Raw genomic sequence first — 139,312 nt, forward strand, 5'->3', positions numbered from 1 at the left:
TGAATTTGCATGGAGAACGCCTGGAAATGTGGACGGGGGAAGTGACGGAACAACCGCTCGAAGCCGTGGCCACAGCTTGGCGACGAGAGGTCGGAGCGATATGAAACTTGCACAGATGGACAGAGAATTTAATGGAAAATCGGAATTTGTGGCGCGATGCGGGACGTGACACATACACATGAGTTGAAAAAGTGAAATCTGCCATCTTTGACGATTTTTACCTTTTTGGTCTTACCTCGGTACCCAGTGCGGGTAGAGGCGTAAAGGAAGTTTCAAAACATTGGCAGATGTACAGGCTATGATTTCACTGCACGTCACGAGCTTGCGCAGGGCACGGTTGCACCGCGAACCGTCGGGAAATTCATGGCTGTTAGAATCTGGAAAAACATCACCGAATACAAGACGCTGCCGTCCACGCTGTAGACATGATGGCATTATAAATGACACCAGCGTTCTGGCCGATTCATTTCCCCTCCTTACCTTCGTTGGTAAGGACCTACCCTTTTGTTGATGCTTTTTTGCAATATTTTGCTCGCATATGAAGTGAGAGTAATGGTTGCACTATGCCTTGTTACGTGGTGATTAAAAGGTATTTTCCGATCCCCCGGGTGTTCAGGCAGTTGTTTTCTTTAAATAAAATGACTGACGGTGCGCGTTGCGTCTGGAGGCCCGCCGGCGCGAAGTCATATCACACCCCGTGGGCCAAGGTGGTGGTCGATTATACTAGGCGGTCTCTTTCCTCGCCATCCCGGTCGATATCTCGGCGGCCACGGGTCGAAGTAGCCGGAGGTGGCATGCTTCCGACAGTGTATTCAATAGAGTGGATGCAATGGTGCAGGGATTCGCATGCTAGTCAGCGCAGATCCCAATTACGTAAGATATGGGTTGAGTAACTTGCAGTCGTTCTATTCCAAATTAGACAACGCTAATAAACAATACGATTAGACGGTGAAGCTGACTAAACAGGCAAACTGGCAGATATGCAATCATGATACGATTAGGTTTGACGACTGAATCACTATTGAACCAAATCAGGTCGCATCGAAATTAGCCGTGGATGTGGCGCCATTGCAAAATAGCAATAGGATTGCTTTAATCTACTTAATCCTGTAGGAGCGTAGTGTCCCGTAACTGACGTAAACGGGCGGGAGACGAGCAACGAAACTCTCTCATCAGCGCATATCCCAGTCGCGCCGAGAGGGTAAAAATGGATAGCATTTTTGGGTGCAAGGCTGTGCGCCGCGAGCAATGACGTTGTATTCATAGTGAACGATTAAAGCTATTTTAGCGGTGGCATCACTGTGAGTTAAGAATCCCCCGTATGCTTCAGACGGCTCTGTGACGACCAACGGAGAACTGGGCACGGACCGTGGCTTACGCCTGACGGGACGTACTCGCACGCTGCACCATGGAACGTCAGACCGTTTTGTTTACTCTGCAGTTAACCGATGCAAGGCTCTGCAGCAGTGACGATAACGACGATGATGACGGCAGTGATGCGTCGGCAGGTGGCGAGCAAACGAGTCCGTTTTTGTCACAGCAGACTGGGCCGTAGAGCTTAAGCCCTATTACCGTTTGGAAGCCCGCACCAATCACTGCGCTCATGCGTATGTCGTGAGACCCGCTGTAAATGATTCGATGACGGGATAACACCTCCCGAGTTCCCTCAGACACAAAAAGCAAATGCAGATATGATTGGAAATGTACGCTACAAAGATCAACTGCTTCTCAGGGCGTGTCAAAGTAAGCCGTAGTTTGGCGCCGCTCCAAAAATCATGACATCTGCGTTGACTTGCCACCGTTAGTGAGGTTTGCTCCACGAGAAAATGCCAATTGTTTAGGAGTATGTGTGTGCCCGCAGGTTGGAACTCCATAGAGTTCAAATGAGGTGGCTGCAGTGGAGTTTGCAGTGGCGTGGAGGATGGAGTTTGCTGCAGCAAAATGTGCGTACGCGAATTGCGTGGACGGAATGTTATTATCGGTGGTAATGGGAGCAGGCCGTGGGGCACTGCGCTACAGCAAAGAAATGTTCGGCAGTGCATCGCAGACTATCAAAAGGAGTCAGCAGAACCGTAGAAGTACCAAGGGATGGGGTGACGACAGAGGAGTTGCTACATTGCCTCTCCGTCTTCCTCGCACAGACTCGAGATAATTGAGTCGCAATTGCAGAGTGGGTAAAGTCAGTGGGCAGCTACATCCATGATCAGATAGATATGAAGTCATAATCAAAGCGTTGATCGGAATAAACCGTGGCACATGCCACATTCTTCGCGAATTCAAACTTAAAGTCGATCTCATCAGTCATAAATTCGGCCGAGACAACGGATCTTGCCAATATACTAGTTCCTTTGTGTGCGTCTATCTATCCGTGCGTTTGACCCATTTTGCGTGGCGTCTCGCCCGTGAACGAACAGCGTGTTTGTGCTGATACATTGCGTCGTACCGTTGTCGAACGGTGATGAATGGTAATCTTTGGACTCGACGCGCCGGCGCACGAGGCGGTTTTTCACAGACAGCTCGCGACCTGCTGCGGTCCGACGTTCAGAGGTAGCACGTGCTGGAAGGGTCGTTTCAGGGCCACTGGTTTAACACGGCGGCCCAAAATGTGGACCACGGTCAAACGAACGAGCAGTCGTTCGAAACCATGGCCACGTCTCATCTCGGTAACCAGGCATCGGTGATCGGCAATTAAGCGGGGAATTGCACAGTGTGACGTGGGCGAATAGATATGCCGCATGCTAGGTGCACGGAGGCGATCAGCGTAAATTTGTCGATAAAAAAACATTTCACGATTTGTGACATAACTCGGCCGCCAGACCGAGTGGAGGCGCGAATTCAATTACGAAGCGTCCACCAACGTACCATCCGCATTTATGTGACCAACAAGACTTTGCGCGACACATGGTTACACCAGTAATCGTCGGGCAATCCAGGAATGCCGACGGAATTCCTGGATTGGAAAACTGGAAGGCATGGAAAAACTGCCGAATACGGCTCGCTGTGGTCGAAACTGTAGCGAAGATCGTGCCAAACCTTGCATCACCGCATGCACAGATACAGTGCCTGCATTTATCACCCATTCATTCACGCCCACTGAAGATCATATTGCCCATTGCAGTGGCGAATACAGCCCACTGAAGCCCACCCAAGCCGCCGAAGTGTTTTTTATTGTGTTTTATATTTTTGTCATGCAAACTGTGAAGGCAGATGCCTTCTCAATAACACAAAATATCTACCCGCTCGTGAAATTTCGCCTCCGCTGTGTAAGGGATGTTGAGAGGGAAGAATGATTTTAGGAATATGACTAGTCCTATTTACCCAACGCTATAAATGAGTCGAGAAGATCATGCGTCGAATGTGCACCGATGAAAACAGTTTTGCATGTGTATATCTCGCATAGCAGCCAGGACATCAACACATCTCCCAAATATCCAAATATGCTATGTGTATTACGAGCGTACAAAGACCTCCATCCCTACCCCCCTCCTCTAAAGACAACCCCAGTCTCCGGGCCTGTCTATCAGATAAATTTTCCTGCCCCCCGTCTCATGAAATGTGTCTACGCTACAAGCCTAAGAAGGTAGCAACCAGCATACAGCGCTATGGTTTCCTGACAACATTTTGCGCGCCCAACATATATACGGTGGCAGTGTACGAGGAACCCGGCGCTCAGCGCGGCAGCGCGCGGGGACGTGTTCAGCACACCAGCCGGTAGGTTCCGCTAAACTCATTTGGCATTTTACACCAAAGTGCTTAGTTCTCGACCAGCTTACGGTGTTCCTGTCCTGGACGTGCTTGCGGTCGTAACGACGCTGTGGATGCCTTCAGTTTCGATCTGTTGGCACGCGCATTGTTAAGTTCATTTGTGGGGTTAAAGACAGCTAATTTGCCAGAGTTATCTAGAAGAAGTTGCAATTAGCAAGTGGTTTGCAAGAATCACATACCGCATCCTCTGGGCTTCAGTTGTCGGCCAACGCGTCATCGTGTTAGTCTTGGTTAGACGGGCATTGCTGCGACAAAATGTGTACTAATGTGCACCTGGTCCTATTAATGTTGCACTTAGATGCGTCATGATGTTGTTTCAGGAAGCGTCGGACAACGGAGGCCTCCCACCAGGTTTTAAGATGAAAAAACTCTTCAAAGATGGCGCGCCCCGTAGTAATTCTAGTCGTGGCCATCTGCACATGACGCTGGCCGCTGGTCGTGTCTGGGCTCCTTGACAACTTTCAGCCCCCTAGATGACTTTAAACATCTATTTCCATCGAGGCCAGAGCCTTCTGAGTGGACTTCCAGGCGCCGGGAGCCATGGGCCGGATGTTCCACTGTATGATATATTGAAGGTGCCTCTGAGGCTCTGGGCGTGAGTAGGAAAGAGAAAAACAGCCCTATGTCGTTACGGAACCGAACAATTCAAAATGTGTCTGGAGACGGTCGGATTACAGCCTCGGCTGGCCTTTTAGAGGACCAGCGGCATCCGGCGTCCTAGTTTCCTTGAAGTCGCTGGTCGCAACTCTTGACGCGCCCATAACGTCCCGAGAGAGAATGTCTGGCGTCCCCAGTAAGCGGCCTATCCTTGGCCCGAAGGGCCGTCCGTCTTTAGTGTTGAATTCATAGTGGAAGGGGTGGTTTGGGGCCTGGGGCCGAAGGGTCGTCCGCCGTCAGTGACGGATCATGACGGGGGCACCAAAATATCACAGTCGTCGTCGTTGGGGATGTACGACGCACTGCACTGCTTAGGCTATGTGGAGTCACCTGCTGCTGACCCTGCCAGCAAAGGTGGGCACCGCAGGGAATCAAAGCCCATGCCTCCCGGTCCCCAAACGCGCAGTGGTTAACGCAGGCGCATTAACCGCCACACCATTGGCACCTCAATGTCATGGTGAAGGGGCACGAAAATCCTCATGAACGGTCAAGTTAAGCTTTGTTTTCAGGAGCACCAAATCTGGGTAGGCGTTACAAGTGGCCCCAAAGCTTCATTTTCGAGAGACACCGAAGTCTTATGGCGCCACAATGGGCTCCAAACCTTTTTCCTCAAGGGGCATCACATTCTAAAGACACAATGATGCTGTAGATCCAACTCTGACGAAGTCACTGGACTGGCAGCCTCCCAGCGCGGTTTCCGTTCTCGTCACTCGACGGAAACCGTGCTGGTCTCCGTCTCCAACCGACTACTCGCCGCCACCGATAGAACGAAGGTTTCATTATTGTGCTGAACTGATATCAGTAAAGCACTTGACGCCATTAGCCACGACTTAATAATTCGTAAATTGAAACTTCGCGGCGTTGAGACCTCCTGGTTCTCGGCCCGTCTCCGGCGCACGCCCAGTGTGACGTTGCGCGTTGGATGACGGGACGCAGGATGACCTTTGCTGCGTCCCCAACCATATGGGTGTCTTTCAGGGTCGGCTCTCAGACCACTTCTCCGCACCATTTTCTCCAACGACCTAGCATTATTTGCAGCTGGCGCCGAAGCCTCTCAGTATGCTGACGACACCTAGGTCTCGGTGAGCGCCAGGAAGGACGACTTCCAGGACCTCTTCTCCCGCCTGGAAAGCTTCCTTGAATCACTGGTTCGATAGTTCCCGCGCAAATTCTCTTAAAGTCAGCGCAAACAAAACACAACTGATCGCCTTCGGATCTTGGCAGAATCTACGTAACTCAAATATTTTGGTCGGCTTTTTCGGTGCCACGCTAGAGCCATGCGAGGAAGCGAGGAACCTGGGTGTCACCTTCGAGCAGATCATGTCATGGGGTGCCCACGTGCCACTGCTGAGTCACTGTTGTGAAGGCATTCTGGCCGGCCTGTCACATGTGCGTCACAGCATTCCGCAGGCTGTCAGCACCATCTTAGTCACTGCCCTGGTTCTCCCCCGCGTCGGCTTCTGTTTTTCGGTATACGGTAATGGATCAAAAAATAAGTTGGACAGGGCTTACACAATCTTAACGTTGCTGCAAGAATGATTTTCGGCCGTCGCAGGTTTCACCACGGATCGGACCTGCGGGAGAATTTTGGGTGGCTCGGTCGTGAGTGGTGCCGACAAACGTGCTGACGGCGGATCGAACGCGGCCAGTAGCATGCTTGACCAGAATGGTCACTTCCAGTACCAAAATACACACCCTGATCACCAATTGAGGTGGTAATCCAGTTGATCATCAGAGGGCTGGGTTGTCGCCATTGGTGCCAATTAAAATCTGGTATGATAAACCGACCAGACAATAGGGCTAAAACCCCGGATTACGGGTGGAAAGGCATGAACAATCATCAAAATGAACTAAGTATAGGGGCCCTGAAGAGCTCTGTCCGGTGCTAAAATTCGTGAGTGGCCAGACTCTTCTATTGTCTGATTTCTCTGAACGATTAAGGGCCCCTTGCCGACCCATGCTCCCCTGTAAAGCACTCTGTGCCTGGATACAGGGAGCCAGCTTGTTACAGAGGCTCCGGCCAACGTAAGAGGACTTCAGTAACAATTATGGACACTGGCCTTCCCACCTTCGTAAATGGGACCCCCGGGTTCAAGCGACTCAGAGCCAACTGCTCAGCGCTGGTGGTCTCGCACCTACATAAACGCCTTTGTAGTCCCAGGGGCCCCCGACAGTTGACAGACGAGTCCCTTTGGCTGACCTTTTAGAGGCCTTCGCACTGGGGTCGTCCCCTGGCCAGTCCTTCGGGCACTCCAATTGAGCCCTTAATAGTCGCGCCGTAGGTCCCGAAAGTCCCTCAAAGCCTTCCGGTAGGATATGTCCCCTGTGCTCCTCCCCTACCCCCACCAGCTGGCTACGTCCCTGGATGTGTAGGTATGTACAAAACTCAATGCTAATCAGCGACTTGTTCTCAGCACGCAACTCCAATATGAATAATGGCGTCTGCGTCCCAGGAACATTAGCAAGTTGACGTCAGTTTGGCTTAAAATATCGACCGTTTTTCTGGTGGGCTGATTACACTAGATTCTGATGCAATTCATTAATATTTTTCTATATCTTTGTGTTTTGTTTCACCTTTTGTGGAAAGTTTGCCAGTCTGGTGGGAATTATTCCCTCTTGACATTTTTCTTATATTTGGTGACTAAAGTGGTGTCTATTTTGGCCGTTTTTATTTCATTTTTGGTGACCGGACGATAGCAAAGCTACCTAATAACACGTTGAAGGATAGTATATGGGGTAATAGGTCTAGAAGCCTTGGGTAAGTAGAAGCCGTGACAATCAGAAGAAACTGGAATCATCAGTGCCACCCACTGGGCGCGCGTATACGCATAGTAAGATTATTTACACGCGCCCGGTTGGCCGGTTGGATACCATTCGCTCGGGTAGGGGTCAATTTGACCCCCTGAGATCTCAGGAACTAAGAGAGCTAGAGACACCAAATTCAGAGGGTGCATTGGCCTGTACGTGAAATCACCTAGGTCAAAGTTTGATGCTTCTAGGTCATGACCTTCAGGTCAAATAAGGTCAACAAAAATCAAATTCAAGTCTGGTCTCTGAAGGGCCCCAGAACCTAGATAACTGTTCTAAGCAAAAGGCCAAATGCTCATTTAAGGTCAATGACCCTTTTGACCTTTTGAAGGCCATGGTGACCCAAATCATACAAGACCGCTTCGAGTTTTGTATTTGGATAAGCCACAAGGATTACGCTAGGCAGTATGCTCCTAGGAACAAAATGCTGACCTGGGTCATTCCGGGCCAGTGACTTATTCTGACCTTTAAGGATTCCATGGAAGGTGCATAAGGCGGTTCCTGTTATTAACGAATTCGAAATGAGAACCAGGAACTACCCCATACAGCAAGCGCTAGAGTAATAAAACAGGTTGGTTTTGACCTTGGTCGGACCTACATACCAGACCTTTGGTCAATGTAATTTGTTCATTCAATTGTTGTATTGCCTAAGAAAGTATCTCAGAGATGTATGGCTTCGTCTAACACTCCGTTTTTAGATCAGATTGGACGATTCCTTAGATAGCCTTCGATGAAACCATGGCCTGACTTTGACCTGTCGTAGGTCAGCAGCCCTGCAAGGCACATCTCCATTTCTGATCTCATACGATGCGCTATTCAATTGTCTACAACTACGCCAAATTTGGCGCGATATAGCCGCGCCGTTCGGAAACCATTTCGGAAAAATCTGCGGAGGGCCAATTTGACCCCCACCCGAGCACGTGTTAAAGCGCGCGCGTTCGAGCGGCAAATAATCACAGACAACTATCCGGAATATTGGAAAATTTATCGGAGTGGCGGATGACGCTGCTGACACGAGGGAGAGGGAGGGAGAGAGAATCCCGGAGAATTTTCCGAGCATGGTCAAGGCGGAGAATCCGTTTTCACTATGCATAGCTATGATCGCTGGCTGTGAGAAGGGTCTAAAAAACCGGCATATGACGCAGACGCGCAATTTTTCCGAAACGGCTCGTCCGGTCGCCTTGAAATCTTCACCAATCGATTCCGTACAATGCGGTGAGTCATGGGGAGGCAACATCGAGACCTGACCTAATGTCAAGCACCTCGAAAACGCCAAGGGAAACTTTACATGCAGATGCAGACAACTCAGATCTCAGAGCCTACTAGACCGATCACTGGGAAACCTTCACCATTGGATGCCCCATACCTGAATCCCTCTTAAGTTCTGGATTTGGTGTCCCTAGGTCAGTTCAAAAGTTGTCAAATTTTACAAAGTCTAAGGCTCTTGTTTGCAGACTACTTATAGCTCAGAATCTACCACGCCGATAGCTGCCAAACCTTACCATTCAGTTCGCCATCTACCTTAGTTTTCTGTTTAAGCTGCAAGTATGGTGCCACTTATAATCACGTCCTTTCCTTTACGTTTGTGCCCAAGAAAAAGTACAGCTTGGCTTGGCCGGCCTTAAGAGGTTAAGTTTTGAACTAGTTTTGGCCTGACCTAGGGTCACCAAATTCGGAGCTGCCAATAGGAATCAGATATGGGGCATCCAGTGGTGAAGGTTTGGCAATGATCGGTTCAGTAGGCTTTGAGCTATATGTTGTCTGTAAGCAAGAATTTTAGAATTTGTGAAATTTGACGACTTTAGACCTGACCATGGGTCACCAAAGCTGGAAGTTCAGGAGGAAATCAGGTATTGAGCATCCAATGGTGCAGGTTTGGCAGTGATCAGTTCGGAAGGTTCTAAGCTATGCATTGTCTGCAATCAAGAACTTATGACTCTGTAAAAATTGAAGCCTTTTGGCCTGACCTAGGGTCACCAGATTTGAAACTATGAAAGGGAATCAGGTATGGGGCATCCGATGGTGAAGGTTTCACAGTGATCGGTCTAGTAAGCTCGGAGATCTGAGTTGTCTGCATTTGTATACAAAATTTTCCCTTCGTGTTTTCGAGGTGTTTGACCTCAGGTCAGGTTTCAATGTTGCCTCCTCATGACTCATCTCATCGTACGGAATCGATTGGTGAAGGTCTCAAGGCGATCAGACGAGTCGTTTCGGAAAACTTGGGTGTCTGCGCTGCGTCATATGCCGGTTTTTTAGACACTGCCTTGGCCTGTTGCTGTGTGTGGCGCACGGGAGACTAAACTCGGCAGGGCGCGATAACAAGAACCTCGGGGGCGAGTTCTGTACCGGCTGGGCAGAAGTGGAGGGTATCCGCGGATGATTATCGGAGAGATAATTATTCGTTGAATAATTTTCCCTCGACTGAACGCGCCTTCACTAGGCAGGTACGCATGTAAACGCTTAAATTATAGATGATACCGCTGGAAAGTGAACGCCTGTGCGATCTGATTTCTCCTTAGACTTCGCCTGTCTTGATTTCTATAGGTTGAAAAGGGTGAGCACTTAGTGCACTTGTGTTCGAATCAGGCTAAATCATGAATTGATTCATCAGTCAATCGTATTGGGATCAGTCTTGAGCTGAATTGGCTTGCTAAGAAAAATGTTGCCTTGAGTTAAGGGTGTGAATCATATACCACTTAGTTTCATGAGCTGAACCATCAGTTGACCATTGCAGTGTTGTGTCAGTGAGTCAAATGAGATATGACTCAGTATGGCTCAAATGAAAATGGTATATGGGACCAAGGTAAACCATTTGTCGTGTTTAAGGCAGAACATATGATAACTAATTTTAAAACACAGAATCATGCTCCTACCCTCGAATTTTAATAAATACGATAGCAAGCTCCCAAGCGCCGCACACACCGCACCGCACCGCCTCGACTCCCAAGCGCCGTTTCTGTGTTGTTGCGAAAGCACACTATTTCTGCTTATCAAGAGCCATAAAAGATGTACTGTACCAAGGTAACAATAATAAAGCAACCAAAATTGTTCCTTATCAAGGTTAGGTACATTTATGAAACACACAGGCCAGAATAGTCCAGAACATATCCTGAACTAGCCTAACCTAACCTAACCTAACCTAACCTAACCTAACCTAACCTAACCTAATCTAACCTAACTGAGAATAGACCAGAACCTAAGCTAAGCTAAGCTAAGCTAACCTGACCTAACCTAAACTAACCTAACCTAACCTAACCTAACCTAACTTAACCTAACCTAACCTAACCTAACCTAACCTAACCTGAGAATAGACCAGAACCTAAGCTTAGCTAAGCTAAGCTAACCTACCCAAACCTAACCTAACTTAACCTAACCTAACCTAACTAACCTAACCTAACCTGACCTAACCTAACCTAACCTAACCTAATCTAATCTAACCTAACTGAGAATAGACCAGAACCTAAGCTAAGCTAAGCTAAGCTAACCTAACCTGACCTAACCTAAACTAACCTAATGTAACCTAACCTAACCTAACCTAACCTAACCTAACCTAACCTAACCTAACCTGAGAATAGACCAGAACCTAAGCTTAGCTAAGCTAAGCTAACCTACCCTAACCTAACCTAACTTAACCTAACCTAACCTAACCTAACCTAACTAACCTAACCTAACCTAACCTAACCTAACCTAACCTAACCTAACCTCCCCACCCCATATCCCCTTCAACCCAGCATCCCACTGGCATCCATGTTCCATGCCATATATAGGTGCCATATAGTGAGGTTTTATTTAGCTGCCATGTTCTCATTTTGCTTTACATTCCCCACCCAATCCCCCTGCAACCCATGGTCCCGTTGGCGTCAAGGATCAAATATCATGGATTCTTGTTACCTTCGCCTGGTACATTTTTATGGTTCTTGATGCTGCTTGATGCGCAGTAATGTTGTGACCCGCGCAGTAATGGCACCGGTGTCGCGGGTGCTGTGTGTGTGCGGCGCTCAGGAGCTCGCCATTGTAATTATGAAAAATTGAAGGTAAGATCATGAATCTACCTGTTTTGTGATTATTTACGATATGGCCTGCCTTAAACACGACGAATGGTTTACCTTGGTCCCGTACATTTTGTAGAGTTCTTGGTAAGCAGAAATATTGTATTTACACAACGGCAACGCAGAAACGGCGCTGGGGAGTCCAGGTGCTCGGGAGCCCTCCATCGAAGTTATTGAAATTTGAAGGTAGGAGCATGATTCTACCTGTTTTGAGATTATTTACAATATGTCCTGCCTTAAACATGACGAATGGTGTACAATGATTTTTTCTAACATTAGGTAGGAAAGTACACACTGACTGCTCAATTGCTTCCCTAAATCTGTGAGCCATGCCTTACCCAACCCAAAAGATTTTAGTGAAACACAAGTCTGGTACTTCTTGTATGTATATATATATATATATATATATATATATATATATATATATATATATATATATATATATTTGTATATCTGAATGCGAAAAAGTGACCTTACACCAAGCATCTTGGCTCAGCATTGCCATCCCAGCAGCAGTTTCACAGCACACACAACTTAAGCAGGACTTGAGTCTGAGGGTGTGAGTAGATGCACAGTTACAACCATTTTCAGTGCATAGAAAGATGCTGTTTTAACCAAATTTAATGTTAAGGTAATTGAAAAATACCATTCCCAAAATATTGTTTGCAAGCAAAACTATGTCAGAAATTAAACACCACCCCAGTGTAAATCAATTGCACACACAATCCAGGTTCAGGGCACCAAAATCATGTAATCATCCTATATGGTGTATATTGTTTTGGCATACTGATCTTGCATAATTGTTCGAACTTCTCTATGATTTCCACACCACTCAAGTCATCTCATAAGTGTCTATCTACAAGGAATGGGGGTGGGGGGAGAGGCAGGAATCTGGCCTTTTGACCTATCCCAGTCATGGTTACATTAGCCACTTGAACAATGTAAAATGATAGCTGGGGAAGGGATTTGTTGCAAAGTTTTGTCCTTAACTTCTTATCCTTGCAAACAATGACTGGGTTTTGTACAAGTTAGGACAGAATTTGAAGGTGGGCTGGTACTGGAAATGAGATTACAGTCTGAGCAGGCTTTGTTTCAACAATAAAAATGGTTCTAGCTCAAGGTTTCAACACCTGATTGGGAGTGGGAGGTTAAATTAATTATTTGGGAGATAAAGGATGAAAACCATTGTGCTGTCACTACCAGCATAAGTGTATAAGACCTGAAACCCCACAGGTGGGGGGCATGGGAAGTGTCATCAACCACATATGCCACATGTTTAGAAGGTGTGAAAGTACAAGGCTTGCCACATAAATACCTGAAACTTGTGGCATATTAAGCAGCATGACCTGATATTTGCCATTTTTGTTCATTGATCCAGGAGGAGTTAATAACACTAGGCCATAAGCCTGTTTTCCCAAGCAAGAACTGTATTCCTTCAAAAGCTGTGTGTTATAAGTTCTGGAGACACTTTCTTGCAAGCTATTCAGTCAGTAATGGCATTTTTACCACATTGCAGTTTGAACCAGTAGGACCTTCCCTCTCTGATTATCTTGGAGAACAAAATTCTTAATAAGTGAGATTTGATAACAGACCAGACCAGGTCCAGCTAAAGGTATAAAAACTTGACAAGACCCACCAGGTGCTGGCTGACCAGACATGACTACCAGAGCTACATAAAGGCAACTCATTTTGGTGGAGGGATAATGCAGGCAATAGCAATGATAAAACTTGGTTTCAATATTGCATCCAGATTATACATTCCAGTATGCAAAGCAAAACCCAACCATTTTTGTAAGGTTGATGTTTGATCTCGGCAATTGGGAAGACTGAGGTTAAGAGACAAAAATGATTGCCTGGTGTGAGAGCATGCTGTTTATAGGCTAATAGCTTTTCATTATAATGACCCATTATTGCCTCAGGTTTCTGAGGTATGGACCAGAAGCAGCCATTGTTACCCATTTTTGAAGATGGCTCAAAATTCAAATGTTGTGAGCTAACCTGAAAATGGTTGTGGTGTGAAAGTTTCATAGACATGAAGCTGACTCACCCCCACTGATCTCCACCCATACATTTATATGTTCCATAGTAGGTGTGCAATTATCAAAAAGGAAACCATTCCAAATGCCTCAATTTTGTTGCAGTTACAAATAACACTAACCAGGTCCAAAGTAATTTGATTTTCTGACCATGTGATATGTAAATCGATATGCAAGTCCTGTACATCATTGCAACTCTGGCCACCAGACTCAAGAAAAGTGATATTGCAATGCAGCATTAAGACCAAACTGTAGGTGCTCCCAAAAGTGTAGCAGCTTCAGTCACTTTAGATTGGTCCCCATCTGCACGAGGATCTGTTGATCTGTTGGCATCTATTGTCACCTTGCATGTGCCACTCCACAGAGGTAGCCCTATTGATGCTGCATATTTCAGTTTTGATGTTAAAATTTTGCAAATGCACCAAAATGTGGCCAAGTTTTATCTAACATCATGCTTATTTTAAAAGCATGTATTACCTATGTTTGTAGCTTTTGATTGAAAATCAAGTCACAGCACCTAGCGAGATCTGGATAAACAAGTGCAAATTCTGTTACTTGAGTTCCATGGCCTGCAAAGGAGCTCAGCGGTTTTGCATTAACATCAGTGTGATAAGTATGGCTGACCAAGCGTTCCTCCCGCAGATTTATTCGGTTTCAACAACATCGGATATGCCGACCTACGAGATATCGCTGCTTCTGCGGAAAATGCAAAAGGTCGGTGCCGATATGGAAGCTCGATAAAGCTCACGGCTGCGCATCCATGTTGCGTGTGCATTCCCATGTTGTGAGGATGCCCGCTGCCGAGCCACCTGCGTCACGCGGCAGTCGGTGATGGGCCCGGCTGACCGCCGCCCCTCGGTGCCGCAGCCGGGGCTGATCCAGACTGTCAAGCGGACGGCCGACCTGGTGCATGGACCGGGGCGGCTACGTGCGCAAGGTGGAGCACCTCGGGACCCGGGCGCTGCCCAGCCGGCTCACAGCGCATGGACTCAAACACACGGAGGGCAGGTGAGCGCACGGACTCAAACACGCGGAGGGCAGGTGAGCGCCAGGGAATGGGCGCACGGGGGGCAAGCAAGCGCCTGGGACTCGGGCACACTGAGGGAAGGTGAGCGCCGGGGATTCGGGCACACGGAGGGCAGCTGAGCGCCAGGAACTCGGGCACACGGAGGGCAGCTGAGCGCCAGGGACTCGGGCACACGGAGGGCAGCTGGGCGCCAGGGACTCGGGTACGTTGAGGACAGGTGAGCACCAGGGACTCGGGCACACGAGAGGTAGGTGAGTGCCAGGGACTTGGGCACCTGGAGGGCAGGTGAGTGCCAGGGACTCGGGCACACGGAGGGCAGCTGAGCGCCGGGGATTCGGGCACACGGAGGGCAGCTGAGCGCCAGGGACTCGGGTACGTTGAGGGCAGGTGAGCGCCAGGGACTCGGGCACACGGAGGGCAGGTGAGCTCCAGGGAATTGAGCAATCGAAGGCCTGGTGAGTGCTAGGGACTTGGACCGTTGCAGGTAGGTGAGTGCCAGGGGCTGGGGCACTTGATGGCAGGTGGGTGCTAGGGACAAGGGCACGCAGGCTTATGAGGGTGGGCAGGTGAGCATTCATTCAGAATCTTATGGGGTCGGGAGCAAACGGGTTGCGGGCTGCCACGGGTGGGGCATGTGACCTCAGGAGAACAGCTCCAAAGCAAACTCCGAATCACTTGACGCGGACGGGATCGGCGTCGAGCGGTCCGATAGAACGTGTCTGACGCGAGGGCAGTTCGTTGTCCGGTTATAACCAGTAAGGACCTGTAGCTATGTCGTGTGTGTCACGATTGCGTGGCGAAATGATCGGGGAGCAGATCGCGCGGATGCTTCGTGGTAAGAACCTTCGCTGAAATGTATGAAAATGTATGTTTTCATTTTTAAAGCCAATCTGACGTCTCAGATATTTTCTATTTCAAATACACTACAACAGCTTTCGAAGATTCTTAAGCCGAATGGTTCAAGATAAGACAGTAATAAAAGCTTTACTCCTTGTAGAAAAACCAGGAGAATGGGGAGATTGAACGCATCTATTTCCCCACTCTCCTGGTTTTCTACTAGAAATAAGGCTTTTCTTATTTCTTATCTATATGCATAATGTTCCTCGGAAATGCATGTAACAACTTACAAATCCTACAAGGTTGCAGGCTTTACGCCTCGACCAAACTCCTTGATAACGTTTTGCTCAGCTTATGTCTCGGAACTTTTCACCGCGCATCTGCGCAGTGTCACATTCTGCAAGCGTTTTGGCAACCAACTTGCTGGACACGGGCACGTTCACAAAACGTTTACATGGTCTTATTTGTAAGTTGGCACATGAATACTGTGGAGACAAAAGCATTGTTCAATGCATGTGTGACTCGAAAGTATACTGTCAGTTTTAACCGATCTGTCTTTTTTAAAAATCGAATCACCTATTGTTCAACTAGCAGCAATTATGCTTTTGATAAAACAGCAACGATAAAGGGATCAGTAATAGCTGTGAAACACTATCTGTGAACTCAAAGTGCCATACCTTAATCGCTGGTGCTAAACATTGTGACGAAAATATTCGTTTGTTCATCTGCTCGACCTGAGCATTTAAGTCGAAATATTATATATTCATCATATTCTATAGCAATTCATCTATTATATATTTGAATTTACAGTATGCCTGATGACGGCTAGCGCGGTCATCTCGACTGTTGGTCGGTTGGGTAAGCAAAGCGCGACTGCCATTGGCATACGCAAAACTCGCACCGATACTCCGCTGTGATAAGTTGCCGGACGGCAAAGGTGAGCGAAAGAGCGAAAGATCCATAGCTGATAAAGTTGTTACGCGAAAGATCCGAAGCTGACATTTTGTTTGTGGAGCAAGCCCTTCGGAAACAAACTCAGGCTCATTTGTCATCGACATATCACGGTCTACCCTGTATTTTCTGACAAATGACTGCAAGCGCCGCGTCCTGAGTGTTGCCAATCGCCTGTTTTCAGCTATTTTCGTGTTGAATTTGACCTGCCTCCGGTGAAGGTGTACGACATTATGGACTTCGCCGGCCGTGACGTAGATGTCGTCAGATATGGCGTCTTCAGAGTGGAGGATCCCAAACCATTTCAGTGTACCTTCCATGAGGAAACACAGCCTCCACCGTACAGGTAATGTGTTCGTAACTCGGACCCGTAATGATGGCATTTTATGGTCATTATCCGGCTCTCCCAAAAGAGATCGTCCATCAGTTTCTTGTCTCTGATTTGCTGTTTTCACAAGAATCGGAGGGCTGTTGCAATATGTTCTGTATAAATGGACATTTCAGATGTTTCAGGAACATCATCTCCAATTGAAAATTATGAGTGCTAGAACATGTTGGTTATGCTGCACTAATAAGTCATATTCAAATTTATATGCGACCGCTAGGAGCCAAACGTTTGAACAAGGCGATTGCTTTGATTCTGCGTTTTGGCGCTGGTCAGAGTTGCGGTTTTGGAGCCATCGCGAACTGCGACTAAAATGCCTACACTTCGTGTAGCAGAATTTCAGTGTCTTTTAACGGGCGCCATCAAATAAACCCACACAATAAAACAGAAAAATCACGTTATCGGTAAGCACGTTACTATCATTCGAAGACCGCAGCGTCTATTTCGTCCATCGCCATGCTGCGTAGGCAATTCATCCCACACAAAACATCAAGTGAGAGCCAAGGTACGCTAACGTGCTGAAGTGTGGCAGGTGAGTCCGGGCCGCACGGTGACTGGCGCGTTTGAAGTCTGCTGAGTGAGCGGGCGCAGTGGACCCTGAAAATGACGTCTCTCCTCTGTGCAGGGCGGAGGTGCAGGAGATGGTGCAAGCCGCTGAGCAAAAGGAGCAGCGCCGGAAAAAGTTCAAATACAACACCAAACTCGACTTTTATCCGTTTCAGCGGTAGTGTTTGCCACAGTGTGTGTACGCTGTTGTGTCTCATTGTAAACAGGAATTTAGATGCGTGTTTTTCTCGCCAGCGACCGGTGGTTTACGTTGCACGAAATGGGTGGTCATATTGTGTGCATGTAGCAAAATATACATATGAGTGTGCGGTTGTTTTTGCGGGCATTTGTGCAACCTACGTACTTTATTGAAGCTACAATGTTCGAAATTATTTCCACCGTATGGAGCATGATTACTACTGATTTGGCAGCGCAGACTCTTCCTTTCTGTGCATTTTTGGGCTTGATCGGTGTCAGCTCCTGCAAGCGGTTGAAAGACCGAGTCATTCTGTCAGGTTGCAGAGTAGTAGTCACTGACACCGTGGTGCTGTCTTGGCGGTGTTGTTCAGTTGCATTGCAATGCGGTTGAAATGGTAGCCTTAATGAAGGCAACGTCCTGAATTCACTGATGAGAATCTAGCCAGGGTTCTGATAACTACATGAAATGGGATGGTAAATTAGGCAGATGCGTAAAAGGAATGCACTTTCCATTTGATTTTTTCCATGGAGAAAACAAGGGAAGTGTTCGCATCATTGATCATTTTCAAACGCTCCTGAGGCATCGTGTTGCACACGGATCATTTTTTCTAAATATTTTTCCATTGCCTACGGACATTCACCAGCTCTTGCAACTTTCAAACACTCCTGAGACGTCGTTTTGCTCAAAGGTCATTTTTTAAATATCATCATCGCGTACGGCTCCTGCAGTCAATATTGCAACTGGGTCCCTGGCCGAGCCCCGCTAAGCTACGACATCTATCGGCCAGCTTTCGAAGTGCTAGTTCTGCAAACTGCGAACGGGTTTTCCGCCTCAAAAGCGCTCCGGGGGCGATCGTGTGGATCAAATCAGTGTCATGCTACCATCAATGAAAGTGTATAGGGATATTCGTGATTGAGACCACTCGGCTGTCACCTTTGCCATCATCGCTCCGAAGGCTGGCGTCGCGGAAGAGCACGGACGTAAGGTAGATAACTGCGTTCGTGTGGTAACAACAACTGCGGAATCCACGGCTTGTTCGTGGCAATAGTTTTGTGTAAATTGGGTTAAGGTTTCAGGAAGCGTGACTTTTCTTTGGTTTGGAAAGAACATCTGGCTTGGATAGCAGAAAACCTGGCCTCGGTGGTATAGTTTTCGGAAGTACTTGCGGAGTATTGGCTATCTAAACGCTAAAGTAATTATTTGTCTTGTTCGTTTAACACTTTCTTAAACTGAAACTTGCCTGCTGTTAGCTCTTGCTTTCCGCAATTATTTTTTCAGATTTCTGAGCCAGGTCTCTCCCCCGCACCCCTAATATGCGTATTTACCCAACGCACCCATCACGTCATCCCCGACACCCGATTACGCTCAAGAGGGCTCTTGAAGCCTCGCCCATGACCGCGCGCGTATTCGGTTCTCCAACGGCCGCGTGTGGCGCCAGCTCTGGCCACACCAGGCGGTGCTCTGCTGACTCACCACTCGCTTGACCGGTGCCCTCCCCTCCCCCATCCCCGCACCCCTCCCTATCCCCTCCCCCTCCCGGACGCTGGAGGCTTCTAGTCCGCTGCGCGATCCCGTCTCCATGAAGGTGAAAAGCGCAATTCTCTCCTTTTTTAGAGCCGACTCTGGTGCGGCGCATCACTCGTATCTTGCCCCTTGTGACTCAGTTCTGGATCCGCCCCTGGTGCGGCCTTTGCGTGACCCGCATCGACACCGCGGCTGACTCAGCGCTGAAGCCTGTGGAAAATCTCCTGTCCCAGATGTGCTTATTTGGTGGTGCGGTGTCCACCGGTGTTTCGGCGGTCCGGGCGGGTCGGCGACGGATCGACAGGGGCGACGCGATGGCGGGACCTGCGGGACGGGAGGGGAGGGGAGGGGGGGGGGACCGCTGTCGAACCAGAGGACTGGGACATGGACAGTGGTAGCCAGTTAATCCGTATTGGCTGTGTCATCGGGCGGGCAGCGTTGAGACGTCAAAGGTGACACATTTATTGGGCATGTCGGTCCTGATCACTACATGACCAGAGGGTCTTGATCAATGCTCCTATGGTCCATCTGACACGAGGTGGCCAGACATCAACTGTAGAGATGTCGCTTGCTAAAATGAGGCCTCGGCCATTGATGTTTCCATTGTCGTGTGCCTCATGATACCGTCTCTGCTCTCACACAGCTGGTGTGGATCCTGACACTCGGCAGAGATACATGTTGGAGTTGGTGATGAGGACAAAAAAAAACTGACTGCGCGGCGAGTACATTGTTTTTTCGTGGCGCTGATATCCGGCTTCTCCGATCACAAAGTGGGACATCCCGTGTGGGATAACAAGCTGCTGTCAGAGCTCTTGAAGCATCTAAGGCCCACAATGGGAGCGTTCCCAGGCGCTGTTAGTGCGATCCTTTGGCGGTAGCCGCCTGTTCAGTCCACGCGGGTCAGATCGCCGTCAGGCAGCTCTCTCGTGATCATCCTCCACGTGGCCAGATCCCTCAGACGACCACTCGTGAGCTTGCTTCCAACGGGTCAGATCGCCGTTCGCAGCTCTCTCGTGAATCAATCCTCCACGTGGCAGATCCCCGTAAGGCAGCTCTCTCGTGAGCATCCTCCACGTGGGCCAGATCCCCGTCAGGCAGCTCTCTTCGTGATCATCCTCCAAGTGGGCAGATCCCCGTAAGAAGACACTTGTGAGCTTGATTCCACGGGCCAGACTCCCCGTCAGGCCAGCCTCTCCTCGTGATCATCCTCCACGCGGGTCAGATCGCCGTCAGGCAGCTCTCTCGTGATCATCCTCCACGTGGGCCAGATCCCCGTCAGACGACACTTGTGAGCTTGCTTCCCACGGGCCAGATCCCCGTCAGGCAGCTCTCTCGTGATCATCCTCCACGTGGGCCAGATCCCCGTCAGGCAGCTCTCTCGTGATCATCCTCCACGTGGGCCAGATCCCCGTCAGGCAGCTCTCTCGTGATCATCCTCCACGTGGGTCAGATCCCCGTCAGGCAGCTCTCTCGTGATCATCCTCCACGTGGGCCAGATCCCCTTCAGACGACACTCGTGAGCTTGCTTCCCACGGGCCAGATCCCCGTCAGGCAGCTCTCTCGTGATCATCCTCCACGCGGGTCAGATCGCCGTCAGGCAGCTCTCTCGTGAGCTTGCTACCCACGGGCCAGATCCCCGTCAGGCAGCTCTCTCGTGAGCTTGCTACCCACGGGCCAGATCCCCGTCAGGCAGCTCTCTCGTGAGCTTGCTACCCACGGGCCAGATCCCCTTCAGACGACACTCGTGAGCTTGCTACCCACGGGCCAGATTCCCGTCAGGCAGCTCTCTCGTGAGCTTGCTACCCACGGGCCAGATCCCGTCAGGCAGCTCTCTCGTGAGCCTGCTCCGCACGGGCCAGATCGCCGTTAGGCAGCTCTCTCGTGAGCTTGCTCCACACGGGCCAGATCCCCGTCAGGCAGCTCTCTCGTGAGCTTGCTCCACACGGGCCAGATCTCCGTCAGGCAGCTCTCTCGTGAGATTGCTCCACACGGGCCAGATCCCCGTTAGGCAGCTCTCTTGTGAGCTTGCTCCACACGGGCCAGATCCTCGTCAGAAGGATTATGAGCTTGTGGCGCGCAACAGGTTCCTCGCTGTTATCTGCCGCAGGGGCTGGGGCTCAAGCATCGACAGTTTTTGTGGGGGGGGGGGGGGGGGGCGCTCAAACATCTGGTTTAAAGTCTGCACAGATGGTTCTGCCTGTGTACGGTATCTCGCCCAGTGAGCTCACCCGCTTGATATGGGGCTTTAATCTTGTCGGTGAATAAAGCATCATGGCCTACATTCGGCCACCTTGGCAGGGCGCGTTTCTGCGAAACGAGGCTCCCTGGGACGGATGTGAGTTAAGACCATTCAAAAGGTCCTCTGTCTCGGTTGGGGCTAGAATAAACGAGCCGATTCGACCGGTTTTCGTGGTATCCTGGCTTTCAGCCAGTTGGGCAAAACCCTGCATCAACTGGTGCTAGGTGAGTGGATTGAATCAGCCCTGATCATTGGAAACCGGCGTTTTGCCAGCTCATCGGAAATGTCATGAGCAATGAACTGTGTCGCACAAAATGGTAAGAAGCTGAAGAAGTATGAAGCTGCACATGTAAAGCTGTCTTTCCCATTTCACTTCCTATCTCGCAAGCGGTCGGAAACCGATAACATCGGCCACCCCTTCCCATGTTGAAAACAAATATGAGCGCTATGCTATGTTATGGTCATTGCGTTTCATGGCACACATTATTCGAAAAGCCATGTTGTGTCATGCTTATTGCGTTTCATGGTACAGCTTGATCGAAAAGTGTTGCTGCCCGTAATGTACCCTTGGTTCATTTGCCCCAATGTGATGAGCTAAATGGTTTACATATGAGGTGCAATGAAATCATCACGTGGTTTGTCTTCAAGTTTGTGTTCGTATTTACCCGTTGACAGTCCGAACATAAAGTCCGGTTGTGATCCTGTTTCACTCAGTCCCATTCCTGACTGAACTAAAAAACCCGTTCCACCTTGACCCAACCAGGTTGGACTGATTGTTTGGTCACCTTTCCAATCAGGGACTTCATCCCAGCCCTGGGAGCTCGAGCTCGCTGGAACTGATGGCCTCGCCCGGTCTCATACAATGATGACACTGAGCCGGACTGCTACACAGCTTTTTCTGAAGTGTACAACCCGATGTGTAACTGCTTGGCGTGTGACAACGTCGTCACCAGGACAGACGGCGTCCCCAAGTGCCGCCACAAAAATCCGGGTCGCTGATTGGTAGTCTTTGCATAAAGCCGCTGTCATGGAGCTGCAGGCCGCGCGCAGACGTGATTAATCTGCCCAAAACGGAATGGGTACACACAGTACTCACTTATCAGTATGCAGCGGCAGCGGGCTAACTTCATGCCGCGGTTCAACGACAGCAAAAGGACCCATCACGAGGGTACCCGCTGACTGAGTACACATCAGATTCGCATATGTTCACTGACCGAGTCAGTACTTCCAGTTAAGCGTGGGCGTAGCCACGCCTCTGAGATGAGAGGCATACTAGGGCTTGGGATCGAACTAGGACCTGGGGAGGACAGCCTGACTTGCAAAGGACGTTCGCAATGAGAAAACGTGGAGAACCAGCTTGTGTTATGGGCAAAGTTATGAGAGCAACGTAACGCCGCGAATATTGGACAGGATATGCCACCCTTCCTCCCATCCAGTGGTTCCATCGGTGTTTCCAAAGATGTTTCTAGTGCCGTGATCTCTTGCGCGACTGAACTACATACGTGGTCCTTGCATTGTTTCATGCGATGTGCTTTAGAGGCGCGCGTTACGATACCCGTGAATGGGGTTTGGTGCGGCTCGTGTCTGATGATCGCATTAGTCTAGAATGCCCAACTTCTCATCTTGTCTCCCTCTTTAAAATAACACATTTGGTGATGTTATCTTCTATCACCCGCGTAATGCTCCTATTCTTCCTTTGACAATCCCCCCACCCATGCAACCACCTCCGGTGACCTGAACCAAGCCGACACCACTGCTACAGTTGAAACGTTTATTGTAAAAAAAACGTTATGGTTAACACCACAAAGGGAAGGCACAATAAGAACAGGACTGTCTCAGGAAGAAGTGGTCCCTGGTCGTGACCGCATCATCACGTTCGACATTGCACCGTAGAGCGACGGGAGACGCGTCGGACACTGTGACGCCGAACACGCGCTCTACAAGGACAAAAATTGCGACCCGATTCGATAACAAGCCCCTTAAATGCGATTTCTCAACCATCGGACGTCCACGTGATGCCTCCTCTCGTGCTACCTCACGCGGAATTAAATACACCTCGGCGTCGGGGCGCTTCAGGGAATGATAAATACACAGCAGCGAGTTGAAGGCCGGCGCGCGTCGCCTACATGTGCCTGGTGTTGCCGAAGCTGATGCCAGACTGGGTGGCGCCCTTGTTGCTGCCCATCTGCAGACCGATGGTGTTTTTGCCGGCGTTGAGTTGTTCGTCGGTGAATTGACGCTCGTTCTTCTCCGCCTCTTTGGGTCCGAGACCGGGCTTGCCGAAGTTCGGCGCCTGCGAAGGGAACGTCGTCATTCGGTCAGGCGGACGGGCAGCTTCAGTCCGATTGTGAAATGAACGAACGCACCAGTCTTACTATTTTCCCTTGGTCATGCTGCAGTTTTGGCGTGCAACACCATAAGGACCAAAATGGCGTTGCGTATGCTCCGATATCCACCCAGTCCTACCCTGGTTAGTTACCACCGCTTGGTTGTGGGAAAGTTAATTGGAACGTTCTTCACAACTTAAAAAAACATACTTTGGTAGGAACACACGAGCACGTCTTTCAGCTATCGTGACCATCAACGTTCTTAACGCGAATCTTTCTGCGCCGAGAATATTAATAATAAAAAAGTGACAAACCTACAATCTATCGGACTTCGAACTGCGCCGGGCTGGCGAAGCGTGAGAAACGGCCCACGCCGTCGCACCGAGCGCGCCCGATGCCGGTCGGGTCACTGACCTTGCGTCCGAGCGACTCCAGGCAGATGACCACCATGTGGAGGTTCTGCTGCTCCCACAGGTCAACCGTCTGGAACAGCTCCTCCGATGTGACGCCCATTGCCCGGCAGGCCGCCAGGAAGTTGTTGATGTTCTCCATGCACTTGAAGGCCATCTTGCTCTGCTGGATCTTTTTGACGCTGCCAGGCTTCATCTCGTTGACCAAACTGTGAAGGCGGAGCATCAAGTCAGGACGGGGCGGCCGACTCAGATGGCGTCCTCTATGGTTGTTCACGCTGCAGCTCAGGTGCACGACAAATTACACACCGCCCATACTTCGATCAAATATTGGCATCCGTTTGGTGGTAGTGAAGGGAATCCCACAGGAGCACGTCAGCCACCGAAATGACCGCAACGGGTGATGAATGTCGAGTTTGAGGGGCTGACAGGCTGACAAACCGCGCGACACGTAAGTACAATGCAGGACGTTATCCCAATGTTACTCCTGCCACGGGGTATTGCATCATGGGCTGCTTCCGGAGTCGATTGCACGACTCGGCTCGAACGTGAGGCCTTTGCAAGTTGGCATCTAAGAAGCCGGTTATCATAACTCCACAAAAATGTTGCCGGGGAAAGCATCCCTTTCCGGTCACGACTGAGCACATTTACAAGAGCTTGGTGATTGTCGCTTATTTACGAACCTATAAAAGCCTTTGTGCGGTTAGCATGGTACGCTGTGATATGCCAAAGACTCTGCCCGAAATCACTTGGTCACAAATATCATTGATGCTGGCGAATTGTTCACATAAAATGAGGCATTCCGCGTTAAGTGCATCACGCGTGATCATAACTTCATCGCATGACATCGTGCCTTAGAGCGGTCCGTGTGTGTTGTACGATGGCCTTCTCGGTGATACAGAGGCCCTCGGATGCAGGAGCACACCGCCCTAGCGCCAGGTCCGATCTAGCGCTGACTAAGCCAGCACCGTCACTGTGGCTGATGGGCTGATCCGCGCGCGTCAGTCGGACCTCGAACGGTCAGCGACGCCGAGTCCCGGAGCCACAGTCCGACTCGGGGCGATGGCCTTCACGCTGTGAGCACCCGAGTCGACTGGGCGGTTATCATCGGCCGCGACGGCCGCAGCCCGGCCAACTCCGCCGCGCCGGCCCGCGGCGAGAGGTCTCGGCCTGCGGGCGCCGCTGATTCGTCACCGGCGCCGACGGGCCGGCGCGCGGCGCGGTGACAGGGCGCGGCCCGCCCTCTGTTTATGCAGTCACCGACCGCAGCCCGCCAGCTACGTCGACTGCGAGGCGCCGGCCCGCGCGCGGCTGCGCCGGGCGGCGCCGTGTCGGCGGAGCCAGCGCCCTCTCGTGGCGCGCCCACTCGACCGGGGGGAGTCGCCAGGACAGCTGCCCGTGCCGGCCCCTCTATCGGCCCCGTGCGCTACGGTTTATTTGACCGCCACGCGACCTCCTGCTGTTTTCGCACTTGATAAGAGGACATAGTGTCGGCCCGATAAACCTTGGAGAGCTTGGCATATTCGGCAGGCCAACAGACGGGATCAATCGACGCTTCATCGAATACGCTGGCGAATCCAAAGAGAAGGGAAGCCCAGCCCCAAGCAGGAAGATGATAAACAGTGTATGCATTTGCAATTTTTCTTATTTACCTCATGGGAGGTCCAGCCTTTTTCATACAGAAAATCATAGGTATTCAGCAAGCATTAGTTTCTCATGGGAGGTCGAGTTCTCTTCAAAGAAAAATCACAGGCATTCAGGAAACATTCGTGATGCGTTCCCCAGCGTCAGTGGTCCGAAGTGCTCCCTGAAGGAACTCACTTGCAGAGCAGGGTGCCATCCTTGAGTGTCTCCCAGAAGTTGGTGTTGTCACCGCTGGTGTTGATGTTCTCGCCGGTGATGTCCGCGATCCACGCGAGCACTTGGCTGGCCAGCTCCGGGCTGTACTTGCTCATGATCTGTTGACGGACGCGGTGTCAGAACTCGCAGAGAACGCCCCAACCCCATCAGTGATTCGTGCATATTGGCAAAGGTGAGGGATGGGCCACAGATTCAGCGTCTGTGGAGCTTTGATAGTTTCAACAACCATGGCGTGCTTCTGCGGGCGTAAGGGGATGCTGCGTGCCGTGTTTGCGGTGTTAAATGCCGCCCACGTTCTGAACTGATTCGCGTATATGTCTGGGCGTGTCGGGTGAAAGTCGAGGGAGCGGAACAGTGACAGATGCCGTGCCGCTGGTGGCGGCTCAGCAGATTGTTTGTGTGACGGTGAGTCGTAAACTGCAGCTGCATACCAAGCCTGGCGACGGCTGATGCACTAGCAGCATGGCTTCTCGGAGGCCTCTTTGGCCGGTCTCGGAATGTTTCGCGAGCGACGCCATCGTACCGCACGCTCACTGCCTACGCCTCGCCCTCCCGCCCGGAGGATGCAGACATGACTCCGCCTCCTGCACCCGCCGCTGCCCCACCCTTCTCCGTGACCCCGCCGGCTCGGCGCCGGTGACCTCTGTACGACCTCTGGCTGCTGAGGGCCCCGGGCGCCGGCGGCGGCTATTGTGGCCGCGAGACGTCCGGCCGGCGTGTGACGTCATCGCCCTGCGGCCGCACGAACGCTGCCTCAGCTCCTCCACGGCGCCCGTGGAGCAGGCTGGCGCGAGAGGGGCGGCCGGCGTCGCTCAACGCCGGGCTACCGTAGATATCGGCAGCAGGCGGGATCGATTTACGAGTCCAGCCTACCCGGTATTGATAACGGTATCGCGCGTTAGGGACTGGGCCTGGTTTCCGGATCGCAGGATGGTAAGAGCAGCCGGCCTGATACGCGGATCACGCGCGTCCCGTGCCGCTGTCTGGGCCAGACCGGGGCGCGGTCGGTCCCAGTCTGCCAGCGCAGCGCCCGGCGAACTGTTCTGCTGCTCTGTCTGGGCCGACCGCCGCCCCACAGCGTTCTCACTGTCTGCGCCGACCGTTGTGACAGTCGTCTCGGTCTCCGGACTGTCCGGCTGTCTGGCGGCGGTGTCTGGCTGTCTGGCGGCCAGACGCCGCGCCGTCTCGGAATCGCCGACCCTCCGCGGCCCTGCTGGCGTCACCGCATCACGGCCTCTGCCTACATGGTAAAAGTCCTTATTTGGAGACGACTGAGAAAGGCGGCCAGACGTTCTGTTCTCTAAAAACGGACTCGAAGTCTTTGTCTTTGGAAACAACTATCTAGGGTGACCCAGAATGGATCCCGCACGGCACCTTGAGAGCGAACATAGTTTATTTGGTGACCAAGTTCCAAATTTGGGGTCTTTAGCGCTTAAAACACGCACAAATCTGGCAAATTTCACTGCCTTGGGAGAGGCCATTGCCCCGTTGACCTCCCTCTGGGCCCGCTCCTGAGGACCGCTTTCGTTGTGCATGTTATCCAATGCGGGGAAAGCTGGCCAGGACGTTACGGTTTTTTATCAGACCGCTGCCAGCATACCAATGTGTTCGCGGCTTGGGCTGGAAGCGTAAGCACGATATGTAACGAAGGGCACCGCAGCATAGACCGCTCAAATGACCCGCTATTATCCAGGCAGGTGCAAAGGGTAATGGCGTTTATTCTTACGACTTTGCACATGCACGAGGGGAATAAAAAAAAACAAACTGAGCGGAGTTTCTCTAAAATCAGCGCGGTAATGATTACGCATTGATTCAAATTCTAGGGGTACAGGCTGTGCTCTTCCTGAAGAAGGACGGGAAAGGATATCTTGGCGTGCTGCACAAGCTGGTACCACAGGGCTCGGTATCCTGTCGACAAAACAATTCACAGTCCAATAGCAGTGGTCCACAATGTCAGGTTAAATGGGGACTAAATCAGTTAAGAATAAGCCATCGCTCCCGGCCTCGAGGAATCCACCGGTGCAAACAAAATGTAACACTTCCGCAGGTGTAGAACCGTTGATCTTCACCGGCGGATATCAGTAACAGATAGTACTATATTGTTTCTTCTGTCCCACGAACCTTCCAATAAATACATCAAAGATCTCTCACACGCTACCGCGTAAGTGGAACGTCTGGCTTTATGCTGGTTTTCGCGCTGATTGCTCCGATCATGGTCTTCAATTACCAAAGTCATGTATCTTAGTTCGATTGGTCAAGTAGGCGGATATTGTATTCCGCCAAATGTTCATTAGGTGGTTAACCAGTTCATCCATTTTTCATCGCTCCCCGACGTAGAAAACCTGAGGACAATGCACAATGGATCTAACCACTCATTTCGAGTCCATCATAGCATGTCCCGGGCGACTTAAACAGCCATCCATCGCGGTCGGAGATGGATTGTCAAGAATTAGGCAGCGGCGGACCGTCAATGGAGCAGAATTTTATCAGGCATCCGACTACGCAAGTGTCTCATCCAAAGCAGAGATAAAGCGGTACCCTGCTTTAATGTTATTGTGCATTTTCACATTGCGGCCGTTGGCAATCGCGTCTAAGTCCCCGACGATTCAACGGCCTCCAACTTGCGCCTGACCAATCCACCCTCGATCAGGTCGAGGGCTAAATTAACACGGCCTCACTATTTCATCATCACATCTGCAACAGCTGCCATGTTGGCGAAAGGATAGCCGAGAAAGCACTCCGCTGGCACCGGACGGCGCCGGCACCGTCGTCTTCTGGTCCGGCCGGTGGCGCTGCGCGCGCCGCTCCGGCGCGGGCCGTTCGCGCGTCGCCGGGTGAAAGTGCGCCACGATCGTGGCGGGCCATCCTAATAAGCGCGAGAGGGCGCGATTATCTGCTCGCAGGCCGGCCAGCCGCGGTCCGGGCGAGACACGCGACCTTCTGGGTCGGCGGCTGACCCGCCGCCCGGGAAAGCGCGTCTCGTTTGTCGGTCGTGTTGCGCCACCTGCCGCGCCGCGAGAGGCGGGAGGAGGAGGGCGGCTCTTCGGCGGGCGCCGTCCGACGCGCGCCGCCCGCCGTCCACGACCGCGCCGCGCGCCACGGGGCGGAGCCGCGGGCTGCGGTCCTCGGAGTCCGCCTCGTTCCATGTCGGGCAGCGCACCAGGCGGCGGCCGTGGCAACAGCTGATGTCACGGCCGGCAACGCGGCGGCCGTGTCGAGGACAGTCCGATCCTGCACGTGCACTGTGTCCGAGCGGCGGGGTAGGAGTGGTCGAGTGACTCAGCCGGTTAGTGATGTAACTTGCCCCGGTTGCAAGTGCTGAGACAGCTTACGCAGAGATCGGAAGATCATTTATGTAAAGACGAACGTGTCCGAGCGCTTTTCGTAGTACATGCACACATCACGCACGCACATGCTTACGTAATCAAAATTGCCCCAAAAAGCCCATTTTCACTGCAACAGACACTCCCTGTTTATCGAGTGATAAAATATCATCGCCGTGAGCTAAAAAAATACTGAAACAGTGCAAAAAGAAGTAAAGGGAAATTTTCGCATGAACGGTATTGAGACAAGTCCTAGCAACAAAGTGTTGGATATAACGTTTCGCAGTTGTCGGAATGTTCCCGAATATGATTGTCTCCATGCAAGCCACCTGGCCCAAACCGGTCACGGCATCCTTGATGCCTTCCAGGCCCGATGGGCCCGATAAGTCGATATTTCAGGGAGTTGCACTACGGCTTGCCATATATAGCCACGTCAGCCGCCTTTGGCTCGCTCAAAATACGACATTTGCAATCGCACAGGCCGGCAGCACCGGTACGGCATTTCGCGGCGTGCACAATGAATGGGTCACGGCTCACGACACGATGACCCAGTTGGAATCTGACATCTCTGGTCCGGTATGAGCTACCTTAAAAGCTGTGACGCCCACAACATGGGCTGAAGATTGAAAACTACGGCATCAAAGCATTTGCATTTGTAGCGTTGCTTATGATCATCGGAAGGACAGCTAAAAATGGTTGACTACGCAAGCCATGTCCAGCATCCAATACGTCATCGGGTTTTGGCCTGTTTTGTGTAATTTTAGAGAAGTTGGTTGTATGTCTAGGCGCTTTTAGGTTCCTAAAGTATTCTTATGCTCAACAACAACCGCCGAAGGGGCCTAAAGGCACCACGAACTTCCTCCCGAGAATTGCATGCCCAGGCCTAACGGGTGTCGCAACACAGCCTACTGCAATTTAAAAGCGCGTGCTGGAGTGTCTTCAGCGGACAAGGGCTCGAAATGGTCTGCAGCGCGGCAGGTAGTCATCATCTATAGATACAATGCTTGTGTTCATTTTTCCACGGTTTTTCCATGGTGTTCGTGAACAGGAAAGGAAATATTTATCATCATGACGTTCAACGCGCTGAGACATGATGCAAACCTGACCGCACCAGGATCGAACGCCGTGACTGCAGCTGTGCACAGAATACTCGTCTCCCAGCGATGTGCCTAATTCTCGGTCACTGAGGTCCTCGTCGGAGAACAGCCAAGCGCCCATGGTCAACACGCGACGGTCCCAGCCGCTATCCAGACCAATCCGCTTCCGGCCGACCTCTTCGGCAGGAGAGCTGCGCGCGCTGCTTCCTGCGGGTGATGTCAGTCCCACTGCCGGCACCGGAAGGGCCGAACCCGAGCCTGTTCGACCGTCGGCGCGTGGGCCAGCGCAGACGAGGGCCAGATCTGCGGCGCGGTCCATCTGACTGTTCAGCCGTGAGGCTGCTGCAGCCAGCCCGGCCATCCAAGCTCAAATTCGGCGCTGCGTGCTGTCCGAACGTCTCCGAGTGATGTGCGCGTACACCGCACCGCCTGTCACCGCATGCTCTAGTGCGGGGATTCTCAGACACTGCACGCGCCAATCGCACCAGCTTCGTCGCCGCATGCTCTCTTGTCCGGGCGTTACCTAACGTTGCAAGCGTGCGGCGAGCTGGTGTTTACGTGTACATGCGGGACACGTTTGCCTGCTCCCCTCGCGTCCTCGCTCCAATTCCCGGCCTGTTTGCGCGCGCCACGTCACTGGGCCACCCTCGTCCGATGCCCGATCAGGCCTTGCTGCAGCGCTGGTGACTCAGCTGTGATGTCAGAGGGTGACGGCTTTTCGCGATTTGTCCCGTCTCACTGGCATACACTCGTCTGAGCGGGACCCGCCGTCTCAGCAGGACCCACCCGTCTCAGCGGCACACATCCGTATCAGCGGCACCCATCGTCTCTGCAGGACCCACCGTCTCTGCAGAACACGTCCGTCTCCTCGGGACCTGCGCGACGCCGCCGGCTCCGCACCCACCGTGGCGAGCCGTCGCCGCCCGCTCGCCGGGAGGCCGGGCCAAACGGCCGTACGGGACCGGACCGGGCCGCTCCCCGTCACGCTGACGGCTGAGGGCCGCCGGCCGGCGATCCGGCGGCGCGTCCAGCCGGCACCCCCGCTCCCAGCTTCGATGGCCGTCAGGAGCGCCGGAACGTGTCGGCGCAAACGGCAGCTCCCGGCCGGGGAAGCGAGCTGAGGGCGCGTGTCGGCGCGGACTCCCACCCGGTGAGCATTGGAACGGATGCAGAAGGGAGTCAGCTTTGTGAGAATGCGATGACGGGCGTAGTGGCGGATTCTGGGAACGCATGTGACGCTCCTCCCCCCCCCCCCCCCTCCCCGCCCCCCTCCGTCCTCACACAGCGAAGGCGCCCGTCATCACTCCGGAGCCTTCCACCCTCCCGCCTCCGCGCCCTTGAGTGTATCAGTCGGCAGACATCGCCGACGCCGCGGCGCGGTGTGCTGTTGCTGGGAGCGGCGGTTACGTCATCGATCACATCATCGCGATCTGACGTCACGCGAACCCGGATGTCGGCTCAGCACGGTGGAATGTGTGGCTGCGCTGCTGCCCACCGCGATCATTCGCGCTGTCTGGCGGCCATCAGCCATGTTGCGGGTAGCCACCGTAAGCAGCCTAAAAACGGGAGAGTACGGCTTCATGGAAATCGCCGCATTGATCCGGCTTTTGCAACGGACAGTTGTGACGGACGTTTCCAACCACGACATGAATGCATTGTGCGGCTGATGAGGTTGGAATTTAGCCTTCTGTCAGCGAATGGACAGTGACCGAATGTGCGGGATTTATGCTTCGGTGCAATGACATAAAAATCGAAATTGATCGAAAGTCGACATTCCTCCGTAGACAAGGCATTATATGTGAAAGAATGGAATGCGAGCTGTTCGTTATGCAACGCCTGTATTAGGCACGGTTTTATCTTCTGAACCAGAAACATCATTCCGTCTCTAGCTCCACTGGAACCCATATCTGGCGTGTGATCGGCCAAGTCCACTGAGGAAAAAGTTGAAACAAAAGCTTGGAACAGTTGCCAACCATACTTTGAAGATTATTTCCACCTCTCAATGCATCAATGGCGCGTGTCTTCCGTCAGCCATTCGTCCAGGTCAGAAGGCTCCAGGCCGACTGCAGCCTCCAAGACATTTACAGGAGAGATCAAAATTGCTTGAGAAAATGAGCGGAACAGCTGGCAAGGAAAAGCAAATAGCTGGCGATGATGCCGTGGTGACGCCCTCTTGACAGGAGTGCTTGGTGGCGGACAATTAGTACCCAGGCCTACAGGGAATTTCCGGGATATTATCCGTCATTCCTAACCACTTTGAATAGAAAAATAGTGACTGACGAGATAAGAGAGTCACTTGACGAGATAAGAGAGTCACTTGACGAGATAAGAGAGTCACTTGATGGCGATGCTACTGTCTTCAATGGGTTTGTTTGAACGCTGTTCGAAAGACTAAGTTTAAGGATCTTCTAACGTCTATCGCTGCGCCCATGTCATGCGTTCCTGTATGTACGTCAACAGCCAGCATCGACATTCTTTTTGTGGAGGCACAGCTGGCACTCAAAACGAACAGGTGACACTCCAAAACGAGCAAGCAGCAGACCAGAATGAGCAGGCGGTACCCAGATCTCTGTGGGCTCACAGGCAACACGACGGACTCTCGTCTATGGACGTGCAGACACCACCCCCGCTGCCCCGTTTGCGGACGCGCCGGCGGCCGCCCGCACCCTTGTTTGTGGTCGAGCGCGTGCTGACCTCGTGCGCGGCCGGCGGCGGCGGCGGCGGCGCGTTTTTCTGTGCGCGGCCCCAGCGCGCCACCTTGTCCCAGTTAGCGTCCGGCGGCGCTCGGCCGCGCCGCTCAGCCGGCCGTGTCCGGCGCGACCAACGGGACCGGACGGACGCGGCGGAGGGGCCCGCCGCGGGGTCACACCCGCCCGTCCTGGCCCGCCACAGGGTCACAACCCGCCCGTCCGGGTCACGCCACAGGGTCACACCCACCCGTCCTGGCCCGCCACAGGGTCACACCCGCCCGTCCTGGACCGCCGCGGGGTCGCACCCGCCCGTCCGGGCCCGCCGCAGGGTCACATCCGCCCGTCCGGGTCACACCCGCCCGTCCGGGCCCGCCGCGGGGTCACACCCGCCCGTCCGGGCCTGCCGCGGGGTCACACCCGCCCGTCCTGGACCGCCGCGGGGTCACACCCGCCCGTCCTGGACCGCCGCGGGTCACACCCGCCCGTCCTGGACCGCCGCGGGTCACACCCGCCCGTCCGGGCCTGCCGCGGGGTCCACACCAGCCCGTTCAGGCCCGACACGGGGTCACACCCACCTGTTCGGGGCCACCGGAGCGCTCTAAAGTGCCCCGGTCACGGCAACCATCTCCGAGCGATCTCAGTCGGATCTCATGCTGCTGAGAAGCGCGATCAAAAGTTTTTGCGCTGGACGGTTCCCGGAGAGGCTATAATTACCACCGGAGAGACTATAATATCACTCGCAACAGCGGCCCCTGCGGTAGATCACGCAAGGCTGGTGAGGCGACAACCCTCTCTCGCTCTTTTACGACCAGGGGTGTTCTGAGTCAACCCATGGCATCCAGCTCTCTGTTCTGCCAATCTGCCAGAGCATAAGGCGTGCAACATCCCATCCTCTCGGCGGCTAAATGGCTGCTGTAGTAAGCTGACTGCGCCACAAACTGCAGCACGTGCGCGGGTCAAAGCTGTGGGCACATCTCGCTTGTCGTCAGCGACGAGCGAGCTCTGGTGCTGCCTGTGGCTCGACATTCGACCGATGCACGAGCCTTCGTCGGCGGGCGCGGCCCGCCAGCGCGCTGCAGCACAGGTGCTGTGACAGCCTGCCGCGCTTTTGACACACAGTGTTGGGGTGCGGAGGGGGACGACCTTGACCCGGCGCCTGGTGGCCGATCTTAGCGGGGCCGCTCAACGGACGCCGGACTGCCGGCACAGACTGAGCTGGTAGCGGGAAGAGGCACAGTGTTATGGGGATACATATAGCAGCTAAGACAGTAGTAATAGCCTTAGTCCTCGGAGAAAAACCAGAAGAATGGAGATATAGTTGGGCTTTTCTCCTAGTTTTTCTTGAGTAATAAGGCTATTACTACTCTCTTATCCATGTGAACAATGTTCCTCGCTAATGCGCTGAACAGCATACGTAAAGCTAATGGCTCTTTATTTACCTAACTGAATGTTGATGTGATGCCAGAAGCAAACAAATAGGATAGTCCGCCTTTACTTAACTGCGATTGTTTGCATGTACTGGTACTTTATAAGGCTTCTATTTTCTCAACACGCAGGATATGCAGCACCATACTGGATATGGATACCATACCACACCATACAGGATATGCGTACTCGAGTCAACGCAGGCGGAGGGTATCAAGTAATGCAAGTAAGGCATATGATATTAAAATTCAATCAAACTATTCAGAAAGGACAGCCTTTCTGCAACTTTTGTGGAGACAAAAAGCAAAGGTACAGCCTCGTTTGGACCATAACCCTTGGATCCTGCATTGCTCCGAGGCGATAGGGGACAAACGCCTCCCCCCTCCCCCTCCCTCCCTCGATGAGCGTGCGTTCGCGAAGCAGGCTGACTGAGAGCCAAGACAGGGCCGCACCAGGCCCGGGTGGGAGGGGAGCTTGCGTCTGACCCAGCCGTGACCCAGCCTTATCTTGGGGAAGTCGAAAGACTGCATTGCATCCAAGAGGTAAACGCTTTATTTGTGGGACGATTCAGCAGGATGTTTTTCAGATATTGCGTCGCTTTGACGCAGTCAACTTTCTAAGTTGCATGTGATTGAGTCAGAGCTTTCACGTTTATCGCACGAGATGTGACGTGGTACTTGACACCGACTGCAGCGTGCCTAGACACATGCAGCCTGATCCCGTTAAGACCGGTTCCGGGCAACCGAGCAGGGCCACAGGTACACCTGGTACTCTTGTCGTGGCTTCGACCAATTCGCCCAAGTCCTGCTGCACAGGCTATTGGTTTCCCACGTTCCCAGCTCCATCGTGTCCATGACGAAAGGCCGTGTCCGGTCATTACAGCGATTAGCCCAAGCTAAAAGTCATTAGCTTGAGTACCTTAGGAATTGCAGCAAGCGCTCCTGATTCATGTCATATGTGTCGTTTCACTTGGTGTTTTCCATCACGCTATATTAATTGTGCGCTGTGTCCGTCCTGCCACGCCCCCTGTATCAGGTAGTGGTGTTTTCATTGTGACTGTGTAGAAGAGAAAAGCGTACGGCACAAGGAAAATCGAAAAAAGAAAATATTCACGTCGCTCGGCATCGACAAGTTGATAATTCTTTTTCGAAATCAAACCTATCCACTGGAATAAAACAAAAAGATTGGAGAACTGTTTGTGTATCAAGTCCTTTCGAGATGATTGCTGTGAGCCCCTGCCTCTGATTACGTCTACAGGGGTGTGCGGCCGATCCCTTCACCCAGCCTGACGCACCCACCGTCAGACCGGATCCCGGCCTCCCACACGTGCCCCTAACCGCCGAGCCTCTCTCGGGCCATTATAAAAACTGACAGGTGGGGCGGCACGAACTCAGCACGGCGCAGCCCGGCGTGGATTAACCGCCAACATTCAAATAGCCGTATCTTTCCGCTCGGCGCGGCGCCGGGCTGGGCCGTGCGGGCCGTTGGGAGCGGCAAACGGTTGGTGGGCCCCTGGGGTTGGGTCGACGGCCGGCCTCACCCCTGCCCGGTGCTCTATGAGTCACGACGGTGCGACCCTCGCTACGCACTCGCCCAGAACAGCCCCGACGGGTACATCGTCATCGAAGCTCTTTGTGGCAAGCGCTACCGCTGCAGCGCCGTTGCCCTGCGAGGAGCGTCCCAGTGGCGCCACATCGCAGCCTCTCAGAGGACAGCTCACTACCCTTAGAATCCCTGCACCAGACCGCGGCCGCTCTGAGTCCAGGCGCTGCCGCACAACCAAGTACCTACACCAGCACCGGACTGAAGATGAGCCACCCGCCTCCACGCACAGAAAACCGACTCCGCACCGCAGCCAACGTCGTCCTCCGAGGACGACAGGCTTCCGTTGGATGCTGGACATCGTCCGCCCTGAGGGTCGTGCATGCCTGCTGCTGCGGGCATGCACTGCCCGGCCGGCCGGGCCATGGCCGCGCCAGCCGGGTTCGAGCGGCGCGGCTGAGAACGGGTTGCCATCTGCCGGTCGGGGCGCCGGCCCGACCAGGCCCGGTCCGGCTGCGGAGGTCACGGCCGGCCGGGGCGGCGCCACCGCACCCTGACCGCCGACCGCCGCGCGGCAGACCGAGGCGGCAGAGGCGGGCAGAGGACCGGCTCGTAGCACACCGGGAGAGGAGAGAGAGATAGATAGATAGACAGGCAGACAGGCAGACAGCAGCCGCAGACAGACAGACAGACAGACAGACAGACAGACAGACAGACAACAGACAGACATACGAGACAGAGCCAGAGGAGAGAGAGATAGAGAGAGAGAGAGAGAGAGAGATATAGGATAGAGATAGAGAGAGAGAGAGAGAGAGAGAGAGAGATAGAGAGAAGGAGAGAGAGAAGAGAGAGAGAGAGAGAGAGAGAGAGAGTCGGCAGACGGGGACTGGAGACGCGAAGACCTACGCCAGCCAGTACCAGGCTGAAGAAGAATCGGATGAGACGGGAGATTCAGAGACCTACGTCAGAGATCGTTGGACAGGGAAGATGGCCAGGGATGATGCAAAAGACATGAAAACTCACTTCCGGCGGAGTCAGACCGAGGACAACATCATCACTTGATGGACATGAGACGGCTTTCAGACAGCATTAACCGTGCAGCACAGCCCGGGAAGGCACCCACCCTCGATGATGAGATGGGTCCTACTCCAACCGACGCCTGCTCTGACTCTGTGGGGCGCTGGGCCATGGCCAAGGGGAGCCAAACTTGGTACGATCGCCCGTTCGCTCAAAAATATCACGCTGCTCTTCGTCATGACCCAGCCGATGTCACAAACGCCATTGTACTGGCACATTCCGGCGAGACCCTGCGGCGTTCGGATGACGGCCGGAGGAGGTATTAGCACACATCGCCCATCCGTGACCAACGCAATGGTATGATGGAATGTCCACCGACGCCTCAGAGGCCAGAGTTGCGTGACGACGCCGTCTCGAGGGACGTGGTTGCATACAAGGCCGCTGAAGACCGACACTACTTTCCAGATCAGCGTTATCTCAGACGACACCACCACCGCGGGGTCCCCGCCATCTTGACTCGCCCTCCTCGTCCTCATCGTCTCGCATTCGTATCACCGAAGGCAATGCCTTCTGTACGACCACCTGCGTCTAGACACCACGCATTCTCTCCGTCAAGACTCCGTGGGAGCGGTCCATTCATCGCCACCGACCCCGCCGGCCGGCCGGGCCCTGCCCGGAGCTCTGGGCCGCCCGGGCAGCGTACATGGCCTCGACGCCCGGCTGCCTTATATGGTGATGCGGGCCGCGCGCCGCTGCTGGGCCAGCCTGCGCCGGCGGCCGCTGGGGGCGCTGGCTGCGCCCGACGCGAGGCCGGCCGCGCCCGCAGGCGGCAGACGAGGCGGCCAGCGCGCAGGCGCTGTGCATGCGATCACGGGCAGCGGCGCGCCTGATGCCGCCCGCCTGGCTGCCGCCGACTGCCGCCTCGGGTGAAGAGGTGTACCGGGGGGGAGGAGCCGGCTCCTGCGGAGACCCCAGCAAATAGGCTTGATAGGGTGGGTTGCACACGAGGAATCACTGTAAGGACTTCGCGGATAGAATGTGGTGGAGCGGGTGTTAGACAGCGACGTGTTCTGATTCTGATCGGAATGTGGCGAGTAAATCTGAATCAAACCGACGGCAGAAAATAAGTGACGGATCTGCGTCCCGCAGAATAGGGCCCATCGCCTACGGCAGTCGCCCATCGGCCCATAAGGCCCATCGCCCATGGCATACAAATACAAATCAACAGGCCAGAGGTCGTTGTTAGGTCTATACCAATAAAGACCCCTCAAAGCCATTACACCAAAAGGAAGAAACGAGGTCGCGCCCAATGAGGTCAGATGCAAATATGCCCGTTGACTGGAATGCCACAGAGGTCGCAGAGGTCAGCGGAGGCACCCGTCGGCCAAAAGGTCAACTGGGCCGTTGAAAATGCCCGTCGGTCAGAAAGCGTTGCGTCAGCAGCAATTGTCTGGAGATCGTCACCCATGAACATGCCTTTCATCACAAGACAACAGCATGTTGGAGAGTTACTGATGAGATGACGCCTGCAAAACCAGCCGGGACCCCAGCGGAGAGAGAGTACACAGTCCGCACCAGCTAGGAACCCAGCTGAGAGGGGGGACACAGTCCGCACCAGCTGGGAACCCAGCGGAGAGAGAGTACACAGCCCGCACCAGCCGGGGGCCCAGCGGAGAGGCAGGCTACAGTGCCACCGGACAGAGCTCAGAGAGCCCATCGGAGAGGCAGAGCACAGTCCCAAGCTGGAAAGGACAACGTCCTCCGAGGACTCCGTAATATCCCCACGTGCTGCAGCATCTGGGGCAGCATGATCTGCAGCAGCAATGGCTACCTAACGTAGAGCATCAAAGCGTGACCAAGCGGGGCTAGCGGCACGACCGAAGGGAGTTAAAGGTACATCTCAGAACTCCTGGCAGCATGTCCAGGAGCATCCCCACCCCGACCCTGGAGCGTCCGCCGCATAAACCCAGAGCATCCGCGACACCTTCAACCAACGTCGGCGGTGCGGTCCGGCACCATCGCCAGACGCATGACGACCCACGGCGTCATCTGCTCCCCAGCCCGGCGTCGTCTGCCCCGCCGCCAGACTCGAACGCTGGACGCCGGCTGTCGTCGACATGGCACTGGTCGGTCATCTGCCGGGCGGCTCGGACGGCGGCGGCCGCGTGCGGTCGCCGGGCGGCGCGTGCCGCCGGCCGCGGGCGGTCGCCTGTCGCGGTGCGGCCGGCCCCGTGAGCCGGTGACAAATGACTGGGTAAAGCCGGGCCGGAGAGCTGCCCGCGCGCGGTCCGATCGGGGCCGGCCAGCTGTCGCGAGCGAGCCGGCCGGCCTGATGGCCGTCTGCGGCCGCCGGTCAGACTCTGGCTCTGACTTCGACTCGGACTCTGACTCTGGCATGACTCTAACTCTGACTCCAACCGCCATGACTTGCGTACCGCCGGCTCAGTTTCAGGCTTCGACACGGGTTCAAACTCTGATTCACGGTGCACGTGGACCGCTACCGCGGGCAAGGCGACTTCCGAGAGACCGATTGAATGACCGGTGCGACCCGCGAACGAACAGATAGCACACATTTATCAAGCCGGCACTGACAGAGGTCAATGTGCACACATGTGACAAGATATACGGCGGCAAGAGCATGTGACGGATCCTCGCTAAATATGGCTGTTTGGGTGGAAGCGTAGCATTCTCGACATCCATAAGCGCCAGCCAATCAGACAAGATGACTGAGCTCTCGACCATGCATTAACTCAGAGCTCGTTGGCGGTGAAAGGCGAAATTTTACAGATATTTCCGACGCCAACACCGATTTTTATCACATCACTGATGCGGGTATTAATGCTTCAACTTGTTCAAAATTAGGTGGCATGATTATCCAGAATTGGCCTGTGTGATCTAGTTTATAGAAATCACATTTTAACAGTCACGTCTCAGTGACAAGAACAGCAAATAATTGCTCCTTCAAAATTTGTTCATAACCCTTCACATGCAGCAACGCGGAAAAAGCTTGTGAGGTTCGGTAGTCAATCCAACGGATGGCTGCAGGAACTGCACGGAAAATGCGAACGTAGCATCGCATAGTGGTGAAAAAACTGCTAACTTGCATACATTACTCACGAACTCCTGACAACTGCAGCACACATCGGTGAAGCTTGTGGGATGGGGGCGGGTGCAGGGTGTGCAAGCAAAGGAGTGGCGTGTCGCGTCGTCTGAGTGAATATGACGCTGGTCTCTACACATGGTGAGCTTTGATCACGGAGACATCGCGTGTTTCGCATCTTCGCTAGGTTCCAATGTCGAATAACGACAACAGAGACCGACCGAAGAAAAGAGGCATTCATACCAACGAAGTGAAACACTTCCCTCCTTTCGCTATAGGGTTCGTCCAGGCTCCATATCATCTTGCTGGCACACGCTTCTATAATCGCGCAAAAATTCAGTGTTTTCACTTATCTAAAAGAGTGACGAATAATCGCATAATGAGTTGGGTAAATTCATTAACTAGCGACTTGCTATACCAGCTGGCGACCAGATGCCAGCTTCCGATAAATCATTGCCCGGTTGTGAGACGACGACCCGGTTGTATTCCGGAAGAAGGTTTTTTGATTTGGCCAGGTATTTTGAGCATGGCACCTTATTCGAACACGACAGTGGCGGCGTGGTTGCCTTCATCCTGGACTAGATGCAGTATTCATCACACTTCACATGACTAAGAATGCGATTAAAAAAAAATAGGTTCTGGTTTACTGGCATGGCTGAATTGTTACTGGAATGAAAATTATAGCAATCACCTTAAAGGCGTTTCACAATGAACGTGGGCTTTATTCTAAAGTTTAGATTTGTTACATGTTGCATTTACAAATATACAGGTATATATACGACAATTTTGGTGAACACATCTTTACCTTTGTCCAGCTCCCCAGTGCATGCGCATTGGAGAGCCTGGACATGCAGATTGATGTCCGCGTATGCAAGTCAATGCCTCCTATTAAGGTACACTGGGATGTGAAGGTCTGCTGCAATATTGTCAGTAATGTAACCACTGTCTGTTGTTCGGCAAGACCAGTCATGTACCATTACCGCGACTAGCGAAGTATTCCCGCGATTCTCCTTCTACGTGGGCTTGATTGTGTGTGCGTGCGTGTCTGCTTGGGCTGAAGTGGTGGTCTTTCCTCACTCGGACGACTTTTCAGCACCGGAAAATGCAGTTTGTCACAGCGGTCTCCTGCTAGATGACGTCACGCTGCTGCCTCCTCAACCCGGTAAACGGGTATAAACTGTGATCAGATCGTGTCAAGGGTCCTTCTCATAGGCCGATAACACGACAATGACATCATCGAATGCTATGGACCAAGGGCTATGTCTTCTTATCAACAGCGTTATCCACAAAAAAACTTCGCTCAAACTCAGATGCATCTTTCTAGTCTGGTTCCAAGCACGACTATGACAAAAGGGTCGCGATTGAAGTAAAAAAACAACGGGCGAAACGCTCCTGCCTTAACACGTTATGCCTTACTTCCCCCAAAACTATTGCATAATAATTACGGCAGAACTATATCAACAACACGCCATACAGCCACGGGCTGGGCGCGGTCGTGGCCACGCCATGAACGATGTGCATTTGTTTTGTTGGACACCGCAGCGGCAAATGATGTTGCTGCCCGTATAAGAGCAACAATTTACCGGAATATAGCCTAACCTAACCTAACCTAACCTAACCTAACCTAACCTAACCTAAGGAGGTGTCGGTAGTGTAGTGGTTAAGGCGTCTGCGTTAATCACTGCGCGTCTGGGGAACCAGAGGTACGGGGTTCGATTCCCCGCGGTGCCCGCCCTTCCTGCCAGGGTGAGAAGTAGGCGACACCATATAGCCTCAGCAGCTGGGTGCATCGTAAAACCCCAATGACATGACATGCCCCAACCCCAACCCCAGCCCCAACCCCAAACCCAACCTTTACTCTAACCCCAACCTTACCGCTCCTCCTACTCCTGTTCCCACTCTTTCTCATGCACTACTCCTACTCCTATCCCTTCTTGTTCTTCTACCCCTTTCTCTTGCTACCGCGACAGAAGGCCTCGCTCCATCATCAGCCATCGCCATCTTTTGACGCATCGGTGTACTGTGAACGCTCTCGCCGATATGAGATCGTAAATACTTTATTTGCAATGGTAAGATTATAAAATATCGCTGTTTTCCGATACTGGTTGGTATATTGTGGCCTGAAGGAGCTGCGTGAAGTCGTCTTACAACGATTGCTGTATTATGATAGGCGGCACGAACCTCGATTTAAGCTACGGAAAGAAGTGTGATCGAGATTGTGACTAACTCTGAATCGTGTTAATACCCTAGACTACGATCGCTACCGGCACCATACAGGGACCAGATTACAACCACGTCCACGATGCGATCTTGCAACTGACTGACATAGTGACTCCGGTCTGTACTGCGCATTCAAAAGTTCACTCAGCCAAATAGTGACAACGACTGACGTAAGCACTACGCGAATCCCTGTTATCGGCGGCAGTTGGCGCCACAGGTGTGAAACAGCGAGGGGGGATGGGAGGGATCTCACGGAGAACGGATATGCGAACCGATCGAATATATACACATCCTCAGGACTTTAGGTTCCAATCATACACTGCCTGGTCGCACACTGATACAATCATGCCGATACGCGGCGGCATAGAACTTCTGGTGAACAGTGTCCAAACTGGATTGCACAAGGCTGTCCCCCGACTGCTCCCCCCGTTGGCGCGTCACGTGACCGAGAGACGGCGCGACGGCCGCCGGCACTCACCTTCTTCTGAGCCTCGGCGGCGAAGCCGGACTTGGTGGCGCGGTTCGGGACGTTGCTCATGATGGTGGTGGGTCGGGCTAGCGATAGGCGCACGTACAGGCGGGCGGTCCGGCGGGAGTGGCGGTGGGCGCATGGGCGGCGGCGGCGGCCCCGCCGCGCAGGCAGAGACACCATGCGGCGGATATCGGAAACTGTCCGAGCGCGGCAGATGGGGGCTTTGACACACCCGGGCGAGAAAGCGGTGCGTGTAAAAGGGAGCTGATGAATCGAATGTCAACTGGACAGTTGGACCTTAACGTTTTATTGCCACTTGTGCTGGATTCGAAGCGAGCGCGCCAGCGATTGTGTCCAGTGACTTCCGGTAAAAATCCTCTGCTTTATAATGTTTTATCAACTAATGTTTTCCAAGGATCCTTCCACGATCTTGTATAGAGTGCCTTTTGTTTTAGAAATCGGAACATGGCACCTGTCGATCATGGAAGTTTGTATAGGTTTGGGGGCCACTGCCCCCTCAATGTTGGGCTGGGCCCACCAATGTTGAGCTGAGCCCCCGCATTGTTGGGCTGGGTTCCCGCAATTTGGCTGGGGCCCCGCACAAAGGATAACGCCGTTCCCAATCCTCTACCAATCTTTTGAAACCAAAAATTATAGTTGGTTTTATCTAAAAATTTGGCAGCATGAGCATGAATTTGAAGTTTACACTTATATTTGTACGCATCCCCTTAAGATGTGGAGAATCAAAATACTCAGCTATGTGGTTCCAAAGGTCCCTTGTGTGCTGTGCCGGTGTTTTTACTGAGGCGCAACAGCGTGTATGTAGAGATGGTGCAGGGGCACGCGTCCCTCCCCCTGGGTTCGCGAGCCCCATCAGGCCCCCCGGGAACTACGATCAAGGGCCCGATTTAAGCGCCCAAAGGGCCGGTAAGGCCGGCCGGAGGTCGTATTCAGGGGTTTCGGCGGGACGGGTACACCAATGCCCGCCGGAGGGCCCTGCGCACTGATCAGGGCCGCTAAACCGATGACGGCCCATCTGTCGGTCAGGCACCGCCAGTGACGCACAGTCGGCTCCGTGACGACCAAGGCTCCTTGGCCGCTGGGGAGTCGCATTGCCTGCTCAGAGCCATGCGTGCTAAGGGCCCCTCCGACCGTCCAGGGGCCGTTTTAGTTGCTCAGGGCCTTTCGGGCTACTGTGGGGGCATTCGGGTCGTTGAGGAGCCCCTTGCTGGTGGTACTCTCGTCTGACTGCTCAGAGAGATAGGGATGGAACGCCGGATGTTATAGGGTATTTTGTTTTGGTTGGACCCTCTGGCACAGAAGGAGGTATCAAAGCGGCCACAGTGATGTCACGGAAGGGCCCCGTGCCAGTCAGGGGGCCCAGCACCGGACAGAACCCTCCAACCATTTCATCCAGGGCCCAAATGCGTCTAACTGGGGTCCTTATGCCATCTATAGGTCCCGCTACGCTAGGGACACAGATGGGACTAAGGGACTTTTTCACGTCGGTGAGGCGTCCCTGGGTCCATCCAGGATCAATCGTCCGGGTCAAAAGGGCTTCGGCATCAGGGAAAGAACCAATGTATCATGCACCCTTCCGAGGGCCTCCGAACTGATCAGGGATCCGGTCCACGTGTCGCCAGGATAGTATTAGGAAGGCAGTCCCAAATGTGACGGAAAGGCCCCCTCACCCCAATCAAAAATGTTTTGGAGCCCTAGTCCTGACTGAATAGTCCCTATTGGACTCTGGCTGTGGGAGTCGGGGGTGGGGAGAGGGGGGGGGGGGCGAGGGACTCAGAGACTCCATGTGTGGGCTCTTTTCGGCTCAAAGATTGCGACATAATGATCATAGTGAATGAGGAGATCAAACAAAACATGCCGAACAGAAGTTCAGACAATATCAAGGCAATGTCTGGCTGCCCAGCAAGCCCCCCATCTGATAAAATCGTGAGCCCGCTCTGGCTGCCCAACGGAGAATTCCTGGCTGTCAAGCGCACTGTTCGTATGGGCCTTTGTCGCTACTGAGAGCTCCACGACCTTTCAAACTCCCGCTGGACACTAAGGGACCTCGGAACTAGTGGGGGGGGGGGGGGGGCGTATTGGCCGCTCAGGAACCTTTAGTGACGCAGGCAGGGGAATGTACAGGAGGCACGCAACTTACCTCCTAGGACCTCTCGGAACTGACGCTCAAGAACCCGGGTTGAGACCCCGAGGGTCCCGACGGACTCACCGGAGGTCTTTAAGTGTCCCCTTAAATGCCTGTCAGAAATCCCTCTGCGCCCATCTCGGGTCCCAGAGTAAGTTGACGAGGGTCCTTGCGTCGATTAGGCACCATCAGTACCAAGCAGTCAGCTCCGTTTTGGTCTGGGCCTGAGGGTCCATTTTCGAAGCAGGAACAAGACCGGGCGTCTGATTTGCGTTTGTCGGGGCCCCTGAAACCATAGCAGGCACGGTGTTGGACAGGGGCAGCGTGCTTACCAGCAGATCCTATGGTAGCAAGGTGCCGCGAGTCGGGCAGGAGCAGTGTTCAAGGGGCCCGAAGATGAGCCCGAAGGGTCCCTCGGAATCGACGATTAGAAGCCCAATTTGGGGACCGCACTCAAAGGCCAGCTAGAGGGCTCTTTGCGTCGATCATGGGTCCCCTGAGCCGATGAGGGCCTCTTCATCGGTCAGGCACCAGCAGTGGGCTCCGTGCCGGTATGAAACTTGTGGACTCGGTTCACCAGTATGGACGAGACAGGTGTCCGATATTTGCATTGGTCGGAGCCACTTAAACAATGGGGGATGTCTGCGTCTGGCAGGGCCCACAGTGCCTAATAGGGGTTCTTGTATCTGCAAGGAGCCCCGAGATGGCCAGTGGAACGATTACTGAACAGGGGCACGGACGGCACCCCGAATGTCAGAGGGCCCTTACGTTGGTCGGGGTCCCCTGTTAATGAAATGAATGAAAATGTAAGAACTTCTGAGAAGAGCTCACAATGAACACATGGTGTCAGTCAGGGGCCAGTATCGGACGGGCCCTGCGCACCATTTCAACCAGGTGCTCGTCACATCGAACTGAAGCCTCTTTGCCAATTGTTGGACCCTCTGCGGCGATAAGGGATCTCTTCGCGGCAATGAAAGCCCCTGCGTCCATCCGGGACCAGCTTCCAGGGTCAGAGGGCCTCACACGTTAGTGAGGAGACCAATGCACGATGTTTCCCTCTAAAGACATCCGAATGGCTTGGTTGCCTGGCTTTCTGTGTGGTCAGAATAGTAGCCAGCAAGCGCCCCGCGCGGGGACGGAGAAGTCATTCAGCCCCTGGCTGGGAAAGTTAATGTGCCCCCTAGTGTGCTACCTACGGCGCCCTTGCCCGGAAAAGGTAAGGGATCTCCTAAGCAGTAAATAGAGTGGGTAGAAATGAAGTTAGGCATAAAAAAGTCAACTCATGTTTGCCTGATGATATCCGCTCCCATACAGAATCGACAAGCGAAACAAATTACGCAAGTGGAATTGGAGCCCGCGTGCTCGCAGTCTTGTGACTAATAACACTGATGGTCTGGGTTGCAGTTTCCGCCGAGCCGAGCGTAAGTGCCCGTCGCAGTTGACGTCAGACGGCGGACGCCGGACGAGCAAGACCGACAGCCGTGAAATAATGCTGCCGGAAGTCTTCCACAATTCATTCGTACCGTTCTCAGATAAGACGTGCCGTATTTTTCACCTGTATACTTATGAGCGTTTCCTCGAGACAGCTTGACAGTTACAGCAATACGAAAAGTAAAGACTTTGCCGTTACTTTTCCAGCTCTGCCACCAGCCTCCAGCTCCAGCTCGCGGCGCTGTAGATGCCGGTTCGTTCTGGTGATCTAACTAAAAAGGATTAATCCTATGATTTACCTAGTCCTGATTGCTATCGGTTTGGAAAGAGTCTTGTGAAATGTATGGCGCCAGCACCTTATTCCATGCAGTCATTTACCGCCTGGTTTCTTCAGTTTATTGACTTCAAAATAGGAAACGAAGGAAGCCGCATCTTCCGCTAGCTTTTGTCTTCTGCTTACGTTAAAAAGGTAAAAAGAAATAATGAGACAAAGAAATTCATGCCCCCTCAAACTCAAGTAGGCCATATTCGGTGAATTTTGTTTAGGGGATTTCACCAACAGGGATCCTTTTATCAATCCTGCGCATTTTCCTCCATGTATCCAGGTTTGCTCATGCGCAGTTTTAGCTGTTCAAACCCCTCCTGCCTACAGAGGACCCCTCTGGGCAGCGAGGGGTTCCTGGCCGGAGGCGTTTCCTGTAACTGTTTGTGCGGTTCACGGACCGTCCGTAGGTCCTGCGGTCACCGCTGGGCACCTTTAATTGCTCAGAGGCCCTTCTGGCCATCTTAGTACTCCTATGGCTTGTCAGGGTCCACTGGTCTCAGAACGTCCCCCCCCCCCCCTCCCCAGGGCCCGGAAAACCTAACGGGCCGTTTGTCTCGAGCGTAGTGTTCCGAGGAGCTCAAAGCGAGGTCCGGAGGTAATCCAAAGCGTGTGTCCAGGTTCAGGTTGTAGGAGGGCTCTTTTCGGGTCGGAAATGGGGCGGAACGAAATAAAGTGAACAAGTTGGAAGAGAAAAGTATACCATACTCCGGTGAAATACATTACTCCGGTAAGAGCAGAGCTCTTAATCGACCAGGATAATCCGGGTACCTTTGCACAAAACCCTGGCTTGGAAATGTTAATGAGATCTGTAGACCATTCAAGTCTAGTCTTCATAGTTTGGAGGGAATTGTGCTTTTCGAAACAGTGTTGCTGATAAACATACTTTGCTCAAGTTTCTGCCCGCTGTAATCGCGGAAAGATGCTGGTGACTTGCTTTGACCCCCATTGGGAAGAAAGACAACGCCGCCCGTAGACGACGTATTTCCAGTCTTAACAGATTTGTGCTCAAAGAGGTATAAGTGGTGCTCAATTTGTTTCAGCTATGTAATATAGCGTTGAACCAGCGATGGATGTCAGCAACATTTTGAGCGTGGTTACGCGATAAAGGGCGGGTAAAATCTGAAAAGTTTGGAAACATTTTAGGATATTATTTAAACAAAGACAGACGCCGAAGTACAACAAGCAGTGATGCGGGTTTAATGCGCGCTTTGGGTGAGTCAAAATGCGCAACGAAGGATGTGTTGAGCTTTTGTATGAAAAGGCGTTGAGTGGGACGGGACCGGTGATCATGCAATCGGGACGAATAGGTCCTAAACACATATGGGGTGTTCGTTCCAACGGCGATAAATTCTTCATTCATTCTACAAATATTCCATCAGAGCCAATCAACGGCAGTTATATCTGGAAATCGCACTCATGAATGCCCTGTGTGAACGACTCAACAGTCATATTTTTGTTTACCTTGATTGCGGCGTGGTCAGTGAAATGGCAGGATTTAAATAGTGTTAGTATGGCATCACGAGCACCTGAGTGGCCTTGAAATAGTCTACACGAAAAAACTGCACATCTTAGCAGGCGTGTAGGTAAGAAGCTGGAGAGATTTAGGTTTTAAGAAGAGTGGGACTGTGGACTATACCGAATGGTCTTCAAGATGACTATTACATTTCAAAACCCCTTACTCCCCCTGCTCCCCCCCCCCCCCCCCGTAGCACGCCAGACCTGTTCACAACTGGGATCTCTACGGGACCATCACATCGCTCCGGTACGAAAAGACCGAGCAGAACATTTCTGCTGAGCAACTGGGGAGCGCCTGGACGGAGTGGAAGGGGGAAGCAACAAGCCGCGCGGGCACGTACTGAACAGTGAACAGTGAAACCGGAAGCAGCTCTGCCCGGTCGCCTGCCCGGGCCCGGCCGCTTCCTGTTCGAGCCACCCGATGATCATTAGTTCGAGCGTAGATAGTGCTGGACAGTGAACTGCCACGACCTGATACACGGCCGCTTGGCCTTACGGCACTCCGGAACATCGGCAATACGCGTCTCATGAACACGGTGCTGAGAGTCTGGGAAACATCCACGCCCCTGCATGATTACGTCCTACGAGACGAGTACTCGAGAGAGCTCAACAGGACTACCTCCGGCATGAAGGGTGCTCTCATCAGAGCGTTTGCCACGCCAATGCGAGACCCATAGAAGAGTCCAGATGAGGCGGGCCGGGCGTTGATCACCTCCCAACCTAAGGTACAATTTCAGCGGTTTGTAGCAACAGCAGGACGCACATGAGTTCCTTAGATACCTGCTGGAGTGTTTGCACAAAGACGTGAGCCGTATCGGATTCGAATTCAGGCCCACAGCCACCATCATCTATGACAGCCCCGGTGCTAGCCAGAAACCGGTGGAGGCCTGGAAGCGTTTCCTGTTCCTGAAGAGCTCTAAGCTCGTATACCTGTTTGTTGGGCAGCTCAAGTCCACCTTGCGGTGCACGGTGTGCGCGTCCCTCATGTTTAACCCTTTCTAGGCTCTGAGCTTGCTGATCCCATCACTGACGGACCAGGTGTGCTTGCAGGACTGCTTTGACCTTTTTACCACGGAAGAGGTGCCTGACGGAGAAGAAAAGCCGATGTGTTCCATGTGCCAGAAGGGTCAAAGGTGCTCCAAAAACTTCAAGATTCAAAGGCTCCCACGTCTCATTGAAGTGCACCTGAAATGGTTTTCGCTGCAGTGGATCCGAACGGGCACAAGCAAGAAGACCATCATGGCCTTCTCTGCTAGTGGCCGGACCCGTCGCCATACCCGGACCCTAGCCTCACATACTGCCGTACCGGGAGGCTAGGTTTACAAGCTGTACGGCGCGACACACCATTCTGATATGGTGCGCTCGGGCCACCGCACGGCCCATTGTAAACGCTCCTGTTTGAGATTTTGGTAAGAGTGCAGTGACTCCTGATTCCAGGCCATCAGAAAGCACCGTGCCAACAATTACGAAGCATATATGCATTTGGTAACAGTACAGTGACTCCAGATTCCAGGCAATCAGTAAGCACCGCGCAAACAACTACAAAGCATACATGCATGCTGATGCCGGCATGAACGCCAGCACTCGAATAACTTTGAGATGGCTGACTTTCCTCTGGTTCTGCCGGCTTAACACTGTGAAATCCCTTACCAGTGCGGAACGCTCCCCCTAGCACGCGCTCAGGTGAGGGTCAATTTGACCCCTGACGGTTTTGGCATGGCCGCGCCGAATGTTGCATTGCTGTAGACAATTTAATAGCACATCATGTGGTCTGTGGTGTGGTCATCATGTGGTCTGGTGTGGTCATCATGTCATCATGTGGTCACAATTTAGACGCACCTTGTAAGGTACCTGACCTACGGCAAATCACTCAGGCCTTGGATTCAGCGAAGATAATTTCTAGGGAATCGCTCAATCTAATGTAACAACGGAGTATTACACGAAACCATACATCTCTCACATAGTGCCCTTAGCAACACAACAACTGAACGAGCATATTTATTTAACCTAGTGTCAGGTATGAAGGCCAGGCCAAGGTTAAAACAATCTAGAGCTTGCTGTGTAGCGTAGATTCTGGTGCTCATTTCGAACTGATTGATAACTGGAACGGCATTGCAATCTCCCATGAACTTTGTTTGGGTCAGAATAAGTCACGGGCCTAAAATCAGCGAAGTCAGCGTTTTGTTATTGGGAACATAACAAAATGCATGTTTTTGCAGAATGGCTTCCGAACGGCGCGGCGTAGCCGCACCGTCTGGAAGTCATTCCGCAAAAACCTTCAGAGGGGAGGAGCATCACATTATCACACATATCCCATTCACGTTCACGCAATTCATGAGTTCACGAGTATCACATTCACGCAAGCGCGCGCAAACGCAACGTTCGTTTGTTCATTGGTTCCATGCTTCCATTCCTACTATATAGACTCTCGCCTTTTCCTACCAAGAAATCTACCAGCTTGGAATACATTTTTTGTTTCCGGAGTTTGAAATGCAGATTGGAGCCTTAAAGGGCATTTAAAATAAATTTAAAAACATAATTTTATCACTCAAACCAAACTGAAGCACTTAACTCAACGTAAATTATTTTTTTACAGTTGGTTGCTGTAGAATAGAAAGCTTTGTCCGTGCACATGGCTCATCATTCCTTCCAGAGAATTCCGGAGCGAAGCCGATCTGATTGTTCTGCACATACTGACTTACTTAAGTTATTACATTGTTATTACCAGACAACGTTCACGCTGAACCCTGTGCCACATCGCAATTTTCAAAAAAGTTAAGGCAATAATTTTATAATTACATGCTTAAAACTAACAATTTTGACAGTTAAACACACGTGAAAAGGTTTCGACCATTTGATACAAACATGACGCATTTTGGACGATACTTTGTAGTGCTACCTTCGGCGCGTGCACGCACGCGACCGGCGCTCCCTGATATTTGAGTCGCCGCGCCCTTGTGCAGTTTCCTGGGGTGGCGAAGTGCTAACTATCGATCGAAATAGATCGGACATCGCTGATTGGGATTGTGTAGGTCAAGGTTGTGAGATAGTTTCCGGCGACTTGCAAATTTGATTTGCCTGCACCATGGCACTTCATGTCCCACGAGCACCCGGCATCGGGCAGATGCTGAAAGAAGGGTCCAAGGTAAGCGATGAATACAGTCCCTGAAAAGACGACTTGCAGATGTTTTCTCACTCCAAGGAACTGAATGGCTTTGATAATTGGGGCTAGTTCAGTGCCAAATTTGTGGACTGCAATGTCTGCTAGAGTTTATTTGTCAGCTAAGTTTGGTTTGGGGCACAAAAGTTTGCATTGTGCTCCATCATAACCCTCAAGCCAATCTGCAAAAATGTGTTGACTGCACTGGGTTCCTGAGTGACACTGATCCAATGAGCCTTGGGTTGTAATTGGAGCATAAACATGCAGGTGAAATTGGTGAGGACAATTGCTTTCATCATTTGTTTTACAACTTGTACACTCCTACTCAAAGATGGTATGCTTTTTTCCTAAATTTTTGCATATTAATTACACCATGAAAATATTAGCAACACACCATGCATCTACATGCCAGGTGCTAGAGTAGCTGCACTATGCACAAAGAACATAACCTAATGTAAATGCTGTTACTCATGCTTCTACTTCTATCTCTACCTCCTTTTCTTGCTCTATCTCAGTCTTATGGTGCTGGTTAATATATTTGAGGTCTAGAAAAGTCTGCATATTTATAAAAATTGTCATTCTAAACAAAATATCAGCCTTAATGGTCAGGTTGTACTTTCCTACCTCACGTTAGAAAAAATCATTGTACACTGTTTGTCGTGTTTAAGGCAGGACATATCGTAAATAATCACAGAACAGGTAGAATCATGCTCCTACCTTCGAATTTCAATAACTTTGATGGCGGGCTCCCGAGCGCCGCGCACACCGCACCGCCTGGACTCCCCAGCGCCATTTCTGCGTTGCCGTTGCATAAATACAATATTTCTGCTTACCAAGAACTCTACAAAATGTACGGGACCAAGGTAAACCATTCGTCGTTTTTAAGGCAGGACGTATCACAAATGATCACAAAACAGGTAGATTCATGATCTTACCTTCAATTTTTTATAATTACGATGGCGAGCTCCCGAGCGCCGCACACACACAGCACCCGCGACACCGGCGCCATTACTGCGCGGGTCACAACATTACTGCGCATCAAGCAGCATCAAGAACCATACAAATGTACCAGGTGTAGGCGCACACCCAAACGAAATCCCTCCGATGGGACCCAGGTCAAGTGAAATCTTCCTGTGGCTCGAATCATTCTTGTTGCGTACGTCTCCATGCATCAGCATCTGCGTACTCGTTGGCTGGCCGAGAACACAACCTTGCTCTAAATTGTACTTGCCTTGTCTGATCATTGGCTTTAGTCAGTATTCGGGGTGTTTGTGAACACTGCTGGGTTTGGGAACCTTGTTTTCAGCGTGTTTACCTCGTTTCCAGCATCTGTCCGGCTTAGACGAGGCTGTGTATGGCAACATTCGCGCCTGCAAGGAGTTCACCGACACTCTTAAGACGGCCTATGGACCTCGCGGCATGAACAAGATGGTCATCAATCACATTGATAAACTCTTTGTGACAAGTGATGCAGCCACAATCATCAGAGAATTAGAGGTACGTGGAAGGGATGGGGGAATCATTGTGCTCTTCGTTTTGTTTTAGTTCAGTCGATTCTGAATCTGCCCCGCGGTATGTGGATCTGATTCTAATGTTGGTGCCGAGCGGCGCAGCAGTATTCGTGTGGGAATCCGATGCCAACTGTGAAGTACGTGGTGTTCATAAGTTTACTTGAGTCGTAAAGCTTCTATACGTGTAGGGTACCCAAAAATGGCATTAAGCTGTTTTTTTGTTGATTGCTCCACAATTGAAACCAATACACAAGCCTAGATTCGGATTCCGAGACATTCAGGGTCTTAAAAAGGTTTCGTTCTTCCTAGACTGTTGTAAAGTACGATTGATATTAAAACCCATTGGGTTTTCTCCCCGTGGTGCGCTGATTGGTTGTTTGCATTAGAACCCTTTCGATCAGAAATGAGCATTTCGGAGCGATTGGATGAAGGAAAGTGGTTAACAGTAGGCAGGTTTGCATGCGTCTCTGGGGTCAACCGCCGAGCCATAACCCGCGCATGTGCACTGGATACCCGGTCGGGGTTCCCTTCCCACGGGGCTCTGTCGGCCCACTCATGGCTCACGCATGCAGCCCTCCCCTGGATAAGCGGTGTGTCGCGAGGATGCAGGATGAAACAAGATACAGGATAAGAGGGTCGGGACGGGTGCGCTGACATTAGTGTTAATTGAAATCGTGCGTCGATGTGGGATGCTTTGTGGTTATGATTTGTTGCAACGACGCGTGCAGTAATGCAGGGCTTGCGTAGCACCCGACATGCGGTAAGGGTGACTCGCCCTGACCTGACCTCACCTGACCTCACCTGACCTCACCCTGTACCCGGCCGAAGTACCAGTTGAATCTTCTTGCCGTATCGGCTCGCATTCCTTGCGCGCCATCATGTCCTTTTGACGCACGTACGTTGCCGGAGGTGGCGATAGCCGTGAGTCGTTCTATAGTCTGATGCAGAGGCGCTTCTTACGATTGTGGTCTGGCTGCGACAGGTGGAACATCCGGCGGCGAAGATGATGATTCTCAGCTCGCAGATGCAGGAGCAGGAGGTCGGGGATGGCACCAACTTCGTTCTCATCATGGCTGGTTCGCTCCTGGAGTCGGCAGAAGACCTACTCAGGATGGTGAGGGCACCGCATGCATACTTCCTGAGGCGTCTTCATAGAGACGCTAGTGTAGGATTGCGTCTTAGATAAGCTCTGCCAGTCTCATGATAGTTTTTTAGTGTATTGCAAAGTGAAGATGGGTTAATTCGGTGATGCTTTCTTGCGTCGTGTCATGATGTCTTCAAAAGAGCCTAATATATTTGACGGCTGCGTGATAAGAGGTCTGCTTGCCCAGCGGTTCGGTGACTGATAGTGTCTTATTTTTAGCAGGGTACTGTCATGAATGAACATAGTTGACTGTGCCTGACATAGGCGGGCGAAGCAAGTTTCGACTCACGTATGCGCGCTGCTGTGGATTTTGCGTATGTCGTCGAACCTGACATTTTTACACTGGGGATGCACCCCCCCCCCCCCCCCCTGCCCCTCCATGTCGGACATTGACCCGACCGCGCTCTGGACCAGGGCCTGACGCCGACGGAGGTGGTGGAGGGATACGAGATGGCGCTGAACAAGGCGCTGGAGCTGCTGCCAACGCTCACCTGCGGCGAGGTTAAGGACGTGCACAACGAGGCCGAGGTCAAGCGGGCCATCCGGCCGGCAGTGATGAGCAAACAGTACGGCAACGAGGACTTCATCACCGATCTCATCACCAAAGCGTGCCGTGAGTGGAGACCGGTCTGCGGCCAAGGCGACGCTAGCTGGTGACCGGGGTGACGTGAAATCGGGATATACAGGCGGATGCAAGTTTCAAGTCGTTTTCACTGTTGCTATGCACAAAGTGGCCGCTTAATTGACTACTTAGCACGCTCACTGCATTGCACTGTTTGTTCTTTTCGTTGTTCGAATGAAAGTTATATTTCTAGTTTTTTATGAGCCATTCAATATGAGAATGTTTGAGGAAAAATGAAGTATGATTTAAAGCGATATTTTCTAGACACTAATAGCTTGCATATCTTTGCTGGGAAGCCGCTGCAAGATGGTGTGTTAGATCGCTATCACGGCAAGTCAAAGGTATTTTTGAGTTTTTGCGAGCATAAGATGTTGATGATATCCTTGGCGGTGCGGACGAGACCTCGCCACTTCCCCCCGCCGTGCACCTCCGCGCCTGTATCGGCTGGCCCCAGCGCTCACATTGGTCTTTTCCGGCCGGCAGTATCGATCCTGCCAGAGAAGACTGCCTTCAGCGTCGACAACGTGCGGGTCTCGAAGATCCTGGGCGCGGGTCTGCTCAGCTCACAGGTGGTGCAGGGCATGGTGTTCCGGCGCGAGGCCGAGGGCACCGTCACCTCCATGGAGAAGGCCAAGGTGGCCGTCTTCACGTGTCCCGTCGACATCGCCGCCACCGAGACCAAGGTGAGCACCGCCGGCCGGCGCGCGCCGCAGCTGCGAGAAGCGTGTCGCGCGCGCACGATTGGAGCGGACGCGGCCTCCAGGGATGGAGTACCTGACCATTCATGCTGCCAGGCCCAGGAAGGCTATATGGGTCTGCCCAGCTTGAGAGTGGCCGTCATTTGGGCGATCCGCTCACGGTGTTTGCTTGATTCCAGTGGAAAGCCCCTTGGCCTGTTGATAAGTTTGCTGGTGACGCACGGACGCACCCTAGGTACTCGATCAATAGACTCACTCGTCCGCCGCGGCAATTGCAGCCACAAACGCCCGAAGGACTTTCGGTGTTCTACAAACAAAACGCCACAAGCAACGTCGAGTTTACATGTCATTAGAGCAGCGTTACACGTTATCATTTTGAACGAATTCTGTAATCGCTTGTTATGATGAAACAGCCAAATACAGGCGTACAAAAAGCGTGCTGTGTGCAGACTTGTGCGGCTGTACTCTGTGTGCAATGAACAGGGCGAAATGTTGCTTAGATGCATTTCGGCATGTCATGCCATGCTGGCCACCGCGGATCTGTGCGCCTTTTCTGGTGGTGGTTGCTGGCGGCAGTTACGACTCAGAGAGGATTTGCACACATTTTCGTGGTGGAAAGACGCAAGCATCATGCAGGCACGCGCAATTACTGTGCGTGGCCCCTGCTCAAAAAGAAATACTGAAATTCGTGCCAATGTTTCCACCTGTCGATGAACATAATTTGGAGCTCTGTTCAGGGCGAGGCGGAGTGAAAAGGTGAACACGTAATTTTTGACTGATGACTCGTAATTGTCCGGGAGCGGTGGCGTTAAGACGTTTGTGCTACAGCAACAACTCCCACCGACAGAAGTGTTACGACTGCAGTTATACACAACGTTGATTCTAATGTAAAACTCATGCAAACTTCACTCATACGCGACATCCCTTCTACTGCAAAGACTTATGCACGACGTGAGGCTACACAACTTAACTTATGCTGTAAAAAATTATTTCCGTCATTTATCCAACAGAGACTGATACTGTCTTTACTTATACGCGTCATTGCTTCTGCTGCAGCGGGTTATGTGCTACATTATTGCTACACCACAAAATTTGCAAAATGGTGGAAAATTATATTTGAAAAAGCCTACGCTCGTTATTATGTCTGCTGTTAAAACCTGTATAGTTTTCACTTGTCAACAATTGTTTTCCTCGGCCAATACTTATATGCGACATATATACACTACGACTCAGGCCATAACCCACATTTTATAACAATCAGTGCCGTAACATGAAGGTAAATCATCACCGAAATTATGCAGAGGGGACACACGCACGGTATCTTTTGGCCTTGCGAAATCAAACTGCAGGTGCCTAGTCCCATGGCGTCAAGGTATTATTGCTGCTGTGAATGTTGTGATTCACAGACCCACGGCGACAATGGTTCGACACGACATTTTTCCTACTGAATCTGCTAGTCCACCCATCTACTTTATTTTCGCTTGATGCGCAATCTCTGTGCCAGTTGTCCACGATAAATACGTATGTTGGCAACAACTGACAGACCTTCGTGACGTACCATGTTCTGGCATTTTCAGGGTACCGTTCTCATTAAGTCTGCTCAGGAACTGAAGGACTTCTCCCGCGGAGAAGAGAACCAGCTAGAAGAACAAATTAAGGCCATCGCCGCCACGGGAGCCAAGGTATCGTGGTTGAGGAATACCGAGCATCGACTGATTATTGGCGCTACTTCAGCGAACGATAAGAGCGAACGATAAGAAGTGTGTTGGGATGATCCGGACAGAACCGGACACCATTGCTGACGGTTGCCCGTGGTCTGCGCGCCACGTTGTGCCACGTTTTGCGCGGCCCAGGTGTGGAATGACCTCCGCGGCCGAAGCGCCGTCTTTGAGCCATCCCCAGCACTCACGGCTGGCCCACATGGCGCCCGGCCCTGCGAGGCTGCCCGTCTCCCCTCGCGTGGCGTCTTCCCTGTCCCGCCCCGCGCCGCGCCGCGCCGTGCTCTGCCCTGCTCTGCCGTGCTCTGTCCTGCTCTGCCCTGCCCGTGCCTCAGTCCCTCCCCCCCCCCCCGCAGGTGATCGTGGCCGGCGGCAAGTTCGGCGACATGGCGCTGCATTACGTCAACAAGTACGGCCTGATGGCGGTGCGCATCATGAGCAAGTTCGACCTGCGCCGGCTGTGCAAGACGGTGGGCGCGACGGCGCTGCCGCGCCTGACGGCGCCCGCCGCCGGCGAGCTGGGCTACTGCGACCGCGTCTACACGGACGAGCTGGGCGAGACGGCCGTGGTCGTGTTCCGCCAGCAGGCGGCCGAGAGCCGCATCGCCACGGTCGTCGTCCGCGGCGCCACCGACAACATGATGGACGACGTGGAGCGTGCCGTCGACGACGGCGTCAACAACTTCAAGGCGCTCACCAAGGTCGGTGCTGGGCGCGGAGGCGGGTGGGGGCGGGGCGGACTTGGCGCTACTGCTGAGCTCGTGGTGCGAGTGTGCTTGTTTGGGGAGAGAGGTTGGCGTCGTTGCCGTTTGTTTGGTGTGGATGAAGCGGTTCGGGGTAGTTCAAGATCCGGGTTGCTGGGCTGTTGGTCAGACGGTTGATCAACATCTCGTTTGGAAATGACGACCTCGCTATCGCCAATCCCCGCCATATATGCGTCATGGCCGCCCGCCACGCCCCTCCCGCGTGTTCCGCGCCTAACCCGCGCCGGCCCCCGCCCATAGGACGGCCGCTTACTGCCAGGCGGCGGCGCCTGCGAGATGGAGCTGGCCCACCTGGTCTCCCAGTACGCCGACACGTGCCCCGGCCTCGAGCAGTACGCCATCAAGCGATTCGCCTCGGCGCTCGAGGTGTTCCCCAAGGTGCTGGCCGACAACTCGGGCTGCAAGTCGACCGAGGTGCTGTCTCGGCTGTACGCGGCCCACCAGGAGGGCCGCAAGACGGCCGCCTTCAACGTGGAGGTGAGACTTGTGCGGCGGGGCGGCGTTGGCTGCACGCCGCTGCCAGACAACTCTCCTTGTCCCTGCTGTCCGCGGGGCGGGAGCGGCCAGGCTCGCTGTCCGCTGGGCTGGAGCGGCCGGGCTCGCTGTTCGCGGGGCTGGGTCGGCGAGGCTCGCTCTCTGCGGGGCTGGAGTGGCGATGCTCGCTGTCCGCTGGGCTGGAGCGGCCGGGATCGCTGTCCGCGGGGTTGGAGTGGCGAGGCTCGCTGTCCGCGGGGCTGGAGCGGCCAGGCTCGCTCTCCGCGGGGCTGGAGTGGCGAGGCTCGCTGTCCGCGGGGCTGGAGCGGCCAGGCTCGCTCTCCGCGGGGCTGGAGTGGCGAGGCTCGCTGTCCGTGGGGCTGGAGCGGCCGGGCTCGCTGTCCCCGGGGCTGTTGCTCCATTTGCGGGTGGCTACGAGGCAAGATAGCCCTGACAGTCCGTGTGGTCCGATGACATTGAGGACCAAGTAACAGAGTCAATGCCAGCGAGCGCAAGAGCTTGTGTGAAGTGAGACGAGCCAGGGGTATAGCCAGGTGGCGTCAGGGGTCTCAACACGCGATCCGGTGGGCGGTCGCCTTAGCCATTTACATTTTCCATGGACTTAACCATGGACAAGGTCGGAATGAGTCACTGACCTAAAATGGCCCAGGTCCAAACTTTGTTTTTAGTAACACTGCTTAGCGTATGTTACTAAAGCAGAATAATAAGCGTGATCCGTGACGTTTATGCAGGTGCAAAAACCAAAGCTGTCTTTTATGGTTTGGGTCACCATGACCTTGATAAGACCACACTGTCACTGACCTTGAATAGTCACCAGTGACCTTTTGCTTAGAACAGGTATCTAGGTGGTTGCGTGAAAAGGTTTGTAGGGATTTTGGACACCAATCCAACGTTTGACCTTGTTTGACGTTATTTGACCCCAAGGTTATGATCTAGGAACGTCATATTTTGACACCAGTGAGTTCACGTACCGGTCAACACATCCTGTGAATTTGATGTTTCTAGCTCCCCTAGTTTCTAAGATGCCAAGGTATTATCACCCGCGCGAAGGGTATTCACCGGGACACCCTGGCGCGTGTTAAGGGAAGTGCGCGACATTTGTAGAGGGGTTTGGACTGAACGAGCAATCTTGAAGGTCATTCGGTGCAGTTCACAGCCTTGGTCTTTTTAAGACGTAAACCCCTGCAGTTTCTGAACTACACACCCGTTTAGATGTGTGGGCTATTTCGTGCGGAATTTCAGGGTGACCCAGGCATTCATCACGCCATAATTATTATACAGTTAAATCTCTTTTGACATAGACACTGGTGTCTTCCTTCGAGGGCGATCTCGGAAGGCGTGATAATTGGGAGCTGGCCGGGCAAGTACGAGTGCGTGGGTTTGTCAGTTTTGCCATATGTTAGTGAACAGTAGCCGAAACATGCGTCTACGCTGTTAAAGGGAATGCTACACATTTGAGGATATTTAAGCAAGTGTCAGATAGGATGAAATAAGATCATTTATGTTGATATGCTTTCAAGTGGAATAGGCTGTTCCATACCATATTTTTATTTTCTGTTTTTAGTAAATACGTTTCTTAATTCGTCATTGTTTCATTACGTCATCGTTCCTTGCACAATATTGATTGAGAGCCCATGGACGGTCATTTTTCTCAAAACGCGCTCACAAAGGCCAGGCATGGACAATCAACAATAATATTTTGTCTTGGTATTTATTGCTGCTGGCCAACGGAATGGTAGCAATTGATTGACATTATCATGGCGTCATGGACGCCTGAGTGATTTTTAACTAGTTTTCCCGAAATGGGCTGCACATCTTTGTGGGTGTGGAGTTCAGAACCTGGAAAGGCTTAGGTTTTAAGAAGGGCAGGGAGGTGAGCTGCTCTGAGTGATCTTCAAGTGGGTATTTCAGCTCAAAACCCTATATAAATGTGGAAAACTCACGTAAATGTGGCTTCATGTGGTCATCTGCTGTGGGCTGCCGAAGTTTCACACCAATCCGTAAAAACGCCCTAAAACGGAAGAAGCTAAGGTGTGCGATCGAGAGTGCAAGTGACTTGCATGCACACATATCAACACTTCATAATTTTCCGGTTTTTTTCCTGCTTTGGAAATCGTGTGAATCTGGCGGTGCCGTGACGGCGGGTGGTCGAGATTTGAATTCAGTCTCGACCCGAGCTCTTTAGCTTTTCCGCATTATGTGATTATCTTAAGATTAAGGGGTTTGGAAGCGGGCTGCACCCCTTGCTGTTGAACACTGCGGGACACTGCGATCGGCCGTAGCGAATGTTCTGGAAAACGTAGGGGACGAGCCGTGCCGGGCCACACAAAATGTTAATTTTGTTACAGTTTATGTGAGGCTCGCTCGTTTTTGGGGGTGGGCTGCACCACTTCCCGCTTTTGTGTTCCCCTTTTTAGCTCGCGCTTTTCTGGTTGTGTTAGTGAATGCGCTTCCCCGGTAGTAATCAGTAAGGAGATCAGAACCCCCATGAAGTGGGAAAGGCTGGAGGCTGGTAGTATTCCGGTTTGTGAACTTTGTCTGCCGGGAAATTGTTCCTCAACATGGTGGTTGATCGAATTCATTAAGCAAGCATTGATAATTCGTATTATTATATAATAAGGCATCGATGAATTATTATAATACTGATGAACGTGCTCACTTCCGGAGAGGCGAACCATATTATGACCATTCTCGACGGTTTAGTCAGTATTCAATGATTGCTGGACACCTTTTAACCCTTGCCTTGATCTGTGTTTTCATAATGTCTGATTGGGGGACTGTGGGAATACGGACCTCGACCATTTCCAAACTAAGAAAGGTATAGCTTAGTGGAAAACATCAGCGCGGTTCGTCTCAACGAGATCTCACGATTGGCAATAAGTTTTGTTTTGGTAGGTCGATTACTGACTGCGCTATGTCAGGCAGCGTTCCAGAACTCATCCAGTAAGGTGTGCAGGATGTAAACATAAATTCATGCTGCCAGAATGTTCGCTCTCCGGCGGCGGCCCCGCACGCACGCACGCTTTATGACACCGCCGCTGCCTGCGTGTTGTGCAGAATTGGACCCGTTCGTCACGGTAGCGGGCACTTTGTCATGAGCGTGTCGACCGGTATGTGTTTGTGGTCCGGTGTGGTGTGTGCGCCGCCGGAAACTCTGTTGCCGAAGTGTGCCCTTGGCGCGGGCGTGGGGCTTCTGCAATGATCATTTTGTTGGATCGGTGCAAACGGTGCTGTACCATTAAAATGCATCAATTTGCCCATTAATTTCAGCTCTATAGACAGCGCGTTCTATCTCCTCCATTTACGTCAAATATGAACTAGGCGTGGAACTAGCCAATCATGCCACCTTTTGCGCCCGACCGTAAAAGTCAATGTTGAGGCTGAATGGTATTTTCGCGCATAAACTCGCTGGTGTATATTGGAAATATGGAAGCCCGTTGGTGATAAATTGAGAGCAAAGATACGGCGCCACTGATGGCCAACTTCTGCACATACAAATTGTGCCACAGCTCCTGCACAATGGGAGCCCGTGCCCAATACCCCGTATGTTGCCGGGCGGCCTCCAAGGTTACTAATGTGGGGCGTATGGAAAAGCGCGTCCGTCTTGGCCTGATAGCTGTCGAAGGCCGCGCCGTCGGGGCCCGGTTCCTCATTGACCACCCAGCCCTTAGGAATGACACGCTTGAATACTATCCGAAGGAACAATAATTAGCAAGTTATGTGGTTTATGGCATCAGTTATGCGGCTGAAGATATCAGTTATGTGGCTAGACACTTCAGTTATGTGGCGAACGCCGCCAGTTCTGTGGCTAAAGACAGCGTTGTCGATCACGCGGTTTCCCTGAGAACGACACCTGCCTATTTGCCAGACGTGCATAACCTGCATAAACAGCGTATACAGCGTTTTGACCGTTGCGAGGCGTTCCTTTGTCACATTTGGCAGTCTTATCAACGGCGGTTATATATAAACAAACTCTTTTACTTCGCCTCTCGGCCGATTAGGGCATGGGCTCAGTCCATGACGCATTTGGTAATAGGCTTATCCCAAAGAAGGAGATGGGCCTCTATTTTCCAATGACGAACGGGTCTCGGGAGCATCCTTAGATCACTCCTTAGTGGGTGCGCTGTCGGTGGTGGTGGCCGGTGAACGGCGCGGCTCAGGTAAGATCACTCCTTAGTGGGTGCACTGGTGGTGGTGGTGGCCGGTGAATGACGTGGCTCAGGTAAGATCAGTCCGTAATGGGTGCACTGGTGGAGGTGGTGGCCGGGGAAGGGCGCGGCTCAGGTAAGATCACTCCTTAGTGGGTGCGCTGGTGGTGGTGGTGTCGGTGGCCGGTGAAGGGCGCGGCTCAGGTAAGATCACTCCTTAGTGGGTGCACTGGTGGTGGTGGTGGCCGGTGAATGACGTGGCGCAGGTAAGATCACTCCTTAGTGGGTGCACTGGTGGAGGTGGTGGCCGGGGAAGGGCGCGGCTCAGGTAAGATCACTCCTTAGTGGGTGCACTGGTGGTGGTGGTGTCGGTGGCCGGTGAAGGGCGCGGCTCAGGTAAGATCACTCCTTAGTGGGTACGCTGGTGGTGGTGGTGGTGGTGGCCGGTGAAGGGCGCGGCTCAGGTAGACTGTGACGATCTGTCACGGTCTGTCTGCCTTCTCCGTCGATGTGTTGCCCGTGTGCTTAGCTTCCCTCCATTTTTGGAAGTTCCGACGAGAGTGATATCGACGGCATTATGTCGTCTTTTTAGACGGTTTGTGCGTTAAGCTGTAAGGTGCTGCACAATTCAGTTCATTTACGGTTTACAATTCAGTTTAATCGCACAACTGGAAAATCAGTTTTCCTGTGTGCTGGTTTTTAACGTTAAGCATATTGGTCGATCTCAATTCGCTAATATAACTGGGCTAACCAGAGGAAAGGGCGCGGGCAGCCGACGATCCGTCAATTTACGACAGCTGCTCGTGCTCCGATGATAGGTGCGCTCCTAGCGAAGCAGTCCCATTGCTTCGAGGCCGCGGTCCTCCCCTCAGACGGTCGTTGGCGGCGCCCTCGTGTGGCTCTCCGCGTGCCGTCCCGGCTCCCGGACATGAGCGGCGCCCTCGTGTGCTTCTCCGCGTGCCGTCCCGGCTTCCGGACATGAGCGGCGCCCTCGTGTGGCTCTCCGCGTGCCGTCCCGGCTCGCGGACATGAGCGGCGCCCTTGTGTGGCTCTCCGCGTGCCGTCCCGGCTCCCGGACATGAGCGGCGCCCTTGTGTGGCTCTCCGCTTGCCGTCCCGGCTCCCGGACATGAGCGGCGCCCTCGTGTGGCTCTCCGCGTGCCGTCCCGGCTCGCGGACATGAGCGGCGCCCTCGTGTGCTTCTCCGCGTGCCGTCCCGGCTCCCGGACATGAGCGGCGCCCTCGTGTGGCTCTCCGCGTGCCGTCCCGGCTCGCGGACATGAGCGGCGCCCTTGTGTGGCTCTCCGCGTGCCGTCCCGGCTCCCGGACATGAGCGGCGCCCTCGTGTGTCTTTCCGCGGGCTGTCTCCGCTCCGGGACATGAGCGGCGCCCGGCGATGGCCGGCGGGCGTAACTCATGCCGTCGTCACTGAGGCGCCACCACAATCACGCTCGCGGCCGGCCGGGCGCTGACGCCGCCGCCCGGTGACCCCTGCTGCGTTCGTTAATGCGCTGCTGTAGTCAGTAGAAGCCCGCTGTGTTTGCAATGTCGCGCCTGCTAATTGTATTGTGCGCGCAGTCTCGTAGTCTGCCCAGTGGTGTGTGCGAACGGAAGAAGAGAGGGATGGGGTTCATGCGTTGTTTCGGTAATAGTAACGACATTTTGGCATATGGTAAAGACGTAGGCAAAGGCGCACCAGGGACCGTATCGCACAGCACCACGTTTAGCGTGGACGAAGCCGTTCAAATTCTTCCGCTGCGACATTTCGGAAGTTCCGAAGGCCGCATCTTTATTTGTTGTCCGAAGATGAAACGCTTTCGTCTCCATTTGCCCAACAAAGAAGCATGATTTTGTCTTTCCAACGCATATTTCCCTTCGTTTGAAGATACATGCTTCTTTGTTTTACAGTATGCTCAGAATGTCCCATCTTGCGTGTTAATATGGTATCGTTCCCTCTTGCTGTCCAGCATCAGCCCAGTTTTGTGCGAATGTTCGGCATTCGCTGTAATGTTTGACTTCGATGTAATATCGCTGTAATTGACACAGTGTTTGGCTATTGCAACCGTGTGCCGTCGCAGTGTCAGCCCCGTGCTGACGCTTCGCCGCCGTTTTCTCTGTTGGCCCAGGGCGAGGGCGCTGACACGACCTTGGACGCCGTCGAGGCGGGCATCTTCGACCTCTGGCTGACCAAGCACTGGGCGCTGAAGTACGCCGCCGCCGCCGCATGCACCGTTCTCAAGGTGGACCTGATCATCATGGCCAAGCGCGCCGGAGGACCCAAGCCGCGCGAGAACAAGGACTGGGACGAGGACTAGTCGTGACGCGCCCCCGCGCCAGCTGCTGCCGCCGCCGCCGACTGGCGGGTGGGGGAGGGGTATGTCAGCTCGGCTTCCCGCCGCCACTGCAGTTGGTGCCCAGCTGGGTGTTTGCCACACATTTCCACGTGAATTAACAATGCTCGGCGTATTGCCCGTTTGCGTCTGCGACTAAATAGTTTCTGTTCTTGCTGCGATTTGGCTGCGGTCGCAGCACAACGTGCTCTGCATCCGAATGCCGTACCATACTGACATAACATGTTCAATACAAGCAGCATCTCCAGTGCCGACTTTGAGAACTCTCGACCGGCCTCCTGCCTTTCAGTGGGGGAACGCATACCCGAATCTGGCTGCGTGGATTTCGCAGGAGCTTGCTGTTACTCGGCGTCTCGTCATTGGTACTCGCTTCGTGCTCTCCAGTGCTAAGCATTTTTGCTTAAGTTTATAGGGCTGTTGTTTGCGAAACAACCGCTATAAAAAAGGCAAAGGCATTTTCAATCCTGACTTCAGGCCACAATGTATTTTGCGTGCATAAATGTGCGAGGAAGTCATAAAAAAGCAAACAAAGAAGCGACTTAACTTGAAAGTAGACGTACGAGCGTCTGAAACACTGGGCTGGGAGGGGGGGGGGGGGGGGGCATGCTCCAGCCAAATATTAAGTAACTTTCACTCAAGTGGCATTTCTGGCGATACGGTAGTGGGGGACTTGGCGTACTAATGCTGAGTCGGTTTCGCCAGGCGCACGTGTCCAATAAATTTTGGCATAAATCAAAGGTATTAATAGACAATATTTTACCAGCTGTATGTATGGACTGTTCTCTACTGCTCCAAAGATTAATATAAACGTGCCAAGAAATACGTACCCAGCCAGTGTCAAGTGTGTGTCTGCGACCAAATGCAACTGTGCCCAAAATAAGCAAGAGAGTTGGAACCTGATTTAGTTTCTTTAAACTTCTGCAGCGGTCTGAATAAATGCAGCGTGAGGCGGCTAACATTTGGGCACGGGCTGCCGCAAGGGGCGTTCATAAATGCAGGACACCCATGACTCCATCACAGGTATTATTCATGATGGCATCTAGCGCGTCGTTCGCGTTGCTGGGCCGGCGCAAAAAGGCCGCAGACCAATCATATTGATGTGCGCAGGTTACCTCCACTTCCGACGAAGATCCATGTGCGTATTGCCGTGAAACTGATCGACAAATATGGCTCAGTCCACATCATCGAGAGTCCTTAGTTTGCATACGATGGCTGCGTTGCGCTCCGTATGGCGACTTCTGACAGCCGCTACTATTCCATTCATATTGACACCAACGCAGCCCAGAAGCTCAATGCCTTCTTTGAGGCATAGCAGAGCGTACGACATGAAGCGCTCAGCAAGAATAGGCCTGCACCAACCCATAGCCTCGAGCAATCGTTTTAGTTTGTATTGCTTCTAACGGTGGCTCAGTGCACAGCGTGACTGAAAGCTTATATTGATATACCACTGGGCACCAAGTGACTACCCCGCCTTGCTGGCGCCAGGATGGTCACCCGCAGCGCTTGGGTCACACTCTGACCGGAAATAGCGATCGTCAACGATAGCACACATACGGACAGGCCCAACGGGATCACGCCCCCGGTCCGCTGGAAAACACAGATCGACCCAAGTGGTGGTCCAGTGCGCTCTGGCTTTCTTTGAATGAGACGCCTACCGGGTCAGTGCTAACTATTTCAAGGCTGTGTCATGAAGTAGAGTGGATTACGGTGGGGAACTGCACGAACCCGGGTTTCTTCCACCGAAACGTATCCCACGTGGGGACCCCGATACAGTGTATGTGCCCGGCGCTTGGACGGGGCCCCGCCAAAGTCCACCCGTGGCTGGCACGTGTAGCTTGGCCCTGGGGGAAATGGGGCGTCCGAGTGGCACTGCTTCAATGGCACACGCTTGCGGTCGTTGTCGGTGGGACGTAGGCGACCTTCTTCAGCACCGGGTAGTTATCGGCGTTTCCCAGGTACGTCATCTGCACGCCGTTTGAGTGGTTAACGACGATCTTGGTCACATCGTCCCCGCCTGTAAAGGCACAGCACGGTTCAGTTGCGGTTCAGTCACGTCACAGGCACGGCTCGGTCACGATCCAGCCACGGCACGATCACGGCTTAGTCACAATCCAATTATTGCCCTACCACGGCTCCGTCACGGTCCAGCCACGGCACTATCACGGCTTAGTCACGACCGAGTTATTGCTCTACCACGGCTCCGTCACGATTCAGCCACGGCACCATCACGGCTTAGTCACGACCCGGTTATTGCTATACCACGGCCCGGTCACGATCCAGCCACGGCACTATCACGGCTTAGTCACGACCCAGTTATTGCTTTACCACGGCTCCGTCACGATCCAGCCACGGCACTACCACGGCTTAGTCACGACCGAGTTATTGCTCTACCAAGGTTCCGTCACGACCCAGCCACGGCACCATCACGGCTTAGTCACGACCCAGCTATTGCTCTACCACGGCTGCGTGACAATCCAGCCACGGCACGATCACGGCTTAGTCACGACCCAGTTATTGCTCTGCCACGTCTCCGTCACGATCCAGCCACGGCACGATCACGGCGCAGGCACGATCCAGTTTCGGTGTGATCACGAATCAGTCATGGTTCCGGCAAGATCAGTGACGTCATTGGCTCAGTTTCGGCTCTATAACCATTCAATCGAATGCATGGATGTCGTTCACCCAGCGTCGGCTCCTTCAAGCTAACGGACACCGGTGGCTCATCATCGTTCGGTGCGTTGGTGGGGTGCCGCATCCCAGGCATTCGGTGCGCTGCTGGGGTGCCAGATCACAGGCGCTGTTCATGAGCAGCAGCATCCCGGCCTCAGTCAGCAACCGAACTCACGGACACCGATCGGCGCTGGCGAACTTCACCTGGCACGCGGGGACATAGACCACGTCACGGTTATCACGCACAATCAAGCGGTCTGAAAAATGTCCCCGTCGCTTACGCGATGCGACGGTTGGAGCGAGCCTGCCCATGTAGTAGCGCAGCACGGTCGAGAGCAGCAGCAGCAGATACTCCAGCAGCTCAGCCACCATCACCAGTGAGACACCCAAGTAGAGCGACATGGCGCCCCCCACGCTGCTCAGCAACGAATGGTCCTGCGTAGTCAATACACGAGCTGTGGGTCTTGCACATTGGGTGATGCCAGTGGTGCTGTTTAATGAACACTGGCCCTGTCACGCAGCACCAGCTTTCCCAGGTTCCTGCTGCTTTTTAGCAGCATTCAGCGACGCTTGGATGATCTCGACTTCGCAATGGTCGGGGGGTCAGAAATTGGACGTCCGCTAGCAAGTCGCTTGCAACCGACTGGTTCAGCTTGGATCGCGGCGCTACAGCTCCGGCGTGGTGTGTGAGTGTTTTTCCGAGGTCATGCGCACTCGCTATCATGAGGCGCGTGTCGCATCATTGCTTGCCGATGATGACCCCATCATGGCAGCTGGCTCAGGCATTTGGCATGAGCTCATCAGTGGTCAGAACAAACCGCTTTGGCCTCGCACTGTAACGTCGTACATCAATAGTGTGGTTTGCAGTTTTCAGGTTCGCAGCGACCGGGTATGTACCGGCCCAGCGAGGACCCGACGGGTACTTCTCCCATCGGCGATATATTGCCCTCGTGATGAGACAGGACGTGCACATTCCCCGTGATGAGACAAGACGTGCACATTTCCCTGTGATGAGACAAGACGTGCACATTCCCCGTGATGAGACAAGACGTGCACATTTCCCTGTGATGAGACAAGACGTGCACATTCCCCGTGATGAGACTCGATGTGTACATTCCCCGTGATGAGACAAGACGTGCACATTCCCCGTGATGAGACAAGACGTGCACATTCCCCGTGATGAGACAAGACGTGCACATTTCCCTGTGATGAGACAAGACGTGCACATTCCCCGTGATGAGACAAGACGTGCACATTCCCCGTGATGAGACAAGACGTGCACATTTCCCTGTGATGAGACCCGATGTGTACATTCTCTCGTGATGAGGCACGACGTGTACATTCCCCGTGACGAAACCCGATGTGTACATTCCCCGTGATGAGACCCGATGTGTACATTCTCTTGTGATGAGGCACGATGCGTACATTCCCCGTGATGAGACACGATGTGCGCATTCCCCCGTGATGAGACACGATGTGCACATTCCCCGTGATGAGACACGATGTGCGCATTCCCCGTGATGAGACACGATGTGCACATTCCCCCGTCATAAGACACAATGTGCACATTCCCTCGTGATGAGACACGATGAGCACATTCCCCCGTGATGAGATCCTATGAGCACATTCCCCCGTGATGATGCCCCCGATGTCCACATTGCACAGTCGTACCCGCAGTGCCCGCGACAAATTTGCGATGACCAGCATGGGGTCAATGGTTCATCTTCTTGAGAGATGTGACATCAAAGTGCAATGGAGATGAAGAAGAATACGATGAAGATAAACAGGCCTTGTGCTGTCCTTAACCTAGGCAATGACTATAGCTGTAGATATTATGAACGAGGGGGGTATTTGATATCGCGGTGAAATTCCAATTTTGAAATTTATGTAGCAGCCATATGACGAGCAGAGGAACGATGTCGTAAACCACCCCAGCATTTGGCCTCTCACGTTACGCACGCTCAGAGTTATACAGGAAGTCACCTTTGAAACCAAGCGATCTATTTCAGAGGGGCACGCATAAAAGGCAACCCCTTGTCATTTTCAAATCTAGAGCATTGTGAGGTGGTATCCAGAGCAAGCGGTTGAAACTTAAGTCGGTTTAATAGGTCCGTTAGGCTTAGCAACAAAGAGGGGCGGAGAAGCAAAATAGTCCACCCCAGTAACCCGAAGGTGGCTAAATACTCCGGTCACTGACGGACCAAGTAGCCGACCACGATCGGAAGAAATAGGAGCCGCTAGAACGGGATGCCAGGCGTACCGAGTACTGCGGAGCCTCGACAAGCAGTGCCGTGTTCAGTGTCTTGAAGAACACTTTCAGCTCGAGGATGTTGGAGGGTATGTTATCCACCTGGTGCGGGTCCATGTCAGTGAAGTTGATGCCCATTCGTGAGGCGGCCGTCACCTGTGGGCGGGCCCGCACGGTTGCACCTCTGGAGAAAACCCTAAGGGGCAGCGCAGAGCCAGCGCGACGCAGCAAAAAAAAAAACCACAACAAAAAACGGAAAAACGCACTGACAAGTTTGCATCATATCGTATAATGTCTAAACTCGGTAGCCCTATTTGAGATGCTATTGAGAGACGCTCTAGTTACGGCGTGATTATTGTGAGACGTCTCCGATTCCCAAGTTATCACTTTCATGCTTCCAAGATTGTCCCGTCAAGCACAACTCATGAAAAGTATACAGTGCGAATCCACAGGACCCTTGCTGATGTTTGTTTTCCCTTCTAAATGTGAAATTTCAATTGAATGAGCAAACTATCTTCGAGGCACAAGGTGGTCCTAGTCTAGCGACGGTACCAAGCAATCCATACATCATATTACGGGAATACGAGGCACCGCAAGCGGTGCTCACGATCATGACCATGGGCACTGTGACCATGAATCGTGATGAGCCGCGAGTCGTGAGTCACTCATGTGACGTCGTTGTGAGTTCTGAGTCGTGACGGGTCGATGCCATGAACATCGCCTGGTACGCTCAGCAGACAATGCTAAAAAACAGCCCTCCAGCTGAAACGCTAGGTCAGTGACCTAAGGTCCCACCATGTAAGTCCTTCTGGGCCACTCCGTCATCGACTGGAACACGTTGTAGGCCGTCTCGTCGCAGGCCGGTGGACAGTGGCAGGTGATGTTCTGGTCCTCGAACTGCTGGCTGACTCTTGAAGTACACTTGGTGTCCGAGGCTGTTTTACATATATGCCGTTAGGAAAAATAAATTTGACGCTTCATTAGAACATACCTGCTTGAGGATGCAAAACAGGTTGCATCTTAACACTTTGTGGAGAGGGTAGGCATGTTTTGTAAAGTTAAGACAAGGCTAATGTGCGTGGTGAAAATTCGATTTTTTTGGACGAAAGGCCGAACACACATTCGCGTGCTTACATAAAATCAATCACAACAGAAAGCGCATATTTTTAAGCCACGCAAAGAAATGTAAAGGTTTGTTGGTCTGGCTACATGATATGGCAACGTGTAAAGATCCGCCTGAATGTGCGTCGGTAAAGCTGGCATGACATCCAGATATTCGGGTACTTGACACAGTCAGTAAGTACCAACCCCTTAAAAAGTAAGTACCGACCCCCTTAAGTGATCTTCTTGATGCGGCACTGGTTAAGCGGCCACATCAAGTAAAGGTTGGGTATATCAAGTTTAACCGACGTCAACACGCGCTCGGGTCGTGGGTCCACTCCCCTCTGAATTTTTTCCAAAATAGTTTTCCGATGGTGTAGCGTAACTAAGCCAAACTTGGCTTAGCTACACGCAACTAAATATCCGATCGTCTGGTATAGCAAACTTATACATACCTTTAAGTCCCTAATCTATGGCAGATCAAATTCAGGCCATGGCTATCAGCAAAAGCAATTCTTAGGAATTATCCAATATTTACGACAGCGAAGTGCTAGACGACTGTATTTAGCCTTGAGTCGGATTTTGACAATAATACAATCAAAGTTAGGACTACAACCAATCCCATTGACCTTTAGTTAGATGAGAAAGTCAAGTCGTAGTCAAAGGCTAATGTTTTTTATTGGATATCCTGCTAAATGGGGTCGATTTTGACGATAATTTACAGCTTTCTAATTACAGGTAGGTCAACATTTGCGTAATTCAAACTTTCAGTGACCTAGAATGACCGCGATCAACCATTTGTTTTTAGAAACATGCGGTCTAGCGTAATCTTACCCTTATTGCAATTCAAAAACCGAAATGATATCGCAAGTTGTTGGACACCGTGACCTTCTGAAGGTCAAATAAAGTCACTGAAAGAATACTAGTCACCTTTTACGTAGAAAAAGCATTTAGTTTAAGTGCGGTCGCAGGGGAAGGTCTGGGGCAGAGGGCGGCGCCACGGGCTTTGAGTTGGGCAAGATTTTTCATCGGGCCTTCTGGACAAAATAGGGCTTCCTCACGGGGGGCCTCCCGGGCAGTGTCGCATTCAAAAAGGAGTGACTCCGAAAGCATGCGCTCCCTTATCAAATTGTTACATGCTTTACATCCAAATAAATAAATGCCGACAGTAAACAATCCAGAATGGGGACCAAACAATGATCCAGCGAAGCGTCTCGCTATCATAAATTAAGGCTCCTTGTTCCAGAAAGGAACTCCTGATGCATAAAGCTGTCATCTAATCCAGAACAAAGTGATTCCGATTCGCGAGGGGAGCTCAGATCTAGCCATGGGGCTTCGTTATCCCAAATCAGGGCATCCTGATCCGAAAACGTGGCCATCTGATGCATGACAGTACCCCCTTTTCCAGAAATGGGGTCTTCTGAATATAGGGGGTGCCTCCTAACCAAGAACGGGAACACCCTAGCTTGTAACAAATGCCTTCTGAGCCAGCAAATGGGCTCCCTCAACATAGCACGGGTCTACCAATCTAGAGCATGGGCTACCTTATTAATAAAGGTGGGCTTATGACACAGAGAACGTACATTTTGTGCAGAAAAGGTCTTTTGAACCCATTGATCTTTCTAAAACTCAGTTATGGGAATTCCGTTGACCTGAATTTTGATCATTTGTGGGTAGCTACAATGATTGAGTTGGGAAACAGGGGCCTTCCTAAAATTTTGAGAGGGAAAACATACTCTCCTCCCCTACCAGCCGGCAGGGGCAAGAGTATATTTTATGGAACTTGGCGTGGAAGTTCCATAACGTAGGGGAACGTTGAACACCCACATAGAGTCGTATCTTCTTTGACCTTATTTTATCCACTGGTCATCACCCAGGAAGCTCAGAATTTGCCACAATTCATATTAAGGCCTACCTATCGCATGCTGCATCGCTTAATAATCACACTTAGAAGGATCAAAGCGGCGACAGTGTGTCACGTGTATCGCCCTCGCCTGGGTCCGATGGATCTAACTCATGCCGTCGCCATTTTTGCCAGTCTAAACAATGTCGTCGGAGAACGTTTTGCAGCGCTTAGTGTCACACCATAAAAGGTGCTGACGTAGTCCTAGAAGGACTATGTGAACTTTGTGATCCTCACACAGCGTGTCGTTTAGATGCCTTCATCGCCACCGCGATGAATAGCTCGGTTTACTCTGTTCTTATTTCCCAATAAAAGTTAAAAACTTTTGGAATAGTGCGTCTAAGCCATAGGGTAGATGTGGGGCAAATGTACTTGAGATCTCGCCCGGCGCAGCTTTTGACACTGTATATACACACACTTATGCACTGACACACATTTCGACCATTTTGTCTGAATGGTGATATGCACTGTGCTGAGAAGAAGCTACGAAACTGCGAGAATAGACTTGGTGGAGCGAATTTCCCGCAGACATAGGGCAGTGGACGTGCATCCACACTGAGGGAAAGAAGATGATAGCCCTTAGGATAATTCCTTTTTAGTCATCGCCCGCAGGACCCATGCTATATCTTTAGCAAATAGTGATTAAAAATATTCCCGGTTGTTGTGCCTTCATGCCGTACGGTGGCGCAATGCAAGGCACATGAGGATCTTGCATGGCGATAACTATTGTCTAATCAACTACAGGTAAATCAAGACGCTGTGGCAATATGTGTATACGAAGATAGTTGAAAATATGCATCAATCCTCGGAACAATTTTTGCCGAAATCAAGCAAAATCCTTCGCCAGTTCAGCGCAAAAACATGTGATAAGAACAATTATTGTTTGTGCTATCAGTGGACTGATTTTGCAACAATTAGACGCGTCAAAACTCTCTTAGAAATTTGATTCCAGAAAGCGAATTGTCGTGCTTGCCTCTGACGCGATCACACCGTTTTCGCCAGAACTCGTCTCGCATTACCTTTGGTGTACATGAGGCAGGCGCCTAATCATCTACAATCGTGAGAAATATTAATTTCAGAATAACGATGGTGTCTATGAGCCATAACAAAACGATCGTCTGAGGCCACTATTGTAGGGGCAAAAGGCCCGGATAGCCCATGGAAACCCAGCATAAAAGTAGAAAAAGCATGTTGCCAGCGAGTTGTTGTCATCTATGCCCTGTGAAAATAGGCGAGCGGCTAGTTGACTTGCCATCCACGAATATCGCGGCATTTTGCGGGGTTGGGGAAAGCCTAGTCCCGAACAAAACCCTGCATGTCTTGATAGTAAAGTGCAACGATACCTCGTTAAGTATAACGGTATCGATTGGTATAACGATATAACGCATGGTATAACGTATGGTATAACGACATCGATGGTATAACCTGAAGCCCTCGCAGAGTTATGAACGGTGACAGAGTTGATGCCGTCGAAGACAAATAACTCGCTAAGGCAGACCCGATCCGGGCCTCTGCACATGTGGGAAGTTGGCATGCGCTTCATCAGTTTAAAAAACTGCTCCAGCCTATCAGGGAGGTTGAAAATGCTTAGCATATCCCAGAGATTCACGTCTGAAATGTAATAAACCGTCTGCTTGCTTTTCAATATGTGCAGTAAAAGCGCGTGCAGTACAGTACGCGTTTCCCTTGTGTACATGTACTACGCGCGTCTGTACTGCACGCATCTGTGTTGCACGCGTCTGTGCTGCGCGCATCGAACAGCCCGCAGAAGACAATTTATCACATTTTCACACATAAACCTGTAGGAGAAAATAAAGAATGTGACTTTGAAACCCCATACGCTCAGCGTCCACAAACTCGTGATTAGGCCGGAATAGTGTTTGAACTCATGAAGCATATAATTTGTCACGGTAGACCAAACGGCTCCAAGATGTTAAGAAACAATCAAAATTCGAACGATGCGTGCTGCTCCGGCAATGGTTGATTACCTCCCTCCCTCGGAATCGAAAGCAGACGTGTCTCACCACACTTCTTTAAAGGGATGTGTTAATACCTTAACGACGTCAGAAAGCAATAGGTAAGTTAAATTCAGGCTGAAAAGGCGAAATCAAATATGTAAAGAACAGCGGCGTGCGAATACTTAGAGAGCTGCGTGAAAAACTCACTCACTCGCTCTTTTAGCATTAAACTTCACAGCGGCCAATACGTTTTAAGATGAAACCCATCGTTTCACATCGTGGTATCGCTTCACTTCCATCCAACCTGTAAATGTCAGTTACAGAATTGTGTGTTGAGAAAGCGTCAGCTATCAGCCAGCATGAGAGGGGTAAAACCACTCACTTTGCGTGGTAAGCAAGCAGGCTCGGTCGGGCAGGGCGGTCTGGTCGCTTTGCTTCTTGAAGGTGGTTGGCATTGGATACAGAGGATGGTAGCAGTTGCAAGTTTTCATAAACTCGTGCTGCAGGCACATCTTCTTGCAACGCTGCAATCGATGCATCATATGGCTGAAAACGTCACGCCGGTCCACTGCACAATCTTCAGTTACATTTTAGCGCCATGGAGCAGATCAACGCGCAGCTGCGGAAAGCAGCACACTGAGAAATATTACTATCCGTAATTGAAGGTGCTCTTTTTAGACTTAATCCTAAGTTAATCGAGTCAGCCCTAGCCCTGAACCACCATTTTTATAGCAAGGCTCGATACAGGTGTGGGAGGGGGGGGGGGAGGATGCGACGGCCCCGTCATTTCCAAGTTAAGAAAGGTAGAGCTAAGTTGAAATCCTAGCGCATTGATCTTTACCAGATTTTGTGATCAGAAATAGATTGCATGTTGCCAGATCAATAATTGGCCCGAATATACCAAGTCAAAGGTAAATTCCTCTCACAGACCTCACTTTTCAGCTTTACATGCTCATATGTACAAGACCACGCCACCTAGCGACGCAAAATCTTTGCATGGGTCTTTAGTTGGCATCGTAGAAAAGTTCTCTTTATTGCATGTTGGTGGAAGGCAAAATAGATTGAATATCAATACTTCAATAGCTAAATCTTTGAAGTTGAGTTTATTGGCACCTTTATGTTGTTGAAATTACAAATAATCACTCTGTGTGTGTGCGTGCGTGCATGCGTGCGTGTGTGTGTGTGCGTGTGTGTGTGTGTGTGTGTGTGTGTGTGTGTGTGTGTGTGTGTGTGTGTGTGTGTGTGTGTGTGTGTGTGTGTGTGTGTGTGTGTGTGTGTGTGTGTGTGTGTGTGTGTGTGTGTGTGTGTGTGTGTGTATGTGTGTGTGCGTGTGTGTGTGTGTTTGCGTCTATGTGTTTGTTCAGTCGCAAAACCACCATCTAAAATGCTGTCGTAATGCTAGCGACATCACGTGGTACTAGCCTCCAACTATGCTCATCTTCAGATCAAAACTTTGGAAACGTGCTGCAGCCGGTAACAACTGGCAAAAGGAAAATAACAGCGATCAGGGTGCGATATGGCAGGGCAGATGCTCTTCAAGTGGGCCTTTTCCACAAGTTTCCAAACTTGTATATGACACAAGTCAAGTTACAATTTTAATGAGTTTTTTTAGTCGCCATTACTGCAAAATGGAAGCACTGCCACCGTTCCACCTTTTCTTATGGTAACAGCCCTAGGGCACTATTGCCAGAAGTATCGCCTTAGCACGGACAACACCATGACCCGTGCGCTTCATGCCAAGATCCCGGGAGACATATGAAAGCGAAACATTTGCGATAATATCAGCAAACAGCCGGCAACTTGAAAAATAATGCGCAAGTAATGGAGAAGACAGCGTGACTTTCAGTGTTGCAGCTCGAAAAGAAGTTTTCGGTGGCTCCAGCCACTTGAAAATGCAGGACGCGTGCGGGAACCATGTAGCGTGACGACGGGTTGTCCCACGTAACAAAAATGTAGACTTGTTGGAACCAAGTGGCACGTCAGTGGAAGAACGTATGGTGTTTTCCTAACTTTGTTTTTCTCCCCTGACACGGCAGCAGACGGGAAGTTGCGTGAACGACGTAACAAGTTCATTACTTTGGTCAGCCTGCTTTACCGGCACGGAGTAGCTCTCGTGGATTTCCACAGAGCTGTTGTGCCTGTGTGGACGAAAGTCAACTTCGTTCCACGAGGAGATGCATTCCGACTTGTACGGATATGGCAGCCGCCTTATCACCGACTGGAATAGTCGCAGAACGCGTCTTGCTTATGCATGGTACAAGCTGATACACCCGATGAGCTGCGTAGCTGACTTGGATATTTTCCTCTTACGTCCAGGTTGCAGCTTGAGGCAGTAATGTCTGCAGTTTTCAACATCAGCACCGTGATCAAAAGCACAGAAAATCTAAGCGTTTAACGCTGCCTTAGCATATCCTGAACAAGCAAACTTGGCACATGGCTAGCGCGCGTCCTGTGTCACGCGACAGGAAGGTGGAGGTGAATCATGCTGCCGCCGGCCGGCCAGCCTGACCTGTTGCACGGCAAGCGAGGAGGCCGAGTTGGGGTAAAGGTTCAGGCCGGCCCGCTCCACGTCCGGGTGCTGGTCCGGGGCGTGGATGACGATGCGCGCCCCCTTGGTGGCCGCCTGCACCGGCGGGTACGCGATATGTTTCAGATCCAGCAGGATGTTCAGACCTGTCAAGGCGAGCTGCTCAGCGCACATGCTGGGATGCACTATGGTACTAAGTGGGACTTTTTGTGCGGAGTATCTCCTCAGACGGCTGCACCGAGCGATGAGTGTGCGGATGTATTTCGTAGGTCCAAGCGCAAAGTGGGCGTCATGAGCTTCTCCAGGGGAGACCATTGTTGCCCTGTGGCTGTCAAAATAATGACGGAGGGGGTAACGAAATTCACCTTTCACCACTGAATTATGTTCTTGCTATAGGAATTGCCGGTCGCCAATGGCGGATGCCACATTGGTTCGTGTATCGTCCTATGCCACGGAGCGTTTGCAGACTGAGACGTACATCAAGCGGCACCATACAATATAAACAGTGCGGCCGCGTCATCTTTCCGAGAGTAAACTGTTTGGAATATTTCAAATGAGCCGGCCATTCGTTTCCGATGCTACCTTGAAATGTTTTCGTACTCTGGTATGAAGCAAACCATCGAACATTCAGTGGGTCTCAAATATGCGCGAAAGGCATGCCAGTCGGCTTGGTCGTGAGCACCAATCAAGCAAAAACAACGACAGCATGCACATGGAATCACTATCATGACTTTGCGTGTCAAGCGAGGTGCGTCACTGGTAGAACCCACTGTACGTTTCGCCGGTTAGCCCAGTCTTCCGCTTGCCGGCCATCTTGTCATCCGAAGCCGTCACGTTCGAGTTAAATGTGAAGCAGTTGCCGTACAGCGGGGATGACACCGTTTGGAACAGACTGGAGCACAAACAATCACAGTGATGACATCGGAACAGCCGGGGCACAGGCAATCACAGGTGATGACATCGGAACAGCTGGGGCACAGGCAATCACAGGTGATGATATCGGGACAGCCGGGGCACAGGCAATCACAGGTGATGATATCGGGACAGCTGGGGCACAGGCAATCACAGGTGATGGTATCGGAACAGCTGGGGCACAGGCAATCACAGGTGATGATATCGGAACAGCTGGGGCACAGGCAATCACAGGTGATGACATCGGAACAGCTGGGGCACGGGCAATCACAGGTGATGACATCGAAACAGCTGGGGCACGGGCAATCACAGGTGATGATATCGGGACAGCTGGGGCACAGGCAATCACAGGTGATGATATCGGAACAGCTGGGGCACAGGTAATCACAGGTGATGACATCGGAACAGCTGGGGCACGGGCAATCACAGGTGATGACATCGGAACAGCTGGGGCACAGGCAATCACAGGTGATGACATCGGAACAGCCGGGGCACAGGCAATCACAGGTGATGATATCGGGACAGCTGGGGCACGGGCAATCACAGGTGATGACATCGGAACAGCTGGGGCACAGGCAATCACAGGTGATGACATCGGAACAGCCGGGGCACAGGCAATCACAGGTGATGATAGCGGCACCGGGGGGCACGGGCAATCACAGGTGATGATATCGGAACAGCTGGGGCACGGGCAATCACAGGTGATGACATCAGAACAGCTGGGGCACAGGCAATCACAGGTGATGACATTGGAACAGCTGGGGCACGGGCAATCACAGGTGATGACATCGGAACAGCTGGGGCACAGGCAATCACAGGTGATGATATCGGGACGGCTGGGGCACGGGCAATCACAGGTGATGATATCGGAACAGCTGGGGCACGGGCAATCACAGGTGATGACATCGGAACAGCTGGGGCACAGGCAATCACAGGTGATGACATCGGAACAGCTGGGGCACGGGCAATCACAGGTGATGACATCGGAACAGCTGGGGCACAGGCAATCACAGGTGATGACATCAGAACAGCTGGGGCGCAGGCAATCACAGGTGATGACATCGGAACAGCCGGGGCACAGGCGATCACAGGTGATGATATCGGAACAGCTGGGGCACAGGCAATCACAGGTGATGACATCGGAACAGCTGGGGCACAGGCAATCACAGGTGATGACATCAGAACAGCTGGGGCGCAGGCAATCACAGGTGATGATATCGGAACAGCCGGGGCGCAGGCAATCACAGGTGATGACATCAGGACAGCCGGGGCACAGGCAATCACAGGTGATGATATCGGGACAGCTGGGGCACGGGCAATCACAGGTGATGGCATCAGAACAGCCGGGGCACAAACAATCACTGATAATGATATCGACTAGCTGAAGTTATAGCCACACTTGGTTCTGTACTGCAGCACTCGTTCAGTTCATGAAATGCAACGTTCAGTTTCATAACCGTGACGTTTAGTTGATAGAAAGCAGCGTTCAGTTTCCTAACCGTGGCGCTCAGTCTATTGAACATAACGTTTAGTTTCTTGAACGATTGTTAACGATTTGTGCCACGTAGCTTCGCATTGAAAAAGCGTAGCAAATAAAAAGCTGGGCTAGATTTAAAGACAATGGATTAATTAAACTTAAGACTACTTCTGAACGCGTCATGGTAAATTGCTGACTCACCTGTCCATTCCATGGAACATCAGGCACGAAGCAAGAATAGATTTGATTAGGGGCTGTTATCCATCATTGGTGCCCATGATCCATCTTCTCAGTTTTGTTCCCAATGACACATGTGATAGTCTAATTTGAAGATCATGTAGGTGCTACGTCGTACACAAAAGTTGGCGAGACGGAGGCGCGACCGTACTAGTACGCGCTAATAGCAAATGCCTTAAGCAAAATGCGAGTGCAACATGGCTTAGACCGTGGCTTAGGCAAAGCCTTTCTCCAACATTGAGCTGACATGAGCAGACAAAATTACAGTACACAAGAAATGAGTGTGGAGTAAGGCACTGCGAGCACCAGAACAATGTCTACCGTAGGCATTCTAAAGTAATTATAAAATACAATATCGCCATGGGGCCTGTCTTGGCCTCTGTCCTTGCGCTGTTCCGTCCTCTGTCCTGTTTCGTCCTATCCCTCGTCGTAAGTGTGGCGGTTCAAAATGTTCCATACCTTAACATATGGGGATTTAAGGATTTACGTCGCAAGTTTCCGGTAAGTTTTGAAGCCAAAATGGCTTATGTGACAACTGCTACATTTCCAAAGAACTTAGGAAATCATTCGATGACATTAGAAACTAAACCCCAAAATCTTGCATGATCCATCAGAAAAAGTTGCAATAGATCATCGAAGTTAGAAAGCACATAGGATTTTTAGGCACGCGACTGTCATTAGCCATCCTAAATGGCCAAAGGCAGTCACAATGTCCACCCGGACGACCCTCACCCGAAGTTTTAGAGCTTCTGAGACCTTTGGAGATGACCCGAAGAAGCGGATGCGACAGAAAGCTACACAAGCAATCCTTAGAACATGCTTAACTTAGCATGACCACGAGTTGATAGCGGTGGATTCTTCCGGCCTTAGCAATGCGGCCGTCGTTGCGGCTGATTTTAGATGGGGACGCTGCCGCACGGTGTTGTTGGAGACAGCGGCGTGTTATCCTGGTTGACTGATGGCTGGTTTGAAGGGACCAGTATTCTTATGGACTTAGTGAGTGTGGAGTCCAGTTGCGTAAAAGAAGTATCTAAAGATACATGCAACATATCTCAAAACGCTTTAAGATGTTTTCAATTCACGCAGGTTTTTGCATTTCCTATGTATCTGTGAGCAACGTATCTACTGAGTTGAGCATGCGTACCTCTCATCGGTGCAGCTCGTTCCCAGATAGGTACACTCCTTGACGAAGTCGGAGAACGGGATACCGATGTCTGTCCTCTGCGCCTCCGACAGCGTCATGTAGTAAAAGAGGAAACGCATGTCGTCGTCGTACGTCTGACTGAGCGTTTCATCATCCAGATTCAGCCGCGGTCTCTTCTTCTCAAATTGATGCTCTGTCCGCCTTTTCTGTCGCCGCTTCTGGGGAGAGGAAGGGGGGAGAACCGTTGAGAGGAAATTGCTCAGAGCCTGAAAGAACCTCGATGGGTTGGAGCAACACCAAAATCAGTCTTGGAGAGCATGAAAAAACAGAGGCCACAACAGGAGGTTACAACAGGAGGTCTCCTTGGCCTTAGCGGTCTCCTCAATTACAACGACTCAGTGCGATGGACTTCTCCTTGATAAAATAATGGAAGAAGAAGGACGTCCTGCAGAAGCAACTCAGCTGACATGACCCAAAGAAAGTTGTCACAGAGGGATAAAGTGAATGTTCCCGATTCAAATATGTTAAGAGTAGCATTAGATATGATCGGAAACGCTTGTTTGTTACTATTGGTATAATTTTAAGTGCAAAAGACTGCTCTAGACAACGCGGTTTATTACTAGCACGCGCCCGGGTGGTTGATTGAATGCCCATGATTCGGGTACAGGGTCAATTTGCCCCCCCCTCCCCCCCCCGTAAGATCTCAAAAACTAAAATAGCTGGAGAGAACAAATTTACTGAGTAGATTAACCTTACGTAGAATTACTAGTGTCAAAATTTGAGGTGCCTAGGTCGTGACCTTTGGGTTACATAAGATCAAACAATGTCAGACCTCAGATTGGCGTTTCAAGTGCCCGCAGACCTCATGCACCCGCCTAAGCAAAAGTTGAATGAGGTCAGTAGCCTTGATGGACATTTATAAAGCCAAAGTGACCGAATACTTGCGAGATTGATCCTATTTTATAATTCGAATCAGCATCAAGGATTACGCTAGGTATGTTCCTAACAATAAATGTTCAATGTTTATGCCATTTCAGGCCAGCGACCTACTCTGACCTTCAAAAAATTGTAGGATGTCCGTTGCGCTTCCTATCACCAACGCATTTAAGATCAGCACCAGAAACTGCTCATAAATCAAGCTCTCGAGTAAAAACGCAGGTTAGTTGTGCCTTCGCTCTGGGCTTCGCACCTGACTCTAGGCCAATGGAATTGGTTGTAATTTTACATTCGATTGGTTTGTTGCTTAAGAAACGCTCAGATATGTACGGCTTCACCTAGCACTCCGCTGCTGCAGCCGACTGAACGACTCCCGAGAGACTACCATAGATCAGCGGCCCCATGACCTTGAACAATGTAAAGCTATTTTCACATGAAAAGACCCGCCATTCAGTTTTCTATAGCTATGCGGGCTACTCGCACGGCTGCGCCGCGCTGTTCTGAAAACATTCTGGAAAAAACCTTGGGTGCCAACTTGACCCCCACCCGAGCGCGTGCACAGTGACAATGACCTACAACACGTCACCGTGTGATTAAGTTATAGGATACTTTAATGACGTCAGAGTCCCTCCCAGATTAGCCGTGTCAAACCTGCCACCGTAGCCAACAGCCTGTCTAACTTGCGGTGCTTCTGAGGTGACGTTAATGAGCTTTGCGTGCATATTTGTTTTCGGGTGTTGTGTGCGTGTATTTTAACCCTTTCTCGTTATACTCTGCATATAAATTCGTGATTCGATATGTCTCACATGCAGCTGCGTCCTCTGTTACTGCGATTTCCGCAAGTTACTCGATTCCCAGCCTGATGTTCAGCTGCTTGGAAGCCGTCTGTTGCCAGTTGATGTGGCCATTCGTGCAGATGTGATTCAGACACGAATAAGTCACTGATCATATCTGTATTCATCTTGAAGACAGCAAGGCCATTGAGGTGGCGGAATTCATGTGATGTCTCTACGATGTCATACCTTTCTCTCTGTGACCCCATAACGCTCTCTCCTATTATACCTTTCTATCATACCTCGTCGCAGTGGCGAATCCAGGATTTCGTCAGGGGGGGGGGGGGGCACGAAACATTGTAAGGCTCCCTAAAGTTCGGGTCCCCATTCAAAAAATTGTTGCATTTCGGCCGTTAAATTTCTTTTCAAATGATATGTAGCATTTGTGCATATATGTCTGTAAATATATGCTTAATAAATACGGGAACTCATCGTACTGTGCACTGCCCTATAAAACTAGGTGTGCTACGTATGCACATACATGGAGCTCTTTCATTTTCTACAGATCGGGTCAAATTCTGTGATTTCAAAGCTAAGTGTTTCGGAAACAACAGGCCAAATGAACTGAAGCTGGCTGCCAAATACCATCAAAACCAAGCACGGGCTTGATTCCTAGCTTATTTAAGGCTAGCCAAGCAAAATGACACAAACGACGCCGGCGGCACGTAAAATTACGTCCGACAAGTGCGGGTAAAATTTCATCGGCGCATATCCGACTGCTGCTCTGAAGCTAAGGCACAAAGGCAATAGGGACGAAACCTGAGCGATCATGGGTGCCGCAGGAAGCTCAACAACAGGCTCCCGTCAGCAAGTAGAGAGCCCTCAGAGCAAGCAAAAAAAAAAACTCGAGACCAGCGTGGTGGGCCCCTTAACGACCGGTAGTGTCCCGACAGGCCGACATGGGAGACCCCGGCCAGAGCACAGGACTCTCTTAGCAAAGAGGAATTACCCAAGACCATGAATTAATATCATTGTGCGATCAAGAGTGCCCGGGCACGTTAATAGCAAGAGCCTGGACACCATTCAAATAGAGAGACCTCCATTCAAATAGGATGTACCCAAAATCCAGTGCAGAGGGCCCCCGAAAGGTGAAGTGTACCCGAGCGGATCATCAGATGGCCCCCATGAGGAGTGTAGGGCCATTAGTTCAAACATCGAAACCCAATATATAGGGTCACCGAAAATACAGTGTGGCCAAGGGGGTGAACAGATGGACCCCCGACAAGAGCGTGGGGCCCTCCATTCAAATAGGAAGTTCTTTAGACACAGCGGGGAAGGCCCCTGAACAATCGAGTGTGCCCAAGCAGGTTAACAGATGGGGTCACTGACAGGAGCGTGGGGCCTTCCGTTCAAATATGAAATACCCACGACACGATGTAGAGGACCGCGAATGATAAGCGCTCCAGAGCATGTTAACAGATAGAGTCCTGTCAGGAGCGTATGGCCCTCCATTCAAACAGAACCGACGAAGAGGTCCCCAAACGTGCCCGTCCCCAAACGAAGAGGTCCCCAAACGTGAATGTGCCCGAGCAGCTTGTCAGAAAGGGCCACGACAAGAGCGTAAGGCCCTCCATTCAAATAAGAAGTAAGTACCTGTTAAGGAGAATTTGTTGTATGTTGTGCACGAGCGTTGCCCACGCGACGGTGTATTTTTTAAGAAGGAAATAAAGCAGTCTTGGAAAGATAAAATAAAGAATTTGTCGCGTTTTGATAGTAAGAGCAGTTATTTTAGAACATGACAAATTCATTTATTGAACACTAAGTTAATTATAACGTAAAACACAACGCGAGAACATATCACAACGAAAGTACCCAAAACCAAGTGCAGAGAGCCCCCGAAAGATCGAGTGTGCCCGAGCAGGCTATCAGATGGCACCCGATAAGCGCGTAGAGCCTTAATCAAGTGACATAGGATTAGGGACGTCCTAGACCAATGCAGAGGGCCCATGCGCATATTGCGAGTGTATCGGGAGGTTAACCGGGACCAGTGCAAAGGGCCACTGAAAAACCGAGAATGCCACCGCACGTTAAACATATGAACCCCGGCTATAGCCCAAAAAGCGTTTCTGGCGATTAATAAGGGCGCCCCAGCGCGCTACCAGGAGGAGCCCAGCAACAGTGCGGGGCCCTTCGAACAAACACAAAGAAATCAAGAACAACGCGGAAGGCCTCTTAACGACCGGGGTGACCTTGCAGGCGGGCATATAAGTCCTGCGGAAACAGGATAGGTAGCATAATAAGGCTGAAAATCCTCAACTAACAACTCTTTCGATCATTGAAGATTTGTCTCTCTTCTCGTAGGCCCTTCACTTTCTCTTTCAACTGTTTTTGGAGCAAGGAAATCCAAAGACGTCCAATTGTGTTGTGTTTTGTGATTAAAAAGCTACACCTGCTCGATCCTATGCCAATAAGAGCCTATGGGCCCCATTGGGGCCCAAGGGGGCTATGACCCTGTGGCCACCCCCCCTGGATCCGCCCCTGCCTTATCATACCTCATCTCTCTCTCTCTCTCTCTCTCTCTCTCTCTCTCTCTCTCTCTCTCTCTCTCTCTCTCTCTCTCTCTCTCTCTCTCTCTCTCTCTCTCTCTCTCTCTCTCTCTCTCTCTCTCTCTCTCTCTCTCTCTCTCTCTCTCTCTCTCTCTCTCTCTCTCTCTCTCTCTCTCTCTCTCTCTCTCTCTCTCTCCTCTCTCTCTCTCTCTCTCTCTCTCTCTCTCTCTCTCCTCTCTCTCTCTCTCTCTCTCTCTCTCTCTCTCTCTCTCTCTCTCTCTCTCTCTCTCTCTCTCTCTCTCTCTCTCTCTCTCTCTCTCTCTCTCTCTCTCTTCTCTCTCTCTCCTCTCTCTCTCTCTCTCTCTCTCTCTCTCTCTCTCTCTCTCTCTCTCTCTCTCTCCTCTCTCTCTCGCTCTCTCTCTCTCTCTCTCTCTCTCTCTCTCTCTCTCTCTCCTCTCTCTCTCTCTCTCCTCTCTCTCTCTCTCTCTCTCCTCTCTCTCTCTCTCTCTCTCTCTCTCGCTCTCTCTCTCTCTCTCTCTCTCTCTCTCTTTTCTCTCTCTCTCTCTCTCTCTCGCTCTCTCTCTCTCTCTCTTTCTGTGACGTCATACATCTCTGCCTGCCTTCACCTTCAAAATAGGCGACACGAGGTAGCCTGCAAAAGTTCGCGTGCGCCTAGCTCAGAAACGAGAGCTTTTGAACTCTACATAGGGAGATAATTGTAAATTACTGTGAATGCTCTTAAGAATGAACAAAACGGATCTTTGTTGTTGTATTCTGTCCTTCGTGTATCTACGTGTGTCAGTCCATTTGAGCCAATCCTGGCAACGGCATATCAAACTTCACACAGTGATCGCCGCGATGAGTCCCCACAATTAAATATATATATATATATATATATATATATATATATATATATATATATATATATATATTCAAGTCTTATTATCATATTCGAGTCTTACGTGTTCTACCTGCTCGCACCCCCTTCAGTTAGACAAGTCATTCAGACACGAGCGCTGCGAGACGGTAACTGTCTTAACACGCGAGACGAGCAGGCGACGCCGACCCCGGCGGGCGGCGCCCCAGGCAGTACACCGCCGGTCGGGGCGGCGGCGTACCGAGGTACACCAGCACTGGCAGCGCGAGCAGGGGCGGACTCAGGCGCACGCCAGTAACATCACGGCACATGTAGGAAGATTCACTTGATGGTAGGGGTCAGGGCTCACACAACAAGCACTACTTAGTCTGAGCTCTGATCCCAGAAGTCCATCCCTTCAAAGGGTTCGGATCGAATCTTAAAAAAGACGGAAGACAGCGCGAGCTGACCAACGACAGGGATGCTGTTGGCTCAGTTGTGAAAGGTATCCCAAATCAAACGGGGATAAATCTGTGTGAGGATGCTTTATGCTTCAGTAATGACTTTGATGAAGCCACGGTCACGCCAGGGGTGCGCGCAATCAAAAACAGCGGTTTGAAAATGGAAGAAGTGCAGTGTTATGTCCCAGTTGTTGATGTCATGATGCTGAAATTGGTAGGAGACCTTAGAGAATATCAAAATAAGGTTTGTAGCGATTTTCGAGAGATCAGCAACAAATGATAAAATGTTGGCACCTGGCTTCCCTAAAGATCATGGCGTTCCCACCAGGCGTTGCAAATATGTAGCTCCTTATTGCAACATTTCTATGATAAGTAGGACTGTACCCACATAGCCGCAAGGCAAGTACAATCGATGCAAGATAAAAACCATGTCACCAACATACGTGAATTACATGAGCAATTAAAGTTAGATATAATTTTGAACCCGCCGCATTACGGTCTTACCTCCAAACTGGTACCTCCATGTTGTGGCTCCTTTTCTGGCGACATCTGCGCGCCTGCGGGTGTGGAAAAAGCCGTCATTTCACTCTTCAGATCGGCGTTGAACGTTAAGGAATTTCGCGTGATAGCGTCTTGCTCCGTTGTCCCCGTCAGCTGCTCAGTTTCGTCACCGGTATCCGCCCCACCAAACGTAGGTGACGTCTCCGAGTCCGCAGACACGGCCCCTTCTGTGCGCCCCACGCTGCTGTCAGCAAGAAGCAGATCATCTTCATCATAATGCGTATCGTATTTTATTCCCTCGACGTCTGATGTTTCTGATGAGTCCAAGGCCGAATTCAAGATTCCGGACGTCTGCTCTGTGCCAGTGTCCGGCACACTTTCTGGAGCTGCGCCTGATTCTGGATTTCCTGTTTCAGCTCCGCCTCTGTCGCCCCCTTCGGCCGGTAGTGGCGGAGTGTCAATGCCGCCATCTCCGAAATCTCGGTCGTCTCCCTCTTCCCGTCTCCCGTTCTCGTTGTTTGGGGGCGGCGGCTCGATTGGCGGACAGGTGGAGTTGCATCCCATCGCAGCGTACGTGGCTGCATTTTTTGCTGCATCTGCCGGCGGATGCCTCCTGGACCAGTTCTTGTAATCTAAGCACTTTCGACATTGCAGACAATGGGGCTGAAAAAGCTTGATCCACTCGGGCGTCACAGCACCCGCGACGAGCCTCCAGACCTGCGGACAACCAAAGCCAGGTGCTTCGAGACAGCTGGACTTTTTTAGCACCAGCCGCAGCATACGACTGGGGCTGGCGTGCAGCGAGTGTTTCACCAGCTGCTCGCAGTCGAGCCTGTTCTGGTTGCAGACGGTGACGGCCGGGAAGTAGGCCGAGCGCTCGTGCACCACATCCATCCGCGTGATGTGCGGGTGCTCCAGGTACTCCCGGATCACGGTGATCACGTCTATCGCCGTGAAGACCACGCCGACCGCGAACAGCGCCAGCCAGACTAGACGGAGCGGCCTGTACGGCGAGTCGTGCGCGTGCGACAGGCCGCTGATGCCGGTGCGGGCCCAGAATTCGCGGGTCGCGTCGACCACGACACGCCGCAGCGTCGGCCGCCGCTCGGCAGCGGCGCCGCCGAACGTCATGGCTGCGTTCTGGCGCCGGCCAGCTCCCTCCAGCCCTCTTATATAGCGACCAAGTGCGCGGCGCAGGTGCCGAGGCAGTTCATGTGGACAAAGCGAAAAATAGATGGAACGGCCGGGCGTGGGCGAGCGGGCGCCGCCTGACCGCACATTGGTCACCACAAAGCCAATGACACCCGAAATCGTTAGTCGCTGCGTAAATACCCATGACAGTTGGCAGTTGTTTGGCTATAAGCAGAGCGAGTCAAGCAATCAACGGCTTTGCAAAGCTGCGTGCCCTTCATTGACTGCGTGTACAGGCAGACCTGCTGTCTGCATTACGACTGGGCCGTTGATTGATAGAATTCACTGCCACCGCCAATTCAAATTGCCAGCTGCTGTGAGCGCGACGCGTGGTCCACGTGACCCAAAACGTGGGACCACTCAATAGCCAGTTCCAGTCGGTTCTGACGCATGACACTCCCAAATCGCTTCTCACCGTTTGTGGCGAAATGTGGTGCGAAACGGGAAAATGGTCGTAAGCAGCAAAATCCGCCTTGCCAGATCGTGTGAGCGCTACACAGTGGCACGTGCAAAATCAAAGGTTGCACCACGTGGGTGCCCGATAGATTATGTCCTAGAATTCCACTCTCGAAACGATGCTCTCCCTGGGTGCTAAGGCATCGCAAAAACGTGTACATTCGTCGTAAACAACCAGCTCCATTTCCCAGCGCGTGTGCGTCATGACACGTGGTACCTGTGAGCTAATGTTTCCACCAGACTACTGACAGTTACATTCCTTACCAAGGCATGCCACTTCTGCGTCGCCCAAGCCTTCAGTGCCCAGATGAGGCCCAAATCGTGACCATCGTTGAAAACGGCGAAATCCATCCCGCCAGCTTGCGTGAACGCGACGCATGACACTTGTGGTTGGATCATTAGCACCACACAATGGCCGTTCGATTTCTTACTGACTCATGCTATTCCCTAAGCGCTCCGTCACATAAGTGCCAAAATGTGGCGCAAACCGTGAAATTAAGTTGCTTTTTGTAAACGCAAAGGAAAATAAGCTTAAAAGGTACCATTTGGCAAGGCATTCTTTTACATTCGATGCCCCATCATAGTGTGCTACTCTCGGGTCGTTTCATGCCCTGGACACCGAGATATCGCAAACACGTGTAACCCGTCGAAAGGAGCCAAGTCTTTAATTAAATATGTCAGTACCATGACACGTGGCATGCATGACCACTCATTATCATCTTGCCCGCTCATTCACTATCAAAGTGTGCCACTCCCGAGTATGTCCGGGTGCCGAGATGTGGCACAAAACGTGTAAGCACGTGGAAGAGAACAAATGGAGGGTTTTGATAGAATAATTTTTGTTCGCCCTTGTCATATCTTCTATGATAATTATAGATAAACATATAATATAAAACTAGAACAAATATCATGCTTTTATAATAATTATGTATTTTATGACACAAAACGTTTTAATTTATATAATTCACCTATTAGAACACATTACTCTGTCATAAACCTCCACTTCGAAAACCTTGAGTTTCTGCTGGATTGCTTGAGGCTGTCGCGAAGCTGCACATATTTCGAAAACGGAATGCATGCCATAGAAGCGGCTCAGATTTTTCCATCGGTAATAAGCAGCGTGAAGTTTGGAAACGTGTATTATAACCGAGTATGTTTGCCAGTTTGAAAGGTCGTTTTTTCGCCGTCCTTGAATACTGCGCTTGCTACCGCCTGGCCGGCCGGGTTGTGCTGCTGCTCTCCAGTTAAGAAAACAAATGCTGTACGCAGCTATTTATGTATACCATAGGACCAGGCGATCTCGTGCACTCATGCCACCGGATTCAGCTCCGCCGGAGTCTGTTGCACACAACTATTTATTCTCACGTCGAGATGTATTCTCCTGGGTTGGGTTTTGAATACATTCAAAATGTTGCTTCATGACTTGTTTCGATGTCCTATCTGGGGAAGAGCACATCCCCAATGTGGCCAAAAATGCAATGGCATCCTTCTCGGCTTGTGAAAAATTTGACACCACATCATGCCCGAAGCCCACAGAATCTTGGATCAATGACGTGTCTTTACCCATATGCTGTACTGCCTCTCAGTCTGTGGCGCACTTGGTGTGCGTCAGCTGCTCAGGGTCAGTAAGTGACGAACCACGGGGCTAGACGTGTGCGTCATCAGACTCTCGCGGACACGTGTGCGTCATCGCAATTCGCCAACCATGAAGGCGCCGGTCTGGCGCCGTTCGCGTAACCCCGCCACCCGCCGTGACAGCATCGGTGTGTTCAGGGCGCTGAGAGGTCCGCATGCTCCTGGGGCAATCCACTCATTAAACACACGAGCTTGCGTGTCATAGCGCACCACCCAGCGGCGCTGGCATGTACTCTGGAATTGTCAGTCGCTTGTCAGTGTGGCACCGCATGTGTTCTTTCGTCCCGAAACTGCCTGCCGCCGGCCATCGCTGGCTCTCGGTCATGGTATGAATCCGTTAGCAAACTTGGCTCCGTTGAATCATTAAACACGGTATGCTGTTTTTGTTTTTATCATACTTTTGTAGTACTTGTCTGATCAGTATTCTGGTTTTGCGTGCGGTGTTGTAAGATGCTTTCATACCATGCAATTGCTGTGATCAGATAGTAAATCACTGGTTGAAATGTTTTCTCAATGAATTGGCTTTACTCGAAGTCAGAGTCAAAATCAGCTAAAAAGTCTAAAAAAAATGACAAGGAAATTTCACGACCACCGACCAACGCCCGGTCCATATTTTAACACGCGCTCGGGTGTGGGTCAAATTGACCCCCCCCCCCCAAGGTTGTTCCCGATTTTTTTCCGAACGACGCGGCGAGTTTTGCATACCTGTTGACAACTGAATAGCAGATGGTTTTGTATCAAACGTTTAGATGTAGATCGTAAGATCGCTGACCTATGGCAAATCAAATTCAGACCATGGTTTCAGCGAAGGCAATTTCCAGAGAATTGTTCAATCTGATCCAGCAATGGAGTGTTAGACAAAACCATACATCTCTGAGATACTTTCTACGGCAGCACGAAAATCGAATGAACAAATTACACTGGCCTAGGGTTATGCATGAAGGTCAGTCCAAGGTCAAAACCAAACTGTTTTATTACATTAGAGCTTGCTGTATGGGGTATATTCTGGTGCTCATTTCAAATTTATTGGTAGCGGGAACCGCATTATGCATCTTTTATGAAATTCTTAAAGGTAATAAGTGGTCACGGACCTAAAATGACCCAGGTCAACGTTTTGTTTTTAGGAACATACTGCCTAGAAAAATCTTTGTCGCTTATTCAACTCCAAAACTCAAACCAGTCTTGTATAATTTTGGACACCATGACCTTCAAAAGGCAGAGCAAGGTCACTGACCTTAAATGAGCATGTGACCTTTTGCTTGAGCAGTTATCTAGGTTCCAGGGAGCCCTTGGAGACCAACCTGGAATTCGGCCTTATTTGACCCAAAGGTCGTGACTTATGAACCCCAAACCTTGACTTAATGAGTTCACGTAAAGGCCAGCACACCCTGTGAATTTGGTGGCTCTATCTCTCTTAGTTTCTGAGATCTTAGAGGGTCCAATTGACTCCCCAACCGAGCGATGGGCATCCAACAGGCCACCCGGGCGCGTGTTAACAACAAAGTGTGGCAACGACACTTGAGTTGCGCAGCTAGATGCAAAAGCGAATGGGCCCCCGGATGATTATAACATGTGGTGCCATGTGGCACGTGGCACGTGCACGCATGTTGGAAACACGAATTGGCCGTTTTTGACGGGTTTTGTATTTTGGGTCACCTCTCGGCAGCCAGTGCACCTACAAGCGAGTGTTGACCGCTTCATTTTGTCTCTTTTCGACCCTTTTGTTGATCACATTTTGAAAGACTAATGGTCTGCATGGCGGCTTTTTACGCCGCGACGGAATAGTGCTGTCCCGTCTCCGGCAGCCCCCGGCTGTTGTTTCAAGGTCTGACGGCCATCTGCACACGCGACTGGCCGCCTATTTCACCGCCTCCGACCAGTTATTTAGATTTCGCGCCGATATCTCTGCAGCGGCGGATCGGAGCGGCACGGGAGGGGTACGAAAAGATGTCTGTGCAAAATGGTGCGGTCGCATTTATCATGTGTGACGCGCATCCAGATCGATTTTGTTCTCTTCCACGTGTTTACACGTTTTGTGCCACATCTCGGCACCCGGACATACTAGGGAGAGGCACACTTTGATAGTGAATGAACGGGCAAGATGATACTGAGTGGTCATGCATGCCGCGTGTCATGGCACCGGCATATCTAATTATACACTGGGCTCTTTTCGACGGGTTACACGTGTTTGCGATATCTCGGTGCCCAAGGCACGAAGCGACCCGAGAGTAGCACTCAATGATAAGGCATCAAATGTAAAGGAGTGCCTTGCCAAACGGTGCTTTGTTAACTTATTTTCCCTTGCGTTTACAAAACACCTATTTTCACGGTTTGCACCAAATTTCGGCACTTATGTTACAAAGCGCTTCGGGCATGGCATGCGTCAGTAATGAATCGGACGGGCCATTGTGTGGTACTAAACATCCAGTCACAAGTGCCACGTCTCACGTCTACACGAGCTGCCAGGATGGATTTTGCTGTTTTCAACGATAGCCACGATTTGGGCCTCATCTGGGCACTAAAGGTTTGGGCGACTCAGAAGTGGCATGCCTTGGTAAGGAATGTAATTGTCAGTAGTCTGGTGGAAACATTAGCTCATACGTACCACGTGTCATGGCGCACACGTGCTGGGAAATGGAGCTGGTTGTTTACAACGAATGTACACGTTTTTGCGATGTCTTGGCACCCAGGGAGAGCATCGTTTCGAGAGTGGAATTCTAAGACATAATCTAACGGGCACCCACGTGGTGTAACCTTTGATTTTGCACGTGCCACTGTGTAGCGCTCATACGATCTGGCAAGACGGATTTTATTGCTGCTTACGATCATTTTCCCGTTTCGCACCACATTTTGCCACAAAGGGTGAGAAGCGATTCGGAAGTGTCATGCGTCAAAACCGACTGGGACTTGCTATCGAGTGGTCCCACGTTTTGGGTCACATGGACCACGTGTCGCGCTCACAGCAGCTGGCAATTTCGACTTGGCTCTTTTTGACGGTTTACACGTTTTGTGTCACGTGTCAGTACCCATGGCACGGACGTACTCGCGAGTGGCATTCATTGGTGGGGGTCGAACAGACAATCACGTGTTGTGTATCATAGTGTCGCACGTGCAGCGTGCCACATGTGCGCGGGCCGTTGGCCGTTGACAACCGTTTTTTTACGCGAAACATGCGTACACATGGAAACGAATTCAAGTAAACAGGCATCACACATAATCAAACCCCGCCAGCGATTTCAAATAAACAGGCATCGCGTATCACATGCCAGGCATCAGCCATACATGAGAACGATCTGAAGGTGGCAGGCGAAAGATCTGGTCGACCAGACCTTAACCTACAGAGCACATGATGACAGATTATACTAATGTGATAAGTGCCTTGATATGTGATGCATGTTAGCTCAAAAGCGTTTTCAGGTATGAGTGATGCCTGACACGAAAAGCACAATGCCTGTTAAATTGAATCGTTTGCGTGTTTAAGTGAGGCGTAATGCATGATACCTGTTTATTTGAAATCGCTTGCAGGTATGAATGGTGCGTGGTGCGTGATGCCTGTTTACTTGAATTTGTTCTTATGTACACGTCCATTTCGTGTGTTTTAATTATCAGTTAAATATGCATTGTAGCATAGCAATGGCTGGCAGCTGATCCTTCTTTAATTCCTGGTGACTTAAACCACCTGTATGTTGGTTACTTGTGAAAACTGTGGTTTACCGTCTCAAAAAGGCTGAAAAATGGAACAGAACCAGCAGGTAATTTTACATTTTCTCTCATGTATGACTGATTTTTGACACGTGATGCGCGATGCCCGTTTATTTGAAGTCGCTCGTGAGGATGGGTTATGTGTGATGCCTGTTTGCTTGAACTCGTTTCCATGCACTCATGTTTCGCGTATTTTGATCATTAATTAGACATGCATTGTGTCATAGTATGGCTGGCCATTGGTTCTTCTTTCATCACCTAAATGCTCGTGATCTGCAAAAGCTGAGGCCCGCTGCTTAAAAAAGTAGTAGGATCGGTGGGCAATTTTGAGTTTACTAATGATATTCGTTTCGATAAAGGCAAATACCCGAAATAGCAAACGGTCCATCCCTCCATTCTGAATATTTTACGAGAAATAATGTTTTTGATTCCATGTTATCTAAATCAAAGCAAAAAAGAACATTTCCAGTCATCCGCTGTTATATAAATGCGCAAATAACATGGTTTAGGATTTGGCCCCAGTGCATGGCCACTCTTCAGCCAGCGCATGCCAATCCCCCTGCCCCGCGGTCGGGGGCGGGGGGAGGGGGACAAAAGGGAGCCGCAGAGGCTGGTTCATAGGGGAAGGAACTGGGGCGTGTCCATGCCCATTACGATCGGATGACATATGCTTGCTTCCTTTGAAGAGAGTGTTCCACATTTCAAGACATTGAAGCAAGCATCAGATATGATGAAATAACCTGACTTACAACTATTGGTAAGATGCATTATACTTCTGGTACTACGTAGCACAAACGCCATTCGTGTTAGAGATCCGACCCCCTCATCCTCCTCCATGTTTTATCCTCAATCCTCGCGACGCCTCGTCTATGCGGGGTGGAGGCTGCGTGCGTTAGCTACAAGTGGACCGAGTGGCCCCGTGGAAAGGACACCGACCGGGCACCCAGCGCACACCCCACAGAGGGCTCTTGCACGGGCTAACGCTCGGCGGTGGACCCCTTGTCGCACGAAGTCCCGTGTCACCGTTTTTCATTCTCCTTCATCATATGGCCCCGAAATGATCATTTCTGGTCGAAAGGACTTTTATTCAAACAAACACATAACCAATCGTACGAGAATCTTGCATAGTTTGCACATCATTAATTGAGAGCCAATTGCCGGCTCTTATATCTAGAAATTGTGTTAACGAACACAACATAGGAGCGATTCGACCACTACGTTTTGCTTGATCTTGAACACAGCATGGCTAGTAGAATGGCAGGATTTCAATAGCGTTTTTGTGGAGTCATACATGCCTGGGTAACCTTGAAATAGTCTACACAAAATAATCTGCACATCTTCGCGGGCGTGTAGCTCAGAAACTAGAGAGTTTTGAGCTACAAGAAGGGCAGGGCTGTAAATTGCACTGATTGATCTTCAAGATGGCTATTTCAGTTCAGAAGACCATGCAAATGTGGAGCACTCCCTCCAAATGTGGAGCTTAATTGCCAGGAAAAAATGTGTTGCCGTTACATTTTGGCTCCCTCCGGGATTGTGTACTGATTTCGCGCTTAAGGTACGGTTTCAAAGAATCGCAGTCGCGGCAGCCGGTTCGAGCTGGGGTGTCGATATTGGACAACACAAATATCCAGTGACAACACATAGCGACAGATATCAGATATCTTGGACAATACAGATATCCAGTAAATATCAGCAGCTGGTCAACACTCTAATGAAACAAGTATTCTGCAATATATTTGCTGATGTTAATCAAGAAGGTGAAGTGCGCACGATGTTTACTTGATATTTTACTGCAGATGGTGAATATGTTTTATCTATAAGACAGCGATCTGGGCGTTATCAATCAACTTTGACAGAGGTCCTTTAGCACATTGTCACAACTAGTACGATGAATATTGCGTTCCACTGACCGCAGACGTCACACCTGTCAGAATAAGAATAACACTTGTTTGCATCCTTATTTTAGGTGACTCACGACTTTACCAGCCCATTGAGTCGGATCACTCCGACTGTGGCCGGCACAAATTTCGAAAATAAACAGAAAACTTTACACAAAAATTTCGAAGATGTTCATGCTGATTGCAGCTGCATTCATAGTCATACACGAGTTTTGGTTCGCGCACGACACTGCTTTGCTGCCGCGGATAGCGCTTCGTCTGATAAAACTTAAACAAATTAGTTGGCTCTGTACTGACATTGATGAAATCGCTGGAAATATGTATGCCTCGACAAACCATGCAGTTATCAAAACATCCAACGGCTGCATCAAGATAGAACCTTGCAATCATCATTGCTTTGGGGGGGATTTCGAGGCATGTTCGGCCCCGTCATTCTGGGGAACACATAGCAGGTTCCTGCTACATAACCACGCATAAAGGCATTCCAAGTAGGGAAACATCATTATAAACATTGGAACGCCGGGTCAACGTTCGCTGCTGGTAATATTGTACAGGCTGAGTCCCATTTCCCTGCATTGACAAAGTAAGCAATCTAACACTGCGAGGAAATTTAACCCACTTAGCCATTGCTATCGATGAATGTTGGCTGCATCTCCCTATTTGCAAAATAAGCGTTTTTGGCAAAGCGCGTCAACAGCCGACTACGTACCCAGCCGTTGACCAAAAGACTGCCTGACCTTTACCAATTATCGAATACAATTTCTGACTCTATGCATGGTCGCAAACAGCAGACCACATAATAAATGATAATGACACACCGCACACATAAGGACGTCGCTACTGCGTAGTCGCCACCAGGCTGGCGATTGCGCTCAAATGTTTTCCGGAACTAATAACGAGGATCTCAAAAGGGCAGGTTGTTGAACCTCAATAATTGATACAGCGTTACACTCAGCAAGCCTACTTTGTTGCATGCGCACCGTCGCATCGTAACGGAAACACAATATATTGTGTGCCCTATTTGATTAAGGAGGTAAATAATTTAAGTCATGCCTATCGAATGCCATGTAGATCACATAACAGTCTTTTAGCGCGGTCTTCCGTAGACATGTATGCTGTTCGCGCGTGCACTCCAGCATGCACGCACGCACGCAGAGAGAGAGAGAGAGAGAGAGAGAGAGAGAGAGAGAGAGAGAGAGAGAGAGAGAGAGAGAGAGAGAGAGAGAGAGAGAGAGAGAGAGAGAGAGAGAGAGAGAGAGAGAGAGAGAGAGAGAGAGAGAGAGAGAGAGAGGGAGAGACAGACAGACAGACAGACAGACAGACAGACAGACAGACAGGCAGACAGACAGCATGAGGGAACGTTCCACATTTGTATGGAGTTTTTGACTGAAACAACCATCTTGATGGTCATTCGGCGCAGTTCTCAGCTTTGTTCTCAACATCTAAACCCATCTAATTTCTGAGCTACACGCCCGCAAAGATGGGTAGACTTTTTTGGGGAGACTATTTCAAATCCACCTTGACATTCATGACGACTTAACAAAGCCATTCAAATTATGCTGTTCCATATGTCATGCGATGATCAAGGCTAAGAAAAAAAAATTGCCGATGCGTTCATTTTAGGTGTTTGTGAGCACGATTCCCAAACATGATGGCCGTCAACTGGCTCTCAATCAATATTGTGCAAGGTACGATGACGTTATTAAACCATGACGCACTAAGGAGCACGTTTATTAAACAGAAAATCGTGCTGTCTAAAGCAGTTTTCAACTTAAAAAGCATATCGATGGCTATATGTAAGCTTGTTTATCATAGTTGACGCTTGCTTCAGAATCTTCAAATGTGAAACATCCACTCTAAGTCATTGACGATGCATGAAGAAAATTGAAATGCCTTGATTTTGGATGATATTCCTTTGGGCAGAGTTTCAGGATATATCAACCCCCATGGTGACAAATTACGAATCGGTAGCTTTTCATTTTCGCTGAAAGTTGGTTTCCGGGGTAATCGAAGGTGATTAATGCACTAGAGTAAGTAATTTCTAGCTCGATTAAACATGCGGTTCACGACTTGTCCTGCCGGACAATATTGGATCGGATGCAAACAGGGTGCTAATCAAAGGGAAAACGTCGGGCCGGGTTTAGCTGGTACATCCTTCTGTCTGGACTCTGATCTTTTTCATCTAAGCAGTCGCACGCTGGCTATCACTGGCTCAACTGCCCGCCGTACTCCACAAGCGGGTTGACTCCCTGTGTTCGCCAGCTGGCATCAATGGGGCACTCAAGGGCGTCAGGCGAAAACGTCGACAGATGCGTCATCAAGGTGAAGGATATTTCGAGAGCACAACAGGCTCGATGGCTGGCCTGCAGTGATCTTTTTATTGTAATCCTCTAGTGTCCTATATCCCATCAAACTCAATAGATTCGAATTAATTTGCTGGTCGTCCCAGGGCGTAAAGTTCAGGTCATAGTAAGTTGGATAAAGCATGATGCTTGACCTGACTTATGCAATTGCCATCGCTCACCCCCCTTCCCTTCCCTCCTCCCGCCATTTCGCGGTACGTGGTTGCCCCCGCAATGACCATGTAGCCGGCTGCTGACACCAAAAATTATAATCTGCATTTCAACATTCCGTACACGTGTGCACAAGAAGTATTGCGGGCGTACTAGCGTCAAAAAACTTCTTCCTCACAGACATGTTCACATAAACTTTGTGGATCTACGGCCTTTATGGAAAAACAAACCTTTGTTTACGTCGATTTGTGAAACAAAAGCAACATTATCTTTTGGCTATCACTTGCAACCGTACATTTGAACACCTTGAATTGCTTACGAACTTTTTCCATGCCAAACTTTTGATGCGCGAGCACTTTCGTTGCGTAATTTTTACTGACGAACATTTCACCATACCATCTTAATCCATATACACTTTTGCCAATACGAACTTTTGTCATTACGAACTTCTGCGGCTACGAACTTTATACTCTAAGTCGTCCATCCTGACAAACGTGAGGCGATTTCAGCTGAGGAACATTAACAATAGGAACATTAGTCTATGGCATATAGTTCCTGAATATTACGAAAGCTGTTTTACGCCACGAACAATCGTCATGCTACTATCTCATTCGTACTTTTGTCGGCACCACCATCTCAGCCGCAGATTTAAGAACAGTTGATAGGTGGCGCTACATCGCGTACGAACAAAGGTGTCGCTACTACCTTGGGATGCAATGCTCTTGGACAAAGTTCAAGCTTACTGTTTGGTCGATGATTACACGCCATAAAACGAATGTCAGAACACGCAATGCATATTTTTCGTCCAGTTACAAGCACACAGTGGTTCAGGGCTTCGGTCCCGTGTTTATTAACCCGGCGTACGAACGCAAAACCTTCGTCGCCATTTTGCGCGGCAGCCTAGAACTATCGCACGAATGACATTCATTCAAAACGGGTTATTCAGCAATAATCCTGTTCAAATGCTGGTCATACAAACGAGTTCATAAGTTCTCTTTTTGCAAAATTTGCTCGATTAGCCCCTAGATGCTTTGTGTGGGATGAAGATGATGGCACAGAGATGTTGCATGTCGCGTTTACGACGGATGTGATGGAGGCCAACTCTAGCATCGCCAGTGTGATGATCTGGAGCCAGAGTCCACCTCTGTGGCCCAGGGATCCCCGTTACCATGGGCTGAGTCGACCGAGGGCACAAGAGAGTTGGTGAGGAGGTCATGGGAGGCAGACGCACCAAGAGAGCACGCCAATAAACTTAACATGACCCGGTCGCGTTACTCCGGAGCCTATTCCGGGCCTTTGTGAAAGTGCTGAAGGCATCATCATGCCAGTGCATCCACAGGACCGCCGGGAAGTCTGGGAGAGAGAAGAGCGCTTAAGGGAACGCCTTCTAACGCCGTTCACGTCAGTGCTGCAAGATTACCATGTACGCAACACTGCACAAAGCAAGCGAGAGCCACTAGCCAGCACTGCAGGCTGTCTGCCATCAACGGTTCTAGCATCCGCTCCACATCTTTCCCTCATTCTCTAACGCGACCGCCGATTTCTGCATGTTTTTCACTCTTTACTACCGTGCTCGTGAGCCCCACATAGTGGGAAACCCCCACGTGCAACCCTGTCTGCCGAGCGCGAAAGACCGCATCGCGGCCGTGGCGGTCAAGATCCACGTCATGTAGCGTTTAATCTCGACGGTCCAGCGGCTCTCCGTGCCACAGATCCCGACAAAACATGTAGGCCGGCTCCTTTAGGCTGTAGTGAAAGAATGCGACGCATTCCGAGCCGTCCAATTGTAAATCCACGGCGGCAGTCGCGGCCCTAGGACAACAATCCACTTCTGTGACCCGGGGGACCCCGTGGCAGTCGGCCGGGCCGACGGAGGCCACGAGAGAGATGATTAGGGGGCCATGCGAGGCAGACGGATCGGGAGAGCACGCCAATGAACTTACCAGCCACGGTCTCACTTGCGTAATGTGCGCTCGCGAGACCTTGCCAGCGCGCTCGTTAGTGGTTTTAACAGCAAGTGTGCAGGAATAGCAGCGGTATTCTCTTCCGACGATACGCTTGCCACGTTGCACCGTCAGTTACGTAACTGGCTCCTGCTGTGCGTGATCACTGGCCGTGTGGTGCCGCGAGGGGGGGGGGGGCATCCAAACCAGCGACTGGTGCGGAAACCTGTTTTCCCCACATCTCCTTTGTCTCCGTCATCGCTTCATTCAACGTGCGCGAGCATCCCGTGCTGCCAAACATTGTGTCTCTGCTTTTTGTTGGGCGCTGCAACACGCGAAATATGATCTGTCGTCCATAATTACGTCCATATCTTGTGCGCTAGACATTTGCTTGCGGGAAAGGCCGCGAATTTGGGTTTTCTGGTGGTTTACCTGCAGTTATGCGACCTTATGTGTCTTGGTGACCTTTCTATACCTAACAACTATCTCCCTGAACAGCTTTCATAAATTTGCCTTTAATAGTCTACATATATGCGGGATCGTCCCCGCAGAAATTGCTGGGATGAATCCTTCCGTACTTCCGCCAATGTACTTAAGGTTTTCAGGCGATGGTCGCTTTCAAACTGTCAGGATTATTTTCCGTGCACTTCGCGACACTGGCGCGAGTTGCGAGGTGCTTTGGAGACACCATTGCCTATTCCTCCGTCAAATCGATGAGGACGTGTGAAATTTACAGAACTTCTTCGAAATGAATAATGCACCATTGTATGTTATCTTGCCGCAAAAAGGGTTTGCCGCAAAAAAGCAGTCTTGATATTACACGCACCACCTTTGACCAAGGGCGCAATCCATTAGCAACATAGTATTTCAATGGTAAAAATAATCGGCCGGTAATATGCTCCATGCACAATATCCGGCAGAGGCAACCGTACCCGATAGGAAAATTTGGTTCAGCAATGATTGCACTGACGAGCAACAGCTATGATGTTTACAATCTTCGACTCTAGAATGGACATTGGTAAAAAAGTCATGTCATTTAGGCGGAAAGCTGTGGGATGTTCCGACACACGCCACCTTTAGTTTTGCCAGACATTTACTGTTTACTGCGTAATATTTCAGAGTAATCATCACTCTATGGGAGACGGATGTACCGAAGTCAGGTACCTCAAACATGGCAGTACTTAGATATTGCCACGTTACGACCGGGTAAACTCAGGAGAAAGCATACCATTTGAATTGGCTCCTGCCAGAGATTTGCTTGTGTAAAGCACGTGATCTCTGTTCTCAGTTTTAACGTTCTTTTGGAGAATATGCACTTTGAAGGTTGTAGTAACGGACCAAATACATTTAAAAGCGAAGTTTTCCGTGCGAATGAGGTTTTGAACTGATGTAATTAGTTTATATTTTGCGTATATTGCCAACCACAGTTTAGCTGACGTGCAAAATGTCTCATTGGCCAAGACTGAGCGCAAGTTGCCCGCTGGGTTACTTCATGACGGAGTTGGTAGGAAACTGCAAGCACCGCGTCCTGACAGCATCAACGCCACGCGGCTCGGCCCCCCAACTGCCGTTGCTGATCGGTGATTGGTTGAACGCGACGTCATGCATAATACGACCAATCGAGACTGCACATTGTATTCCATAACTTTGGAATAACTCCAATGTCCTCGAAGACAGCACGACTGGGCCCAACGTGCATTGTTCATTGACGTTTGCGCATGTTCGACAGCTCTTAAAGGTAAAGTATTCTGACATCCAGACGCAGTGTCATTCAGTTGCCACGCGCGTCAACCCTTGTGTCAGCTTTTATGTATCTCGTGGCTTTGCACGTCATACAAAGGCAGTTCTTCTATATCTTAAAGCTCTTACAGCCGTTCGAGCTGTCCGCGCTCTTTCAGCGCCTTCCAACACAAACACTTACAGGTTCTCATGTATTTGGTTACCAATCAACATTACACATCTCATCGAAGCATAAATATAGGGTATGTATATGGTAATGCTCGTCACCAATGCGCCGTACGCGTGCAGGCCTCTGCTGGCGTCATTTAAATGAGATGACAAGTGTGAGGATGTCTTTGTACTAAAAATACTACAACAGTAGCTCAGGGCGTCTGCGTTGTTATCCGGTAGCACCATTTTACCCAGAATGGCGTGGTCAGCGCAGCGCGCCTCTAAAACCAATGGAACATGGGATGATGGTGTCAGAGCGGCGCTCTGCACACTCGGCGGCGCCGCTCTAGCACACGACTAGCCTATACACCAATACACAGCGGCGCTGACACGCCCTCCAATGGCCCGTTCTGTTACATGAGTCGGCACCAAACAGTGCCAGAGCACCTGGAAATGCCCACGGGCAGATCAAGATACACACCAGTAAAACACAGGCGGAACACAGCTGCGGGAACAAATGCAATCGAGCGCGTTCCGCTCCCCGCACGCATCCTAGAGTGCGCGGCGCGACATCTCACGCGCAAGCGCAAAATGATAGTTTACAGCGGCGTCCGCTAGATGGACGCCATCATCACACGCCGTGCACGGAGGGCGCCGACTCGGTCTCTGAGCCCCGGTCGTCAGAGGGCGTGGCGACGCTCGAGGTGATCGAGTGCGGCGGCTTGATGACCCGCAGGTCAAGCGCAGCATCCGTCTGCGGCGAGCCAGCGCTCGACAAGCGGCCGGACGGCAGGTGCGGCTCCTGGTGACGCCGCATGTGTTTCCTGCGGACGAGGAACGAGGTCAGAACGCTGTTGCGAGAGGGCGCCGAGAGGCGCACTGCTGCGCGGCGCACGCAAGGGCGTCCGAAGGCGCCTGACAGTTCGGCGAATTGGCTAGGTTCAGATCGAGCGGCACCGGCGCGCAGCTCAGCTCCCCGGCGAGCAGCATCCGGCGCCGACAGCAACAGGTAGTGTATTGATTGCACCCGCGCCGGCCGACCAGGAGGGCGCCGAGCGCTAACTTACGTGAGATGGTCGCTACGCATGAAGCGTTTGTCGCACACGGAGCAGAGGAAATTCTTCTCGCCCGTGTGTGTGCGCGTGTGCCGCACCAGTTCGTCGGAGCGGGCGAATCGCTTGACGCAGCCCTTCCAGTGGCAGGCGAACGGCTTCTCGCCTGCAAAAGAACGCCGACCGTGAGCGCGGGCGGGCGGAGCAGCTCCCACTGCAGGCAAGACTGCCTCAGGGGTCTCAGGGCGTGCCTTAGGTCAGGTCCGGCCCAGGCTAGGTGTGGGTAAGACCAGGACAGCCCCGGCATGGTACGCCGAGGTCATTCGATTGCCCCCGGGGGACGTGACCTGTGATCCAGGGTGAGGTCTGTTTCCCAGAACCGCTCCGTGTCCCACGCACGCACACACGCACGCACGCACGCACGCACGCATGCACGCACGTACGTGCACACACACACACGCGCGAGCGCACACACACGCACATGCGCGCGCGCGCGCAAGGGAACGCGTCATGGGTGTTCAGGAACCGACAGTCTGTTTGCATTATGTACCTTCATTAAGAGGAATTTCACCACCATTATCACCAATACACGCGATGCACCGCACAAGGCGGCATCGAGCGACACATTCGGGCTCGGCACGAATGGACGCGTCGGTATGCCAGTTAATGTCGGTCACATGACGCCAATATTACTTTCGGGTCGCAGCAAAATACGGGTAGCTCAACAAAACTGAACACAACGATAATGTGCGGCTCGGGCTATGGAGAACAAAAAACATGCCAATGCAGTTTACCGGTGGTTCACAATTTCAGCAGCGGTCAATGTTTCCGCCGATTTGGGCTATAAAAACATGGACGTGCAGTCGAGAGTCACTACATTATCTCGATGTGTCTAAGTTTGAGTTCAGACATTGCAGTGAGTTAATGACCCCATTAGTTTAATGCGTTACAATCTGAATAAATACGGTTCACAGCCGTGGTGCGCACCCAAGTCCAGCGACCCTGAAACCAGCCTCATCCGAACCAGCTCGACCTTCCGACAGCCGCGGCTTGGTGGCGGGCGGCGGAGAGGCTATCTGATGTGACGCCCAGGCCTACACCATAAATCACGGGTCAGCGCCCGCCGCGCGTGCCGCATGACAATCTTTGACAAGGCCGAACAGCTGCCGCCAGCGAAGCGCGCGGTTCGGTCGCTAGATCGCCGCTCGCCGAGACGTAGTAACGAGACATAGCAGCTCGTCCGGATCATGTCGGCTGCAGCCAGATGATACCTGGTCCGATGATACCTGGCCGCGGAGCAAACATGCTTAGCCGACAGCCGTCATTGATCGACGGCTGCAGGGGTCGGCGTCGCGTCGCCTCCGAGCCCCGATCGACCGGCGCCAGACGCCGCGGGACAGGAGTCCGACCCAGGCCCGTACGCGGCCGACCGCGGCGGCACGTGTGACCCGGCCCCGTACGCGGCCGACTCCGGCGACACGTGTGACCCGGCCGCGCGCCATCGACCGGCCGCGGTCGCGGACGTTGACCGCGGCCGCCGCGCCGCCCGCGGGCGCGTGGGCTCTGGCCGGCCGGAGCAGGGGCGGGGCGAGGCGAGGTGGGGCGGGGCGGGGCGCGGCGCGGCGCGGCGGGGCGCAGCGGGCAGCTGGCGGGTAGGCAGGTGCTGGCGGCTTGCGGCGGACGGCGGACGGCGGGCGGCGCGCGGCGGGCGCCAGGTGGCCGGCGGAGGCCGCCGGCAGGTGCGGCAGCGGCCCCGCACCGGCCGGCCCGCCCGCTGACGGTCGCCGGCGCTCCCCGGCGCCGCCGAGAGGGGCGTGTCGCGCTGCCGCCAGCCGGCCACGCGCCACATGGCTGAGGGCGGAACCAGCCGCCCGGGCCGGGCCAGGACAACCGTCTGGCGCCGTGACCAGACGCAGGCGGGCCGCTGTCCACCCACGGTTTCAGTCCGGTTCGGCTCCCGGTCAACCGACTCCCGAAGTGCGCGCATGTGATCAACCATTCTCATTCCCCAATCCCGGGAACAGTGTGTTCAGGGTTTACAAGCCCCCATGCCAGCAGACCAAGTGTGTTCTGCCAACACATTGTTCGTCTTGGCGAGCAGGATAATATCTGTCCTTGTCGCGTGATTAATGACCATCCAGTCGCATGCACCAACTTCTTACCTCTGCAAGTCGCAATCAACTGGAAGTCACGGGAACCAGCGGGCACATCCTCAAATACTCAGTGTTCTCCTCAGACGTATGAACCTGACGTGCCATCCGTCTGAACATCCACTGCGTGCTCCGTCTGAACATCCAGCACGTGCTCCGTCCGAACATCCAGCACGTGCTCCATCCGAACAAAGCGTAAGCATCTGCCTGCAGCTGACCCCAGCGCCAGTGGAATCCGCGGGAAGCACCGTCACCAGCCGCAACCTTGACTGAGAAGCCGCAGCCGGGGCGTCTCCCACCCGGGCCAGGACTGCGCCCCCTCCCCCCCCCCCGCCCCAAGCCCAGGCACCCGCTGGGGCTGGGGCGTGGGGGAACCCGCGCTGACCCCACCGGACACGACGGCACAAAAACGCCGCAGCTCGCCGGCAAAAACCGGCCGGCAATCTGGAGCGGCGCAGCGCGGCGCGCGGCCGCGCCCGACGCCGCTGCAGTCGATCCAGGTTAGGGCCGGCGCTGGGCCAGCGCGGACCGTTGGCGGACGGCCGCGCGCGCCGGCTTCGCCCTAACGGCGACGCCCAGCGCCGGGTAACGGGCGGGCGGCGGGGCCACGCTGCGTCACACCGCAGCTCGCCGCGCTTTCCCGGAGCGCGCCGGACATCCCGGCTGGGCGTTACGACACCGACGGCCGGTTACGGCGCCGGGCTACGCAGCGCGCGCGCGCGCGTACCACTTTCAAACCCGCCGCCGCGCGTCGGCGAAAGGAGAGCAGCGGAGAGGCTGTGGCGGCCGTCTGGGTCACCGCTGCCGCTGCCGCCGCGACTGCCACCGCCGCCGCCCATCCTGGCTGCAGCCGCGCGTGGGGCCTTGAAGCGGCCGGCCAGGTTATCGGCCGGGCGAGGGCAACAGGCGCTCTCAAGGGCGTGCCGGCCGGGAGCCTTCCGGCCGGGCGGCGCGGCCGGCCGCCGCCGCTCGCGTGCGGCAGGCATTTCCGCGCCACGGGCACCGCTGAATCACGGTCCCGAGGCCGCCACGGCTGGGGGCCGCCCACCCGCCCGGCTGCGCAGACCCCGAGAGGGCTGGCGCCAGCCCACCAGGTGCACCGAACAGGGGGCGGCGCCTTATCGCCCGTCCGTGCCGGCTGGAGCAGCGCGCCTCCCCGCCTCCGTATCACGCCATGCCCCGCTGGAGTAAGTGGACTCCTGACGAGGCCGCGCCGGCCCGGTCGCGGCGCCTCCCGCGAGGCCACGCTTTCCAAAGCGGCTCGACCCCGGCCGCGTCAGCGACGGCAGGGCGTGGCGATGGCGAGCCAGCGGGGCGTGGCGATGCAGAGCGCCGGCTCCGAGCGGCACGCCCCCTTCGTAGAAACCGGCCGCACCGGCCCACGAGACAGCAGCTCACGGCTGTCGGCTGACAGCCGAGTAAGACAGAAGACAGGGTGAGCAATGCGTATGACGTGGCCGGTCCCGTGCCCTGCGCGCACGGGCCAACCGGCCGGACCAGACGCCAGACAAAGACAGGGTGCGGCTGGCCGTGCTGGACACGAGTGGCGGGCGGGGGAGGGGGCAGCTGCCGGTGACGGGCAGGGGAGGGGGAGAGGGAGGGGGAGGGGCAGCTGCCGGGCGAACTCCAGACGTCGACACCTGGCCCGGCAGCAGCTCGAGCCGGTCCGGCCGGGCGCCCGCGGCGCCGGCCGGCCAGTTTGACAACGGTCGTCGTCCGGCCGCCGTGCCGGCCCGAGCCATGCCCGAGCCGGCCACGTGCTGCCGGCCGAGCGGCAGCGGCCACCGCCTGCCGATCCCGGCCGGCGGCGCGTCGTTCGAGATTAGGCACACGCCGTGGCCGTCAGCGGGACGTCGGCGCCGTCCACGTGGCAACGCCACCGGCACCCCCGCGGTGCTTTCCCGGCGCGTCACCGCCTGTCGTGACGTCACGCCCGTCGGGACGTCAGCGTTGCGCCACGTCACGTAGCCGGCGCGGCGCAGCTGCCGCCGGACCCGGCCGCGAACCCGCCCACCCGACGCCGGCCCGCCCCCGTCGGCCTCATTATGTAAGAGGAGGCGCGCACGCCGCGGTGGCCGACGCTGGCCGCCGTTCCGCGAAGGTTGGGCGACCTCCGGGCGGCCGCTGCGCCGGCCCATGACACGGGCAACTCCGCAGTTGGTGCATTGACCCGGGCGGCACCTGGCGGCGGCCGTCGGCCGTCGGCTGTCGACCAACGACGTCACCAGCGGCCACGTGGTGCAATCGGCCCGGGCCCCGGCGAGCTGGCGCGCGAACTGCCGAGTCACGCTTGCGTCAGCGGCGCAGGCCGGTCGCCGGCTGACCGGTCACCCGGCGGCCGCGCCCGGCCCGACGGCGACCCGAGCCCGCGACAGAGCCGGCCCGCCGGCCTGAGCGAGGCCTCCGCCCCCCGCCCCGGCTCTGGACGGGTTCGGCGCGGTTCAGAGGGCAGCGGCCGCCCGGCCGGCTTCTACGCCGCAGTGGGCGGCGGCGGGGCGGACTCGGACCGGCGCTGTTTTCCCTGGCGACGCCCAGTGAGCGCGGCCTGCAGGACGGCGCTACGGTCGAATCAATACGCAAACAAGAACAAGCTGGCCGAAAAACGCAGGCAGCTGCCGTCAGTGACGCTGCCCGCTCTTTGTTCCGCGGGCCGCCGCCCCCCCCCCCCCCGCCCCCCGGTCGGGGAGGGGGTCATCTCGCCGCTCAGCCCAAACAAAGAACGTCCCTCGGCCTCGCTGCGCACCTGGGCCGCAAGCTGTGGCGGTGGACCTGCACGTCCGACCCCGCGGTGTCAGCAGCTGTGTTGGCCGATCCCGTACGGAGCGCAGCACTGGGCGCTGATGCAAGAGCACCGGCCGGCCGCATTCGGCGCGGGTCGCAGGTGGAATGTGCGCATCTGTATCGTATACGACAACTTCGTCGCATCGCGTGCTTTTCGCACTGAGCGCTGGATGCGTTACTGCTACTCTGATGTTTGCCCCAGCGAATGAAATCAGCGGTGTTGGCTTGAACGCACGAAGACTAAACCGTGAAACGCTTCTCGTGATTAACTACCGCTACCATGAAGCCCGATCGATGTTGCGTTCTTAAGCACAACGCAGCGTGGTCCTGACTTAACCCTGCCACGCTGAAACCTGGTAGACGTTTCCAAACAAGACAGCTCAGTCGGAAGGAGTTGAAAACGTGTCTCAGATCGGTTCAAACACCCTTTTCTGCGTAGTGGTTTGCTGGCGGCAGCGAACCATTAGCGGCGGTTTATGCCGCTGCACGGTACGAAACAGCCTATTAGCAATCACAACAGCCCCAGCGGGGCAATACGCGGAGGCCAACCGTGGAGCGCGGCTCCGTGGGACAGGCATCACCAGCTCCGTCGCCCGCCGGCGGGAGATGGCCGGGCGGCGCGACGCCGCCAGACAGAGAGCGCAGACGACGACCTCTGCGGTGCGGCTGCACCGCCGGCTCGGCCACGTCGGCGCGGGCACTGCGCCGCGCCGCCCACGCCTGCGCGGCGCCCGTGCGCAGCCGCCTACCAGGTAAACAGCTGCGTCGGCCGCCGTCGACGCCGTCGAGGGTGGCGGCGTGACCTTGACCGCATCGAACGGCCGCCGGCCGCCGGCCGCGGCGGCCACGGCGGCCCCGCCGCCACCCGGCCGCCGACTTTGAACCGGACGCCACGAAAACACGCCCAGCAAAACACGTGTTGCGCAAGGGGTGTCGAGGCACGGGGGTGGGAGAGGAGGGGGGGGGGCTCACACCACGGCCGCGTGCTGACCACGTGGCGCGGCCGGGGGTGAGGGGGGGGGGGAGGTACCGCGCCGCGGCCGGGCGCGACGCAGTGCGATTCCCGGAAGGACGGGGCGTTCCTGCAGCGTGCTAGTCACGGTAGCGCTGCAGGGTGGCGAGTGAGCGGTCTCCGAGACCTGGTGCGGTGGGAATACCCGTGAGGCTGCCGTTCGGCCGGCGTGCATGCATTCAGAGAACACCGGTGACGGTCGCGGCCGGTGAGGGCCTGCGGTACATCACCGGCAGTGATTGAGGCCGGCGGGAGGCGTACTCAATGACCCGGCGGCTGAGGCGTCATTTGTCGGCCGGCAGCCAAGGTTGGCTGCCAGCTGCCCCGAGTGAAGGGCAGGACCGTCGCGTAGTTTGTACATTCCAGAAAATACAGTCGCGTATGTTCCACGCGAAGCCATGTCTTTCCGCGGCAATATCGCGACAAATCGGCATTTTGAAGCTCTGACACCACAACGAGAACCTTTTCCCTGGCACATGGACAGACAGCCCGAACTGATCAACCACGGCTCCCCGCCTCTATTGCGCCGAAAGTCAGGGGCGCGTTGCGCAACGTGTCGCGCGCTCCCCGCACGGTGTACGCTGAGAAAGGCCTGCTTGGACGTGGACGGCCGGGTGCTTTGCCTTGGCACGTCGGCCCGTCTTGCGTCACAGAGACCGCAGCGCCCCGCCCCGCCGCTGGAGGAGCCAGCAGGTGAACTTGGCGGCGAGGCGCGCCCGATTCAAAACGGGAGGAGGAGGGGTGGGAGGCCACCACAGAGCAGGGGGAGGAAGCACGATGGGAGTAATGTACGAGGGTCTGACGGGCATCGAGAAGGAGAGCGGCGAAGCGGAGGGCGGGCGGGGAGAAGACGGTGAAGGGTGGGTGATGGGAAGACACCAAAAAAAAAACAATAGCGAGAAGCGAGGGAGCGCAAGGGACACAGAACTGCGGAAAACAAAGCAGTCAAGGAAAGGAAACGGATAACGATAGAGAGCACGAGAGAGGGAGAGAGAGATGAGAGTCGAGGCTAACGCGTGCCCGGGAGAGGGGTGTTTCACACGCACGTGCCCGGCAGCGAAGCGAAGCCGGGCTTTCACCGCCCGTGCCGACGCCGACAGCCGGTCACCCTCGGCGGGCCCGGCAGCCAGCTGTCACGCGTCTCCAGGCGCCAGCGGCGCGCGGTGGCGAAACGCGCGTGGCGGCGGCCGCCCCGAAGGCCCCGTCCTCGGAGGCGGGGCCGTCCGCGCCGCACCGCCGGGTGGTAACGGCGGCGCGCGCCTGGGGAGGGCGCGAAACGCAACGCTGGGGAGAGCGCGCCGTAAGGGGGGGGGGGGGGAGGGGCGGCGCGCGACGACGCGGGAGTACGCGACTGCAGACGAGCGCGTGATCACCGGTGGGTGTACGAAGGGAGAGAGCGGGAGATGACGGGAAGGGCACGGAGAGCTGATAGCCCGTGACACAGGTCAAGTCTGTACGCTCAGAAAGTGGCCGGGAGTGGACGAAACCACCATCGATTGCGACTTGAACAGCGTAGAAAAGACAGACGGGCTTGAGACTAAGCGTGAACATCGTCAGAATCATCATGCTGCGACAATGTTTTTTTTTAATACAATGTAACCATTTCATCTTTCTAGCTTTTGTTTATCGTTTACACCTAATACCCCTTCATAACTACAGTTATTATGCCTTCATTGCAAATAACATTTAAAAATCAAATGTTGCGGGACAAATCCCTCCACTTGGTCCCTGTGCCCACGACACGGAGCAGCAATGCAGTAAGGACTCACCATCAGCGTCCATTCACGCTGGCGTGCCCAGCCCTTGAGTGTCCTTATTCACTCGAAGAGTGCCCGAGTGGTCGTCCCCGCCGCGATAGCATGATATCAGTCAGGGCTCGTGTGCGCACGTCCGTGCGTATGTCAACACATGATGGCATCGACATGGCACGCGCTTCCTGTGTCTGTCACCTTCGCCGAACTCCGGCAGGTACAAGCAGACAATCGTCCAGGCAGCAGTAACCCTACCGGGGGCGAGATAATCATCTTACTTGTTTGCGTTTATATCAGGTAGCATCGAGACCTCGCAGAAATGACCCATTTACGGCGCCGCGTCGTACATCGCCCGAACCGCGGGGGAGGACGACGCTGACGTCACTCCATCGACGCGGTATCGCCCACCCGGAGCCGACAGGTCCTGCCGGCCGCTCGCTACGCGGGAGCCCCGGCGGACGGCATGACGCGCGGCGACGCGGCTCACGGACCTCCACGTTCCGTCCCCCTTCCCCCTCCCCCTCCCCCAATCACGGGACCCGGGCCGGTCTGACTCACAGCGCGCCCGCCGGTCGGACCGGACGCCACGGGCGTGCGTCCGGGGCGGCCGGCCGGCTCGCCGGTGACCCGATGACGGCGGCGCGCGCCGTGAGTCACGCGCTGTGTCGGCGTGAGGCGGCGTGACTCACGCCGCGCTGGCGTTGACTCAGGGCTGGAGGGCGGGCCGGCCACGCGGCGACGTCCCCGTCCGCCGGCCGCCCGAGCCGGGTCCGGGCCCACCTCGACCACCAGCCGGGACAGGGGGCCCGTCCCGCGCCGACCGCCGCCCGGCCGCCAGCGACCAGAGCGAACGAGGGTCCCCATCGACCAGTCGCATGCCTCGTCAGGCGCCAGCGCGCCACGTGTTCCCACACGTCAGGTGGGGCGGGGGAGGGGGCGGGCGCGGTCCGAGGCCGTATCCACGGGGGGCGGGAGCGCGCGCCGGCCCGCCGAGCGCCATCACCAGCCCGGCGCCGCGTGACGCAATCGCTCCGCCCAAGTCGGCGCCGGTTTCAGCGGCCCCTCCGCTTCCACCAAAGGGAGCCAGAGCCAGCCCTGTCAGTCGGACCCTCCGCTTCACCCGATATGTCAGCCCCGGTCCCGACCGGACGTCTCCCCCCCCCCCCCCCCCCCCCCCCACTCCGTCGCCTGCCCCTCTCAACTCGGCGCCCGCCGTCCGCACGCTGCCGCCGCCTGGCAGAGGCGCCATGACGTCACAGCCCGGGCCGTGACGTCACAAGCTGCAGCAGCTTCCGTGGCCGGTGGGCCCGGGTTCGCCGGACTTTCCGCGCGCGGCAAACAAAGAGCTGGCGGGGGCGGGGCGGGGGGCGGGGGCAGCGTCGGCGGGCCCCCGTACCGACAAACACTACTGACCGCTCCAAGGACGCGGTCATTGCGTACACCCAGCCGCCGCCGCCTCCCGGACGCGCTGCCTCCGCCCGTCCGGGCCGCCCCGACCCTGGCCGGGGTCCGTCCACGGGTCGCCTGGTGCCAGCAGCTGCGCAGATTGTGCCCTGGCCCCTGGCCGCCTCCGCGGCAGTAAGCAAGCAGGGAATGTGGGGGGGGGGGGGGGGGGAGAGGGTGCTGGACCGCGCAGTTCCGCCCCAGGCTTGCAGCGTGCTGAGCAATCTGCCACCAACGGCCCAGCGACGACGCGCGACTTTCACAAGCGCTGAGTCAGTCCCGGCTCCCGGATGTGCATCATCGACCCCATGGAAGAGAAATCGAATACCTGACCCAACCTGGTCGCCTGCGCAGTGGCGCGACGGAGCTTGCACGAAACCCTCGACGGCACCCCGTCATCCCTCCCCTTCCGCCAGCGGCTGGCGCCCCCCGTCAGTCTCGCGGGTCCACAACTTGGGCTCCCCCTCCCCCGCGGCCGCCGCCACCCCGCCACCGCGGCCCGAACGCGCCGGCCACGTGGATTTTCGCGCCAAATCCCGGCCCGGCCGCCGGCGTGCGGCGGGAGCAAAGACCTTCCCGGGAGGCGAAGGTCCGGCTCGACTGCAGGCCGCGCCCGCGCGCGGTCGATAGCAGACGTGAACAAAGCCGAGCCGCGCCGGCCCGTCGCCGGATTGGCGCGCCGCTGGAAGGTCGGTCGCGACAAGCAGGGGTGGCGGGACAAGAATAACCTGACAGAGGAACCATACAAAGAGGGTTTAATCTCCGCGCAGCAGGAGGTGGCACCGTCGCCGGTCGAGAGGCAGCACGCCGGTGCCCGGTGCGGCCGCCGCCCCCGCAGGTCCGGCTGGGGTCAGCCGAGCTGCGTCGGTTCGCTAGCGGCGCACCATCGGCACCGTTATCGCAGCCCGCTGCGCAGTACCGTCGCTCCGACGCGTGTTGACATGGATAAGTGTGCAGAGTCCGCTCGGTGGACGGCGCGGGGAGGGCGGGGAGGGGGGGGGGGCGGCCGCTGGACTCCCGCGGAGCGCAGGTGGTAGTGGCGGCGGCGGCGCCGCCGCCTCCCCTCCCCTCGCTTCCCTTCCCTTGCCGCCGGCCGGCTGGGAGGGACGGGCAGCATTTAAAGCCTGGCGGGCCGAGGGGCGCCAGACGAGTTAAAGGCCCGGACGGCGGGACTGCAGGAATGTGAGGGCGAGGAAGGGAGCGCCTCCCCCCCCCCCCTCCCGGCAACCTGTCATTAGCGCCGCGCGCGGGGGGCGGAGCGGGCCGCTCGGTGCGGGCCCGCGCAGGGGCCGCCGGGACGGCGGGAAGAGCGCGCCGCGGCGCCAGCTGACGACACGCCGTGGCGGGAAACCACCGGCCGGGTCGAGCCCGGATTTCCCGCGCCTGCGCCTGCCGCCGCGCTGCCGCGGCGGCCCAGGCCGGGGCGCCGGCGGGCGGAGGCGAGTACGGCCCCTGAGTGGTGAATTGTACAACTTGGGAGAGGCACGCTCTCCCCAAAGCGTTGCTCGCCCCCCCCCCCCCCCAATATCCAACCATAATCGTCAGGATTAAATGATGCAAATAAAAAGCAGCAAGAAACGAAATATGTCGGTGTTAATGTCCTTGCCCCATGAGGAGCTCTGCAGCGCGCACGGTGGCAGGGCCATGCAGTGACCACCTCCAACCTGACCCCACGACGGCACACTGGGCGTGTGTCGAGTCCTCTGTCTCTTCCCCCACCAACACCGTTTTCATGCCGATGTGGACGGTCAAACGAGAATGAAAAACGAGACAAACCGCAAGCTATCAGATTGTCTAGTCAGCCGTTTGCAAGCTGTCATGCATCCGCCACTGTCAGCAGCCGGAAACGAGTTGGGAACATTTCAGTCATCGACGTGACTAACCTGTGTGTGTTCTCTGGTGTGCCTTTAGATGAGAGCTCTTGCCATATATTTTGTCGCATCCCCCGTGACTGCACTTGTACGCCTTCTCCTGCTTGACGATCTTCGTGCGAGTCTGCTTCGGTTTGCGGGCGCGTTTGACCGGTTTCGGCGGGTCTTCCTCCTCGGTGATAGGCTCCACCGGCTCCTCCTGACGCACGTGAGCCAAGTCCGAGAGGATGCGTGCAATCTTGAACGCAGACTCCTGGTTCATGGCGTGCAGCTTGTGGTGCTTGGACATGGACATCTGCACGAGCGCCGTCGCCGCCAGTTGCATGTCGTGCCATTCCTCAGCCGTGCAGGAGGACGTCATCATGTCACCGCCCAGATCAGATCTCGGCATCCCACACCGTCACGCCCGCTAGCTAGCCTGCTTGCGGATCACCACCCTCTCACTCCCGCCCAGCGCCCCCGACGACCGCCGACTGAACTGCGCGCCGCCTGCCGTCAGCTGAGGAGGTCCGACCGCGGACCGAGCGCACCTGGCGAGTGGGCGTGCCCAGCTAGAGCCGCAGGTTTACAACCCGGATATAGCCCGGGGATGGGTTCTGGAGGTTTTAATGAAATTAGCCAAGAAAATGCCATTTATATATCAATTAAACACATAAAAACTGTTGCTGATTCAAAATAAGGAAGTTTTAAACTGCTCGTAGCCCGCTACTTCCAGATAAACAACAGCCCTTACAGAAAATCCGATGGTTCTAGACGTTGTAGACCGCTACTGACATCTGTTGTGTGGTGTCGCAACTAGTGTATTGGATGTTGAGCAAGGTCAGCCCTGCCCGAGGCCGAGGTTCCCCGGGAATTGCATAACGACAGAAGCGACGACGACCGCCGCGCCTACTGGCGGTGACGAGCGGCGAAACACGTGCCATGAGGCGGAGGTGTTCACCGCTTGCACGGCGCAGTCAGCCTGGGTGAGAACTCAGGTCATCGAGTCCACGCAATGACGTGGAAGCTTTGGAGGGGTGGGAGGGGTGCAGAACGACACAGTTTGGGTTTGTGAACGGTCATGGAGTGGGTCGCACGCATGAGTAAATCATTAATGATATGCTGAAATTGCGCGGTAAGCTTTAAATTGCCCGCTCTCTCGACGTTTGTATTATTATTAGTGCAATAGCAGTAGCGAATGAGCAAAGCGGCAGATGTTCAGATGACAAGTCACAGAGAGTAAAGGAGTGGTCACCACATCGAGTGTTTTTTCCTCCGTTTGGCTGGCAAATTCGGCTGCCATTTAATGGTTTCGGGTTCGAATCCCGGTTGCGCTTTAGCCCCTGAGCGTTTGTGCGGCCATTGCAGTTGCTAGTTTGCAACAAAGGAGTGAATGATGGCGTGTGTTTATTTCTTCAACAGCTAAAAATCGTATAGTCGAAAATGTGCGTCACGCGGGAAAAGCAGAAAAACCTCAAGTAACCACAATACGACTGAGAAACTTAAAAAGTGTAACTAACTCGGCCTGGTGCATTAAACTGGACATGATATTGCAGTTTCCATTTTTGTTGGTCCTTTTACCTGTCAAATGATACGAAGAAGCCTTCTACAAGTTTGATATAATTTGACCGAACTTCGAACTTCTATTTGTAATGTCCTGCGTGCCCTTTGGCTCCAGAGGGTCGGGGGGGGGGGGCAAACTCGCTATTAGGGGCCAGATCGGATTTTATGGGGGAGGTGGCAATGGCTCATCGAAAAGAATATAAATCGACACACGTGGAGCCAATCCCTTCCATAAACTTCCACTTGTACCTACAAGGCATATGTTCAAGATCCGAGGCGTTTCGTTCCTGTTCTCAATCTTCGATTACTCCAACGCTTTTAATCCTCCCCCTCCCCCTCCTCCCTCTCAGCCGGCTAGCCGCAGATCGCCGCGCAGTGTTCGTCAAAAACCGCCCCTGCTCCGAAATCATAAAGAGCGCAGCCGAAAACCGCTAGGGGAAAAACCAAAGGACAAAATCACTAGGGACGCGTTTTGTGTCAAAATATATGCAATAGTTGCCCCATAGACTACCAAAAGCTAAAGTGCGATTGCACGACTTCCCGGAGAGGTATCCTTGATAAACCTTAAGGGGCCGCATCGCCCCCCCCCCCCCCACACACACTTATCAGGGCGAGTGGTAAGGCGCCAGGGCAATCAAACATTTTGGCACGCCCCTGTCCCACTCCACACTTTCAGAGACATTCTTATTCATATGTGTACCTTATTAACAGGACTCATAATTCCAACTTCAACTTTGAGTCGGCCCAGGACTTGGGATCCGAACCAGAAAACCTGCGCTCCATCGGGCTTCAGTGACTTAACAAAATTTGCTCACCGTGCCCAGCATCGTTTCGACCTTTCGGCTAATCCATGCGGGTCTGAATGACGGCACCGCGCAAAGCCGTGCGCACGCGGCGGCATTTGTTTATGTGTACGAGTGTTCTGATGCGTTCGTTTGGTATTTCGCGCGCAGGTAAGAAAACTTTTCTAATCTGGTAGCATTACAACAGTTTTTCTAGGAGTGGAATTTCCACACCTGCTGGAATAAATACGCAACGTGCTCATCACGCAAGACCCACCAAATCAAACTCCCGCCTCTTTGTCGGAGTGACTTTTTAATCTGGTAGTGCTAATCCCTCCATGCTGACAGGCTGACAAAAAGGATGCGTTCGATCTGTCGTCACTATGTTTGTTAGCGCCAGTCACTGCTCAGTGTTCTCCCCACGTCACGCCACCTGACCACAAAGAGACATGGTCTGTGACGTCATGCGCCGGCCGACGATGATGCCAGAATTGTTTGTAAGCCCGTCAGTATATATGGACAGAATGCGCTACCAGACTTAAAATCACTCTGACAGAGAAACGGCTGCTTGATTTGGTAGCTCTTGCGTTGGCGCGTACGTTAGGTGAGGTGGGGCACTTGTCTCTAGTTTTGGGGAAATGCGTCAAAAGATAGATAAGGGGGGAATTTAACTGCCAGTTGTAACCATGAATGGATGAGTGATTGGTGCTGTGTGTGGTTACGTTCCCCATTACATTAATGGCGTAAGGAGTGAAAACTAAAAACGAGAAGGGAAGAAAGTAAAATGAATTAGGAATGGGAAGAAGCACTTAACTTACGGATGGGATAGATGATGATGATGATGACAGATGATGGTAATAGCGGAGCAGGAGCCACACTTCCAGACAACACTTTACAGGCAGTGAGTGTCGTGGTCGGCGGTAGCATGTGGTCTGAAGTAGTTAAAAACGTTAAGGAAAAAGGGAAGGTAACGTTAAAAGGCTTCAACGTCAGCCCACACATCGAACGCTTCGTCAGCACGCATGACGCCACGCATTGCAGCTGACAATCACGTGACGTCACAGACCACGGTCTTGATGGCCGCGTGACGTGACGCAGAGCCGTGCTTGGTGCTGACATACGTGCTGACGCCAGATCGAACGCGACCCTGGTAGTGTGCGTCCTGGGTAGCACGTGGTACCTGATGCCGTTAACGCTCGGGACCCCCAGCGAAGCGCAGGCCTGCGGATTAACGGCGCGGTGGGCTGGCGCGGGCGTCCGGTGTAATTACCAGGCTAGGGGACTTCGAGCATAACTGGAGATCCATCAACTGCTGGCAGGTGAAGGGAGTGCCCACAGGACGCGGTCAGGATTTGCGTCGGTGAGGGTCTCGGGGCTTGTGACGGGATGGGGTGGGGGGGAAGGCTAGAATTATTTTTAGCTCCCAGCCCCAGCCCTGTTTTCCGGAACCTCCGCACTGTGAAAAGACTTCAGAGACGCGTCTCTCTCTCTCTCTCTCTCTCTCTCTCTCTCTCTCTCTCTCTCCTCTCTCTCCTCTCTCTCTTCTCTCTCTCTCTCTCTCTCTCTCTCTCTCTCTCTCTCCTCTCTCTCTCTCTCTCTCTCTCTCTCTCTCTCTCTCTCTCTTCTCTCTCCCTCCTCATCTCTCTCTCTCCTCTCTCTCTCTCTCCTCTCTCTCTCTCTCTCTCCTCTCTCTCTCTCTCTCTCTCTCTCTCTCTCTGTTCCCCTGTCCCTCTTTCTGTCTCCCTGTCTCCCTCTCCCTATATGGCTCTCTGATGATGTCCTGATGATTATGCTATCTGGCATGGTCGGCCACCGAAGGTGGCTGGTGACACATTGTGCCAGACGGTTAAGGTGATTTAGGAGAGGCGTAAATTTGCAGCTTAAACAATGCATTAAGGTTTGGTTGGTTATTTATTTATTAAACTTTACGTACTAGCATCAATCAGCATTTCAGCACCACGCTGCTCCTTTTCCCATCAGAAGGCTGCTCATAACTGTTTTTTATGATAAACGGTTTCTAAACGCAGGTTTAACACATGTTCTGCAAGACATGGCCCGACAAGACGAACTTAGTAAGAGAGGAGACACTGCGGTTTAAGGAGTGCATTCTGATCAGAAGGCCCGGTGATATTGCCGTTAGCGTAAGTGTCATGGTATGCGACTCATCGGTGATTTAGTAAACAAACAGGGGAGAATTTTGACGCCCTCCGTTACGCGCCAAATATCCCAACCGTAGTGTTGGCATTTTTATACCAAGGCCTTGCTAATGCCATCACAACAAGATGGAAGGCTGTTTTGCGAGATGGAAGACTGCATACATTTTTGTCTATGTGGGCGAGAAAATTTAAAGTTGGCGGTAAATTAGCGATGCAACAGAAGCCATTAAAAGCTTTACCAACAATATATATATATATATATATAATATATCGCTTGGGATCAATGACTAGCAAACCAAAACCGTTGCAGAAAGTGAAAGCCGAAGGGGAAGCTCCAAAATTTTGGCCCGAACATCTTGAAATAACTTTCTACTGCAGTGTGTCTTCTAAGCTCAAGTTGCTACAATTTCAGGCAGTGCACAGGTATATTCCCAGCGAGCGGTTTTTGTATAGAAAGCGCATCACAGACTCACTGCAACGCACGTATTGTGGAAGAGATGACAATCTGACTCATTATCTCATTAGCTATCAGTTGTTTCATGCATTTTGGTAAGCTGTATCTCTGGCCATCATCCTGTGTGTGAGGCCTAGCCGTATTATACTTCACACGCACATGGCTGTATATGGTGTGAGGAATGCTTCATGTGCGGTGGATCTTGTTAGCTTGCTGTCCAAATGATAAACACACAAACAGCGGTTGAATGGAAGTCATTTTGCTTTAGGTGGTCTTCGACCGCAAATCAAACAATTCTTTCATGCCGAGCGAAAGATAGCCTTTGGAACCGAGAGTCAGAATGCAGCGAATTATAAAAAATGATAATGTTTTCTGATGGAGAGTGGCACGTCTGTATGCTACTTCTCTGCATGTTACGCAGAGGTGCGGGAGGCGGCTTGCGGCTTCCGTCGCCGGCTCCAGCCAGAGTGGTCTCCCGGCAGCGCTGCCGCCCCCGCGCAGTCCTGTCAAACAGCTTTGTCAGGCGGCGCCGCGGCGGGGCCCGCTGAGCAGTTGTTGACGTAGATATCGGCGGGCAAAAGAAGCGTGGTTTTGGTTTCAAATATACTTGTGTCTGTCTGTGCGAAATATATGTTCTCAAGTGTTAAGTGCGCAAAACTTTCGGCGTAGCTGCTGTCATAGAAGGTGCCAAGCCAGTCAGCTAATCCGCTGTAATTGCGCCACATGCCCAGCCCCTAAGAACCCTCATTTGTGGCATGGGCCGAGTTTTCAAAACAGCTGTGAGCAATTATAATGCGGCTCCCCTGCGGGATTAGGCCGCTGCCGCCACGTGAGGCCGGCGCTGAGGGGCGCCGGGGGCCGGTGGCCGGCTGGACCTCCCTCTGGCAGGGTCGCTCATTCCGAGAACGTGACCAAAGGGCGCCGCGTCCCCCGGGCGTCCTTATCTTTCCGGAAATCGGCTGGGCACGCTGGCAGGCGACGAAATCACACAACTATTCTTCATGTCTTGGTCACTCCACGCCAGCTCGACTAATATAAGTGCAATTTCCCATGTCACCATCTCAGATCTGAACAAAACCTGTGACTTCAAAGTTATCTCGGGGTCTGACCATGATTCGGAAGCGTTCAAACGTCTGTGTCCAGCCATTTTTTTTGTCGGAGATGTTGGAAAATGATATAAGGTTAGGAATGCGCTAATGACAACGATGTTCACGCACACGGTCTTCGACAAGAAGCTCCATTACGAAGGCACATGTTCTATCTGGAAAAAAGAATATGTAGCCGAAAAAATATTATCAGTGGTGTGACAAATAGGACGAATTATTGGCGCCATCGTTGGGATACTTTGCTTCTCCCCCACCACGACTCAATTTCCAAGTTTGTCGACACTTTTTTTCTCGTCAGGCCCCTCAGTTTGAGAAATTACCGTTCAATTCCACATGGGAAACCGTTGTTACAAAAGTGGCGAGTCTCTGCATGCCCGCGCAATGTAGATGCGATCCTAGCCGGTCGGTTTCGGCGGTGCGCGGTGCGGTTCGGCGGGGTGCGGCGCAGCCCTTTCAGCCGGCCAGCCGGCAGGCGTCGCGCGCTGCCCTGTTCCTCGTGGACCGGCCCGACCGGCGCCCACCCTACCACGCTAAGTCGGCCCCCTCTCCGCTGGTCCAGGAAGGCGAACTCCAGACGGCTGGAGTCATTGTTTGAAAAATAGCGTCGTGGTTATCAGCTGTTATCAGTTTGGTGGGCAGCGTCGCGTTTATCAGCGTTCTCCCCCACAGATAAGGACAGCGATCGGTCCGCCCGCGCTTTAATTAGCGACTGGCTATCCCAGGCTTTGCCTGGATAGCCGGTTCTACTCGCACAGTGATTTTGAGGTGTGATACACTTCAGAGGGTGTGTGGTAACTTGTTTAACTTGAAGCATACAGCGACCAATAAACGGCAACAACCTGTCATCAAAGGGTCATTGTTGTCACCGTTCACTTCCGTGATTTGCATCACGCGGTGACTCCCACAAGAATGATGCTTTGGACCCCGCTAGATTTTCCAGAATGCTGATGGGACATGAGTGTGGTTTGTATTTGACGACCCTTATTCGGTGGAATGCCGGTGGCGTAGTGGTTAACGCGTCTGCGTTGACCACTGTGCGTATGGGAAATCAGAGGTACGCCGTTCGATTCCCCGCAGTACCCATCCTTCCTGCCAGGGTGAGAGGCAGGCGATGCCATGTAGCCTCAGCAGCTGAGTGCATGGTAAAGCCCCAATGATGCACAAACACACACTCGTTCCTGTGCGTTTTTATCAAACACCCAAGTCCCAAGGTTATGTCGGAAACCATGCGTCATGGCATCACGTTTGTGACCCGATTACCAAGGTAGTATGCTGGCAGAAAACGAATCGTGTATGCTTGGGAAACGCAGCAACTGTCCTTGACTTCCACTTATAAGAGGGCGTCTGAAAAGGTAAAATACCGACTGACGCTCATGAAACTGAGCACAAGCAATGGGCAACAAGCGACAAACCTGCTTGCGACAAACCTGTCTGCGACAAACCTGCCTGATCACAGTCCACCAGAGCACTCATGTGTTTATCGACACTGTGATGGAATCCAATGTGGTCTGGTGACGGCACCATTTCATTGCACAGACTGAAAGCAAAGTTCGGAATGAAGCCCGAATTTCTATTTTGCCACACGGCTCGTTAATTCTGAGAACCTTCTCAAACAATCATATATTTGTCGTACTTGATGAAGTTCTGGGCTGTCCCTGAGAGATAGCCGAAGTTACTGTTCATTCGATAGTGTCACTACACACAAGTGGAAGGCGGTAAAGTGATGCCAAAAGCTACTTCTTCATTAGTTTCAACTTGCAACACAACTTAGGGGTACACTAACATTTGAAACTATGTACGCATCCCAAACAGCGTTTCAAGCGCCTAGCATAAAAGTGGCAGAGCATCACAAACTTGTCATTTCAGTGATGACTCTGTCACACGTTAAAAATCTCAAAATTCGTAGCATCACACTGCACACGACTTATTTGGACTTGGGCGACGAGTGGTATTTTCATGTCATATGCCAAGGTAAAGAAACATGTGACAAGGTTGGCTGGATAACAAAACGTATCACTGCAGGAACAAGTCCATGCAGTGTCCAGATACGGAGCAGATCAGTACCATCATCATCATCATTATCCATCCATTTAACATCCTGTCGAACAACATACGGTGAAAGAACTTCAGCTACGTGCATGCACATTACATACATGCAATACACGTGGTCGCCTTCACCAATCCACACATTAAAGGTGCGCTAGCCTTCCGACCTTTGGGTCGTTTCTCGTCAGGAACCATGTGAAAGACTCAGTCACGCCACACAAGGAAGGAGGGAGTTATTCGCCCTCCCGCAGGCCAAGTTGACAAGCCGTTCCAATCCTGTCCCCGGGGCAAGAGCGCGGACCCGGCAAAGCTAGCAGCGAGCTCACCTGGCGCAAGCGATGTGGTGAGAGAAACAGGCCGCTGAACTTTTTTAGTACAGCAGATCGTGCCTCATGCTGTATTCGAGGGACACTACAGAGCGCTGAGAAGGGTTGTGTTACGCGCTCGCCGCGGAAATCGATTGCTGCTGATGTCCGCAGATGTCTGCCAGACCTTCATGCGCTCAGTGTTCGCTATGGTTAAAGCTTCTTATGCGTTCCCAAAAAGAAGAGCTGTGGCCACAATGGTGTGCCACGGAAAAAGCTCTCCTAGCATTACAATAGCCTGACTATGCTAAATATGTATGTGCAGCTGGCGTTAATGTTGGGGACTACTAAGGCAGTAAGACTTTCTTCCCGCCATTTTCCCAACATTGTGATGTACAGAATGGCGACGGAAACACGGAGACGAAACCTTGCACAACCGATTTTTGAGCCCATTGTCCGCGGCTCACATCACCTCATTTGAAGCATGCATTGAAGTAAGGACTGGTTGCCCTGGTCTTCGCAAAGGTTTCCTGCGCAGCTCGAACTAGTGATCTGATACATACTTGCGTGCAGTAAAACAGAATAAGCCACACCGTGCAAGACTGTGTGTTCTCGCGAGCTCGATCTGAAACCTCTGCACCTCATTAGGTGTTAAGTGCTGGATCTACACACGAACACTAGGGGTATAACCCAGACAGTGACTTCACAGTCGTTGCCAAAAAGGTAGCTGAAAAGGCGAATGATCCGACGGCGGAGGTGCGGGCCATAACAAGAACACGAAGATTCCATAGCTTCGGAAGGAGAGATGTGGTGCATATGGACGCCTTTAAAATATCCGTGGCGCTGATTATGACATGCGTTTCGGATTTGTGCAACGCGAATCGTCTTCCATGCTCGCGACGATGCAGCAATGTGTCTTTTCTCCATCGACGTATTCATTCCCTGGACTGTATCAGCAGCTTACTAACGGTGCGCTTTTCCTAGGCCTCACCGACTGGTCCAGGGGCTTCTGATTATGTCCGATCCCTGTTCGACTGGTCGCTTTGATGCGAAGACCAGATATTTCCATGATGTTGGCTGTTGCATTTACTCATGCCAAAATTGCGCATCCCAAAAGTTGCATGAACATTGTCAGGTGATTCGTCGTATGTTATTGACACCACTATTCAACCTTATTTACCGAGCGCCAATGCCTTTTTGTGGCGCCAGTCCCACATTTAATAGCTGAGTAATCGACCTTAGTTTAGGTAGTCTTGGTGTAGTCAATAAAAAATATCTTCATAGCACCTTGCAGCTTAATACTAATCACGGTCCCATGTATAAGTCACTACGCTTATAAACCATTCCTTACTGGTCTAGAAAAGAGCGAACCATATTTACATAGATTCCTTACCCCGGGCGAATTACAACCCCTGCGCAGCTCAAGCAACAAGGGCCGGTGGCGGCGAGGCGGCGAAGGGAGCAGCAATGTCGGGTCGGCCGGAAGAGTGCTGAGGAGCGAGCGGGACCGGCCGGGGGTCGCGCTGCGCCGGTTTGGCTTGGTTATTGGGATTAGAGCCCTTTCGGTTAGTCATGACCATTCCCGAGCTTTGGGATAAAGGAGAGTAGATAACGGTGGGGCATGACTACGCGCACCTGGGGACCCATCCACCGAGACTTTGCCCGCGCAGGGACCTCTAAGCAAGGCATATGCCCGGCGCTCCGACGAAGATTCCCACCAGGGGCCACTTCGGCCCACTCGTGGCTGGCGTACACAGTATGCCCCGGACAAACGGCGGCGGGAGGGCGCAGGATAAGGGGAAAGATGATTCAAGGGCAGATGTGCCGCCTCCGTGCGGCCGGCTATAACCGCATCTGCATTGCTCGGGCGTATAGCGTGTCCCTATCTTTCTGTTAGATGCTTCCTATGCGCATTTGAACGGGAATCTCGAAAATTGAAGTATTTGACCAGCCTAAGATGTACTCAAATTCGGATATATATTTACTGTTGGAAAAGGGAAGGAAGCTAGTGACGGTGCCATTAATTTTGACTTTCAGTACTCTTTAATTAAATCACCATAACCTGGAATCCAACTACCTTCAAAGTTCTACTGCCTACATACTGCCGTCTTTGCTAACAATCCGCAACGATTCAAAGTTGTCGCCGTTTTACTGAGCGCGTATCCGTCATTCCTTCGCCTTCTAACATCATCAGTAATGGAATTCACACGATGCAGAGATCTAAAAACTTAGGAATCGTGATCAGTGCGCGAGATAATCAGTGAAGCCAGGTTATGTCGAGATCTGAGATGGAGACATTTACTCGACCGGCATAGAGTTGGCGTGGGGTGACTCGTCTGCGACCCACGTACTTACGGTACTCTTAATCACCAGCGAAGAGCGACATGCGAGGAAGAATGGGAAAACTATGAGCACACTGTTTAGGCCTCCCCCGCCCCATCGAGTTATTTAGTTGGCGATTGGGCTTTAAGGATGCGTCATTTGCATTGGTTGCGCTCAGAGTGGCTCAAGCTCCAGGAGTCCCTGGTTTGAATTGCGGCTGGAGATAGTCGCCGCCGGCCGGTCATCAGTCGGTAGTTCAGATTGGGACTCCGCTGTTTTGAAAGCTGCTGCCACACCAGATTAATGCTCACGTACTTTTCCAAGACCAGAAGACCACAAAAGGTTGGACTGCAGAGTTGAGATGGGCTCAGGTGCGACAGCAAATACGTGTTTAATTCGGAAACCATGTTGAACGGAAGTGGCACAGACTCCATTAAATATTTGTGCTGCGACGAAGACGGGATTGAGTCAAATGCTCTTGATATAATCAGTGATGAGTTGACTTCAGTATGGATGTGAGGAATAATCAAAATCATCTACTTTGATAGGTACCGTATGTGCGACATTTGCAACGAAATCGTAGTTTTTTTATCAGATGTGTTTTCTCTACTGCTTGGGCCATAACGACGTTCATCTAAAAAAATAATCTCCCCCGATCGACCACGATGTCGGGCATCGACATTTGCTTCGTACCAAACCTCCGTGAGAGGGAAGTCGCTGTCCGCCTCACAGGCACAGTCGAGATCAACCTCATTTGTTGAGAGTTAGTAGATCAGGCTGTGTTGAGTGCAAGATTACTGTGAGATGCATGTGACAGTAGTAATATACGCAGCTAAATCCAATCACACATATTTTTTTACCGTAAGTACGAAATGCTATCTAACTTTAAAATCGTAATATATATATATATATATATATATATATATATATATATATATATGAATTGCAGAACTTGACGGAATTCTGGTAGCACCAGCCTACGCTGCATCGCTTTATATCGCCGCGGTCCGCCCAGCACTGTCAGATAGAGCACGCAGTTTCTTTTAGTGAAGCTTAAGACATGGATATCGATTTATATTTCTTTGGTACATTACACAAGTCACTGCCCCGTCAAAACTTCTAATTATTTCCTCAATGTGTTCCCCCACCCCATTTTAAAGTGCAAGATATGCAGAACATTTAACACGAAGGCGCAAAATGACACCAGTTTTAAGCAGGCACTGAGAATTGTTCCTGGATGAAAAGGGACACAAAGGGAAAAGAACTACATTGTCAGGACTCACTGAGTGCAAGTCGCCTGAGCTGTACACACTGTTGGAGATACGCGGTAAGGAATTCCTTTCCTTCTTTTTGCGGGACGCTCCCTATTTTAATGGCAAAATGGCAAAAAAGTTGTACTTGCCTTCTAAATTAAGGCCAAGTTTTGTGGCACAGTACGAACGTTTTGGCCTTGGTCAATTATGTCTTAAGTATTACGCATTTCAACAATGTACATTTTTCTGTCACGACGTCTTGTTGATAACTGTCCCCAGGGCAGTCGCATTTTGGCTGTCCAGAACGTGGCGAATTTAGTAGCCGTCTGCCTCTGGAAGAAGCCTTATAATTTCAGATATTCAATACCCCTGCGACTAGTCATTGGAACAGCAGATACGAAAGCATGACGACCTACACCAGCCAACTAAGCCGATAGCAGGGTGATCACGTTTGACAGCGACCGCCACCGAATCGGCAAGCGGCGTGGCAGGCATGCCTGATGCGGGTGTCACGTTCAAGCCGTCGGCTCGCCTCGCGATTCCAGGCCGGGGGATTCCGCCAGCCTAAGTAAGCCTTGCTTCCGGCAATCGAACAGTCGCGATTGTCAACATCCGCTCTTTGTTCCCGAAACTGCAGGCGTCCAGGCACACCTAAAGCCACATCATGTGGACTCTGTGTCGACTTTAAAAGCTTGGCTTCGGGCATCGACGTACAACACAGGGCCAACATTACCCCGATGCGCATATCTTCTGCCGAGACATGTCAGGAAACGTGATGAAGGCGTAACGATCGTGACATGCGATGGTCTCGCCGCTCCGTCTTATAGTCCAGCTTGTAACTGAGCTGTGGGGCTAACACAGCTACAAAGAAAAAAACATTTGGTCGGGCTGCAGGTGCACCAAAATCGGAGTTTGGGTATCAATGGAAGTGGATCGCTGCAGGTGATGGATTTCGACCAGATGATGAAGGCGAATTGTAAGCTTAAGTGGGCTATTATACTTCACATTACACAAATATACTGTTGCAAATGAAAGTGACTGAAATTTAGAAAACAGGAATATGCGATCAAAGTACAGACATTTGCCTCACATTTTAAGTGTGCACAATATACATATTTCACAAAAATTATGGTGTAAGACACACAAACACACACACACACACACACACACACACACACACACACACGCGCGCGCGCGCGCGCGCACGCACGCATGCACGCATACGCGCACATACGCGCGCATACACACACATGCACGCATACATGCACGCACGCACGCATACACACACGTACACACACACACACACACACACACATATATATATATATATATATATATATATATATATATATATATATGTGTGTGTGTGTGTGTGTGTACTCGAAGCAAGTTTTTGTCCACATCTTCATTCACTCCGACCACTTTGGTGGCGTAATTGGCAACGCATGTGACATTATACGCCGGAGGTCCCTGGTTTTAGCATGGCTTCGGCAGACTTTCCCGGGACCGACCCCCGCCAGGGCGATAGCAGCGACTGAGGAGTGGTCCCCCTGTCCCGGGATTAACTGTTAAAGCCAAGGGCTCCAAACAGGGGTGCGGGTCTGGGATCCAGGCCCTTCTTGCGCGGGACTGTACAGAGGCAGTTTCAGGCATGGGACGCATAGAACCATTCCCGCAGGAATAGTTGATGGTAATGCCGGAGCAAAAGCCACACTTCCAAACACCATTTTGTGAGTAATGTGCCGGCGGTAAGCCAGAGTTAGTGCGTGGTCTCAAGCAAAATGTTAGGGAAGAAGGGAAAGTAAAGAAAAAAAACTTTCTCGTTGGCACACACATCGAACGCACCGTCAGTGCACATGACGTCACGGATTTCAGCTGACAATTGTGCTGACGACAGATCGAACGGGCCATCAAGCGCTCCGTCAGCGCACATGACGTCACGGATTTCAGCTAACAATTGTGCTGACGACAAATCGAACGGGCCATCGAACGCTCTGTCAGCGCACGTGACGTCACGGATTTCAGCTGATAATTGAGCTGACCACAGATCGAACGGGGCCTCAACCTATAACACAATTTTGCAACCATAATCAACAGCTTGATTTAGGTGATATCAACACGTGTCTCGTATACGTCGCTGGCACAGTGCCATAAAGGGCATGCGGCATCTGATTAGTGTAATGTTCTTGAATACTTACGTGCGTCAACAAACAATCAAACAATCATAAAAAGTGTAGTAAAATTACATGATTAATGATTCTGAGATTGCTTTCAGGGAGCTTAGATAGATTTCATGGTTTTTTTATTGCAATGCTATTCACAAATCGCCTCAGAAGCTTACACTAAGCATACCGCTGGTGCATGCAAGGTCACTTGACTGGACACGCTGTCCAAATTACTTGCAACATATGACATGGCGCGTCATTGTTTTTTCTACTAAGCTGTGATTTTCACCGTTGTAGTGTGCTCACGAAGAGCCTCATCAGCTATATGTGCTGCACATCGTCCATCTGTTAAACGTGGGGCGCTGAATAAGAACAACAGCCGGTTGGATTTGTGCCTGGGCTGGCGTCATCTCACAAGTGGAACGTTCGTTAAAAGAGGTTTGAAATTTTGCTCTTAAACATATGGCATTTACACTGCAATTTTAGTTTCCAAACTCCGCTAGGGAAAAAGAGCACTCAAAAATGCGTGTTACTAGCCACAGTTGTGATTTATTCCCACTTACGAGTTTTCTCAGGGATTCACATTAGAGTGGGGTGAAAAACCGACCCAAGAAGTGCAAAGCAAAGCTATTGTGTATTCGAAAGGAAATCCGAATGTACAAGTGCAAAATTTGGATACTTCTCACAAGCGTAGGTAAGAACGATTCAGCGATAGATGAAGTATTGTTGCGCGCATCAGTCGCGTAGTCCCATACCAGGCCAGGCCGTTGCTGTCGGTGATTAACGCTAGGCGAACCCCGGCACGCCAGAAGGGACGATAGCAACAGCGCTATTGGCACTAGCGTATCCAGGAAATCACCAGGAAGAAACCACCCAAGGTCATGGACAGTCTGGCCCGATAAATAAAAAGATAAAGCTTTGTGGCGTAAAATAGGGGGTATAGTTTTCCATTTATTTGGGGGAGGGGTGCTCCGGCTTTGAGGGGAAAACGAGTCAAATTCGGGGAGAGACCTTTTTTGTTGTGTATCTTGGCGGTAGGTTTGGCCATTTTTGCACTGAGCCCTCTACAAATTTTCAGAAAATCAACCTACATATGCTCATAGTGACCTAGCAACAGTCTGTCTAGGCTGACCTATTTAGAAGTTCATTCTCCAGTGACCTGACCCAACATTTTTGAACCCATTATGACAAGGGATTCATTACAATATCGCGCGGGCTCAAACGAATAGGACATCTCCTAAATACCTGTGTTGACGTCCATAGATCATACCTTTAGTAGTATTTCTGTTGTCTCGAAGTGGCCTAGCATCACCTGCCCAGGGGCATTCCAGGGATAACAAACATTTATAATTTGGGTGGTGTTGGGTGGTGTTGTTATAACTGTGGTGTTAATGCCGGATAGTGTTCGTTTTCATGTCATATCATAAAGACGAATGAGAACGATATCCTATCGAGTAGGTCGATAGGCAAATCTTGATATTTAAACCAGCAACGTGCGAATACTACGCATGCGGATAGATAGAAGCCAGTTTCCCATTGTCAAAACATGAAGCATGGGCTGCCTTGCTCTCCCATATAAAGGTTCTTTCCCTCATATACTTTTCCCCATTGCATAAGCGTGTAGCTCAGAAACTAGAGGCGCTTAGGTCTCAAGAAGGGCAGGATTGTGAACAGCACCGAAAGGTCTCCAAGATGGCTATTTCAGTTCAAAATCCCATATGAATGTGTGTCCATCCTGCGCTCTCACATAGATGACATCGTTTATATTTAGTCCCAACCTTTTGATTGGATGGATTTATGTAGTCCACGTTTGTTGGATTTATGTTATGTAGTCCATTTTTGCCGTGAAAGCTTAATGTACCGCAATGCTTTGCGCGGTCCTTCCCGTACTCTGTCGTCATCTAGCTGTTGGCACGGTCACTGGCGCTGGTCGCGGGCCATTCCAGCTAGTGCAAATAACGAGCACCAACAGCGAGTCGAACCCATCCAAACCCGCTTCAAGCGGGTGGATCGGAACGCGAGATTTCTAAACAACTGAGCCATTGGGATCAACGATAGGCATCGCAACCGACTTGTCGGAAGGACCATCCCGAAACCAAGTTGCATCTATTTATTGATATATCAGTTAAAAAGCAAAACTAAATGTCAACTGAACGGAAAACACAAATCAACAAAAAGATAGACCCATTTCAGATTTTAAATTAACGCCACCATTGTCGGCGCATAAATTGCGTCTTTTGAAGAGTTGTCGTCTGCAAGTTTGACTTTCAGTTCCAATTTGAGAGGAAATAACAGCGAACTTGTCACTCCTGAGAAGCTCATGATTTATTTCTGATGCCGGAGTATTGTTATCTTATACAGCACATAAACTCGTGTGCGTTGACCCGCCATAATCTCTGAAGGCTAGCTTTTCTGTCTTATTGCAGGTCAAAGAACAGACATGCTCAGTCACTAAGTCTTTGCAGCAATTTAATATTTTTAAATAATCATAATTTTTTAGGATTGATACTAACGTCCTGGGGAAAATTCATGGCTTCTCAGAGACGAACATCAAGCTAGCGACCTATTTCACGATTTATTTAGTAGCAAGCTCTGATTACCTTGAAACCACCTAAGGCAGTCCAGTACAGTTAGGACACAGTCAGAACACACGGTGTGACCTCTGGTTCTTGAAGTAGGCGTCATGGGCAAATTGAAAGTAAAGACAAAAAAACTGGAAGTAAGCATTATCGAAAAGCCATCGGCCGATTTTGGATAAAGCGCAAACAATATTATCCAGCACATAAACTCGAGTCTTCCATAAGGCCTGCAGCCCTCATGGTCAACACCCGATACTCATTTAAAACCAAATGGTGGGGAACTCCATTTCAATAAAAAGTTCCCCGGCTGACCCTTGACTTCGAGAGGTAAGGCCATTTCCACGGGCACTAAATTTCACTTTTGAAGATGTTGATGCCCTGGAAGTGCCAAATACGCCGGTAAGTAGTGAATAAAGTGGGGCGCCCATCACTTGACGTGAAATTTGACCTGGAAACTTGATGTTAAAAGACATGGACTTACCAAAACCGCTAGTTAAGCGCTGAAGACAATTACGTTGCTTAGCAGTCCGAAATCAGCCGTGAACTTTGGCTAAAGGGAAGCTTCTCATCATTTAACATCACCTTCGACCATGAGGGATGATCCTGAGTGCTCATGACGTTTGGCCAGACAGTTGTCCATGCGCGTGGAATGCTATTGTCCACACAAATTCGAAATCAGCCAGTAACTTTTGGACAATGAGCTTTCTTACGTTTTAATATGAAGATGCGGTGGCGGTTTTCCCTTGCGGCTGCCTGACCAATTTTCAGAGCCCATCTCATCATCATCATCATCAAGTATTTCATAAACTTAGATCATGATAAAGCATCGTTCCTTATGACGCCTTGCAACCCGTTACGTAACCTAAAATAAGATATAATCACCTACACACCTGTCGAAATATGCTCGAACCCTTTCATAACAGGCATACCACAACATTCTAGCAAAGTACTCTTCTTGTACTCACTTCGCTATTCGGTTTAGCCTGCATCAAGCATGACCTGGATACGTGCCGAAAGTTGGGCACTAAGGCGCCCGCGCCTTGGGCGTGTCCGCCTAGTCCGCCTAAGTGTGATGCGCGGCTTACTTGCCCGCTGCGGGCCACAACACTTATTTTGTCTTTTCAATGTGCGAGTGCGTCTTTCACGCTTACCCGTGTACTCGTCCAGGGAAACGCGTTAGGACAACCAATCATGGGCAGCCCTTTAAATAAGTCGACCCCTCGTAGGGAAGCATCTATTCATTTGGCATTCAGTCGAATTTGGGACACGATTGGCATGGCACGCTCCGCCAGCTGGACACTTGGCGCCTGCGCCTGTCACATGAGAGCCCGTGGAGAAATCGCAGACTCCCCGGCGGTACACTTAGATCCCCGGCCATTTGCTATTTCATCGATAACTTTGTGTTGGATTTAAGGCAACTTAGAGGAGAAAACGTGCCGCAGGATTTTCAAGATTATGTATTCGCAAAATAATTTTGATCAGCGATGCGCCATGAGCTCTTTTGCTTGCCTGCACCGTATTGCCTTAAAGAGCTTACGTAACAAATGAATGCGTTGCTAATGGTGCTCGATCGCGAGCTGCCCCCTGCCTGGCGTGCCTTCACGTGCTCCACTGAGCAGGCAGGCAAAAAGCAGAATCCCTCGTAATTCAGATAACTTAGTGGGCTCACTCAGAGGTCGAGTTTTCGGCATACTCTAGCACGAAGGCTGAGGAACATTTCAGTTGGTAGCATTTGGGTTTTGCTCCGAACAGGAGCGAAACGTCTTTGCGCCAAATTTAATTTGCTGCTAAACACTAGCTCAAATGTACCCGGGACACGGTCATGAAAGGAAGTGATGATTAGAGCTCATTTGGTCCACCAATTTGTATAGTGCTTTCAATCTTAGCCTGATACCATCGCTCTTAGCATCACCTTGTGAGTACCTTTCAACTGCCGCGCGTACCCGGCCAATGATTTTTAAAACGTAAGTTGAGCACTTGTTGGGCGCTATAAAACTAAAACCAAATCCATCCGATGTCGCATAAAACCAGGTACTTTAGTCGGTCCCCACAATCGACCATGTCATTAATTCGCAAAAGGGTAAAACGGGGGAAATATCATGAACATAACTCCTTTGCGTTGGCACCATATATTCGCAAACGGCGATGGCCGCATGCAGGACCATCTCAAGTAATGCAGCATGCCTGCATGCTGCCTGAAGAGGATTACCGCGCGCGTGTTAAGGAAGCCACACTCAAAAGCCATGTCATAGATGAGCTAAGGTATGCTCGATTTAACGTTTTAGACCCTCAAACCGGTCACCATGTTTATTTCCCAAATCCTTAAAATCTGGGCCTACAAGTGTAAAGAACAACCGCACACGAGTGGCCGCAAACCGTGGCACACACGGGTAGACACTGAACACAGGGCAACGTCAACCACACGTCAGCAGGCTGTTAGCGAGGAAAAGTGAAATCCAAGCTATCGACGCCCAGGCATTGCCGCACCGTGCACCAGATCAACACGAACCTCTCCGTTTACCTACCGAGCGCACAAATCATATTAGTATAAACACTGTCAACCCAGCGCTGCATCCTTGGACAGCACGCGGCGACCAAGCGTACCAGTGTTCCTGGAAACACCACGTGTCCCGCGGACATCTTTTGGACCCAAACTTCACACATTTCCGCCAGTGAGTGCCTAAAGGCTTATCACGAACGCCCAATGGAAACACACTAAACCAGCCGCGTGTGAGTTATAACATCAATGACAAGTGATAGCAAGTGACTGGCGTCTGAGATGTCACTAACCATCACATACCCGGAACGCAACAAGCGGCGCGGGAAAACCGCTCCATGTTCGTTAGTACCACCAGCAGTCACACCAGCGCTGTCTGGTGTCACAGCTCAGCTGGTGAGGCTGTCACACTATATATCCTTGAGTGCCTCTGGAAGAGGGCTCTTCGGATGCTTGCTCTCGAAGTGCTGTTTGTAGGTCTTTGGGTCTGGCATTTGAGACTGAAAACATACACATTTATGGATGATGAGGAGTGCAGATGCGATTGCAGATGACCAATCAATTCTACGCCTGTCATGGAACCAGTCGTGAGTGCATAATTCTCACATGCTTAAGAATGCCATGGGTAAATAAAGATTATGTTCATTAATATGTAGTCAAGACATGAAACGAGACACACAACATGACTGTAGACCAAGAAAGTGAGCCAAAAAGGAAGAGCATGATCCACCAAGAAACCAGTAGCACATACCTTACAAATGTCACAGTTAAATGACAAGCCAGCAGCTGCAGCTTTCTTCTGATCTTTCAGATTGTGACCAGCCTGTTTCTTCAGAGCTGCACCTTTAGCCTGAGCCTTCTGTTGTGACTGGATCTTCTGCTGACCACGAGCCATGACTGGGAGCAGCAATAGGTCAACATCAAGAGTAGCATACAATTATGAGCAATGCATAAGCCCTCTTCTCAAGCCCTCTTTTAAATATCAGTGCCTTCTTGATCCTATCTCACTCAAGATCAACCATGTAGTATAAGTTGTTACTGGGTATAAAGCTGCCCCAAGCCATACAAGCTGGACTTGCAGATCACTGTCAGGATGCACAAGGGGTCCAGGTTCCAGGTGAGTGGTAGCAAATTACCTAGAAAGGTCATTCAGAGCTGTGGTAGGACTATGACGGACAGCATCAAAGCCAGTATACACCTTTATTACCTAGCTGACTGTCTATGATAGGACCAAGACTGACCGAAACAATTCCAGTTTTCATCATTGTTACACCAAATCCCCCAAAAGCACTTTCACAGTTCAAACCACACCAAATGGCAGTTTAAATAATGGTTGCCAGCAAACAGCCATTTTCAGTGGTCAAAACCAGCCGGATGAAACTTCTGTTGGAAGATATTGGCACAACTCAAATGGTAGAGACATAATTTCCAACCCATTAACTTCAAAAGCAGCTTAAGCTGTCAACAATGCAAAAGCCTTATTTCTGTAAAATGTAACCAAACTAACCAAATGAAATGAAGAGCAGGATGCATGCTGATTGGCTGAAAACAATGTGCATGGTGGCTGGGGGGTAGGAGGCAAACATGCAGATTTCACAGTGTTAGGCACATTAGTCATTAATGGTCAATGGTGTGGGATATTATGGAGCAGAATCTGGAGCATATGCCTTGTGTTCAGAATGATTCATGCCACAGAGGTAGCATGTTTAAATGCACCCTTTCAATCATACCAATTTTCTGAGTTGGAAATAACATGTAACATCATACCTCCAAGCAGGGGAGGGGATCATATTGTATATTGCTCACCACTATTTGCATAGTGAGCTGCATATCTATTAACAGTGCAGATGATAATGATGATTTGGGTTTTATGGCACACCAACATCAAAGGCCACATTGCATCCCAAATGGCTATTTATGGTCATGTTCTGTTTTAATTAGGAGCAGATGCAGCTGAAAACTTAATGCCTCTTAGAAATAGACATTATCAGCAATAACATCAGGGTTTTGAATAGTACTGCATACCCAGCTTGTAAGTTATGCAGTAAGGCAGAATTACAGAACTATCATTTGATGTTGATAAACCACTTACCAGTCTAAGCAAACAAGGATTATTTTGATAATGCTGTGGTATTGCTAAGCTTTCATTAGCTGCTACGCTGGAATGAAAATTACATTGCAATCGCACACCCACCACGGTATCAGCATTTCATGTTTACATACAAATAACAGCCCTTTGTCTTCAGAGTTTATTACCAGCTGGCAGTAAATAACTGAATACAGAATTTTGTATGTTGAAAATAAATCAGCCCCACTTCATTGTGAAATCCTGTGTAAGCCCTGAATGCATCTTATGGAGTGTCTGCACAGAGACGATCTACAAATTATTTTGCACATGTAAAACTGACAGGCTACTTTAGAACCTTCCTTCCTGTGGTTATGTACTACTTATGCAAGGAAAATTCCCCTTTCTCTCACCCCACTGCATCAAGCATAATGTGCAGGGGTGTAAGCTAATTTTACAATGAAGGATAGGCAAAACTCAATTTGCTTTTGCTGGAAAGTGGATTTAGTACACCACAGGCACACAGTTTCTCACCATGAACATAATATTCTCTTACATTAGTATACATATGTACCCAAAATTTGCATTTATCACAATTATGCAACATGCATACTTATAAAGTGTCTACATTTGGTAAGGAAGCAGGTTGACACACAAACCTAGTCTTTAACGTACATGGCTGAAAATGCTCCCACAAGGTATCGCCTGTTCGGCATTCAACTGGGCTGGAGAAGCAAACAAAATGGGTGTGGTACTTATCGCGAGAGAAAACCAACGGAATACAGTTTTTAGGTCACTATACCTTGGTTTACGAACTAACATAATTCGCAATCACAGCCTACGCACGTCGCAACCCGAAACTCACATTAACACACGCCACTGCCACGACACAGCAATTAACAGCAACGACAAAAAGTGCCTTTCAAACCATGTTAAATCACACACACATGCATCTAACCTGCTCAGTCCCGTGGCTTGCGGATGTCCTAACTGAAAGAAAAACGAACGCACCGATTCCCCCGCACGCCCGCACGATTTCTCGCTGCTCGGGTTCGCGTTTATAATCCACACGGTGTCGCCATAATTGAAGCGGTTTGGAGGAGCGACCGTGTAAGCCCGTAACTTACTGCAAGATGTGCGCACAATGCCTAAGCGTAAGCTGTTCCTGGTTTCATAATGTTCAATCAAGTACAAAACATGAGATCTAGGACGGAATCTTTGTGTGGATCGTATTTCCATAAATTTTCGAGCTACAAGAATTAATTCTGCATGTTTTCGTATGGCATTGTTTTTTGTAACGTCGTTGTGCCTGAAATCTCAATATTTGTAAGCTCGAAACTTCTCATGAACTATTCGTAGCCTACAAGTTGCTTTACACAAAACTCCTTAGACGTTTTTCCCTGTGCACAATTCTTTGTAAGTGCAAACATATGTTTAAGGATTATTTCGTGCACGCATTTACAGAGGCAGCGTAGAGTCTTCGCATCATGAGCGGGCTCCCAGAGGCACAGCCAAAATTTTAAGGCTGTGCGTATACACCCTCCAAAACGTAGGGCGGTTACGCACCGGGCTTATACACCCTCCAAAACGGAGGGCGGTTACGCACCGGGCTTATACACCCTCCAAAAATCTTTCAGATGGTTGTACGTGTCAATAATACGCGCATTGGCAGCCTTGGAGGCACGGAGTGCAAAAATGCAGAGTCCCGTGCGAGAGGTCGGTTCTATGCGTGATAAACGTCAAACGATCACTGTGGTATTGCAGCGCAGTGAATTACGGCAGTGTTTCAACATGTTCCGCTTTGCCGTTTGGAAATATAACCCACTCACGAGTTGATTGCGACCCGCCGAGCCGCGTGTATAGGGTTGTGCCTGAAATTATGGTGTGTTTGGGGCTTTTGTGTGTTATGCACGAAAGCTAAGGAAGTGTATTGTACACGGTGCTGTTCCTGTGTGCGGTAGCCGTTTGGTAACCTGATGTTAATGTTAAAGGCACAGGTTTTTCTCCATGATTTTAGTGTAAGGCGGCATTGGGCCGCTAGTTGCAGGGCGTTGAGTACTTTGCCTGCTGTCTTGCACTATGCTTGTGTGTGTTGTGTTTCTATAGCTGCAGTTTTGAGGACATGTATGAACCTGGTGGTACAAAATATACCGCATCGTTGTTATTACATGTTGTAAAGCTGATGCATCTCTTCAATTAATCCAGACACTGCTCAGGTAACTAGCCTCTTTTTTCATTTTTTGTTTGAAATCATTTTGAGGCATGATACATGAGCAGTACAAATGACAGCTAGCAAACATAATGCCATGAATATTTATGTGTAGGACTAGGTTGCAATCTCATCTGATTACACATTTTGGTTGTTTTGGGGACTGAACCCCATGTCACATGAATTTTTCATCATCACACCATCATCCTTAGGTATATGAGTGCATGTAAGCACATTATGTGATGGATATATAATTTCCATGAAAGTGATCAGATATGACACTTTTTGTAGCTGTTCCATTGCATGCTTTGTGGTCCAAGCTTCATAACTGGCCTCTTTTTTATTTTTTGTTTGAGATCATTTTGAGGCATGAGATATGAGCAGTACAAATGACAGCTAGCAAACATAATGCTGCAAATATTTATGTATAGGCTTAGGTTGCAGTCTCATCTGATCACATATTATGGTTGTTTTGGGGACTGAATACCATGTGAGGTCAATTTTTCATGATTGCATCATCATCCCTAGGTATATGAGTGCATGTAAGCACATTATGTGATGGATATATAATTTCCATGAAAGTGATCAGATATGACATTTTTTGTAGCTGCTCCATTGCATGCTTTGTGGTACAAGCATTGTAACTTGCTGTATGAGTCTAATTATATCAAGGGTATCATAAAGGCCTAGCTCTTCATTTGAAACCTGATGATAACTATAGCACTCTAATTTTTTTGCTTAGATATGCCAGGGACCTGCAATGAAATTGTCAGAAACAGGTACCCAAGAGGGAGGTGTGGAAAGAGGGGTGTCTGCAGTCTTTACAGTGAGAAGAACTGTCACAAGACTGTGCTGCTGTGAATAGACATTGGACATGCATTGGTGCCCTAAGCCACCAATAGTGAGAACTGTGCATGCTGTGTAGAAAAGAAATGCTGTGACCAGGTCTTTTACTTATGTCCAGTGAACAGATACATGCACCCATACCCATAACATGACCAACAGAACAGCGCGTGCTGAACCACATTTCACACACACCACATTGCACGGCGGCACCAATGAGGTGGTCCTCCCCACAACCACACAACCAATCACATTCTTCATCGAACTGGTCCACCCAGGCCAGGAGCATCTTCCACGCAGATCGGGTGAAGCAATGTCCCAGAGATAGCAGTACATCTGGATTCGCTTTCAGCCTGCCGAGGTGGATGACATCCCAGGCCCGTACGTCCCCTTCACCGAACAGGCCTTCATTCGATGAGTTCTTGAGAATCCAGCGTAGCATGGCTGCAACAAGGGCCAGTAAGATATATTTTGCGCTATGGAACGCGCGAGATAATAGCAGAAGTGAACGTTACGGTGGAAGAGATGACCCAAGAGTAAAACATACGAAGCCAGTAACCCATGTAAAATTGTGAAACTAGATTTCCTCGCTGCGTTGCAGCATTAGTTTCTGATCCTTTTCAGGCATCAGTGCACTGACATGCAGCGTGCGCGGGCTTCTGTTTCAATAGCTTTCACCTCAAAATTAGGTTGCCCTTGGGAATGACACGGGAGAATTATCATCGACGACATGCGGGACCTCGGACCCGTGCATACTTTAAGTACATGGTGCCTAAAGTATCACGAAAAGTGCGACTGTGTTTCATCTCAACGCCGGTTACAGTGCACTATGTTGCGACCTCTATGCTCTTCGCGGCTCAATCTTTCTCGTTTGAAGTCAAAACGCATTGCGTACATAGGAATCGTGACATGGGCCG

General features: G+C 52.0%; 6 protein-coding genes and 1 long non-coding RNA gene across 7 annotated transcripts; 2 read left to right on the forward strand and 5 right to left on the reverse strand.

Moving 5' to 3' along the window:
- Positions 1-9,564: 9,564 nt before the first annotated feature.
- On the forward strand, positions 9,565-17,390 carry mRpS6 (mitochondrial ribosomal protein S6). Its single transcript, XM_037224731.1, is given in 6 exon segments — positions 9,565-9,674; positions 13,958-14,029; positions 14,183-14,224; positions 14,226-14,323; positions 16,315-16,476; positions 17,141-17,390. Coding segments are annotated over 5 exon segments (450 nt in total). The 5' UTR covers positions 9,565-9,674; positions 13,958-13,984; the 3' UTR covers positions 17,244-17,390.
- A 5,390-nt stretch (positions 17,391-22,780) lies between these two features.
- LOC119101395 (transgelin calponin-3) lies at positions 22,781-42,597 on the reverse strand. Its single transcript, XM_037224730.1, has 4 exons — positions 42,513-42,597; positions 25,582-25,718; positions 23,765-23,969; positions 22,781-23,316 (listed from the first exon to the last, which is right to left on the reverse strand). Exons 1-4 carry the CDS (start codon positions 42,570-42,572, stop codon positions 23,146-23,148), a joined length of 573 nt encoding a protein of 190 aa, XP_037080625.1. The 5' UTR covers positions 42,573-42,597; the 3' UTR covers positions 22,781-23,145.
- An 8,227-nt stretch (positions 42,598-50,824) lies between these two features.
- Positions 50,825-64,781, forward strand: CCT8 (chaperonin containing TCP1 subunit 8). The gene is made up of 9 exons (XM_037224728.1): positions 50,825-51,068; positions 52,410-52,580; positions 53,577-53,708; positions 54,153-54,351; positions 54,844-55,043; positions 56,636-56,740; positions 57,133-57,477; positions 57,781-58,017; positions 64,309-64,781. The coding sequence occupies exons 1-9, from the start codon at positions 51,009-51,011 to the stop codon at positions 64,495-64,497; spliced, it is 1,638 nt and encodes a 545-aa protein (XP_037080623.1). The 5' UTR covers positions 50,825-51,008; the 3' UTR covers positions 64,498-64,781.
- A 1,126-nt stretch (positions 64,782-65,907) lies between these two features.
- LOC119101430 (amiloride-sensitive sodium channel subunit gamma) lies at positions 65,908-70,471 on the reverse strand. Its single transcript, XM_037224767.1, has 4 exons — positions 70,247-70,471; positions 69,464-69,607; positions 67,485-67,638; positions 65,908-66,547 (listed from the first exon to the last, which is right to left on the reverse strand). Exons 1-4 carry the CDS (start codon positions 70,274-70,276, stop codon positions 66,408-66,410), a joined length of 468 nt encoding a protein of 155 aa, XP_037080662.1. The 5' UTR covers positions 70,277-70,471; the 3' UTR covers positions 65,908-66,407.
- Positions 70,472-76,850: 6,379 nt separating this feature from the next.
- LOC119100607 (uncharacterized) lies at positions 76,851-87,914 on the reverse strand. Its single transcript, XM_037223685.1, has 4 exons — positions 86,787-87,914; positions 80,711-80,928; positions 77,711-77,832; positions 76,851-77,086 (listed from the first exon to the last, which is right to left on the reverse strand). Exons 1-4 carry the CDS (start codon positions 87,912-87,914, stop codon positions 76,851-76,853), a joined length of 1,704 nt encoding a protein of 567 aa, XP_037079580.1.
- Positions 87,915-102,038: 14,124 nt separating this feature from the next.
- Positions 102,039-114,544, reverse strand: LOC119100785 (Krueppel-like factor 13). Its single transcript, XM_037223921.1, has 3 exons — positions 114,084-114,544; positions 103,079-103,229; positions 102,039-102,835 (listed from the first exon to the last, which is right to left on the reverse strand). Exons 1-3 carry the CDS (start codon positions 114,460-114,462, stop codon positions 102,643-102,645), a joined length of 723 nt encoding a protein of 240 aa, XP_037079816.1. The 5' UTR covers positions 114,463-114,544; the 3' UTR covers positions 102,039-102,642.
- Positions 114,545-133,073: 18,529 nt separating this feature from the next.
- Positions 133,074-136,384, reverse strand: LOC119101455 (uncharacterized). The gene is made up of 3 exons (XR_005094566.1): positions 136,302-136,384; positions 134,030-134,175; positions 133,074-133,778 (listed from the first exon to the last, which is right to left on the reverse strand). It is a non-coding gene; the product is annotated as an uncharacterized LOC119101455 (long non-coding RNA).
- Positions 136,385-139,312: the final 2,928 nt, after the last annotated feature.

Source organism: Pollicipes pollicipes, unplaced genomic scaffold, assembly GCF_011947565.3.
Source record: "Pollicipes pollicipes isolate AB1234 unplaced genomic scaffold, Ppol_2.1 Scaffold_4881;HRSCAF=5763_pilon_pilon_pilon, whole genome shotgun sequence".
NCBI classification, from domain to species: Eukaryota; Metazoa; Arthropoda; class Thecostraca; order Pollicipedomorpha; family Pollicipedidae; genus Pollicipes; species Pollicipes pollicipes.

Bases quoted from the DNA above. Each gene is read 5' to 3' on its own strand.
- LOC119101395 (XM_037224730.1), bottom strand. From the start codon at position 42,572: ATGAGCAACGTCCCGAACCGCGCCACCAAGTCCGGCTTCGCCGCCGAG. The intron at 25,719-42,512 runs GTGAGTGCCGGC...GTCCGTCAACAG, and splicing joins CCGCCGAGGCTCAGAAGAAG to ATCATGAGCAAGTACAGCCC. The intron at 23,317-23,764 runs GTCAGTGACCCG...TTCCCTTCGCAG, and splicing joins TGGAGTCGCTCGGACGCAAG to GCGCCGAACTTCGGCAAGCC.
- CCT8 (XM_037224728.1), top strand. From the start codon at position 51,009: ATGGCACTTCATGTCCCACGAGCACCCGGCATCGGGCAGATGCTGAAA. The intron at 54,352-54,843 runs GTGAGTGGAGAC...TCCGGCCGGCAG, and splicing joins TCTCATCACCAAAGCGTGCC to TATCGATCCTGCCAGAGAAG. The intron at 57,478-57,780 runs GTCGGTGCTGGG...CCCCGCCCATAG, and splicing joins ACTTCAAGGCGCTCACCAAG to GACGGCCGCTTACTGCCAGG.
- LOC119101430 (XM_037224767.1), bottom strand. From the start codon at position 70,276: ATGACGGAGTGGCCCAGAAGGACTTACATG. The intron at 69,608-70,246 runs GTGGGACCTTAG...GCCCGCCCACAG, and splicing joins GGCCCAGAAGGACTTACATG to GTGACGGCCGCCTCACGAAT. The intron at 67,639-69,463 runs GTACGCCTGGCA...TTGACTACGCAG, and splicing joins TCGAGGCTCCGCAGTACTCG to GACCATTCGTTGCTGAGCAG.
- LOC119100607 (XM_037223685.1), bottom strand. From the start codon at position 87,914: ATGACGTTCGGCGGCGCCGCTGCCGAGCGGCGGCCGACGCTGCGGCGT. The intron at 80,929-86,786 runs GTAAGACCGTAA...TCCTCTCCCCAG, and splicing joins ATGGAGGTACCAGTTTGGAG to AAGCGGCGACAGAAAAGGCG. The intron at 77,833-80,710 runs GTACGCATGCTC...TTTGTGCTCCAG, and splicing joins ACGAGCTGCACCGATGAGAG to TCTGTTCCAAACGGTGTCAT.
- LOC119100785 (XM_037223921.1), bottom strand. From the start codon at position 114,462: ATGCCGAGATCTGATCTGGGCGGTGACATGATGACGTCCTCCTGCACG. The intron at 103,230-114,083 runs GTTAGTCACGTC...GTTCTTTTGCAG, and splicing joins ACACCAGAGAACACACACAG to GCGAGAAGCCGTTCGCCTGC. The intron at 102,836-103,078 runs GTAAGTTAGCGC...CCTCGTCCGCAG, and splicing joins ATGCGTAGCGACCATCTCAC to GAAACACATGCGGCGTCACC.